General features: G+C 43.8%; 1 protein-coding gene and 1 pseudogene across 1 annotated transcript; one reads left to right on the plus strand and one right to left on the minus strand.

Moving 5' to 3' along the window:
* Positions 1 to 660: 660 nt before the first annotated feature.
* Positions 661 to 111,079, minus strand: CCDC6 (coiled-coil domain containing 6). The gene is made up of 9 exons (XM_015104369.4): positions 110,278 to 111,079; positions 57,399 to 57,548; positions 42,302 to 42,430; positions 29,122 to 29,225; positions 24,532 to 24,692; positions 18,722 to 18,878; positions 15,077 to 15,177; positions 6,025 to 6,149; positions 661 to 4,985 (listed from the first exon to the last, which is right to left on the minus strand). Exons 1-9 carry the CDS (start codon positions 110,584 to 110,586, stop codon positions 4,791 to 4,793), a joined length of 1,431 nt encoding a protein of 476 aa, XP_014959855.2. The 5' UTR covers positions 110,587 to 111,079; the 3' UTR covers positions 661 to 4,790.
* LOC105605077 (large ribosomal subunit protein eL39-like) lies at positions 22,775 to 23,069 on the plus strand (annotated as a pseudogene).
* Positions 111,080 to 112,517: the final 1,438 nt, after the last annotated feature.

Genomic DNA, 112,517 nt, shown 5'->3' on the forward strand with positions numbered 1-112,517 from the left:
TAATGAAATTACATAACCAGGTTATGTGCTCACAGTGCTGCAAAGGTTCCCTAACAGAGTAGACTGCTTGGACTCAGGACACCCATCCCTCCACTTACAATACAGAGGGCCCAACAATGCAGGCTCCTCATTCCTCACTCTTGCTGAGACCAGAAATCTTATCTTTCTGAGGAAGAGAAAGGCACTATGGAGCCACACACACTCAAATCCTTGCTCTCAAGTATACTGATCACCTTTGTAGGCTATAGTCCATAGGGTCAAAAAGAGTCGGACACAACTGAAGCTACTTAGCACGTGTGTGTATATACGTGTATCTATTGTTTATAGGTAACATTTTGAGAATGAGTGTGGTTTTTCTTTCCTTTTCATAATCTCCCAGGTTTATGGTTTTCAAGTGAAATACAACACATATATATATGGTACAGATCATAAACTCACAGTTCAGTGTAGTTTCAAAACCTCAGTACATCCAGATAACCAGCATCCTGATTAAGAAACAGAGCAGTACCAGTCTCTTCTGTTTCCTCTTCTTAAGCTCACTTTCTAAGGCAGCCTTCAGCATTCAGAATCCAGGATGAATGTCTATCAGGAGCCACAGGGAAACAATATTCATTTTCTGACTCAAAGACCAGAAAGAAATAGGGTATAAGGCTCAGGAGGTTCATTTTAAAAAATTATCTTTATTTAGGTTCTGATTCAGCACATGTATCAAAGGCTAATCAACATAAAGAAGTAAATAAGACATTAATTGGAAGTCTTACATCTCTCTAAATTCTGACCAAGAAATGTCAAGATTGCCACTATTAGCAGAACTCCAACCTAGTCAAGTTGTAGACAAGCTATTATGAACAACATACAGTGTGCACAGATATGCAGAGGCCAAAGTCATGCTAGCGCTTGGCTCTCTCCTCTTCCTTGTTGACGTCTTTCCTTGGGACAGTCCACTTTTGCTTTCCATGCCTAGCTCCAAATAAAGTCCAAAGAAGGCTCAGGGCCAACCTGCTCCAACACTCTGCTGGAGGAATGCATTCTCAAGCTGTTGTGCCTGCAACTTTGTTTTTGCCAGGATGAAGTTCAGATCGAGATGTACAATACAACCTAGATGACAGTGCAGACTAGGTCAAGAACTAAAGTTGAGCAGTAACCCCGGTTAAGGCATGAATGCACACACACACGCTTGCACACACACATCACCCACACTACCATGAACAGAAGATTCCTTCCATTGCCTAGCGAGAGGCAACCAGGGCTTGGCAGTTAACCACAACTGCTGAGCACTCTGGAACATGCTCCCTATAATTTTATACTAACAGCTGTGTGTGTTTTATCTGAAAAAGAAAAAAAGAGAGAGAAAGAAAAAGGAAAGAAACTTAAAAAAAAAAACCCAAACCCTAACAACAACAAAAAAGCAAAACCAAAACAAAACCCCAAAACCTAAAAACCCCTTAATCTCTTACAATGGCTCTTGAGCATGGAACTCACGTAGCAGCGTCAATGGCTGGCTCTTTAGTAATTTGGAAATAAAAGGTTGTTTTACTATGCGTTTCTTTGGTAGTCATCGCTACAAAGTTATCAGTGTTGGTTACCTATAATACAAGTACTAGATAGAAGAATCAAGTTATGCAGAAATTATTTCTTCTGTATCGATAAGATAAAAATAGTGAGCTCTCCAAGCACAAGTTACTATGCTTTTTCTTGCCTTATTGTAAGGGCATCCTCTACAAGCAAGGCTTCGTGCAGGAAAAGTTCATGTCTACCTAACAAAGGGCGATAACATATTCTATCTTTCTACAATTGAACAGTTAACAAAAATTCACATTATCCATTATTTCTGGTCAAATCAGTGAGAAGCCAATTACAAAGGGGCAGCAGCAGCACTTGGTGTCAAAGCCACATTCTGGTCACACATTCATTCCATGGTTGTGGTCAGGCTCTCAGGAGCTCAAAATGTCAAACTCCTTTCAATGAACAAAGGAGTGAGTTAAATCAAATCTTAAATACTTCCACCATCTGCCACATCACTAGAGAGGTCTGTCTAGAATGCCAGCATGCTGAATGACCGAGAGCAGTTCAGAGCCCAGAGAGGCATCAGGTGTTCGGGAAAGTAATTTGGTTTTGTATAAAAGGCATGGTCATCTGGAGACAAATACTTATTCTATTAGCAGCACAGTGATAGCCAAGGGTCTCTGTCAGTGAGACAGGAAAACGAAGCTATTGACCCTGCTGTGCCTCCCACCTGCCTTCCAAGGCCTCTGGGAGTCAGTCCAGGGTTGCGGGTGGGCAACAGGAATAGCAGAAACTGCATCCAGCCCCCAAAAGACATGTTCCAGGTATGTCAGCTTCCTGTGGACAAGGGGGCTTTTGCCTCTGTGCGCTTGAGGTGGAAATCTTTGGGGTCCTTGGGGACTAAACAACTGGCAAGGAGCCGCCCTAGCAGGTACTGCCTACGCGTGACAGGCTCCCCACAGGGTTACAAAACACTCAAACAGGACCCGAAATGGCATCAGCTCAAAAGAGTAGTGTTTGTTCTATCAATCCAGAATGTCCACTGGGAGAGGCAACAGATTTATAGTCAAAAAGTGCTATTTGAAGGAGCTGTGTATTATTTTGTGATGAAATGACTAGCCTAGGGAAACTGGCGTCACCTTCCTGTAGAAATCTGAATGTTAAGGACCTGTCTCTAGAAGACATTTATCAGAACTGTTTGCTCCTCAGTCACCATAGGACAATGTTTTAACTTTTGTGCTTTCCGGAGATCACTAACTTGCTAGCAAGCAGAGGGAAAATCATTACATTTTAGACTCTCTTGTCTGAGCACAAGACCCTCTATCCAACAGCACTGAAACCTACAGTCTTGTAGAAAATTCTTGTAAACATAGACCATATTTCTCCTCTAAGAAAAACTGAGAACTGTACCATGCAGGCAACACCTGTTTGCCTGCTCTCAGAATTCCTCAAAATGGTCAGGTGCCAGGAGGGACAGTGAGCCATTGGTGAAATACCCAGGTTAGACAGGACCCCATCTGATTGAATTAAAAACCTCAAGCCTCAATAATCAAATGCCAAACTTCTTCCCTATATTTGAGAACTGTACTATGATTATGTATATTACACATTATAAATAAAATTTATATAGACTTACGAGCGATGCTCTCAGTTTGGGGGTGGAAACTGAAAGAGCTGGAAAAAAAAAATCCTATTGTTGCTTTTACTCTCAAGTTCTTAAGATGCTAGTCAAACACTATTAGCCAACAAGAATTTTTCTCATTCTGTAACTCTTAAATATGCATTTGAAGGCAAAAATGGAGGTTTCTCTACTGTACAATATTAAGTATCTACAATGTTATGGTTCTTTATACTCAGGAGTGTGTTCAGTAAAGAGCTAGCTATGAGAGGTGGTAGTCACAAAACATGGACTCTTAGAAATTACGGATAAATTAATTTTCAGTTCTCTGATTATATCCAACAGATACACATTCTCATCATAAAATATACATTCTCTAGTAAGTTATTTCCGTCCACAGCATATATAAATATGCAAACACAGGTGGTAAAAATCACTTTACTACCAAAGTACAAAACAGTAACTGCTGAAAAGCCAAAACAAAGGTGTTCCAAAGAGTGACTCACAGTGTTCCACTTTAAAGTGAAACCAAACAATTTGTGCTGAATGAATGAAAATAACGCTTTCAGGATATACTTCTTTGAACACTGCACTTGTTTTTACTGGGCAAAATAAGCAGTCCTCAAGGCTAATGTGCTACTTGCCTCTATAGCTCTTTCCTGCTAAGAGATAAAGTATTTTGTGGTCACTATGCCAAAGTATTCCTATAATGTTCATTTCCAACAGTATTTTCTAATAGTACTTTTGCACCTTTAAAACATCTGTTCGAACTCTATTTTAGGGGAACACAAGTAAAGAATGGAGAGGGAAAATAGCTGTTTTTATTACAATCACACTGCCTCTGGCAGCAGAAATCACACGGCACGTTCTTATCAGCCATCGCAACCACCGGTGGGTAGTTAGCAACTCACAGGAGAGGGGGCTAGTGTGGGTAGGTTAACATCAAGGGTAAAGACAGAATCACACCTAGATATACAATAATTATCCATCCCATGTATATGGAAAAGATACAGCCATGTGAGCCAATACTTCAGGTGACCTCTTTTACAAGAGATGTGGGTGCTGAGATATACTGAACATACCCCATACAAAGTGTATCTGTTAGAAAGCTCTATTAAACATGATCTTGGGCACTGATCCAGCTAACTTTCTGGTCTATACTGAGAGCTAGATTTTCAAAGGTCTGAACTGTAGTGCTGAATTATTGGTATGCTTGGTAAACACCATTATAATGAGGGGTGAGGGGTAGTCATAACAGCTCAGTAATTTTCTGCAAATTCATGGAAAAAAATATAAAAAAGAGATCCCTTTTTATTTTACAAACCTAAAAGCCAGGAAAATGAAGCTCTGGGGGCCAAGCGAAAAATTGCACACTGCTGCTTAACTACCAAAGAGTTGAAAAGCCGAGGTCCCAGCCAGGGAATGGACGCACGTGTAGATTCAAGTAGAACACCGATGGAAAAGAGTCGTCTGTTTAGTGTTGTAGACCCACAACACTGGCTGCGTTTCCGACACACATTTACAACACAATGAATAGTGAAGCCTAGATAACCTCAGTGCAAATAAGTCAGATCCGAATATGCCAGGGAAGGAAGCCTTTGGCGTCGAGTCGACGGCTCCACTGTATCAATGAGTCCCCACGTGGGGTCTGGACTAAGCACATGCGTTAAGGCTGGGAGGAAGGGTGCACCGAATGTTGCGAGGGGGCAGGCTGCGAGGTGGCTGCCGAGGGGACTGCGGGCTGCATGGGTGGCGGAGGTGGAGGTGGCGGTGGCTGGACGGGGGTCTGTGTGTTGGGAGACGGAGGCGGCGTGGGCCGTTTGAATTTGTCAGGACTGTTGCTTCTCCGCGGTGAAGGCCTCTGTAGAGAGGACAGGAACAGCAGGTCAGACCAGGCATACAGGCTCACCCCTAACCCAGCCTGACTCGGGCCTAAGGCTGCCCAGAAGCGGACCCACGGAGACAAAACACCGGCCACGTCCTTGTCCTTCCCCAGTGGTTTTCAAACTCATCATGAAAACAAGAAGCTAGAGTGTGCATTGACGCCCAGGAAAAGGCTACACAAAATCACTATGAAATGTGCACTGACCAAATGACGGGACTTGGGGCCCTCAATGAGACTGTCCGAAAATGAAAAAACAGCTGCCACGTCCTCCCCTGAAATGTTTTCTCTCTGTTGTGTGCCTCCAGTTCCTTCCATCCCTCAAACAAGTTTTCAATATCCTGAAAGCTATGGTTCAACCAAAAATGCCTGCTTTTATGTAAAGCTCATCAAACCAGCAAAACAGCTTCAGAAATATCTTACACACCCTTTTTTTTTTTTGTAGAATAGGGTTCTTCTTTTCAAGATTCCCTCACTGGGAACACCCTCCATTCTGACATTTCCAACAAGCCTCTTATTCAACTACATAGCCAGCTCTAAAGAAAATACTCCGTTAAGTAGAGTCTGAACCAGATACACATAAGGTTCCTTCTAATTTCAGGAAAGAAAATTCTGGATGAAACTAGAAATGAATCTAATTTCAGGAAGAATATTGAGGGTCAGCGAACTGTGAAGATGCAGACAATAAGTACTTTTAGATGTGATGGCAGCCAACAATAATTCGCTATGGCAAGGAGCTGGCTAGAGTTCAATCACGGCATTGGCCAGAGTTCAGACTACATTTCATGAAGGGCAATTTTTCAAAGAAAGTGAAGGTCAAGTTTTTGCCTCCTGAGAAGGATTTTAGTTTCAACACCACAATGCGGCATCGAATTGTTGGGAGATCTCTAGAAGTTTAAGATGAACTGAAGGAATAAGAAAGGTAAAGTTCCAAGGGCGTCAATACCAGCTCCCATGTCGCTATACCAGTCGCTACTGCCATCAGGCATAAAGCGCTGCTTCCGGCACGGATACTCACTGTGATACCGTGGGATGCTCCCATATGCTGCACATGAAGACCTGGGGAATTGTAATAAGACATTCCGGCTCTAGTCAGTGAAGTTGGTGGTGTGAAACCAACTGTGTGGCTTGCATATGAGAGACCTGAAATATAACAACAACTTGTGAGTATTACTTTGGACTCAACTCTCTGGTGTCTTAAGCATCTAGGAGGCTTAAAAATAGGGAAGTTCTGGAACTTCCCTGGTGGTCTAGTGGTCAAGATTCCATGCTGCCAATGCAGGGGGCACAGGTCGATCCCTGGTTAGGGAACTAAGATCCCACATGCCTTGAGACCAAAAAAAAAAAAAAAAAGTCGAAGTTCTTATTCATCCACAAAAATGCAAACGGATAGGAGGAGTGATGGGCTCACCAAACGGCCTGATGGATGGATAACAAATGATGTAAAAGTTAAGCCCTAGAACAGACTACACAGTCCAGATATAAGTCCACGCATAAATGGTCAGATGATTTCAATGAAGGTGCCAGGAATATGCAATGGTAAAAGGGTGAGCTCTTCAACAAATGGTGCTGGGAAAACTTGCCATTCACAGGCAGAAAGAATGAAACTGGAGCCCTAACTTATACCACACACAAAAATCAACTCAAAATAAATTAAAGACTTACACATAAAACCTGAAACTATAAAACTCCTATAAGGAAACATAGGGGAAAGCTTTATAACTTGGTCTTGGTAATGATTTCTTAGATATGACACCAAAAACACAGCCACAAAAGCAAAGATAGCCAAATGGGACTACAGTATACTAAAAAGCTTCTGCTCAGCGAAGGAAATATCGACACAAAGGTAACCTATGGAATGGGAGAAAATATTTATAAATCATGTATCAGATAAGGGAATAATATGGAATAATATCCAAAATATGTAAGGAACTCATCCAATGCAAAAGCAAATAAACAAATAACCTGATAAAAAAATGGGCAGAGAACCTCAGCAGACACTTTTCCAAAGAAGGCAAACAGATGGCCAATAAGATACATGAAAAGAGGGTCAACATCATTAATCGTCAGTGAAAAGCAAATCAAAACCACAACAGGATATGATCTGACACCTGTTAGCACAGCTATTAAAAAAAATAAAAATAAACATTTCTAAAGGTCGGCAAGGAGGTGGAGAAAAGGGAACCCAGGGCACTGCTGATGAGAATGTAAATTGGTACGAACGCTACAGAAAGCATTACGGAGCTTCTTCAAAAATTAAAAACAGAACTACCATAAGTGATCCAGCAATCCCACTTCAGGGTGTTTATCCAAAAGAATTGAAAACAGGATCTTGAAAAGAAATTTGCACCCACAGGTTCATAGCAACACTATTCACAGTAGCCAAGACACGGAAACAACCCAGAAGTTCATCAACAGACGAGTGGACAGAGAAAACATGATATAAGCATGCAACGGAATATCATTCAGCCTTTAAAAAGAAGAAAACTCTGTTGTTTTTGTTTTAAAGAACGTGATGAACCTGGAGGACGTTATGTTAACTAATATAAGCCAGTCACAGTAGGATGGACACTGCACGCAACATATACACAAAGGATCTAGGTCAGACTCACAGAAGCAGAGAGCAGGATGGTGCTTGACAGGGGGTGGGCGTGGAGGAACTGGGGGAACTATTATTTGATGGGTATAATGTTTCAATTTTATAAGAAGAATAAGTTACAGAGATATGCTGCACAACATTGTACCTATTTAACAATACCGTACGGAACAGTTAAAAAGGTGTTAAGAGGGTAGATCTCATGTTAAGTGTTATCTCCACTAAAAATAAAAAAAGTCAAGGCTCGAGAGGAGCACAGCTGAGACTTTACAAAAGTGGAAGGCAAAAGAAATGAGTAAAGGGGAAACAATAAAGCGAAGGGGTAAAGACCAGATGTGAGAAAAGGGAAGGCGTCAAAAGACACACCAATAGTAACAAGACAAAACCACCGTGTTTGTTGTAGCCACAAAGGCAAACAAAAAGCCACCACTGAAAACTTGGCAACTTCAGGATATTAAACGAAGAAAACAAAAAGCTCTATATATCCCAATGTTCCTCCCCAAAGAAACAGATATTTAACCACTTCCCAAACTGATGTTCTCAAATTGTGGTGCTGGAGAAGGCTCTTGAGAATCCCTGGGACAGCAAGGAGTTCAAACTAGTCAATCCTAAAGGAAATCAACCCTGAATATTCATTGGAAGGACAGATGCTAGAAGCTCCAATACTTTGGCCACCTGCTGTAAAGAGCTGACTCATTGGAAAAGCCCTGATGCTGGAAAATATTGAAGGCAGGAGAAGGGGATGACAGAGGACAAGATGGTTAGAGGGCATCACCGACTCAATGGACATAAATTTGAGCAAACTCTGGGACACAGTGAAGGATAGGGAAGCCTGGGCTGCAGTCTACAGGGTCACAAAGAGTTAGACACAACTTAGCAACTGAACAACAACCACTTCTCCTTCAAGGCTCATCTCAAAAGCTCGCTAAGCTGGTAGCTCTCTCTCCTTTGAAATTCTCTTGAAATTAGTTTTTTTAAAATTATACCTTCTAATTTTATCATCAATTTTTATTTAGAAATAGTTTATGATTCATAAGAAGTTGCAAAAATACTACAGGATGTCTGTCTACCCTTCACCCAGCTTCCCCCAGTGATGTCTTACATAACCGCAGCACATTGTCAAAAACAGAAAATCGACATTGGCCCAAAACAAGTGACTAAGATACAAACTCGTGTGTGTGTGTGTGTGTGTGTGTGTGTGTGTGTGTGTATACACGTACAGGTGTAATTTTATCACTTGTGCTGATCCAAGTAATTATCACCACAATCAGCATACAGAATCATTACAAAACCACAAGCAAACTTCTATGTGTTGTCCCTTTAATTGTTATACTTTCTCTCTAACCCTAACCCCTGGCAAGGACTGATCTGTTTTCTATCACTGTAATTTTCTCACTTTGAGCATGCTATATTAATAGATATGAAATTATACAGTATATAATCCTTTGAGATTAGTTTTTCATTCATCACAATGCCCCTGTGATCCTTCCAAGTTACTGTGTATATCAAGTTAATTCCTTTTTAGTGCTGGGTAATATGTCATTGAGTATGGATGCACCACAACTTAACATTTTAGGGGATATAAAAATACATAAAACTCATTATATTTGGCTTTGCATTAATAGTATCTTATTTCTTATGTTTCCTTAGGCCCTGTTGTTGATCATAAGGATTAGGGGCCAGAGACCATGTCTTACAAATTTTCTTTTTCTCCTAAGTTATAATCATCATACATCTGACACTCAGGACCAGGAATATAATAAAGGATAAACATCCCCCAAAAAACCTACATAGAAAATGCCTCCTAAACAGAATACTGTGGCTTTATGAAGTTATTGTTGGAATAAATTGCTCTTGCTCTACTATAGAAATGCATTGCCTAGAGTAAAAATTTTAAGATTTATTTCATTGTCCACTAGCTCAAGATTGTGAATTAAAAAAAAAAAGATTCATTAAAAGCAATTCATGACAAAATACCACTAAGCAAAATGAAGATACCAATGTATATAACCAATAGAAAATCAACTACCAAAAGGGAAGTTGCAAGACATGGGGGAGGGGAGACATGGGGAGAGAAGACACTTGAAAACACTAAAATATTAACACTTTGGATACAAGGATTCTGGATGGTTTTATGAATATTTCTGCTTCTTCTGACTGCCCTCAAATTCCCTCTAATACATCTCTGCTAAAGGAAAAAAGATGTGATGGATATGAGAGTTGGACTGTGAAGAAAGCTGAGAGCTGAAGAATTCATGCTCTTGAACTGTGGTGTTGGAGAAGACTCTTGAGAGTCCCTTGGACTGCAAGGAGATCCAACCAGTCCATCCTAAAGGAGACCAGTCCTGGGTGTTCTTTGGAAGGACTGATGCTGAGGCTGAAACTCCAATCCTTCGGCCACCTCATGCGAAGAATTGACTCACTGCAAAAGACCCTGATCCTGGGAGGGATTGGGAGCAGGAGGAGAAGGGGACAACAGAGGATGAGATGGCTGGATGGCATCACCAACTTGATACACATGAATCTGAGTAAACTCCAGGAGTTGGTGATGGACAGGGAGGCCTGGCGTGCTGCAACTCACGGGGTCGCAAAGAGTCGGACACGACTGAGTGACTGAACTGAACTGAACTGAACTGAGAGGGAAAAAAAAACCAAAACCAGCCGCCATACAACCAAACCAAAGGCAGAAGTTTGAAGATTCTGTTCCTTTGGAGATTATTTTAGTTCTACAAGCCATTCATGAAAACACTGTCTCTGTGAACATTCACGCACTGGAGATAGGATTTCTTCTTTAGCTCTCCCTGATCTGGCTCTGCCCTCATCAGTCCATCAAGGCCGCTCTTGCCAAGGTAGGCAGCGTTTCTGTGCTGCCAGCTGCGTTGCCACTCCCCGCTCTTTATTGCAGCTGACCCTGGGGCAATGAGGGACAGAGCTGACCCTCCTCCCTTCTTGCTGAAAGGCTTTGTCTTCGCCTCAGTGATATCAGATACTGCTTTTCCTTCCCCTTCCCTGGGAGCAACTTCCCAATCTCCTTTGCCAGGTTTCCTCCTGTACATGACCTCTAAATATTACAGTCACTTCTGGATCAGACGGAAGGGTTTTTCTCTTTTCCCTGTACCTTCCATGACTAGCTGATCTTATCTATTTTAGTAGCTTTAAAATAGAGTTTTTATTTTAGAATAGCTTTTGGTTTACAGAAAAGTGGCGAAAATAAGTAGAGAGAGTTCCCACACTTCACACACTCAGATTCCGTATTATCATTATTTGATCACACCACATGCTTTGTAGGATCTTAGCTCCCCACTCCAGTACTCTTGCCTGGAAAATCCTGTGGAAAGAGGAGCCTGGTAGGCTGCAGTCCATGGGGTCGCTAAGAGTTGGACTAAGCGACTTCACTTTCACTTTTCACTTCCATGCATTGGAGAAGGAACTGGCAACCCACTCCAGTGTTCTTGCCTGGAGAATCCCAGGGACGGGGGAGCCTGGTGGGCTGCCGTCTATGGGGTCGCAGAGTCGGACACGCCTGAAGCGACTTAGCAGCAGCAGCAGTTCCTCAACCAGGGACTGAACTCATGACCTTGGAATTGAAAGCGGACAGTCCTATAACCACTGCATTGCTGGGGAATTCCAACAGATTCCCTATTATTAACTTTTTATGCTGCTGTGGTACTTTTGTCACAACTAATAAACCAATGTTGATACATTACTACCAACTCAGGTTCATACATTATCTGGATTTCCTGAGGTTTTCCCTACTGTCCTCTTCTGTTTCAGGAATCCGTTTAGGATAGCATGTTCTACGCATAGTTGTCACGTCTCATTAGGCACCTCTTGGCTGAGATAATTCCTCAAACTTCCTTGTTTGTTTATGACCGCGTCAGTTTTAAGGTGTACTGATCAGGTATTTTACAGACAGAGTGTCCCTCTACTGTCTGACACTTTCCACGTGGGGTGATGGGCTTTGGGGAGGAAGACCACAGAGGTAAAGGGCTCTTCTCATCACATTGTATCAAGGGTGTGTGTGTGTGTTAAGTCGCTTCAGTCATGTCTAATTCTCTGCGACCCTGCGGGCAGAGACCCTATAGCTCACCAGGCTCCTTTGTCCATGGGATTCTCCAGGCAAGAATACTGGAGTGGGTTGCCATGCCCTCCTCTAGGGGATCTTCTTGACCCAGGGATCGAACCAATGTCTCTTATGTCTCCTGCATTGGCAGGCGGGTTCTTTACCACTAGTGCCAGATGGGAAGCCCTCATATCAAGGGGACATACTACCAACATGACTGACCACTGTCGATGTTGACCTTGATCTCCTGGCTGAGGCAGCACCTGTGAAGTTCCTCCACTAGAAAGGTACTCTTTCCCCTTCCTTCTCACACCGTATTCTCCGCAAGTCCTCATCTGCAGTCCACGTTTAGAGATCAGGGAGCTAGTTCCACTTCCATGAGGACAGACTATCTGCATCAATTATTTGGAATTCCTCTGCAATGAGAGATTTATCTCTTCTCCCTGTTTAGTTACTTAGTCATTTATTTAGATCAGTGTGAACTGATGGATGTTTGTTTTCTGTTTGGGCTACAATCTACTATTACACCATTTATCGTTCAAACGTCCAGCTTTGGCCTTTGGGAGCCCTTTCAGCTACTCCTGTGTCTCTAGGAACTATCCTTATCTTTGTGTTTTTTGCGCTTCTCCTTACTATGTTGGCATTACCGGAATGTCCACATTCATCTCATATATTCCCTGCCCCAGGCCCCAGAAACATACATTTCTCCAAAGAGCCTCAGTTCTTTTAACTCGAGAATGGAATTAGAAACCAAGATAGGGGCAGCAGCTATGTTTGTTGCTATGCAGTATAGATCCTTTTAAAAACTTCATTATTCCCCATGCCTGATGTAGGCACAGGAAAACGTGCTAATTGGGAATGGCTTTTTCTTAGGCTATATAAAATAGTGAACAACTTCAAAAAAATTGCTGGAGAAAATAATCCTCTATATAATCCACATGTACAAGTCCACAGGTAAACAAGAATCTTTCGTAAGTTCTATCAGGTTGTGAGATAGCCCTCAAAACATTCCACCAAGTTAATGAAAATACAAGACTGCCAATGTTAACCAGAAATGGTAAGGGAAGAAGAGCCAAAATACTTAAAATGGAAATGAAAACTATACAAACAGCATAGTTCCACTCAAGAAGTGATTAGATATTCATAATATTGAGAACCACAAATTCTTTCAATAAAAAATAAAGTGAAAAGAAAACTTGAAAATTCAGATGTTGCTCATATATTATGCATGCAACGGACTAGAGAGAATAGGAGTAATTCCACTGCCAAGAGTTTATAATCTACTTTGATGATATTCTAGAATTTCAAAGATCGTACGACTGTTCTCACAAAAGCTGAACGAAATTTAAAAAGAAAAAATCTAGTTGTTACTTACTATGATGTAGTATTAATGGACAACCAACTAGCTTGTCTGTACAAGGAAGCCCCACGTTATAGCAACAGGGACAGCAAAAGCCTTAATTCTGTGCATGGAATAAATCTGCCTGCAGAGTATTTGTTACCATAGAAGTTAATATTCCCAACCAAGGTCTCACTTTTGTTTTTGGTTTCTTCAGTGACTACAACACTACATTGAATGAATTAGAAATCACATGCATTTAGGTTTAAATAAATCAAAGAGAACACTAAACTATACTTAACATGAATCAGCATCAGTATGAGCTATGAAAGCCTTCCTCTTTCTTGCTTCTTCCTAACTCACGACTGTCTTCCCCATCGACAAGTCAGAAAGCAAAGAAGACCTTTATCTTCCTGGTAGTGAAACCCACATGCTCTTTGGGGAAACCTGAGAGGCAGCTTAGGAGAGAAGCTTCTGGAGAGATCTCAAGGCCACTGCAGAGCAGGAGAAACAGACTCAGGAACATCCTTTGGGGCAAGAACAAGTGATGATTGTGCTGAAGATCTGCAACAGAAAGTCCTTTTGATTTGCAAACAGCCCCTCTTCACTATGTCAGATGCCTGAGAGCCCGCCGGCCCCAAGTGGACAAAAGCGGCCACACTTTGTGCTAGGCTTTTAAAAAATGACCCTTCTAGAGATGTCCTTGGTGGGCCAGTGGTTAAGACTCTGCACTCCCACTGTAGGTGGCATGAGTTCGATCCCTAGTCAGGGAACTAAGATGCTGCATGCCACAGGGCTTGGGCAAAAACAGACAGACCAACAAGAGCCAAAAGGTGTGACCCCTCTTATAAAGAGTCATAGTAGCACAGCGCTGGGCTGGATCCCAGACTCACAAAACCAAGCCATTTCTGTCTCCTGCTATCCTCAGCCACCTGCCTGGCTGCGGCACTTCCCCTCTGTCAACCTGAAGGGTATCCACCCTTGGTGTCCCACGATCACAACGGACAAAATGAGATGACACCCCAACGTGAAGCTGTTTCACTGTCCCAGACCACAGAACCTTTATTGCTGCCACCCTTTTAAGCCGTCACCTCACTTTATTCTACTGTGAGACTGTCCCTCCAGCTCCCTTCCCCCCCCCCCCCCACGCCCCCCACTTTTCCCCCAACTCTGCTGAAAACCTGTTTACGAGCGAGCACAAGAAGGGCAGCCTGGACGCTTCAGTCACAAGACACAGGCCCTTGGCCGGCTACCTTTTCCTTCCTCCCTCCACTCACTGCCCTCCCTCCCTGCCTTCCTCTTTCTTCCCTGCTGGATCATTAATTTGCCCTCCTGGCCCGAGAATCCCATGCTGTGCGGGTATGGAGCCAGGGACCCCGGGGAGAGAGTTTTTTGGGGTCAGATGAAGACAAGCCCGCCTTTGAGGGGAAGGCTTCTGAGGAGCAAAGCCAGAGGCAGAAGCAAAGCCAGTTCCTTCTTGCCCGGTCTGTGTCCCAGGGCTGAGGCCCCCTCACCATCACTGCAAATAGCAGGAGGCAGCCTGTGCTCGGAAGGACACAGGCCTTGGAAATAAGACATGCCCTGCCTTGCCAGTTCCTGGCCGTCTGACCAGTAGCTATGGAACCTCCGCATCACTGCTCCCTCAATTTTAATACAACATCTGCATTAATTATTCTGAGGATAAAAAGGAGATGGTGAATACAGAATATAACGAGAGAACCCATAATAAGCTTTGATGCATCTCAGAAAAATCTACCCAGGGTTCTTGTCAATTCATTGGCACCTAAAATCATAGTCAAAGATAGTCTTTTCACAAAGGTTTTTTAGAGTTAAATTACATTTTTTTGGTTCCAGAGAAACTGAAGAAAACCACCAGCTGGCATTACAATATTTGTGCTTAAAAATTTGAAGCAAAGACTGTTGTGATGGTATTGATCTTTTTTTTGTGTTTCTGGACAACACATGACCCCTCTCTGTTTACAGCTTTTATATGCTGGGAGGGAACGTATTCAGGGGTACCTAATAAATACAGCAGAAATGAGTCGCAGAGGCAGCCGAGAACACATACTCACCAGGTGATATTGGCCGGCTTGAACTGGGAGAAGGTGTGTAAGGGATCGGGCTGGACACAGTGCGAGGTCTTAATCCTTGTGCAGACATCTCGTTAAAATACCTAAGAGGCAGGATGACATGGTTAGCGCCGCCTGCCTCCCAGCAGTTCCTCAGAACGCTCCCCTGAGAAAATGTCAGACGCTCGCATCATGAGCTAGCACTGAATGTGCAGAAGGTGCCGCTGTAGCGAGGACACGTGTATACTACAGGCGCCAGAGCCAGGCTGCGGTGCTGCCTGGCACAGCGCTCTCTGCAGGGGCGTGGGTGAGGGAACCCAGGGTGTCTTTACTCAGGATGGAGGCACAGAACAGTTATGTAGGAATTCCCTGCCCCTGTCCCAAGAATGAGACACAACCATGTTGTAAGTGTATGTGGTGTGTGTGTGTGTGTGTGTGTGTGTGTGTGTGTGTGTGTGTGTGTGTGTGTGTGTGTGTGTGTGTGTGTGTGTGTGTGTGTGTGTGTGTGTGTGTGTGTGTGTGTGTGTGTGTGTGTGTGTGTGTGTGTGTGTGTGTGTGTGTGTGTGTGTGTGTGTTACTGGCTCAGTCGTGTTGGACTCTTTGTGACTTCTGCCAGGCTCCTCTGTCCATGGGATTCTCCAGGCAAGAATACTAGAGTGAGTTGCCATTTCCTTCTCCAGGGGGACCGTCCCGACCCAGGGATCAAATCCAGGTCTCCCACATTGTAGGCAGATTCTTTATGGTCTGAGCTACCAATGGGGCTCAGTGGCTACATGTAAATGCTATAATGGCTACATTAAATTGTTCCTTGAAAGGCCAACCCACACAAGCCCTCTGAGATGTATGTCACCAAATTAAAGGTACGTGGTTCCCTGAAGTGGATGTCAACTGTTTACAAGGCAGGCCTTGCTTAACAAACAGTCACATGTTTGAATGGGGGATGTAATAAAAGACACTCGGGTGAGTACCTCAGCAGGTCACACTGTGCGCGTCAGACTTCTTCCTGGATTCAGAAATCACATTAGACCTCACTCGGTGAACAAGCACAGAGAGCTGACGAGGGCAAATTTCTGCTTGAGAGACTCTCTAATAAGCGATCCTTCCCAGGCTTTCCAGCCAAAGGAAGGAACACGTGCAGACACGTCTACCCTAGAGGCAATCTTAGCCCAGATGTTTAATCAGCTCACATGAGGAACTTGAACACAGTTATTTCTAGGCCGGTTTAGTCAACGTGAAGAAAACAAGGCTCCCAAGTTTGGCATGCACCTATCAAATGCTCCCTGCTCTCTTTAGTGTAGCCCACCATGGTGCTGCTAGACCAGACGCCTTGTAATTCTGCAGCCAGCAAGGCTACTAAGACCACTTCTTGGTCTTAAACATATGTAAGTCTCAAGCGTCTATTTTCTTTCTCCCAAATGTGATATTGTCCCCAGTAGGGACAGCAGATGTCTTTATGGGCAGCTGTACGTGACTCCTGATAGTCCAACCTAAGAAAGGCAACAAGGACCCACTGCAGAGCACAGGGAGCTGCATTCAATCTTCTATATTAACCTATACGGGAAACGAATATGGGCAAGGATAGATCGATGAATATGTGTTAGCTGCTCAGTCATGTCTGACTCTCTGCAATCCCATGGACTGGAGCCCAACAGGCTCTGCTGTCCATGAAATTCTCCAGGCAAGAATACTGGAGTGGGTAGCCATTCCCTTCTCCAGGGAAATCTTCCTAATCCAGGGACTGAACCCAGGTCTCCTGCACTGCAGGCAGATTCTTTACCATCTGAGTCACCAAGGAAGCCCAGATATCTGGATTTGTATAACTTAATCACCTTGCTGTATACCTGAAACAAACACAACGTTGATTTACAACTGATATACTCTGATATATGGCAAAACCAATACAGTATTGCAAAGTAAAATAAAGTAAAAAAAAAAAGAGTGGGAGAGTGGGGCTGGGAGTCAAACCTTGTTTCTAATGCTACCATGCACACTGGACAAGTCAAAAAAAAAAAAAAAAGAAAGGCAAAGCTTCTGCAGTAAATACCAATTCTGGGGAAAAATCGATTTTTGTCCAGAAGCCTGAAGTAGCCTTAGTGTTGTCACTGTAGTCAAAATTCAAAAACAGGGGATATATGTATACAAACAGCTGGTTCACTTAGCTGTACAGTAGAAATGAACAACAGTATAAAGCAACTATATCCCAAATTTAAAAAAAAAATCAAGCACAGGGTGCTGTGTATATTAATACACCCTCTGCTCCATGTCTTCAGGTAGTTGCTAAAGTAGTAAGTTAACTAATATTCTAGCTGCTGTTTTTAGTCAAAACGGTTTTCAGAGGATAAGCATTTCAGGAAGAATGAGACACTGTCAAAAACAGTGAAATGCAGAGTTAAGGATGACAGTTTTAGAATATAAACTTCTGAGAAAAAAAGACTCACTTTTATTCCCTTCAAACAAGGAAGATAGTTTTAAAAACAGATTTAAGTCTGTTTTTATTAAAATATTTTAAATGATAAAAGTAGATCTTCATTATAAAAAAATCATACATTTTTCATGAAATGATAATACTGTCACTGCCCACAGTGAATTAATCAGAATGCCTATTAGCCCTCTGGAACTGTTCAGTAAGAGAAATGGAGTGCTGATCTGCTAAAACTGTCCACGTGTGCTCAAACAACGTGCTCTGGTGTCAACAGCAAGTATGAGTCATCACAGCCATTGGCAGACCCTGGTCAGAGACCGGCTGCCCAGTCCTGTCGGATGGCGGCTGTCTTAACAGTCACCTCTCTTCAAAGTACAGGGCAGGAGGGTGGGTAGGAAAGGGAAGGAAAATCTGTCTAGCTAACCAAAGGATGACTCTCTTATTCCAACCCATTTCTCTATGGGATAATGAAGGGTCTTGATATTGAGGCCTGGGCAGATAAATGTATTTGTTTCGTTTTTGAAAAGTAGCTGCGAAAAGGCTGAAAAGTCACCAAGTGTGTTAAAGCAAAACCTCTGGCTTTCAACAACTTTCGCCCATCTCTGGCAGACTCTTTCAGCCCCTGGACACATTTGCTTTCTCAGGCTGTACCATGCATGGCCTGCTTGTTTTTTCTGAGAACTAACATGCTCCCACCCATACTCTTAAGGGCTTCCCCGGTGGCTCAGTAGCAGCAAAAGGAGACGCAGGTTCAATCCCTGGGTCAGGAAGGTTCCCTGGAGAAGGAAATGGCAACCCACTCCAGTATCCTTGCCTGGGAAATCCCATGAACAGAGAATCCTGGCAGGCTACAGTCCATGGGGTCCAAAGAGTCGGACGTGACTTAGCAACTAAATAACAATCACCCATGCCCTGAAGAGACAAGACAGGATCAGATGAATTCAACAACACACGTCGATGCTGCCTCTCTACACGTGACCTGCCCCATGCCTCTCCTATCAGTAATTTGGGAAAGGCCATCTTCTTCATCTTTCTGTGTTTAGGGAGGATGGTCAATCGTCTTCATTCATCCCATTCTCGGCAATCACTTTGAGGTGACAGTATTCACCATGACAATAAATAGACGTTCCAGCCGTCTCCTGCCACACCTCACAGGAGGTGAAGCGGGGCTGGAGGCTGGTTTTTGTCGCCGTCGTTCCCCCGAGACTTGTGGGACGCGCACACACCTTTCGTCATCCATCTCTAAGCTGGACTCGCTCTCGGAGAGCTGCCGACAGAGGGCCTCTCTTCTCTCCATCTCTCTCTGCAGCTTCCTCTGCAGCCTCAGGTTCTCCTCTCTCATGTGACGTTCCTCCTCCAAATACTGCGCCATTTTCTCGGAATCTGAAAAGCCAGAGTTCTCGATTAAACCAAGGTCCGTGCAGTCACAGTTCACTCTTAAAAAGACAGGGCTGGTCCAGCCTCTGTGCCACAGACCAAGAACAAGACCAAGAACAAGACAGCCGTTCTCACTGCCCACACACAGGTGACATCTGGATTTCAAGTTAATTCCAAGTACCAAGGTTGATCAATGATCTGCACTTAGGGAAAAAAAAAACTGTGAAAAGCAGTGCTAAAGGGTTAGGCGGCATTAATCCCATTTCCTCGCCTTCTAAAGTGCTCTCTGTCGAGGAAGACATGCTGGAGCTATGTCTGGCCTGAGTGGTTACCAGAGCTCTCACTACCTTGCTGGAGAGGAGAGGGGAAGGGGACTAGATAGGGAAATAAACTCAGCCCATGGGCTCCCCTCAGGGCAACAATTCTGCTGCCTGTCAACACCAGACACGCTGGGGCAGGTCATCTATGGGCGCACACCCAGAGATCACACTTGTTAGCACACCCCCAGTGCAAGTGGTGGGGGTGGGGGTGGCGGGGAGGGGGCTGCACATGCAGAGCCTGTGTACTCAATGAGCTAGGTAACAGTTATAAATCTTTTTATAAAACCAGAAACTGACGTAGTAAGCACTATGTGATCAACCTTTCCAATCAGTCTAATTTTGGCTGTATGTGTTACTGTCTCCTCAATGGTGCAGTGTTTTGGAGGCAGACAGCAGCTCAGGTTCTGGGGATGGCTCTTGCTTATGACAAGTACCCCTTCCGCAGGAGCAGTTCCATATGTGGTGCAGTCAGAACTAATCGGCCCCAGGGTTAGACGCTATAGACTCAGGCTGAACCCACCAGATTATCTCTCGGAGGAATCTGAAATGTGCAACCAACATCTTCCTGGGGCTTTGGAATCCCCTTCTGCTGAGCTGTCTGCCCTCCGGAGTGACTCTGCAGGATTCTGCGGCATCCTTGTCACCAAAGGTAAAACATGACCCTCTGCTCTTTCCCGGTTTACCCTAGGCAGACCTCCCCTCTTTCCTGGTTTACCCCAGACAGAATGTGTTGCTACTAAGTAACGAAAATAACCTTCCTTCATTCCCCGCCCCCCCCCCCCCCCCCCCCCCCCCCCCCCCAGCCCCAGCCAAGGAACTTGGGAAAAGTACAATCTCCACCTACTTTTCTTTTTCCAAAAAGTACTTACAAGTTCAGAGTGGCCGTGACCACGTCTAACAGATAGTCCTACAGGATACTACCGCATATTATCAGTCTGGTTCAAATTTAAGGAAGGAAGGCAGTGACTGCTACCCTGACAATTTCTCTCCCATAAACTGAACCTATTTTGACTCCCAAGTCTACCAAATTAGTTCCAGTTTTACATAACTCAATGGAGGTCTGGCATTTTCAGCAAATAATGACTTTTGATAAGTACTCAATGATTTCCAAGAGACCATCGTGACAGAATGCATCCAAGTTTTCGAAAATCCTTATTTTAGAAATTCAAATGAAAACACCCAAATTATCAAACACTATTATGTGCACTAAATGCTAAATCTCTCGGCTGTTTTCACTCTAACCAGAAACCCTGCTGTCTAATCCAGATGCAAAAATCTCCTTAATTGAAGGCATGCTGGGAAAATATTTACAAAGTACTTTTAATATAAATGATTAAAGGTATTTCATCCAAAATATGTTCGGGGCAGAATTTTTCACTTGCTCTATCAGCCTCTTGGAATATTTATTGTTTCTAGAACGAGGGGCAGCTGTCAGAGCAAGTTGCCTTTCTTTTCCATAAAGAGAAGAGAACTGAGGATTTGTAAGGCTTTGAGAATAATTATTTAAGAGGAAACCCTGTCTTTCAAAGAAAAATGGCAATCCTTTAGCATCTGGGGAAACCAGCAGGGGGGATCCTTAAACAATAAGCTATAGACAAGAACATCAGTCACCAGGAGCGATGGCTGAAAAGACTGCCTGGCAGTTTGGCAATTAACCCAGAAGCCAGAGGCACAGAGAAGGCACCAGGCCCACAGCCTCTGGGTGTGAGAGACCTAGGCACAGATGGCTGAGACCGTGGCATTCCTTGGCTGCCCTCTACCGGCAGGTCGCTACACCTGATTTCACGGGGCTGGGTTTACTCTTGGGTCTTCCCTGGTGGCTCAGATGGTAAAGAATCTGCCTGCAATGTAGGAGACCTGGGTTCAGTCCCTGGGTCAGGAAGATCGCTTGGAGAAGGAAATGGCAACCCACTCCAGTATTCTTGCCTGGGAAATCCCATGGACAGAGGAGCCTGGCGGACTACAGTCCATGAAGTTGCAGAGTTGGACATGACTGAGCAACTAACACTTCATTTACTCTCAGGAGTCATCCTCTTTCTCCCACACTGAGCTCCCTAAAGCTTTGAAGTCACAGCTTATACTTCTGCCATCTTCAGCCACCTCACAAATTCAGTCAAAATTAGTGTCAACTGAAGGTGATTTCTAGTCTCCCAAAAGATGGTTCCTATATGATCCTAAGGTGGCCTGTACCTGGCTTTTTTTTTCCTTGGCTGGTACGTGGGATCTTACTTCCTGGACAAGGGGTTGAGCCCATGTCCCCAGCACTGGCAGCAACCTAAACATTGGACCACCAGGGAAGTCCCAAAGCCTGTACCTTCTGCATTCCCTTTCAAGTTTATGGTAAGAAAATACTCCTGCCCAGATTCCATCCAAACCAATGGAATTAAAATCCACGAGGATGAAGCCTCTCCACTGGTCTACAAAAACTCCCCTGAGGCTTCTAACGTTCATCCAGAGTTGAGAGCCATTTGGAGAGAGGTTCAAACTCAGACTCAGCTTGACTTAGAAAAAGGCCCAAGTGCCCTAGGAGCTTTCAAACGGAACTAGATTATACGACCCAAGGAGGCAGATGCAGGTGGATGAGGAAAGTCTCATGAACTTATCCTCTAAACCCAACCTAAACCAACTGTGAGCAGCTAGGAGCCACACACAGCTGCTTCAGGTCAGCTTTCCCTGTCCTCACAAAATCCAAACAGCATTTATAGATGCCTCTGCTGATATCCAGTCTCTCCAGGGACCAAACATTGCAGTAGCAAGGAAGTAGAGGAAATAAGATATCCTTCCCAAATTTATTCCAAAAATGTTGTCTGGGGAACAACAAGGCAAGTATACACAGGAAAGAAAAATACACTCGAAAGATTTCAGAAAGGGGCTGAAAGACCTTTGCCTCCCCAACACAGCAAAAACTCAAAAAAACACCCAAACCTAAAATAACTAACACTTGAGAACTCTTTGACTTGTTTTCACGGAATACACATCCATGGTGATTCTCAAACTGGGGGTACATGATCAGAATTGCCTTTATTAAAAAAAAAAATACAGATGACAAGGCTCCACCCCTAGAGTAAGCCCAGAAGCCTGTATAGGGTTAGACAGGATGGTGGCCTCCTACAGATGTCCACATCCTACTCTCTGAAGCCTGCGGCCATGCTGCCTGACGTGGCAAAAGAGACCTGTCGACATGGTGAGGTTAAGGACCCTGAAATGGGAACTCATCCTGGATTATCTGGGTGGGTCCGATGCAGCCCCAGGGTCTTTAAGGGGAAGGCGGGAGGATCAAAGTGAAAAGATGTGACAAGGATGGTAGAGGTGCGAGTGGTACCCATGCAAAGGAGGAGTCATGAGCCGAAGAGTGCAGATGCCTTCAGAAGCTGAAGCAAGCAAGCAAGCAGTTTCTCCTTTCGAGCTTCTTATAAGGAAATGAGCCCTGCTGACACCTTGCTTTTAGCCCAGTGGACCCGTTTTGAACCCAGACCTCCAAAAACTGCAACATAATAAATTGGTGTTGTTTTCAATCAGTGAGTCTGCCTCTTTTTTCTTCTTCACCATCCTAAGTGTGGTTGAATTTTCTCCTTCCCATGTCTTGCTTCTCATGAGACTTTCGGGGTCAAGCGATTCCTGGCCAAGAAACAAGAGCAGAATTGTCCCAGTCCCCAAAGGATTTGAATGAAAACTGGTAATAAAATCAGGTCCAGTTCCAAGAGAAGACATGGGAGAAGAACCAAGCTGGGTCTCAGGAGCCTCACACATGAATGGCACACATTTATGCTATGTCAAGGTCACTTCCATCCTACCATATCACTTGCATCTTAACCACACAACCGCTCTCTGAACAGCCCGCATGAGTTCTACAGAAGAGATGGAATGGCTGGCTCTCCTGTTGTGTTTCTCAGCTAGTACTCTATCTTACTAATAAATATGTGAGATCTTTTGTTGGAAATAAAATAAATGACTAAGTTTGTGCTCATTTGTTAACAGCAAGCAATAGGACACATAACACACAGTATTTCTTAAAGGTTCCCAAGATGACCTTGATGTCCCATCCCAGACACAGTACTGGACTAAAGCTTGCAACACTTCAGAGAAGAAAACATCAAGATAAGAATCACTGAAAATTTAAATGTGCATTTCATCTGACTCAGCAAGTCCATGCCCTGGAGTTTACCCTGAAGGTATTCATACACAGGTATCAAAATATGGGTACAGAGATGTTCTCTGTGGTTGCACATGGCAGCTCAAAGGGGTCTGTTGATAAGAGATGAATTAAATAAGCTACAGCATATCCATACTATCAAATACTGCACAGCCTTTAAAGGAGGAGTAAGGCAGTTCTGTATGTATTGGCAGGGGGAAAACTGCAAGAGATAGTGAAAAGAGAAAAATGCAAAAAAAAAAAAATGTTCATTGTGCTACTATTTATATAAAAGAAGTCTACACACACACACACACACACATCTGAGGACTAAATTAAAAATGTGTCAATTGTGAAAATTTGGGGGGCTGGGGGTCAGGGGTGAAAGAGACTTATTTTTTCCCTGCATACTTTGTACTGTATTATCTATTCCAATAAATTTGAACAGTCTAAAAGCTGAAATAGGAGAAACGTAAGCAAATACACAGTGACCAATCACGTATCCAGAAATTAGTTCCTTTGCTTTCCAAAAATAAAAAGAATATACTTCAGAAGCATTGATTCGTCAAGTACCATGAACAACTGTTAGCTGAGGCCCAATTTTGGTAGTAAAGAAGATAAATACTCTTCTCTGCATTAATGCTCCCAAAGTACACTGAGGCCTCCAGCATCGCTTCTGTTAGCACCATCTAAGAGATGAATACCAGGGAGCTGGTGAGGAGGAGTACTACCTCGGATATAAAACAGATAACTGATGGGGACCTACTGTATAGCACAGGAAGCTCTCTATTCAATATTCTGTAATGTCCAATATGGGAAAAGAATCCTCAAAAAGAGTGGGTGTATGTAAACGGATAACTGATTCACTCCGCTCGCTGCATAATAGAAACTGATACACACTGTCAATCAACTGTCTTCCAAGCAAAATTAATCAAAAGAAAAGAAATAGTGTCTCTGATCCTGGACCCTCCTGAAATTATGTGATTTTCTAGTATTCTTAACTATCTGCTCTGCCCTGCCCTATTATAATTTTTTTAAAAATAAACTATTCTAGGATGACAGACATAGAATTATGTACTGCCAGTGAAACACAGTGTGAATGCAATTTATGCAGATTCAAGGGGAAATCCATGTGTTTAATCAGACTCTCCCCTTGGTACGTGGGTTGCTTCTGTGGGCAGACGGCCAGTGGCAGCCAGCTACGTACGCTGCAGCTGGGCCGCTCTCAGCTGCTTCTTCAGCCTCTCCACTTCATTCTTTAGAAACCGGATGTGTCTCATCATGTTTTCTGGAGAGTCGATCTCCATGGAGATGTCTCTAGGCGATGGCGGAGCGGACACCGGCTGGTCTAATTTCTCCTGCAGGATTCTTCAGTGAAAAGAAAAGTCCAACAATGAAAGACAGTTTGTCTTTAAAAGATAACACACTGATGTGATGCTCACCATCACCTATTTTAAAAATACATAAATAAATTCTTTGTAATTGAAAAATCAATAGAGACAAAACCACACATTCTAGCCGGGAGGTTTGTTTTAACAGCATGCTCATATTAATCACCAAAATTCACTAAATTGTTTGACTCCTCTGCCCATCTTCCAGTACTTTCAATCACCCTTACCTGACAGTCAAGTCAAAGGACAGAGCTGAAGAATCCACCTTCCCTTTCTTCCTGTTAAATGGCCACTGGTAATTAAGCCTTACATAAAAAACTCTAACACTGGCTTCTGATTATCATGCCGGGCATACCCTGGGCAGTCAGGATGATTTGCTGACTAAATGGTCCACATGTTGGGCTCGAGGGAATGGAGACCCTGGAGGAATTTCCTCTCAGTACTTTTAGTTGAAACTTTAGAACTATAGATCATGAATCTTTTTGGAGGGTTGTGTCAAGTAGACAGATACACTTCTCAACTTCCCTCCTGAAAAACCAATCCTAAGATTTCCCTGATCCAGTGGCTAAGACTCTGTACTCCCAATGCAAGGGGCCCAGGTTCGAACCCTGGTCGGGGAACTAGATCCCACATTCAACTAAAGATCCTGCTTGCTGCAACTAAGACTTGGCACAGTCGAATAAATTAAAAAATAAACATTTTCAAAAAGAAAAAACAAGGGCAAGGCTAACTGGATGGAAGCCCCTTTGCTTCTGGCCACAGCGAAAGTAAAGAGTTAAAGACAAAACCAAAAAAAAAAAAAAAAAAGTACTGGGTTAATAAGTGGTGGTGCCACCTTCTCTATCAATTATTTTTAGTCTGAAGTACATAAAGCTCTAATATTTGACAAAATGACAATTTCATAAAGTTCCACGCAATAATCTGGTATTTATATATATATAAAACCTTCCACTGCTTTCTTCAAAGAAAGATTGACTGACAACAGACCTATCTGCCTCCTTTTTATAAACTGCTGGTTAAGTTTTTGGTTTAGTTTGGTTTTTACCTTTGAGTTTATCCCTTGCTGAGAAAACTAGTTGGTTAAATACTGTAATGGTCTCTCCATCTATTAGATGAAGTAACTTTTCATGATTCAATTTATTAGTACTACTTTAATAAGGCAAAACATAACTGATTCAACTACTGCTGGAACAATTCCATATAGGTACACCCTGGGTCTTCACTTTTTTTAAAAGCCTGTGGAAGATTCCCTGGAGAAGGGCATGGCAGCTCACTCCAGTATTCTGGGCTAGAGAACTGGATGAACAAAGGAGCCTGGCGGGCTAGAGTCCATGGGCCACAAAGAGACACAACTGAGCGACTAACACAACAACCCACACGTGAATCTGTTTTGCAGATCTTGAGATGAACTCAATCTATGGTTATTCATCCAAATCAAATATTTATGGCAAATATTTCTGGTCAGCAAACTAAAGTTCCTAGTGAAGTAGGTGAATGAATATTTTGAAGAAGTTTCCTTTCTACACCCAAACACACATCCCATCTACAGAACTTCCCTGCCATTGGCCCTGTTCGACTCACCCCAAAGCACACAGTGCTTAAATCTAAGGGCCCCACCAGATCTTTTTTTGGTGGGGGACTGTGTGGCATAACACGTAGGATCTTGGTTCCCCAAACAGGGATTGAACCCATGCCCCCTGCACTGAGAGCTCAGAGTCTTAACCCTTGGACCACCGGGGAAGCACTCCCACCCCAGTTCTTGCACAAAGGGATTCTAGATTACATGCGTTGCTGAGTTTTTCATATCCATGTACATATATTTAACAGTAAAAACACTAACCTTAAATATGTACAAGTAAGTCTATAAAAAATAAAGTTTTGTAGACTTTAGTAAGTCTTAAAACACAAAGATGATCATTTTGCTATTAAAACCTCAGCCTTCCTCATGAAGTACATTCTAGAGATATGTGATCAGTCAAGGTACACAGCACACATCCTAAGCAGTTCAGAAAATAACTGGGGAAGCGAGTTCAATATGGTAAAAAGTTGCAATTGAAGTTATCCTTCAGAACAACTCAGGGGTGTACAATAGTGCCTTATCTAATTTCTTCATAGCCTCCAACATCAAATTAAAAGAAATTCTACCAGGACAGTAAGAGGGGAGTATAAAGATGGACCAACAGAAGCATAGTTCAGTTTAGCTGCTCAGTCATGTCCGACTCTTTGCGACCCCACGGACTGCAGCACACCAGGCTTCCCTGTCCATCACCAACTCCCAGAGCTTACTCGAACTCATGTCCATTGAGTCGGTGATGCCATCCAACCATCTCATCCTCTGTCATCCCTTTCTCCTCCCACCTTCAATCTTTCCCAGCCTCAGGGTCTTTTCCAATTAGTCAGTTCTTCTCAGCTTCAGCATCAGTCCTTTCAATGAATATTCAGGACTGACTTCCTTTACAATTGACTGGTTTGATCTCCTTGCAGTCCAAGGGACTCTCAAGGATCTTCTCCAACACCAGTTCAAAAGCATCAATTCTTCGGCACTCAGCTTTCTTTATACGCCAACTCTCACATCCATATGTGACTACTGGAAAAACCACAGCTTTGACTAGACGGACCTTTGTTGGCAAAGTATTTTATGTCTCTGCTTTTTAACATGCTATCTAGGTTGGTCATAGCTTTTCTTCCAATTCCAAGGAGTAAGAGTCTTTTAATTTCATGGCTATAATCACCATCTGAAGTGACTTTGGAGCCCCCCAAAATAAAGCCTCTCACTGTTTCCATTGTTTCCCCATCTATTTGCCATGAAGTGATGGGACCAGATGCCATGATCTTAGTTTTCTGAATTTGAGCTTTAAGCCAACTTTTCCCCTGTCCTCTTTCAACAAGAGGCTCTTTAGCTCTTCACTTTCTGCCATAAGTGTAGTGTCATCTGCATATCTAAGTTTACTGATATTTCTCCCAGCAATCTTGATTTCAGCTTGTGCTTCATCCAGCCTAGCATTTCGCATGATGGACTCTCCATAGAAGTTAAATAAGCAGGGTGACAATATACAGCCTTGACACATTCCTTTCCCGATTTGGAACCAGTCTGTTGTCCCATGCAGTTCTAACTGCTACTTCTTGACCTGCATACAGATTTCTCGGAGGCAGATCAGGTGGTCTGGTATTCCCATCTCTTTAAGAATTTTCCATAATTTGCTGTGATCCATACAGTCAAAGGCTTTGGCATAGTCAATAAAGCAGAAGTAGATGTTTTTCTGGAACTCTCTTGCTTTCTAATTTGATCTCTGGTTCCTCTGCCTTTTGCAAATCCAGCTTGAACATCTGGAAGTTCATGGTTCACATACTGTTGAAGCCTCATTTGGAGAATTTTGAGCATTACTTTGCTAGCGTGTGAGATGAATGCAACTGTGCAGTAGTTTGAACATTCTTTGCCATTGCCTTTCTTTGGGATTGGAATGAAAACTGACCTTGTCCAGTCCTGTGGCCACTGCTGAGTTTTCCAAATTTGCTGGCATATTGAGTGCAGCACTTTCACAGTATCATCTTCTAGGATTTGAAAGAGCTCAGCTGGAATTCCATCACCTTCACTAGCTTTGTTTCTAGTGATGCTTCCTAAGGCCCACTTGACTTCACATTCCAGGATATCTGGCTCAAGATGAGTGATCACACCATCGTGGTTATCTAGGTCGTGAAGATCTTTTTTGTTTAGTTCTTCTGTATATTCTTGTCACCTCTTCTTAATATCTTCTGCTTCTGATAGGTCCATACCATTTCTGTCCTTTACCGAGCCCATCTTTGCATGAAATGTTCCCTTGGTATCTCTAATTTTCTTGAAGAGAGCTCTAGTCTTTCCCAGTCTGTTGTTTCCCTCTGTTCTTTGCACTGATCACTGAGGAAGGCTTTCTTATCTCTCCTTGCTATTTTTTGGAAATCTGTATTCAGATGTGTTTATCTTTCCTTTTCTCCTTTGCCTTTCACTTCTCTTCTTGTCTCAGCTATTTGTAAGGCCTCCTCAGACAACCATTTTGCCTTTTTGCATTCCTTTTTCTTGGGGACGGTCTTGATCACTGCCTCCTGTACAATGTCATAAACCTCCGTCTATAGTTCTTCAGGCACTCTGTCTGTCAGATCTAATCCCCTGAATCTATTTGTCACTTCTACTATATAATCGTAAGGGATTTTATTTAGGTCATACCTGAATGGTCTAGTGGTTTCCCCTGCTTTCAGGAGGATAGGCTATCAACATTTTCCCCATTTGTCAAATTAAAACAGCGTGCATCCACCAAGGCATTAAAATGTCCCAGTGTTACTCCTTGGTCACATTCAGCACGGTCCCCTGACCCCACCTCCAACACACACACATTTACATACACTACACAGAACAGCAAGACTAAACAAACCGCTTTTCAGCTTCAAGTTTATCCATCCTCTTCCAGAGACGGTTCACTAGTGCTTCTTGTTCTTGTTCCAAAGTATTTTCAAGGTCAATCTTCTCCCGTCTCAACTGGAGAAAAAGAAAGAAGTTTTACTGAGAATTGCAGGCCACTTAAACTTTGTTAGTTAGATTTTTTTGATTGGAACACTAGGATCCCTTTCCATGGAGAAAACTGCAAAGAAACGGTCAATTTTCTGGCACAGACACATTAAGTGCATTTAGTTCTTAAACTTTAATTGAGAAAACTGAGATACGTTCCTTCTTTGATGTTAACACTTAATTGCTCTCTGGTATGTGGATCACAGTGGTTGCTTCAGCAGTTACTCAAGGCACATGCAAAGTCTTCCTTAAAGAGAGTTTGAGGAGCTTTGCTTGCCAGTTGTCCCAGGACATAAATGGATTTGTCTCCCTAGTCCTGCATGCATTTCAACATTAAACCAGAAAGGTTGTACTTCCATTTACAGAAATAACTCCAGCACTGAAGACAATTCTACCAAGTGGTTAATGGGTACATAGAAATGTGTCCTAAGATACAAAAACATGTGCGAAAAGGATAAACACCACATTCACAATACTGGTTACTTCTGGGGAGGAGGGGAAGAAGGAAAATGTGATTTAGGGGAAGGCAAACGGTTGCAGAGGGAACCCCACACTGCATGCTACTTCATAAAAGGAAGCAATTTGGGGAAGCAATTAATTTAATCTATTAACATAGAAAGTGAAAGCGTTAAGTCACTCAGTCCTGACTGTTTGCGACCCCATGGACTGTAGCCCTCCAGGCTCCTCTGTCCATGGGACTCTCCAGACAAGAATATTGGAGTGGGTTGCCATGCCCTTCTCCAGGGGATCTTCCCAACCCAGGGATCGAAGCCAGGTCTCCCTCATTGCAAGCAGATTCTTTACTGTCTGAGCCAACACAGAACAACAAGCAGTAACTGAGACCAACAGCAGACACAGGGGAATAGGGATGTAGCAGAGAACTGAGGAATCAGAAAGGTCTGCCCTCTGGGGACTTTTTTGGTTGGCCAAAACGTTCATTCAGGTTTTTCCATTACAGCTTGTGGGAAATGCAAATGAACTTAATGGCCAGCGCAATACATTCTAGTAGTGGTAAAGACATTAAAAGAAACCATTTATATATTTTAGTAGAGAGTGAGAAAGATATGAAGAAAAAGAGGGCTGGTGATGGGGACAGAAAGTGCCATGATCAACAGAGTTCACAGCACCAGGAAGAAGGAAATATATAGTATCACTTTTTGTATACTTGTCTATCTGCTTGGGACATTAAGTAATTTTAACAGAAATCATTTTTTAAAAAGGGGGCAATGTTATATCACTGCCCCCATGCTGTCTCTTCAACCAACTGTAATTTATCTTTTCAACCACTGACTTAACAGATTATTTCTGATTGCACAGCTACACAGCTGTCCAGGTATTAACAGCAGAGTTCACACTTCTTTAGCAGGTGAGAGGCAAGCCCCTCACTGAGCAAAGACCCCTATGTAGACATAAAGTGAGACCAATTCCATGGACAAAATGCAGCCTTTTACAGCAAGCAAAGCAGACATACCTTACTCCACCAGTCAATGAGCCAAGATCGCACAGTCAATGGAAAACATAGCTTCATTGTACTTTCTTTGCATGGGCAAAGCGAGAGGAATCAGACTAAGCCGGAAGCATCCTATGCAGTGAAGCTGGGAGCTGGCTAGTGCACAAAAGCTCCTCAAGATATTAAACAGCTTCTTTTCCCTGCAAGGAGGAAAAACCCAGGAACACCTCACAGAGCTCCTATGTATCTTTGTGACCCTCTGACCACATTTTGGGCCAAGGTTTGAAGTACTGATACAATTCACAGTCGTTTATTTAAATAAACAAAATGCTAAGTCATTACCCTTTAAGGACCCTATTGCCATGTTTAACTAAAACATGACAAGGGGTACTTAGTAGGTGAGAAAAAATTCAAGCAAGGCATCGTTTTGTAGTATAGATGCCTAGTAGAGAAACTAATGCCCAACAGCTTATTTTTAGAGTAACTGTGCACCATGCAAATCTACAATTCCAAAAAACAAAATCAAGACAAAGCTGTCTTTATCCACATATGACTGACTCGGCATGTGGTTTTGAGGAGGTACTAACCTGCCCTCGGGCTTCCCAGGTGGCGCTAATGGTAAAGAACCCACCTGCCTATGCAGGAGATGTAAGAGACGCAGGTTTGATCCCTGGGTGGGGAAGATCCCCTGGAGGAGAGCATGGCAACCCACTCCAAGTATTCTTGCCTGGAGCATCCCATGGACAGAGGAGCCTGGAGGGCTATGGTCTATAAGATCAGAGAGTTGGACATGACTGAAGCAACTTAGGATGCATGCACGCAACCTGCCCTCATCTATGAGATGAGAAGGCTGGCCTCGATGACATCTGAGGTCCCTTCCAGGACCACCCATTCTATCATTCTCTGTCAATCTCAAGACGGCACCTGTCTCAGTCCGCCCTAGTTCTGTTGAGATTTTTAGAAACAGAAGCAGCAAAAGAAATCATCTAAATCCACTCTTTCATTTGAGAGCTGAGGAACCACTGATCCAGGGAAAGTGATGCTGCCAGCATAGGAATGGGGATCAGTCACCGTGGTGACCAAAGCAGCTGGATCCCATCTAACCAGCAAGTTCTGAGCATCTGGAGGGGCACATAGGATTTGGGGTAAATTATCCAGTAATTCTTGGAAGTAGTGGAGCAGGGGGTACCTTAGTGAGCCCAAGAGTATGCAGGAGCAGATAAGAAAGCAGGAAAAACAGAAGTTGAACATGAATCTCAGCTTCTTTTTGGTACCAGTTAGTAGAGCTATGTGTGAGTGTGTGTGTGTGTGTCTGTTAGGTCACTTCAGTTGTGTCTCTTTGTGACCCTATGGACTGTAGCCTGCCAGGCTCCTCTGTCCATGGGATTCTCCAGGCAAGAGTAATGGAGTGGGTTGCTATGTCCTCCTCCAGGGGATCTTCCCGACCCAGAGACTGAATCCATGTCTCTTATATCTCCTGCACTGGCAGGCAGGTTCCTTACCACTAGTGCCACCTGGGAAGCCTGTTAGTAGAAACCCGAGTTTCACCCTCTGGAGGCCTTGGTTCACTGAAGTGGGCAGAAAATTGATAGCTGGTTGCCACGTGAAGAACTTCAGAACCTCCCGAAGTTCTTTATCAGTGCTGCCCTTCCACCTCCTGTCCATCTAATCCCACAGCCTATTTATTTACAGCCAAAGAGTATAAACCAGGACTGCTGTTTCCGACCTAAGTAGATTTGCAGTGCTTGCATTGCCGTGATATCAAACAACCCTCAGATCTGACAGCGTGCGTTAAACTGACAGGGTACTGAGCCGGAAATTCTTGCTGGAATGGAAACACCAGCTCAGGGCTGCTCTCATTGCTTCTACAATGCTGATTCCCATCTGTAACAGTCTTCCCCATCTCCTTTTAAATTCAGTGTTCACGCCACAGGTACCTACTCTTCCATTACTAAACATCAAATTCTCAAGCAAGCCCAATCCCCTGCTGACTACACTGTCTATGAGCATGCAGCACCAGTGGATACAGCCGATTTGTAGAATATTCATTTGAAGGGTGGCTTTGTAATTAAGTCAGGTCAATGGACTGTCAGCCAAACTCCTTACTCGTCTGCAGTAGCTCTTCCTCCCATTGCAAGTTAATTAACATTGCACCAAGAGTTCTTATTATGTTTCCCAAATAAATAACTTCTTTAATGGATAAACTTAAGTGTATAAAAGTAGAGCTGGTTCATTTGAATTCACAGCCCTTCTCAGTGGGCTGACACTCACCACCCAAAAAGCAGAGAAAGCAGGGGGCAGCCAAGAGACAGCTCCAACATTACCACACCTCTCTCTCAGTGGAGCATTTTCCCACTTACAGAGAACCCAGATGCTCGCAGAGGTCGGGGAAGGGATACATGGCAAAAAAGCCTGATGAGAACCTTAGCAGGACCATGTGCTCAACTACAGAATTTTGAAAGGTTTTAGTGGATCATTTCAATCTACTTTGAAAAGGTTTAGTCTGACCACCAAATTACCATCATTCCTATGTGAAAATATATTTTGAACGCCAACCATTTGACTTAAAAATCCAGTTTTGGAAGGCAGCCCATGACAACTGCCCAATCTATGTGCACCAGAAATATACAGAGAAGGGAATTCCCTCGAGGTCCGGTGGCTAGGACTCCACTGTGTTGCTGAGGGCCCAGGTATGGTCCCTGGTCAGGGAACTATGATCCTACATGCTGTGTGGTGTGGCCAAAGTAAAAGAACAGAAAAAATATATATACTGATAAAAAGACACACAAAAAAATCACAAAGAATAGCAAGATAAATAGGGTTGTCCCTTGGGTGAAAGTATTAATAATATTGGTGGTAATTTATCTTTATATCTTTTCCTGCTCCCACACAATTTTTAAAAATATTTATGTATTTTGGCTGTTTTGGGCTTCCTAGTTGCAGCTCACAGGCTTGGCTGCCTTATGGCACATTCCTTCGTGGGGAACTAAGGAACTGCCTTAGTTCCCCACCCAGGGATCGAACCCGCATCCCCTGTATTGGCAGGTAGATTCTTAACCCCTGGCCCACCAGGGAAGTCTGCCCCACACAATCTTTTAATGAACATTTACTATGCTTGTAACAAAAAAATGGGAAGACAGTCAACTTACAAATGAACAGTTTCCTAATTTAGCATATTAATTCACATATTTAAAACACAGAATGAATTCATATACTCTAAGAGGAGAAATTATACTGAAGGCTCAGCTGGTTATCTGGAAGACTGAGAATCTTCCAGAGAGCCTTGAGTTGTTATTAACCTTCTTTACCACTGCTTGTGCATCTGTATAAAAATCAGATTTGTTCTTTGAAATGGGTACAACTTCGGGACAATAGTAATACCTTATTAACATTTAATATATGAAAAGTGACACTTTCATAGTTTATCAGCTCAATGAATTTTGCTTTTGTTCAGTGATATTGAAAAATGTAGGTCTTTTATGAAACAGATACACATATAATTAGTCATATTTATATGGTTTCCAGGCTTAAGTTTCCATCACTTTGACATCAGTGCAATATTATACAAATTTGCATAATGGGTTCATAATTCTAGGGGACTCTTTTACCAAATAATTACCATCAGTGGAAAGCAAGCAGGTTTCAAAGTCTTGGGTATACAGGATTTTTTTGCTACATCAAGAACACAGTGGAGAAATCCTCGGGAAAGAACACATACCACAGCGCACGCTGCAAATACACCGTCACATCAGGGGCTACCTTCAGCTCATCATCTAAAATGAGCCTCTGTGAGAGACAAATATCATGTATCATGCAGAATTCAAAAAGGATACAAATCAACTTATTTACAAAAACAGACTCACAGACATAGTAAACTTATCATTACTAAAGAGGGAAGGTTGGGGGAGGGATAAATTAGGAATTGGTGGGTTAATATATAGATGCAGGATTTAGCCATTTGCCACATACGTTTAGCTAAGGAGAGTACCTTTTCTAAGTTACCCACCAAATTCTTGTTCTGTTTTCTTTTCTTTTTTTTTTTTTTTAATGGACTTCGTGAAATGAACTTTTGGTTGCTGGAGGGAAGGAATAGTTAGGGACTTTGGGAAGGTCATGCACACACTGCTCTATTTAAGATGGATAACCAACAAACACCCATTGTACAGCACATGGAACTCTGCTCAATGTCATGTGCCATCCTGGATGGGAGGAGGGTTTGGGGGAGAATGGACATATGTATATATATAGTTGAATCCCTTCACTGTTCACCTGAAAGTACCACAACATTATTAATTGGCTATACCCCAATTAAAATAAAAAGTTTAAAGTTATAAAGAACTGACCTCATACATTCTAATTACAAGCAACTAGAAAGTCTCAGTACAGTATCTCTGGATGCTATCGCCTTTACTATACGTAGCACACCCATGCCCTACAATTTCACAGGCAAAGTCTTTACCACCAGTGCATGACCAGGAACATACATGGTTGGATCATGGTGAGGTACCTCCTTCTTTGTAAAGAAAACTCATTTTTAATTTTGTCCCTGCCATCCAACTGTTCAAACTGATGCACAAGGCAAATGTTACCTGGGTGCTTCAAAATAATACCTGACAAGATGGAACAGAGTCTTGGTACTTAATTGAAACAAGGCCTAAGGAAGGACTTCTTTCATTTCATATCCTGTGGAGGGACTTAATCTGTGTCCCAGACAGAGCTCAATGTCTGCTCTCACAGGTGTGGAGGGGAGGCCCCTCAGCTGGATTCATCACACTCTGACAGCTCCTCAATTACATATCACCTGAAAAGAGAGCCTGCTGAAGCTCCTTCAGTACCACCTACTACTGCCCCTGGTTTGTTTACTACCAAGGCACAAACTCTCACTTATATTCCAGTATGCTCTGAGGCTTTTCTCCACCTCTCCCTGATAAGCAGTAGGTAGGGCTTCCCTGGTGGCTCAGAAAGTAAAGAGTCCGCCTGCAATGTGGGAGACCTGGGTTTGATCCCTGGGTTGGGAAGATCCCCTGCAGGAGGGCATGGCGATCCATTCTAGTATATTTACCTGGAGAATCCCATGGACAGAGAGCCTGGCAGGCTACAGTCCACAGGCTCACAAGAGTCGGAGATGACTGAATGACTAAGCAAAACACAGCGCACGATGTCTGTATTTGACCTTCAGGTGACCCACCCATCTTCAAGGATTTGCTACAAATCCCCATCAAGCTGACTTTCGGGTTTACCATGATTATGTCTGGCTGTGTACCTTGTCTAAAATGTGAACACACAGGTTGTAATACTTTACGAAATTAAAAGCAGGGCAGTAAATTACAATACATTATTATTCAGTTTAGTTGCTCAGTCATGTCGGACTCTTTGCGACCCCATGGACTACAGCACGCCAGGCCTCCCTGTCCATCAACTCCCAGAGCTTGCTCAAATTCATGTCCATCGAGTTGGTGATGCCATCCAACCATCTCATCCTCTGTAGTTCTCTTCTCCTCCTGCCTTCAATCGTTCCCAGCATCAGGGTCTTTTCCAATCAGTCAGTTCTTCCCATCAGGTGGCCAAAGTATTGGAGTTTCAGCATCAGCATCAGTCCTTTCAATAACTATTCAGGACTGACTTCCTTTATGATTCACTAGATTGATCTCCTTCCAGTCCAAGGGACTCTCAAGGACCTTCTGCAACATCACAGTTCAAAAGCATCAATTCTTCGATGCCCCGCTTTCTTTATAGTTCAACTCTCACATCCCTACGAGGCTACTGGAAAAACCACAGCTTTGACTAGATGGACCTTTGTTGGCAAAGTAACATATCTGCTTTTTAATATGCTGTCTAGGATAGTCAGAGCTTTTCTTCCAAGGAGCAAGCATCTTTTAATTTCATAGCTGCAGTCACTATCTGCAGTAATTTTGGAGCCCCATAAATAAAGTCTCTCACTGTTTCCATTGTTACCCCATTATTTGCCATGAAGTGATGGGACCGGATGCCATGATCTTAGTTTTTTGAATGTTGACTTTTAAGCCAACTTTTTCATTCTCCTTGTTCATGTTCATCAAGAGGCTCTTCAGTTCCTCTTCACTTCCTGCCATAAGGGTGGAGTCATCTGAGTATCTGAAGTTGTTGATATTTCTCCCGGCAATCTTGATTCCTGCTTGTGCTTCATCCAGTCCAGCATTTCGCATGATGTACTCTGCATAGAAGTTAAATAAGCAGGGTGACAATATATAGCCTTGACATATTCCCTTCCCAATTTGGAACCAGTCTGTTGTTCCATGTCCGGTTCTAACTGTTGCTTCTTGACCTGCATACAGATTTCTCAGGAGGCAGATCAGGTGGTCTGGTATTCCCATCTCTTTAAGAACTTTCTAGTTTGCTATGATCCACACAGTTAAAGCCTTTGGTGTCGTCAATAATGCAGAAGCAGATGTTTTTCTGGAAATGTCTTGCTGTCTTGATGATCCAACGGATGTTGACCATTTGATCTCCGGTTTCTCTGCCTTTTCTAAAACCAGCTTGAACATCTGGAAGTTCACAGTTGACGCACTGTCGAAGCCTGGCTTCGAGAATTTTGAGCATTACTTTACTAGCATGTGAGATGAGTGCAATTGTCCGGTAGTTTGAGCATTCTTTTGCATTGCCTTTCTTTGGGATTGGAATGAAAACTGACCTTTTCCAGTCCTGTGGCCACTGCCGAGTTTTCCAAATTTGCTGGCATGTTGAATGTAGCACTTTAACAGCATCATCTTTTAGGATTTGAAAGAGCTCAGCTGGAATTCCATTACCTCCACTAGCTTTGTTCATAGTGATGCTTCCTAAGGCCCACTTGACCTCACATTCCCAGATGTCTGGCTCTAGGTGAGTGATCACATCATCGTGGTTATTTGCGTCATAAAGATCCTTTTTGTGCAGTTCTTCTGTGTATTCTTGCCACCTCTTCTTGATATGTTCTGCTTCTCTTAAGTCCATACCATTTCTGTCCTTTATTGTGCCCATCTTTGCATGAAATGTTCCCTTGGTATCTCTAATTTTCTTTACTATTGTTAGATGACACTTATTAGTGTTATTACCTGTGTTAGACAACACTATATATTGTTAACAACATTATCCCTTGGTATCTCTAATTTTCTCTACTATTGTTAGACACATTATTATTAGTGTTATTACTAGTGTTAGACAACAGTGTGCATTTTTCACTACTCTATTGTTGGAGGAAAAAGACAAAGGGAAGGAAGACGATGAAAAACATGAATAGCAGTTGTTGGAGGCGGGGACTGTAGTCTAGGTGATGTTTCTTCATGGTTGTACTTCCATGTTTAGGTTTTCCACATTTTCTTGAAAGCACAATGGATTAGTCTTATAATTAAAAAAGTTTAAGACTTCTCATCATTTGAGATGAGTCTGTGAAATCAAACTTCAAAAGATGCACAGGGGTCACTATGTTTCCTCTGTGCACGTGTGTGTGCTAAGTCACTTCAGTCGTGTATGACTCTGCGACCCTAGGGACTGTAGCCCAACAGGTTTCTGTGTCCATGGGGCTCTCCAGGCAAGAATACTAGAGTGGTTTGCCATTCCCTTCTCCAAGGGATCTTCCCCACCCAGGGATCGAACCTGCGTCTCCTGTACTGGCAGGCAGGTTCTTTACCCAGAAGCCCCAAGTTTCCTCTCCTTAATGCAAATGAAGGCTCATGGAACATGGCTGTTCTCTGAAGAGCTCCTGCAACAGAGCTTGCCAGGGCAGCCGCCAGCATGAATCGAATTCTAACTAAACCCAGTATGCCCACATTACCCATGAACCTAGGAAATATCTTATTCCAACTTAAAAAAAAATCAACCAATCAAAGATGCAGACCTGAACACTAGCCACTAGCCACTCAATTAGCTGCTAAGTCACCAGGACAACAGATGATCTGTGTAACTCACTAGAATTAGTCATTGCAGCCACTAAAAATAAGCAGCATCAGAATTGTATGTGGACTGCTTGTGACGTCAGTTGGCTTGTACTACCTGCTAGACAAGTAAGGCAGAAAGGCCGTCTTATATTCTTAACTCAGAACCATTGTACCAAGAGCTAGAAAGTGACAATGTGCCTTTCTTCTTTGTGGAACTTAAAATACACAAAATGTTTCCTTATTACCTTTTTAAAAAGTGAACAACAACAACAAAAAACTGGACTTCCCTGATAGTCCAGTAGTTAAGAATCCACCTGCCAACGCAGGAGACACAGGTTCAGCCCATGGTTCGGGAAGATTCTACATGACGTGGAGCAACTAATCCCGTGCACCACAACTACTGACCCAATGAGAAGCCTGCACACTGTGCCTGAGCAGCCCCTGCTCCCCTCGACTAGAGAAAGCCCACGCTGCAAGGAGGCCCAGTGCAGCCATAAACAGATACATAAAGAGAACAACAACAAAAAATTACTTGCTGAGGATTGAAATTCACTCTAAAGCCTTGCTTCTAGGATAAAGTTATATATGGTGATGGACACTGGGAGAAGTGGGTGTTGCCCCTGGAAGCTGGGGTCTTCTCAAACCTCTGCAGTCACCTGACATTCGCTAGTGGCTGAAGGTAACCCCTGGGCACCTTCCAACACTGAGGCCTGCAAGAGTCGTAGTATGGCTACGTGGCTGCCTCTGCAAGACAAGGGTATGCCCTCAAAGACACCACACGTGCAGACTGCCGAAGGCCGGACTCTTCCCCTGCCCAGTAACAAAGAAGAGGGATTCAACTTTACGTCTTCACCATCTCTTCTGTGTTCTCAGCACCTCTAAGCCATGCAGAACCTCGATCCACTGTTTACTGCATAGCTTTCCCATTTCCGTCTCCTCACACTTTCTTGCTCTTGCAGCAAGGCTGGCCTTAGGTCTATCCAAGTCCATTACCCATGCCCTAAACCAACCTGACCCTACACTGCCCTCTGAAGTACAAATGACAGCTCTCCAATAACCTGTCCAAATCCACACTTTATTTAAACTCTTTCAACAAAGCAATGCTAAGGCACTGGACCCAAAGGATAAACGCCTTCCAATAGCTTTTAGTTCTAAAAATGTGTTGTCAGAGACAAGAGCAAAGGCATGACCACATATATATCCTCATGAGTAATATAACACCTGTCTTGGCTCTTCTTATAGTAACTTTAATATAGGGTATATTATACAGACTATGACATATATAGTAAATATAATACAGATGACAATCCCAAAAGATGGCCACAAGAGAGGGTCAGAGCATACCCACGGAAACACAGAAGAGATTCGTTTCTACTGTAGAACATAAATATTCTCTCCAAACACAGACTAAAATTACTTGTAGCTAAACAAAATAGAATGAAATCCCCAACATTTAATCAAAAGAAAGGGGGCAATGTTTTATGATAATGTTACATTTCTCCATCTTAATTAAAACAAGGACTTGATGTGATGACCTCTACGGGAAAACAATCTAAAAAAGAGTGGATATATGTGTATGTATAACTGATTCACTGTGCTGTATACCTGAAACATAACATTGTAAATCAACTATACTCCAATAAAAAAAGTTTTTTAATTAAAAAAATAAAATACAGACTTGATATCCCACAAACACTTTCACTTTTTTTTTCACTTCATCCCACATCTGAAGTTAAGTTTCCAGTTAAGGACTTTACAGTGTACACGTTCCATTGTGGAAATCCATTTCTTTAGTGTTGAGGTCTGATATGAGTCTTACAGGGCACTAAATCATTAACTGGGGAGAAGGTATAACTTGTGCCTAGTTTTCAAAGCATTTAGTTACTGAGGTTTCCAATGAGCCTTAACACGGGGAAGCCATCCATCCTCTCTCGCTTCTCTTTCTGACTCTACCTCCACCTTGTGGCCACAGCTAAACTTTGGGGGTCAGGGTTCCAAAGCCTCCTCTGGAATCTATGAGCAAACACAAGGTAGAAGCCGCTCCCGTCACTGACAGCCATCACAGGGAAGGTGATGGCCAAGCAAAGTTCTCACAGTTCCAACCAGGGTGAGAATTCCACTTGGTCACATCTTGATTAACAATTACCAGTAACAAGTCTGTGGGACGTCAGGGGCTTACACAAACATTTTTAAAACTAACGTGAATGGAACTGGCTACCGTCTATCCTGGAAATTAAACAGGAGAACTTCGGAACAAGATGTTTTTAAGCTGTGAGAGGTGGAGGAGTCTTCTAAATTTGGAAACTGCATCTGAATTCCAAAGAGGAATAGTAGGACTAGATTACTCTGGATTTTTGCAAAATAGCCAGCCCGTGGAAATGGAACTTTTTTGTTCTTTAACCTAGAAGGAATGGAAAAAAAATTTCAAGGCCATTATTCAAAGTCTTGGAAATCACTGTAACCCATCCTTTGATATAGGTAGATAGAGGAAGAATGCAAAAAAATAAAAAATAAAAGTCAGTTTAATTAGTTTAAAATAAACGCTCACTTTCTCTTACATCTGATAATCCCACAACGATTCCGTCTCAAGTACAGTGATGAAATGAGAACGGTCCTGAGGGTGATTCAAAAACCAGTTAGCATGGACTAAGCTCCACATATGAAAGACGCCAAAGTTGCGATAAATCAGACAACTTTGCACAGAAGCCTTGGCCAAATCATCAAAACGATAATTGGGATCCAAATCATGAAGAGCTAGAAAATGTCAATACACCGAATTTTACACGGAAACCAGGCAGCACTACACTATGCTTGGTCTCTTCCAACTTCAGGAAAATAAATTAGCATGGCAACAGCATTAGGGGCACTTAGGCCAGAGACAACAGGAACTTCTGTCTGGCACGCCAACCCGGCAGGACCGATGATGGCGGGCCACGATTCTGGGCTGGCAGAAAAGGCAAAGGCAGAAAAGGCAGAAAAGCCTGGCCTCCTAAGGCAAACACTAACGTCTACCAAGGGCAACGCACAGACGGACTGTGCACTGGTGCTTTCCACCTTTTGCACCTTTCTAAGCTTGCCACTCCTGATTGGAGCCTGTGCTTCTCTTGTTTACAAATGGCAAACTTGGACCCCCGCAAAGTTAATGAAGTTAATGCAAGGTCACAAAACTAACCAGTGGCTGAACCAGGATGAGTGACTGAGTCTAGGACTCCATACCTGTATCAACAAATCTAGGTGGGAAAAGACTAGGTTCATACAAGGTTGCTAATAATTCAAAGACAAAAGGGCTAATTGTTCTGAAGAACCCTTGAAAGAGAAGTTTTTGCTCCACAGTCCCACTGTCTCAAGAACTTTCACAGAAGGGATCCTGTGGTTCAAAACATATTCTTCCCTCTTTTGCAAAAGGAACCTAACATTTCCTGCCTATAAATCAGTACATCACAATATATCTCTTGAGACCTTATTAGTTGTGGTTGAAAAGAACAAAAGAGCATGAGAAAGTAAGGAGGTGCTATGCAGAACTGTCAATGCATACTTCAGACAGGAAGTCCCCACTGTGTGAAGAAAAAGTTGAAAAATGTTTTTCACTGATATTCCACAGGACCTTTTAAAGTTTGAAAGAACAGTTGATGATATGAGGGAAAAAAAAAAAAAAAAAGAACTATCCTAATTAAGGATACAGAGAGAGAACCATACATTTTTACCTGTTCTAAGGTAAGCTGTTTAGAAATGGTATCATTCTCCAGTTTTTTAATTTTCTTCATCAGTTTGTTGACCTGGAATTCCTGCTCCTGCTCAAGATGCTGTTCTAGTTCAGCTTTCTCATGCTGCAACTGGAAAATAAAATAAAAAAAAAAACGATATGGAAATCAAGACACTCAAAAGCCATGATAATGCTGGCTCTAAAAGCTGGTTAAACCAAGTATAGGAGGTCATCATAAAAGTTACCTTACTCATTTCTGCTCGTATATCCAAATGTACACCTAATAACCCGCTCCTGATTCCTCTAACTTATAACCAAAAATTATAGTGCATAATCAGAGGCACTTGTCTGTCTGTATGTATAAATATATATGTGTGTGTATATATACACATGTATGTGTGTGTGTGTGTATATATATATATGTATAGAGCATCAAACCATGATTAAACACCAATTTCAATTTTGAAGAACATGTAAGTGGTTGTTTCTGTAGGGAAGAACTGGGGATGAGGAAAGGAAGGAAACATATTTTTCAGCACATATATAACCCTTGCAGACTTGAAAATTTTTATACCTTGGCCAGAAAAGTTATTTAAAAAATAGAAAATTTGCAACTGTCAGTTTTTATTAAATGAATTACAGTTTACTTGCATTCATGCAATTTACTTGCATTTATACAATGTATGTAGAGAGGGAAGAGAAATTACAATCACAGAAAATACCTGGTCAAGTATTCTGAATGCTATTTACGAGTGTCCTAGTAAGCATACTTGGCAAAAATCAGTACAAATAATTAACTTCTTGTAATGAGACCAACTTCACACCTTCTACATCTTTTTCTGAAAACCAAGAGGGAAAGCCTCTTATTCATGCAATTAAAAAATAAGGTTACGGGGTCATTGCAAAAGAAATCTTAAAAAAATGTACTCCAAACTTCAAAACCAAAAGAGAATAAAAGAAATTCCATGACACACAACTGGGGTTCTCATGAATCACGGTGCCTTATTTCCAATGTTCTCAGTTGGGTGGGGCTACTGATTCATAGCAGGGGTTAATAGGAATGAGCCACAGGGCCTGATATTTTCAGAACTATAGGCAAATTAAGCAAAAGCTATTAAAAACAATGAAGCACACAGTTTGATTTTGAGGTCTAAGATGACCAATGCTCCCTAATTCTACCTCCAAAACCATTTCTTTAGGCAGGCACTGCATACCATGCTCGTATTAGGCAGGCATGACAACCCCCATATCTAATGTGATAAAACAGGTTACCAGACCAAGGTAATTCAGCTGGAACGTGGCAGAGCCTGGGGCCCCAAACCATGCTCTAAACTCTAAACCAGAGTCCTCCTACCAGATCCTGAGCAAACCTGAGGGGCTGGCAAAACACGCTTCCATCCACAAGTGCCTAGTGCACCCCTGGCGTTCCGAATGTTAAATGGCTAAATACAGACATGGATGCTTGCCCAAGGAAAGCTATGTCTCTTTGTGAACCCGTAGAGGGTACATTGGACAAGAGAGAGAGCTCGGTGGGCCTAAAAACCTCAAAAGATTATACTTAATCATCTCCTCAATTGAAACAATTTCCATTGCTCTGAAAGTACCATGCTTGGTGTTTAAAAAGAAAACAAAAATGTTCAAAATCTGACACTGTCTTTCAACATGGGAAATGTTGACTAAACAGATGCTGGTTTCCCTCCAACTGTTTTTTACATGCAACTCCAAAAAAGCTGGTCAACCTTGCAGGGACTCAGAAAGCAAGCAGATATGAAGAGGTGCTTACAGTGACAAGTCTATTTTTAACTAGCTCATTAAAATTCAGGTTCTGGAAGATCAAGCAGTAATTAAAGGAACTAAGAGGAATGGTCAGAAAGTGAGAACAGTTCTCAGCATTTCAGACACAAAGGCCCCCAATGGGACAGGCATCAGTTATGAGGGAAAAAAGGCAGAACAAGGACCTCTTCATCTCACTCTTGCATTCTCTAAAAATTACCTGTGTGGTGTGTCTTCCTTCCACCTGCACAGTAGAGCCAGAAGGGAGTGAAACTATAGTTAAGACATTATCTTTGCCCTAAAATAGTTTATGAATGCTAAGCTTAAATGATATCTACTGGTTTTAGAAAAATGAACTTTTTGTCTTAAAACTTTTAAACCTTTTGCATAATTTTCTTTAAATATTAGATGTGTTTCCCTCCAATACGGTTTTTAAAATACTGGCTGCGCCATTCTCAGTTGTGGCACGCAGGATCTTTGCTGCATCATGCGTGATTTTCCACTGTACGGGGATTCTCTAGTTGTGGTGCACGGGCTTAGCTGCTCCATAGCATGTGGGATCTTAGTTCCCCGACCACGGATCGAACCTGCGTCCCCTGCATTGCAGGGTGGATTTTTAACCACTGGACTACCAGGGAAGTCTCCCCAATATGTTTTCAACTGCTGCCACTTTTATTTCAAAGAGCCTCCTTCTTCCCTTTTTTTTAGTGTTATACTTGTGTTCTTAAGTAAATTAAAATAATAAAGAGAAAGTGTTCATTGCTCAGTTGTGTCCATCTCTTTGCAACCCCATGGACCATAGCCCGCCAGTCTCCTCTGTCCATGGAATTCTCCAGGCCAGAATACTGGATGGAGTGGGTAGCCATTTCCTTCTCCAGGGGATTTTCCCAACCCAGGGATCAAACCTGAGTCTCCTGCATTGCAGATGGATTCTTTACCATCTGAGCTGCCAGGGAAGCCCCAAACAATAAAGGATGCAATCTAATGTCAAAAAAATCTCTCCCCTGACCCAGGCAGCAATTTGTCACAGAATATTAATCTGAGCAAAGGTAAGATTCTCATTGACCTAGAGGAAAAGACTCACATACAGACAGATGGTCTAACACCGTCCATAACTGCTAAGGTGTTTCCTTTAAGAATACTGATTCAGCTAGTAATGAAATCTACAAAAGCTCTCAATTTTAAAAGGCTTTTTCCTTTCAAGAGCTATACCCAAAGGAAAATGTGATGGTGAAGCTGTCGTTACCAGAACTCAAGCGAGGTCCCTGGGTTGTATGAACCATTTGGAAAATATCAAGCCATCCTGAGATATAACTCAGCCAAACACTCACAGTTTTTAACATCCCCCAGAGACAGACCTGGAACAAACAGCTTTGCTGCCTGTTTTGTTCTGCCATCTCTCGGGTGACAGGCAATTTAGGGGCAGGGCACAGAGTTAGTGTTCCAAACAGAACACTAGAAACAGAAAATCTGGTTCTTCCTTGGAACCAAGAAACCACCAATAAAAAGAGAAATACAGCAAGAAATACAAAAACAACCCCCCAGAACAATCATGAGAAGAGAATTAAGATGGGCAAGAAGAGAGGCCACAGAGTTTTCCTCATGACAATGCACCTGAGAAAATTTCAGAAATTGTTTGTTTCAAACAGATACATGTAAATTCAAGCTATCTGGCCCCAACAGGACTTGAACCAACACCCTGAATTCATCTATTTTATTTATTTATTTTTTTATTTGGCTGCACCTCATGGCATACAGGATTTTAGTTCCCCAACCAAGGATAGAACTCATGCCCCATGCAGTGGAAGCATGAAGCCCTAACTACTGGACTGCCAGGGAATTCCCTCCACCTGCTTGTTTTAAAGCTGTAGTCCATGACATCATAAACAAAAACCATAAAAGGAAGACTGGTTTAGGTGACCCAGGACATATCAGAGATGATTTCCTGGTGGCTCAGTGGTAAAGAATCTGCCTTCAGTGGAGGAGACCCAGCTTGGATCCTATGGTTGGGAAGATTCCCTGGAGAAGGGAATGGCTACCCACTCTAGTATTCTTGCCTGAAGAATCCCACGGACAGAGGAGCCTGGCGGGCTACGGTCCATGGGGTCACAAAGAGTCAGACACGACTGAATGACTAACACTTTCACTGTTACTTTTCAGGACCTATCAGAAAAACTAAACTCCAGTTTCATTTCTGAGTAGCGTCTTCAACATGGGCATAAAATTCAAGACATGATTTAAAATTTTTAATCAGAGGTCTAAATGTCATAAGCAATTCTTAATCTTACTAATCAGGTCAGAGATCCTAAACTGGAACAAAAATCATTCAAACTGAGAAGTAAAGAGGCAAGTAAATTCTATTAATGTGCTTGGAAAAAAAAAAAAACAAACTCATTTGCTTGCCTTTAATATATCTAAAGCAAAATGCTTAGGTAGATTAAAATTTGTTGTCAGAATCAGCATTTTCTGTAAATATACTTCTTACAAAGTCAATCTCACAGATTACAGGAGAGCTTTAGAACTGTTAACCGTGCAATATATTGTACTGTTAACAACAAGAAACCTTGTAGAATGGAAATTACATAACTGACGATCCACCAGCAGCACATTTACAATGGAATTAGGGTTATATAAATGAAGATTTGCTCCTTGGGATTCAGCACGAAAAATATATTAACATAAGTGAAAAAGCCATAAGCAAAAACACAACTACAAACCTGGAAAATTCTAAGCACTCAAATGGGAGCATTTTCTCATTGTATCCAGTCACATATGAAGTCCCAAAGCCAATTTCCAGCCCATTAAAAGACATGAGTATAGCATTAAGTTGATCTAACACAGGCTAGCCTTAAGCATCATTGAATTACCGATAATTGTTGTCTTTCTCATAATTTCCAAAGTTTTCTGGAGCCACTTCAGTGAACCAGGCTTCTTATACCAGAGATTCAAAAGCTCTTCACTGAATGGCTTTTATTCTGGGCAAAACCTTCTCCAGCAGGCGCAGGTGCACGTGAAGGTTGGCGGCTAGGCCAGCCCACCCACCCAGCATGCAGCAGGTTTGCCAAATCCCAGGCCTGGCGAAGCGTGTTTGCACGTCTGGGCCTGTTGTTAGTCCACCCAGAGCCAAGGGAGGCGCGCCTTCTTGCCACCAGCCCCAGACTCAGCTTTTTCGATTCAACTCGAGGATAAACCCAAGATGCCCCCAGTTCTGTTTGCACTAGTCAATGCTAACCATTCTCTGTACAACCTGCAGTTTTTGCAACCAACATCCCTCCTTTATTGACAACTACCAAGAACTAGAGCCATCTGCACTGAACCAAATAAAGGCCACCATAGAACAGGGACTACATTAAATCACTGGATTGCCAAAAATAATTGTCATGTAGTTAACACAGTAAGCCCCCTACATGTGAACAAGTTTTGTTCCAAGAGCGTGTTCTTAAGTCCAATTTGACAAAGTAAGCCCAGGTACCTGACTAACACAATCAGCTCTATAGTGCTGCCTTTATCCTTGCTTCCAGACATCTCTGGCTGGAAATAAAGATACTGTACTCTATACAGAACTGTACAGCAAGCACACAAAAGCACGACCACTTGTGGAGGAAGCATGCGTGTGACAATGTATGCTAGCCATGAGAACTAACTTACGTGAACGAACAAGTGAACAAACATTCGCATCGTTTAAAGTTTACAGCTTAAAGGTTCACGTGCAGGGGACTTACTGTTCCAAGCAGTTAACATAGGCTTTGAAAAAAAATAACTGTCTCTCACAATACTGAGTCTCTAAACCAATCTGAACAGCTCTGCTGAGCAGAAAGTCAACCTCCCACCTTCAATTCAGTGCATCACCACTAGACGCCTCCTGGGCCCACACTTAAGCCCACCTCCTTCCCCCTTCTGTCACTGGTCCTGTTATTCTCAGTCAATACCTCACATCTCATCAGTTACCAAATGGCATTGAGTCAGCCCCCAGAACAGCTGTCCAACACACCCTGTGCTTTCTGTGCTCTGGTTCAAATCGTTTACTCCTCTTCACTGGGCCACTGCCAAAGCTCCTAATCGATACCCCGGGTCCAGTGTAGCTCATGCTAAACTAAACTAGTAGGGTTTTCTATTCATTCAACACCCTGCTCGAAACCTTATAATGGCTCCCTCATTCCTGCAGAGTAAGCCCAAACTCATCGGTACAATGTTCAAGTCCAACTTCAATCCAGTCCCCATGCAAGTTCCCCATACTTTCACACTCAGCCCAAGTGACAGTCTAAGGTTTGCACACACAAATGTCTTCAGGGTCCAGGCATAGAGAGTGGTGGTAACTATGATTAAAGGCCCATCTCATGTCTTTTTCTAAAGACTCTTTTCCTGGAGAAAAAAAAAAAAAACCACACCCACATTTTAAAAACTGAAGGGACTGCCCTGGCAGTCCAGCGGTTAAGGCTGCACCTTCCAACGCAGGGGGTGTAGGTTTGGTCGCTAGTCAGGGAGCCAAAGACCAGCCTCATGACCAAAAAACCAAAATATAAACCAGAAGCAATATCTTAACAAATTCAACAAGGACTTTTAAAAAATCGCCCACATCAAAAAAAGAAAGAAAGAAACCCGTCATCCTGGGCAAACGTACGTGTCTGGAGACCACTCTGGTGCAGGGGCTTCTAGACCCCAAGTCCTGTTGGTCACCACACTAACAGGAGCCGCCGCACCCCAAGCCCAGTCCTGATCACTCTGTATCCTCTGCCTAGAGTACCTGAAGCCGTTTCTTCCAAATTTCTGCAACTTTGGGACGGCTCCAAAGACGCCTCCCACAGCGCTTCCCACACACGCTCAGCACCATGTACACTCCCCCTCCTCCAGGCTGAGATGAGCACAGTCTGCCTTAATCCAAAATCAAAGTTTTGTGTTCTCTGATTCATCCAAATGAAGCAAAAAAAAAAAAAAAAAAGTTCACTTTTTTCCGATGGTATAGCTCTTCATGATTCCATATTAAAGTGGAGGTGATTTATCTTTGTCCCCACCTTTGGCCAGCCCTGAGCTCTGACTTCTGAAACCCCAGCTCTACACAACTGCCTAAAGCCCAATTCAGCTTCTTAGCTGTTCTGTAAGAAATAAATAGCACATGTGCTCAGGAAAAAGGGAGCCTTGGGTGCTGGGTCTCCTCTCAATTTCCACCTTCCCCAGATCTCCTCCCAGTAGTTCTTCATTATCTTGTTCATTCTTCCACTTATCTTCAGTGAAGCTTGCCTGAATTATCTAATTGTGATTTTCAAAAAGGGCAAAAGTATACTTAACTTTTGCAAGGAAAAAAAATTGGTAGGCCCTTCCAGAAAATAAATTATTTTTTTGGATGTTATTTTCTCGTCAGTCTCCTCAACACTGAGGACAAGCTCTCACCTGAGCGCAGGGCTCCAGTACATGAGGCTTCCTGTCCACTTAGAATACCTCAGGGGCTAAGTCTGACCTTCCTAGATTTGATTCCTAATAGCATCATGCTGCTTAAAGTGTTAACACCTTGGAAAGGATCTAGTTAGGAACAAGATTTTAAAAAAGATGCTCAATGAATAAGATAAAGGAATTCTTGAGGCTCTGGACTCAACCTGCAAAAAAAAAAAAATCCATTTTGTAAAAATTAACCCTTTCTTCTTTGAGAAGTAGAGAATATTTCACCCAAAGAAAGAATTCATTTTAAGCTGAGAACTTATCATAAATTAAAAGGAAAAAAAAAAAAAGGAAAGTAAAGATAATTAGTAGTAGGATATATCTCTGTATTTTAAGGTAATTACTAACTGGGCTGACTGTAGACTTTTTAAAATTAAAAAAAAAAAAAACCCAAGAAATGCAGAACACTGCAACATTTATAACTGCAAGGTTTAAAATCATTTGCACAGCACTTCCAGTGATAGTTCAAGTCCATCTACAGTGCAGCCAAGTATCTTTCAATCTCCAAGATTCACCTTTTCAACTAGAAATAACAATGCTTACTTACCCCTACCCTAGTGAATAAAGCAACTTCTCACTCCAGCTTCATCTCATTATTTTTCGTTTCCTTCTCCTACTTTTACTTTCTACCTGCATTTCTCCATATTTTGTCAAAGAAGTCAACCTGAAAAGCTGCTAAGCCCTAAACCTTGCTCTTGTATTTTGTGGAATCCAGACTGGCACATTAACTCCAGCCATAATGGTAACATACTACACATATTTTGCACATTTTGAAAAAAAACCAAAACGCAGTGATTTGTGAAGACTAAAAGAACTGCCTCAAGTTTATTGTATTTTCTAATCATAATGCAGATTACGTTGGACTGAGATTTCTGGCATGCTGCTAACAGGAAAATTCTGCCTTATAATTTGGCCTCTGGTGGTTGTGGCATTTAAAATGCAATAAACACATCCCAGAAGCCCTCTGCAGATGTATCGTGAACACAATGTATAAGCCCCCTGTTCCATGAAAAGAAACAAAGAACCCACGCAGCTGAGAGTCAGATAATGTGGAATGAAAAAGAACAATGAGAATGACAAAAAAAAAAAAAAAACAAAAAACCCACAACTCAACTTTGCCCCAAATGTTCTGTTAGCTATTAGGTGATGGCCAATTTTTCTGCTCAGCATTAATAGCCCTGAAAAACTAAACGCCAACAGGGCCACTGGTCGAGCCAGCTTAATGAAGAACATATTTCAAGGTCTCTTCTCCCCTGCCACGGGAGAACAAGTCTCCACCTGAATGGATGTGACAGCAGCGTTCGCCTCGGTGCCTTTAAAATGAACTAAACAGGGTTTCATACATATTTATCACCCTGACATGTGATTCTGCAGCCTGAACAAACAAGATCACTACACTGCCATCTTAGTGACTTGGAGAACTTGGAGGAAAAGAAGGCAGCCTCAGATTCTGGCGTACAGGCTTCAGAAGGGAACTGGACATCTACGCTCACTTCTAGTGCCTGCGGACAAGCCTGCCCTCCACAGACACAGCCTTGAAGGGACTAAAGATGCGAATGGAAGGAGAAACTATTACTCCAGGTAGAGGGGAGGGGAGAGAGGAGGTCCAGGAATGTAAGCCTTTGTCTAGGTCAACGGGCAGATTCAGGGACTTCTCGCAAGCCTTACTCTGTTTCATTCCTGTGCAAACACAGATGGAAGAATAACGCTATTACAGAGCAGCCTTCTGAACGTCTCAGCTCTGTATCACTTGGCAATGGCGGCTTCAGCAGTGGTTTTTGCCCACAACTTCCTTCCTTCCCTCCGTATATCATCTTTCCACAGATGCTAGGAATCTGCAACTGCTGCAATTCCCGGAGGCGTTCTCACCTCAGGGACCAAGTCAATAATAGTAACAACAAGTCGTGTAACAAGAGATCCAGAAAACTTTTGTTCTTAAGTGCTTTCCGCCATCAGTAAGAAAAATGTGTCTCCTCAGTAAGAGAATGAGTACAATCATTTTTATTATATTAATAGCTACAGTGGCATTGTTTTCTGAGGACCAGATCCAATTTCAAATGTGATTCTACAGTACAAGACCACAAACTTGTTATTTTAAGGTCTAAAGTTTGAAAATTGGATTAGAGTGAAAACATTCAGATAGATTATATAATATTCGGTACTCCTATCTCAGTCCTGTTCCAGGCTTTTAAATAAAGGAAAAAAAAAATTCATTAACTTTTGGCAGCAGAATTGGTGGAGAAAAGTGTAGGCAACAATTGAACAGGGCTTCCCAAGAGCAGGAAGTGAACCTGATGCCTTGGGCTTACATAAAAGCAAGTGAGAAAATCCACAGGGGCTAAAATCTCTATCCATCTCAGCAATAATAGGTCTTCCAGTTGGTATTGGTGACTGGTGCTTAACTGTTAGCCAGAGGAATTAGGATTTTGTTTTTTTTTAAAGAGCGGCCAGTGGAATGAATCGTATCACAGCTGACAAGACAGTTAAGCCAATCATAAAAGCATTTTGTTTATGCTAGCTCTAAATGAACAATCTGGGTAGTCCAGAATCTTCCTGACACTGCAAGGGGCTCCAGTGCACTGCAGTCTATGCGGTCCATGATAAACAGATGCAATTATGATAGTGAAAATGAGTAAGACCCTGCAGGACCACCCCAGGGATAGACCTCCATCTTACCCCCACCCCTGCCTTGGCCCCTGCCTCTTGTTTGTAGAAAAGCTTTAAATTTGCTCTTTGGTTACATAGCAGATTTAATTAGAGAAGTGAGAAAACAGTCAAGCAAGACAAAATAATAATAGTTAAGCCATACAACAAAGACAAAGACCTTTATTTTATTTCCTCCTCAGGGCTATAAATAATATCCTGAGCCATGTCCTTGAGTTGTTGTGCAGATACTAAAACCCCCACTAGGTGGAAGAAGTTAGCTGCATGCTGACCACCAGTACACGTAAATCCCAGACTGGTTGGAACCGAAAGACTGATGGCTGAGATTCCTGAAACATCACTATTTCCTCACCATCAACCCATCAGAGAATTGGGCATGAGCTGATCATGCACCCTGTGTCTCTCTCCCCTCAATGTCTTTCAAAACCCTTCCTGAAAAGCATTCGAGGAGCTCATGTCTTTTGAGCACAAGCTGCCCATTCTCCTTGTTTGATGCCCTGCAGTAAACATTGTACTTTCTTTCACCACAGCCCCGTCAGTGGACCAGCTTTGGTGCACATCAGGTAAGCAGACCCCAGTCTGGTTTGGTAACAATTGCAAGACTATGAGCTCTCAAGTTCAGTGATACAGCTGGAGGTTTCAAACCATAAGGACAAAATAGGTATTTTTTAAATTTTCTTCTTAGGAAGTAAGATATTTTCTAATTACAAAAGTAATGCATGTTACCTCCACAAACTGAGAAGGAAAGGAGCACGAGAAAATTAACATCCCTAAGCTCAGCACCCGAGTATAATTACAGCCAACATTTCAGAGAATAGTCTTTCAGACTTTTTTTTTCCTAGCATAGATATTAAGAATCAAATTCTGATGAAGAATTTGATCACAAAACATTCCTTATACACTTTAATTACAAATTATGATTAAGCAACAAACATCTCTTCAAGGCATTCCAGAGCTGAATTTAGTTCTAACATAGGCTTGGCATTAGACTAGAAGACTCCTTTTTAGGACAGTTCTTACTGTCAAGTCATCGATCCCATGGTCCAGGCTCAGAAGGAAGCAGATTTTTCAGACAAGAGTCTTTGCAAAACCAAGGTATCAAAACAAAAACAAAAAAAACCAAGGTATCTATCTAGCAGATGTATACAAAAATAAAGGAGAAAAACTGCATGCTGGTTTGTGCCTGGGTCTTTCTTTGCTTTAGACAGGATTAACCTATTTGGAGGTGTTGAACCTATCTTCCAAACATGATCTTTTAACAGGGCAAAGAGATTTCTATTCATCTACTTAAATACATTTGATTCAGTTTTTATAGGTATTAGATACCATCTGTATCACAGCAGATGGAAAAGGAGGTATCTCCTTTATGGTAATAATCTCATTTTGTTCTCAAGACCAAAGAATTCCTTTGAAATGCACATAAAAGCAACACTCACTATCAAAGACAACCGCCGTAGCACAAGCAACAAAACCAAAATTGCTCCGTAAGTAGCCTCTCTACGCGGCCTCTGGGTGAAAAATGTTAAACACTTCCCTGGCGAACACGTCAATTTACTCCTCTGTCCATCAGTGTCACCGGCAGCACGGTTTCTCTTAGTAGGCTATCATAACAAGTTCTTATCCAGAAGCAAGCATCCTAGAGTCATATTAAAGTAATTACACAGTGGGGAAAGTCTATTGGTACCAATTACTCTAAAAATCTTCCAGATGGAGATTAGTTCTACCACACTGGGTGGCAGAAAATGTGAGGCTGCAACAAAGGACCGGCTGAAATCCTTCAGGAAAGCCCGGGGGATGGGTACAGTAGGCCTACAGCCCTTCTTTCCAGCAGTTATGCAAGAGCCTTCCAGCTGGCCAAAGGTACAGGGATTCACCACAAAACGGTGTGCAGTTGATCCCTGGTGTCTAAAGTGAGGGATGACTGTTCATGTCACAGTAGGCACAGCTCTGGAGCTTGCCAGAGACTTCAACCTCACACTACCTACCATCAGTGTCTTTTCAAAAGTCTTAGAAAGAACCAGGAGCATGGAATAAGGGGCTATTTCTTATGGATTCAGTTTCAGTTTGAAAAAGTTCTTGGGGATGGGTGGTGGGAATGGTTGTACAACAATGTGAGTGTACTTAATGCCACTGAATTACACTCTCAAAACTGGCTGCAATGGCAAGGTTTACGTCTATGTTATCGATACTTTTGTGAAAGTTGCTCAGTCGTGTCCCACTCTTTGCGACCCCATGGACTGTATAGTCCACGGAATTCTCCAGGCTAGAATACTGGAGTGGGGAGCCATTCCCTTCTCCAGGGGATCTTCCCAACCCAGGGATCGAACCCAGGTCTCCCACATTACAGGTGGATTCTCTACCAGCTAAGCTACGAGGGAAGCCCAAGGGTACCAGAGTGGATAGCCTATCCCTTCTCCAGTGGATCTTCCCGACCCAGAACTCAAACCAGAGGCTCCTGCATTTATTACTATATACACATATGGAATTCCCTTATATAGGGCTTCCCTGATGACTGTGGGTAAAGAATCTGCCTGCAATGCAGGAGACACAGGAGACATGGGTTCAATCCCTGGGTTGGGAAGATCCACTGGAGGAGGAAATGGCAACCCACTCCAGCATTCTTGCCTGAAAGCTCCCATGGACAGAGGAGCCTGGTGGGCTACAGTTTAAAGGGTCACAAAGAGTCAGACATGACAGAGACGAAGCGCACGTGCACGCTCTCTCTCTCTCTCTCTCTCTCTCTCTCTCTCTCTATATATATATATATATATATATATATAGAAAGTAAAGTAAAGTGAAGTCGCTCAGTCATGTCCGACTCTGCGACTCCATGGACTGTAGCCCACCAGGCTCCTCCATCCATGGAATTTTCTAGGCAAGAGTACTGGAGTGGGTTGCCATTTCCTTCTCCAGGGGATCTCCCCGTCCCAGGGATCAAACCAGGATCCCACACTGCGGGCAGATGCTTTACCATCTGAGCCACCAGGGAATCATATATATCTATATGTCTCTGAGACATGAATATATATATATATAATATATGAAAATAAAATCTAGGAACCAAGTGGGGATTCATGTCTCAGAGACATGTTGACCATCCATTTGCCCAGGTTCTACAAGTGGGATTACTAATGAGCTACAGATCCACCTAGAACTCCCCAAACAACAGACTTACATCCTCGTACTGAACACTTTGTTTTGACTGAGGGTGAACATAACCCAGACATGTGAAGACCAGGGCTCCACATTACAAATTACTTCGGGTAACATTTTTTTGCATTGTCCAGTTTGTATTAATGTATTACCCAGTCTCTTTAGAAAGATCCATGCCCCTCAAAAAATTAAAGTTTTTAATATATGAAAATTTTTCTCCTAACCAAGTAAAACTATTTCTTTTAATGTAAGAATTCTGAAAAAACAATCTGGAAAAAATAATAATCTGAAAAAATAATTCTGGAAAAAAAAAAAAACTACATTTCTCCAAGTTATAGCTTTATTTATAAGATGTTCAGAGCTTAAATTTTAAGTTCAAACCTTCTTATGCCAAATATATTACTATAATTAATGTCTTTCTGTTGCACATGGCTCTTAGGCGTTCACTCTATCCAGTAGCTTGCTTTAAGGGACATCAATGTCCTTGGAAAGAAGGTGGGTCATGATAATAAGCTAACAAGAGGCTATTTAAACTACACGTTACAGAACAACTCACAATGAAAATGAGCCTTTCTTGAGAAAAAGAAAGCATGATCGGGCTAGGATACTGCCTGCTTTATAATGTCCTTTAATCAAAGATTCCAAATACCAATGACTACGCAAGTTGAAAACAAAAAAATGTTTCTCGAAGTGTTAAAAATTAGGGCATCTGATTACACACAAAACTCAGAAAAGGAAGCCTTAAAGCAACATTTAGAATAACTGGTCTAATGCTGCCAGGGCGTGATAAGAGTCAAAAGTCGAACTAATCTTCTACCTCGTTTTTCCTCTAAATCAGAATGCGCAGGAATAAAGAAAACATTTCAACACAGAAACTCCACCATAAATCTCCACTAGATAATACTGACCGAGGATCTCTATCCTTCACATCCCAACAGCTGCCATATAAACCAAATTTTGTACAAGATTATAGTGGTATCTTTATTCAATAATTAGGTAGGAAAATAAGAATAAAAAGATGGGTAAAAGGTGCCTGGACCATTGCATGGTCTTAACACTAAACTTTCTGGTCTCTTCTTCCAACATTTGATATGTTAGAAGGTAAGAGAAGAATTTAGGAAGGTTTTTTTAGGCTCCAAATATCCTTTTGCTATAATCTCATTAGAATACATATTTTGATCAAATTAATGAGTGAAATTGTTAGTAATGCCAGTGAACAGAAAATACAAGGAAAGATTTCTACCTTTTACAGCCATCTGAAAAAAATACCAATAATAGTTCTCTTTGGATAATTTTATACCTATTCACTATTTTGGACATGTTGTGTTAAATAATGAAAACTCAATGACCCACTGTTCTCAAGTTCATACTAAATAACCTGCATGATATTTGCCCTAAACAAATCTTACTTTTGTAATTTACTAATAAGCATCAAGGAGAGGAAAGCAAAACAAACAGGAGGGGAAGGTAGAAAAATCTAACTAGAAAAATTAAAATTTCTGTATGTTTTGTGCGTTGTCTTCTATACACTATTAGTGATTGATGTTAAGTTTCAACATTTGTTATTTGTTCAGTAACATATTACTCACCCATCTAAACACAACTGATTGTGCATAATTTTAACTATCACAGATACACATATTTTCCTCCCCTCAAAGTGGCATTTCCCTTTGTATCTTCATATATTAGTACAAAAGACCTACTTCTGGTTGCCAAAAACGTCCATATATTCATTACAGATTCAACATAAAAAGAGAAAGAAATCTCACATTTGGCGTTAACTCTCATAATCCCAAAATACACTGACTCCTGTGCTAAGGCCTCAGGATCATCAGCAATTTCTTAAAATGGTCAGGGTATAAAATATCGTACCTCACCTAAGCAGATGAGCTGGGAACCACAGTCTTGAGTATTACACTGCTGCCATCTTCACTTAGGTATTTTAATCTCTAAAGAATTTTAGCTACAACCTCATCAGCAAATGTTTCAAGCAAAGTGCTAGATCAAAGTCATTTTTTCCCCCCCTAGAGAAGAAAACAGGCAGGGAAGATAAGAGGGGAGAAAAGGTAATTTACCTGCATCAATTTTCTGGAGAGCTCATTAGTGAGGAACTCTTCTTCCTTCTCGTAATTTACAGCAAGGGTTTCTTTCTCCTTCTGCAAAGCTTGAATTTTCTTGAATAAAGTGTTACTTATGAATTCTTCTTCCTGCTCAGCCCGGGCTTGCTGTTAAAATTTTCAAAAAAAAGAGAAAAACAAAACAAAAATATGTTAAGCAAATAGGAATTTACTAATTAAAATATAGTTCTTATTTTCAGAGAGGGCTCCCATTTTAATTAGAGCTCTATTTTTAACTGTGAACCAATACACCCGAAGACGACAAAACACAGGAATTGAGTAGCAACCATAAAAGTAAATCTGTTACCCCAAAGGGACTTCCTGTACTATCATCTTAAATGCATAGTGTGTCAGGCGCTCAGTTGTGTCTGACTCTTTGCGACCCCTTGGACTGTAGCCTGCTAGGCTCCTCTGTCCATGGGATTCTCCAGGCAAAAATACTGGAGTGGGTAGCCATTCCCTTTTCCAGGGGATCTTCCCAACCCATGGGTCGAACCCAGGTCTCCTGCATTGCAGGTAGATTCTTTACTGTCTGAGCCACCAGGCAAGCCCTATTAAAGAGATATTTCAAAGAACTTAACAAAGATGGTCTGCAGTTTTTAGAAGCTATCCCAAATCAATCACCAGAATACAGAAAGCTCCTTCTCCTATGGCAGACGGGTCCAATGCTGCGGTATGCGTATCAATTCATGACAACTCTCCACAAGTCTCCTCATTCGAAGGGTTCAGAGTTAAAACACCTAGGTAACATCTTTTACGGAAGCAAAGAAGTACCGTTTATCAAAGTAAAATCATGTCACCTCTTCAAGATGTTACTGAAAGGGTTTGGATATGAAATTTGAAAAGCAATACAGACAGACATAGATGAATTTACATGTTCATTAAATACGTATTGGAAGGAAATATAGCAAACAGCTAAAAGGTAGCTGTTGCAAAGAGTCTAGGGGATGAAAGACAAGGATGGATGAGAGGAGCGTCATTTTTCACTTATTTCCCTCCTGGGAATTTTTTGGAGGTGAGGGCAAGGACAGGCATTACTAAATGTTAAAAACAGAAGAAAAGGGAGTCGGGCATCATTCAATGGAGATGAAAATATTCTCCCATGGATTTCTCCCTCCACTTGTGTTTTAACAGAAGAAACAGAAAAACCTAGTCATCCTTGCAGGAAACCAATTTTTTTTAGAAAATGGGGGCTTGTTCTAAATGGACTCAACTCTCTTCAAAGTATCTTTTAAGCTGCAACATTTTGATGCATGAGTCCCCAGTAACGCAGTCCTATTTCATCTGCCAAGTCCAAGAAGGAAAGAACTGCAGCAATTCCAAGCCTCTAACACCTGTCACTTATACAAGACAAAGAGGGCAAGAGGAGAAAGGGCACCTACCTGAAACGATCGCCACCTTTTATTGTAAAAGGTCCGACAGCCACTCCCAACTCTCCTGGCTGGGCTGGCTGGGATTGCCTCCCCCACCTGGAGAGCCCTGGTTTCTGGGGGAGTTCATCCTCCCTGCTCCCCATCATAGGCAGGAAGGACGCCAGTGCCTGGAACTGCCTGCCAAGCAAATCTACCAAAGAAAGTCATGTGTATGTAGTACTAAGACTGAAAAAAGAGCTACATAGAAAATGGAAGCTTGGGGAAGAGGTCTGGCTCTCCAGTTCTTTAAGACGTCATCTGGCAGAGGCCAGGAGAAGTAAGCAGCAAAGAACACATCACTCAGCTAACCAGGTTTTATGACCAGCCAAGCGCACCCAGGGAGCAGGCCGGAGGTTCCCCGGGTTCCCTTACCTACTCTGTAATTCATCAGCGCTTCTCAAGGTTGTGTTCTTTACCCAAAGGTCAAGGAAGCACAACCCAGGACTGGCACTTCTCCCCTTTAAACTAACCCCCAACTCGGCTTCAAAACTCTAAGACTTCAAGACTTCATACTAGTGCACTGGGCAAGAATCCAAAGCATTTCTTTCGGGCATATATGACACACACATCCAAGCCCGCAATCTGTTCAAGTTACCTGTTTTTCTGGTTTTGACTGACAAAGTTCTATATGATTTGAATTTTGATTATTCTAAAAGGAACAGGACAAAAAGGTAGAGAAGGGAACTGTAATGCCTTTGCAGTTGACTCTGCACTTAAATTTCAAAAGGATGTTTACCATAAACTCACTTCATTATCAGATCAGACTCAACTTCTTGTGTGTTACCTGGCATTCCCTATTTAGATGACTGGTAAATTTACCCACAGTCCAGTAACAGAGAACCAGGCCCCAAGGCCCAGCACATTACCACTCCCTCTGCACAGGGACCTAGAAGTGAGCAGCCGAAAATAACAGGCCAGGCCCTAAAAGTTGAAAAATAAAAAGGATTGGGGGCAAGCTAGGTCTTTTCTGTAAGTGCCTTCCAAAGCAAGTGATGGTTGTGAGAGACCCAGGCTTTAGCCAACAAACCTTGTCACCATTTTAGAACAGCCAATTATTTCTAGGCAATAGAAATAGAAAAAGCTCTCCAAGGACCCACCAACAACACAAGGAACTGTTCTATAGAGGCTGGTTAAAGTCTATCTAATTTAACAAGGGATTAACCAGGCCTGACACAGACCTCCTTTCACTAAGTTTTTGCACTGGGGATTGTTACTCTGCTTCCCATAGCATCTAAACACACAGAGAAAAAACATCTATCTGGGAGATAAGACTCCAGGTCCCCAAACATAAAACTAGTTTACCCTTTCCCCAACTGGTCACAGAGCATTTTTAAGAATTAACTCACGAGGGAAAAAGACAGCATGTTATATCCAATATGGCTCCAGAGAAAACTGTTTCAAAACTCAACTCTAGTGTACTGACGACCGTGGGTAAACACGATCGTCACAGTGGGTGCCATGCATCACAGACAAGCAAGAAGCATCCATTTGGATTTTCCCTGAAGGTTTCCCTCTGCTCTTTAGGCATTACCTTCTCGATCTTCATCTCAAATCCTGTCTTTTTCTTCTCCTTAAATCCAAAACAGGCTTCCCAGGTGGTGTTAGTGGTAAAGTAACTGCTTGCCAATGCAGGAGATGCAAGAGAGAGACAGAGGTTCGATCTCTGGGTGGGGAAGATCCCCTGGAGTAGGGAATCGCAACCGCCTCCAGTATTCCTGCCTGGAGAATCCCATGGACAGAGGAGCCTGGCAGGTTCCAGACCACAGGGTTGCAAAGAGCTGAACATGCCTGAAGTGACTTAGCATGTATGCACACACACACAACACATTCCAAAACAGCCCTTTTTGTTTAGGCTGTAAAAGCAATCACTTTTCCAATTTATCTCCCCGAAAGAAGCCAAGAGCTAGGTAGACCACAGACTAGGAGCAAAACAGGCCAGGTGCTATTTGCAAGGATCTTGGGGTTGGACAGGTGGACAGAACAGAGATAAAAACGGGCTGACATGAAATCTCAGCATACCTAAACACATCCAAATTCAAAAATCAAACTCTCTTCTCAAAACAACAAAAAAATCAATTAAGGTTAGCTTATAACTCCCTAAACTCTCAAAAGAAACTATGAGCTAAATAATTACAAACTCTTTGTTTTGCATATGTTTGTAGAGTTGAAGACTGCAAAAATCTGGGGGAAATCAAAAAATCTGTGATTACAGATATAAAGAACAAACTAGTGGTTACTAATGGGGAGAGCAACTACAGAAGGAAGGAAGAGGTACAAACAATCAGGCATAAAATAAGCTACAAGGAAATATTATACAACATGGAGAATATAGCCAATACTTCATAATAACTATAAATAAACTTTTAAAAATCGTTAATCACAATATTGTACACTTTGTAATTTACATAATATTGTGCAGCAACTATACTTCTATTTTCAAAATGTGATTATATTTTCATGTTCGATAAGGTTCCAACTGCTGTGTTCAGAAGCTGAGTGAATGCTAGCATTACCTTATTCATTTATTGGTGTCTGCTACTTTGCCCCCCACCCAGCAGGGTTCACTTGACTTCTGCTGATGTGAGGAGCACAAAGAGTATAAAGCATGTCTCAGTCTCCATCACTGTTTACTCATTCCACAAAAGTGATTTTTAAAAAAAGAAAGAAAATGAAAAAAAGAAAGGGACGGGTAGGGGAGACACAGGAGCAATCTACCAAGGTCTTTGGGAAAAATGGCAACCCATTCCAGTATTCTTGCCTGGAGAATCCCATGGACAGAGGAGCCTGGTGAGCTACAGTCCATAGGGTTGCAAAGAGTCAGACATGACGTAGTGAGTAAACAACAAACAGGGAAAAATAAAGATCCATCAAAAAATTCTTAGAAAACAATTACTTCCTCCTGAGTCACCACATATTTATTTAGGCAACCATACTCAAATGAGCACAATTTTCTGCTGATAAGGAAATCATTCTGACCCGCTGCTATTATGAGCAGGGCACAGATTTGATAGGAGATTCCCCTGTGATTGTTTAGTGCTTCTGTTCTCTATCAGGGATATTTCTGCAGATCAAGGATTGGCACAGAAAGGAGAATGTGAAAACTCTCAACAAGAGCACTCACTGCTGGCAAGAAAATCCAAGTACCAAGACCAAAATTATGTAAAATGATGCAACTCATCATCTGTCAAGAGTAAGAAAAGGATGGTTTCCAAAGCAAAAAAAAAAAAAAAAAACCAAAACAGGCATTTATCTCTCTGACAGCAGGCACAGGTAAAGGATTTAATGAAGAGAAAGCTCAAGTGCCTACCAAGATTTTGCAACTGTTTTACAAAATTACCTTTAATTTGAATGCTGTTTGCTTTAATAACAAAAAATCATAATACTAAGATACCTTGGAGGTTGGGGGGGAGGCGAGGGAGGCTCAAAAGGGAGGGGTATATACACACACACATACTCATGGCTGATTCATGTTGTTGTACTGTAGTAAAGCAGTTATCCTCTGATTTAAAAAAACTCCTTGAAGCTCTAATTTTTAAAATTCAGGCAGGCTGGTATTTATTATTTTAATTACTTAAATTCCTTACATTTAGGAACCTATTTACATACATTATTCTAATAATTTAAATTTATTATTCTGTTGCTTAGTAACTTACAACTCAAATTTTAATGATCTTAACACCTCAGTTTGATAAAGCATCTGAAACCAAATTGTCAGGATGGCAGAAACCAACACCAAGCCAGGAAACTGAGTAACACTGCTCTCGTTTATGAGGTACACCACTGCCTGTATCAATTGTTCTGGGAGATGCTTGCATTCGGTGGGGCTCATGATAGAGGGCTGGCGCCTCTTACAAGATCAACCTGGACACGGGCATACCCATGGGTTTATCAGAACAACTACTATCCTGCCGTGGTCCTGCATGGGCTAACGTTTTAAGCGCCAGTAGATCCCCTGGAGAAGGGAATGGCAACCCATTCCAGTATTCTTGCCTGGAGAATTCACGGACAGAGGGCCTGGCAGGCTACAGTCCATGGGTCACAAAGAATCAGACAAGACTGAGTGACTCACACACACACACTGCAGTGGTGGGTGACAGGGAGGACATGCGACAAGCCCAAGGCCCACACCTGCGGTTTTTCTATTAGAAGAGCTAAGGAAGTGATGTCATTTACATGCCTGAGAATTACAATCCTCTACTTAGGCCATGGAAGCACCAGGTTATCTCGTGCTTCCTCCACACACTGTGTACCAGCCCACAGTAAAAGCAATTAATAACTGATAGATGAAGGCATTTATATTATTTATTTCTCCCCAGTATTGTCAGCAGATCACTAAGTACACAAGGGCCAGAAAGGAGTCGTAATTAGCCCTCACAAGTGTGCTAAGCTGCCCCAGACACTGTGCTCAGGCCATTGTTCCAGGACTGCAGGGCAAAGGTGGAAACAGCGACAAAGGGGGACTTTTCAGGATAAGAATGCAGAGAGTCTTGATGTTAAAAAGGACCTTAATGGTTAACCAGTTTCATCAAGCTGCAAGGCCTCTCAAACCAGCTTAGTGAAAGACCAGCCCTCACCACCAGTCCGCAGGGGACAACGCATCCCTCCGTTTGCGTCCTACTGCACACGAGCAGAAACAGCTCTACAGATATGCTTCACCCCATGAATTCAACAACACCCAAACTGGTCCATGCCCAGTTCAGGAAGATAAGTGCCCTGGTCACTTGCTTGGATACAGAGCAATGAGAAATTGCTAGGGAAGTTACTAAATGTTTACAGTAGATTATGGGTTAGGAATTTATCTCCCCTTGGGCCAATGACAAACAGAACAAGTTCACAGGCCAAACTTTGAACAGCATGACTGGGGCTGGAAGAGGGGACCGTGCATGCATGCCATCAGACTGGAGTCAGGCTGCCTGGTTTCTAAGGGGCCTATGCCCACCTCCAGCTGTGTAACCCCCGCTGAGTCACGGGACCTCTCTGGGCCATTACATTCTCCTCTAGAAAGCGAAAATAATGGCGCCTCCCTCCAGGTTGGTTATAAAGATAAATTCACATCAAGAGCTTATCATGCTCATACCTTGCATGAGTAAGCACTCGCGAGACATTTAGCAGAAGAGCTTGAAGAGGGGGTATGTACAGGATGATTCATGAGAAAACAGTGAAGTCTTAGGGAATCTCACTTCCTTTAGCTAAAAGGGGCAATGAACCTATTTGCAAAAGCACAAAGAAAGACACAGACGTGGAGAACAAACACACGGACACCAAGGGGGAATGAAGGAGTAGGATGAATTGGGGGATTGGGATCGACATGCACACACTATAAACAGATAACTAACGAGAACCTAATGTAGAGCACAGAGAACTCAACTCAGCGCTCTGGGAGGACCTAAATGGGAAGGCAATTCAAAAGAGGGACTGCATGTATACATACAGCTGATTCACTTTGGTGTACAGCAGAAATTGGCAAAATATTATAAAGCAACTATACTCCAATCAAATTTTTAAAAAGAAAAAAGGAGAAATGGACACAGTCGTGGCACAGAAAAAAATATATATACAGCGGAAGAATTTTTAAAAAAAAAAACAAAAAACATGGTTTGTATGGACTGTCATAAAAAGATGTCTAGGGACTTCCCTGGTGGTCCACCAGTTAAGACTCCGTGCTCCTGATGCAGGGGGCCTGGATTTGATCCCTGGTCAGGGAACCAGATCCCACATACCACAACTAAAGATCCTGAGGGCTGTAACTAAGACTCAGTGCAGCCCAATAAAGAAATAAAAGTTTTCAAAAAGATGTCTAGCAAAAAATGGTTAAGTGAAACAGAGAAAGTAAAGGTGGAAGGGCCCTACATTGAGCTCCCAAACAAAAACCACATACCAAGGACACAAAATACTGTAAGTCAGTTAACAGAAACTGTAGACAATTCCACAGTCACTAACTGCCCTACTCTCATGATAAGCAATGGCTTCAGACCTCCAAATTCTCATAAACCAAAAAATAATTTTACCTAAAACATGTACAAACAAGACCACCAAAAATATGGAAGATATCAATAGATATAGGAAGGAAAATGGAAAGATTTTTCTAGGAAGAAAAACAGGAAAGAGAAAAAGAGAGTGAGACTATCTAAAAAGATGAGGGCTTCTATACAATCTGAGAATATCCCATAACTAATTCAATGAAAGACGTGAGGGAACTCCCTGACTGTTCAATGGTTAGGACTCGGCACTTGCACTCCAGGGACCTGGGTTCAATCCCTGATATGGGAACTAAGATCCTGCAAGCCAAGGGGTGTGACCAAAAATAAAAAAAATAAACACAGCTCCTCATCCTGTGTTTGTTTTGGCCGAATCTGGCCACCCTATCTGGTTTCCAAGTGGCTTTCTCTTAAAGTTCAGGTTTGGGGGTATAGCACCATACTCACATCCTTGCCCCTTCTTTGGCAAAAGACTGCTGTTCAAGATAAGTTTTCCGAAAGTTTCTTTGGTACTATTTTCTCATTTTTTTCCTCTCAAAATTTTTTATCTCCTCCTGCGACATTTCCCAGATCTTGTAGTATACAGGAACCCCAAGTTTCGAACCACGCCCCACTGTTGTGACACCAGCAGTGGTCAGCCTCAACGCTACTTCTGGAAGCTCCTCTTCTAACTGCTTTTGCTTGTCAGCGGTTCTGGTTGGCAAACTACAGTCACTAGATTCTTAAAACGTAATCCAACACTCATTACACAGCATCTCCTACACGGTAAGCTCTATGTGGGCAGGCAGTGAATACCAGACATTGCCCCTTCCCTGAAGGGATATATAATCCTTCCAGCAATTAAAGAAAAGTAACATAGTTAATCCATACATTCAGCAGTTGCCTTTGGAATACTCTTAGCTCTTTAAAATAGCCTGAAGAACCAAGGGATTTAAAATGAGATTGAGTGGTTCAGATGGTAAAGAGTTGGTGAACAATACATGAGACCTGGGTTCAATCCCTGGGTTGGCAAGTCCCCCTGGAGAAGGGAATGACTACCCACTCCGGTATTCTTGCCTGGAGAATTTAACAGACAGAGGAGCCTGGTGTGCTACAGTCCATGGGGTCGCAAAGAGTTGAACACACCAGTGACTAATACACACACACAACATAATTAACCCATACATTTAGCAACAGGCCTCAGAATAATCCTGGCCATATAAAATAGCCTGCAAAGAACCAAGGGATTTAAAATGAGATTGAGATGCACAGAAACTGTGGAAAATTCTGAAAGAGATGGGAATACCAGACCACCTGACCTGCCTCTTGAGAAACCTGTATGCAGGTCAGGAAGCAACAGTTAGAACTGGACATGGAACAACAGACTGGTTCCAAATTGGGAAAGGAGTACGTCAAGGCTGTATATGTCACCCTGCTTATTTAACTGATATGCAGAGTACATCCTGAGAAATGCTGGGCTGGAAGAAGCACAAGCTGGAATCAAGATTGCTGGGAGAAATATCAATAACCTCAGATATGCAGATGACACCACCCTATGGCAGAAAGTGAAAGAGTAGAGTGAAAAAGTTGGCTTAAAGATCAACATTCAGAAAACGAAGATCATGGCATCCAGTCCCATCACTTCATGGCAAATAGATGGGCAAACAGTGGAAACAGTGACAGACTATTTTTCTGGGCTCCAAAATCACTGCAGAAGGTGCCTGCAGCCATGAAAGTAAAAGACGCTTACTCCTTGGAAGGAAAGTTATGACCAACCTAGACAGCATATTAAGAAGCAGAGACATTACTTTGCCAACAAAGGTCCATCTAGTCAAGGTTATGGTTTTTCCAGTGGTCATGTATGGATGTGAGAGTTGGACTACAAAGAAAACTGAGCACCAAAGAATTGATGCTTTTGAACCGCGGTGTTGGAGAAGGCTCTTGAGAGTCCCTTGGACTGCAAGGAGATCCACCCAGTCCATCCTAAAGGAGATCAGTCCTGGGTGTTCATTGGAAGGACTGATGTTGAAGCTGAAACTCCAATACTTTGGCCACCTCATGTGAAGAGCTGAGTCATTGGAGAAGACCCTGATGCTGGGAAAGATTGAGGGCAGGAGGAGAAGGGGACGACAGAGGATGAGATGGTTGGATGGCATCACTGACTCAATGGACATGGGTTTGGGTGGACTCCAGGAACTGGTGATGGACAGGGAGGCCTGGTGTGCTGTGGTTCATGGGGTCGCAAAGATACGACTGAGCGACTGAACTGAACTGAAATGCACAGAAGAAAAAGCTAAGTATTTTATCCACTATAGTAACAGAAGAAATGGCCTGGTACATGAGCACCCATACATCTGTTGAATAATGAGGAGCATAATCATATATGAGGATACAAATTTTATATTATATACATATATAAGTGTGTTTGTATATATATTTATAAATGAATGCTTAACTCTGTGGACTCTCTTTCAATAATAAAGGATAACAGCACTCAATGGTGAAGCATTGATTGTATTTCTGGGACTGCAGCAGGCTCTTTCATACAGTCTCTCATTCATACACACTTTGGCTCCACCATTTCAGCCCTACATCATACAGGGGGAGAGAGGAGCTGAGAATGGTCAAGCAACTTGCCCAATGATCCAAACTACTAAATATCAGGGTTACAATTCAATCCTCAATCCTGGACTAGCTCCAAAGCGCCTAGTCCTTCTATGGACCCCACTATCCAAGAACAATGTCTTTCGCTGGTTCAAGAGATGCAGAACTAACCAAGCTCCAGAAGCGAAACCCACTAACTACTAAAACCAACATCATCTGCGCTGTCACACAGCGCCTGAGCATCACAAAGCAGTTCACCTTCGGGAGGAGATACCCTGTAATTTCCTTGCCTGAGCAAGGTAACAAAATGTTAGGTGCGTGACAGGTGATCTGTAAGAACTGCAAAAGAGCCACTTTTTGCTACTGCCGCCATTGCTGCTCCAAGAAGGAGACCACATATACCCTGGTGGTACACGCGTCATATGTGTACGTGTATGTATCGCTTCTGGGTGTTGACAGGAAGCTCTTCTCCCCTCCTCCTTCAGAGAGTGAATAAAGGGGTAGTTTTTAGGGCTACAGAAAGACAATGTCAAGGAGAGTAGGGGGACAGGTCTGCCTTAAGCAGGTCAACGAGAACATGGATTCAAGTTTACAAGGAAGAACTGCAGGATAAGACGAGTCACATGCTGTGTTGAAAAGAGTTAATGTAGCAGGCTGAACTTCTATCTTCTGGAAGACTGTTTGCAAAGGCAGCTCTGGGCTGGTGACTGAGAACTTGGGTTTGGGGGTGGGTTCCCATCAAGTTGATGAAAGTGGCTCTACTGTGTCAAAACTTTTCAAACAAAATGGTCTGTGGGGCTTTCCTGGTGGTCCAGTGGTTAAGAATCTGCCTGCTAATGCACGGGACACAGATGCCATCCCTGGTCCAGAAAGATTCCACGCACAGGGGAGCAACTAAGCCCGTGCGTCACAACTGCTGAGACAACACGCTCTACAGCCTGTGCCCCACAACAGGAGAAGCCGTGACAATGAGAAACCCATGTACTGCAACTCGAGAGCAGCCTCTGCGTGCTGCGACTCGAGAAAGCCCACGCACAGCAACGAAGACTCAGCGTGGCCACAAATAAATTAATAAAAACAAACTAAAAAGAATCGGCTTGTGATGAACAACTGCTTTCCTGAAGGAGTCTAAAATGTTGGTGCATGTTAAGCAGAGGCTGCCTACAGGACCAGTCCCCAGTAAAAAAACATCACTGCTGTGTCTCTGAGTGAGCTTCCCTGGTAGACAGCATTTCACAGGTGCTGTCACAACTTGCTGCCAGGGCATCAAGTACGTCCTGATTAGCTCTCCCAGGAGAAAACTCCTAGAAGCTCGTGCCTGGTTTCCCCTGGACGTCACTCCATGTACTTTCTCCTCTGCTGATTTTGCTTTAAGGCCTTTCACTGTACTAAATCTTAGCCACAAGTATGACTAGATTCTGAGTCCTATGAGTTCTCCCATCAAACCAGAGGGTGGTGTTGGGGACCCTTGATAACCCTATGTCTAAAAAAATCCCCTGCTCTGTAGTGACCTAAATGGGAAGCAAATTCAAAAAAGAGGGCTTATATGTACACATTCATTTTGCTATCTGGTAGAAACTAACACTAGACACCAATAAAAATTTTTTAAAAAAATTTTAATATAAAAATACAAAGAATGCCCTTTCGTCTTTCTAAGGCCACAGGGAGCCATAGAACAGAGCACACCTCACACCTACTGTGCCCTAATGATCTCAGTGCAATGGTATAAGCTATAACCCAAAGACCTGAATTTAAGTGCAACGTAAGATGGACCTGAGACCACCAAGCCAGAAAAATCTCCCCCTATCTCCAGACTCTGGAGCTCATTAAGGCACCTCAAACGAACCAAACACATCTCTTGAGTGGACCTTGGTTTTCCTTTTCTGCCCTGCTATGTGCCCCATTTCTAACTGAAACAGATCCAGAATGTTCCTTTCTCTTCTTCTCACTACCTAAGGGGCAGCCGCCACCGCTAGTTCTCTTCATGTACAGCCACCTTGCTGGCCCTGCTGACCCTTTGACTCTTGTTCTCATACAATCTACACTCCAGCCGGCATCCATAGTGGTATCAGAGGCAGAAAACTGATCACTTCACTGCCCTGCTTCAAGCTCTCCACAGACTTCTCACCATCCTCAGAAACAGCGATTTCCTCCCATAACCCACCAGTCCTCCCACCTGTGATGAGGCCTCTGCCTGCCTCTTTTGCCCAAGCTCACAGTACATGGGCCACGCCAGCAAGCCTATTCCCACCCAGGCCATAGTCACGATTCCTGCGGTGGGAGTTGGACGCTAGACCCTCTGACCCACGGCAGGTTGGCCACCGGTCATTTCCCATCTCCCAAAGAGGCTGGCTCTATACCAAACTTAGAGTCAGCCCTAAGTCGTCTGCCACCCCATGACCTTGCTTTCTTTTCATCAGAGGATCCACTGGAATTTCTTTCTCTCTTCCCTGTTTTGTTTGCCACCTGTCACTCCTCACTAGAGTATGGGCTTATAGGCAGGGCTGGGTCTGCTGGGGCCTGACGTGGGCTCAGAGCCTAGAACAGCACCTGGCAGAGGGCAACCGCTCAGACGCTGGATCAACAGGCGCACACACACTCACAGGCAGGAAAAACCTCCTCTTCCTCTATGGGCCTTTTCTCCCTCCCCTCCTCGGTTGGCTAGCTCACGGTCAAAGCATTAGGAAAAGTTCTCCGGACAGAACAAATGATGGAGGTACTATCTCTGCTCTTGGAGGAGCTCACAGTCCAGTTTCTCCAGACCCTTCCCAGCCTTTCATGACCCGACGTCGGCTCTCACAGACGCTGTCACTGCCAAACTGTAGCCTGCGCTTGGCAGCTGGGACTTCCATCCTGCTCCCCCATCATCAGTGCTGACCATGCTCACGCTGCACCCGACGGTACGTGGCGGACCACCCGCATGCACTCTCTCCTTCCTCCTCGTGCTAACAGTGCCTCCCACAGAAGAGCTGAACACGTGTCCACCCAGCTGAACTACACCCCCCAGCCTCTCCGCCAGCTAGGTGCTGCCACCAGACTCGTTTCTGGCCAACGGGAGGCAAATGGAAGCGGCAGGCAATAACTGGAGGCACATCTTTAAAAAGGGAAGAGGTTTCATCCAGGCTCACGTCTGCTTCCCACAGGCTGGAGCCAGACCTGGCAGACAGGAGCCGGCTCCCACCCCAGAGGCCAGGTTTACCATCCCTCACGATGCCCACTGGCAAGTGAACAACCTCATGGAGCCCTGGGCTGTTAAGTGGGAGCAAAAGACACTCGGAGCCACTGAATTGGCGGGGAGGGGGTGGGGGCAGGGTCTCCCTTTCAGCGGTTTAGCATCTACTGTAACTAACACAATTTCTGAAATGAAGACTCGTCAGGATGAGAGGAGAGGCAGGTCTAAGTTTAGAAAATCTCCCCCCAATTCAAAAGAAAGCTATAGCATAAGCACTATGATCCCATGAACAAAGGCTTTTAACAAGGATATGTAAAATGCACTCATTTAATAAAAAGCATAAATTATAAAAGTGTATTATATGAATGTATATAAATATCACACATCCAAATCACTGTAAATATTTTAAAAATTAATAAAAGTGCACCCCAGAAATGTTAAAAGTGCCTTCAGAGTTGTTAGGTGACTAATTCGTCATACAACATCCACTAGTCTGAGAGCATCGCCTTGTACGTACTAAGCACTCAAGTACTATAAAAATAAATATTCACCTTGCATTTGTATGTGTGTATGTACACACACACACACCCACACCCCTGGTATGGACTGCCTTGCAGGCAAAGGATTCACGAAATCCAGTACCAAGACTGCATTGTGCTTAGTCGCTCAGTCGTGTCCAACTCTTTGCAACCCCGTGGACTATACCCTGCCAGGCTCCTCTGTCCATGGGGATTCTTCAGGCAAGAATACTGGAGTGGGTTGCCATGCCCTCCTCCAGGGGATCTTCCCAACCCAGGAATCGACCCCAGGTCTCCCACAATGCAGGCGGATTCTTTACCATCTCAGTCACCAGGGAAGCCCCAGATCGCATTAACATCACCAAATAATCATTTTTTTAAAAAGGGGTGGGGGAGGTGGTGGTAGTCAAAACTACTGATGCCCAGCCCCTTCCGCAGCACTCTAGGCCACCTCTGAGAAGGAGGGCCAGAGGTTCTGGCCAGCAGTCCAGTCGGCAAACCAGACGCAGAAGAATGGACACCGCAGCAGCCCTTGGAAGACCTCAGAACTGGTCCTGGCTCTGCTGTTAACGTCCAGTGAACCTCAGCAAGCTTCCTTCTCCCGTAAGCCGACACTACCCCTCCGTAAAATTGGAGATGATCCTTTATGACACAGCGGCTGAGAAAAATCACTTACTTAAGAGGGACTCTAGGGAAAACCTGTTATCATGGGAGGAACTGAGGCCATGCAATCGGGCTGTTCAGTAGGGAAGCAAGAACCAGAGCCAAATATCTCTCTTCCCCATCAGGTTCTCTTCCTCCATCACCATCCTGCCCTGGGGGTACCGGGCATCCTGCTTGGAACAGTAATTCCTATGACATCCCCCAAACTCAGCTGATACCTGGCTGCAATGAGGATAGTGATGTGATTGAATGTAAGAGAATACAATTTTCCCTGCAAAGATAGCAGGCCCCTGGACCAAGGAACTTAGTTGGGAGGAGGGGAAAGAAAAGAGAAAGAACAGATTTATTACAGAGAAGCAGAAGACTCTGAAGTAAATAAGCAGTCTATTACAAAAAGCATTGTTATCCATCCCTGTTAGACCTTATGCTTATACATTTGATAAAAACTGGTTCATGTTATAGGGCTTCCTGATAGCTTAGTTGGTAAAGAATCCGCCTGCAATGCAGAAGACCCTGGTTCGATTCCTGAGTCAGGAAGATCCCCTGGAGAAGGGAAAGGCTACCCACTCCAGTATTCTGGCCTGGAGAATTCCACGGACTGTATAGTCCATGGGGTCCAAAGAGTCGGGCAGGACTGAGCGACTTTTACTTCACCACATAGGTATACTGTGTCCCCTCACCACACTTACTATATTGTAAGTATTCTTTGGGACTAAATGTTCCTCTGAAGATTTCTGATATCACAAATGTCCCATCTCACTGATAGGCATCTCCCTGACATTCCAGATGTTTTCAATACTTCTGCCCTAAGGACTGTTACAGTGAACATGCTTCAACAATGTCTAATACTGTTCTGGATGGATGTTCCTTCTAGCAGCTTTCGGTAAGCAGTTACAACGTGGGGATGTAAGCAAACTGCTTCCTACTTTCGAAGCTAGAAAGCTGTGTCTGTTTCCTCTGCTGTTACTGGCGGGGAGGGGGTAGCCAGTTGACTTCCCACTCACACTCTGCTTGCTTCTTCTAAGGTAGCTTGGGGTTTGGCTTCTGTGCTGACATTCTGTGGACACCAACCTCTCTGGAGAGGGGAAAGGCACAATGCTTTGGTTCAACAGAAGCCTGGCTTTGTGACTTGGGGGTTGTTGGTGTCTGGAGAGTATCTGCTTTGCTGTGAGGGAGACAGAAGGTTTAACATCGAGCAAGGGATTAATTTTCAGAATAACGTTTCTATTCTGGTTGGACATGAAGACGTGGTGGTCAACCTAAGTCAGCTTCTTGATACCTTGGGTTGAGTCACTTTCCAGATAGGGAGAGGGGAAAAAAAAAATTAGTCCATGTGTAGTAACTCTCCCTGACAGAAGTGCCCAGAAAGCTCTCGAACCCACTGTTAGCAATCAAGGATCAATTGGGTCGTCAATCCAAATCCAAGAGATTCTGAAAACCGAAAGCTGCACCCATTGGGCAGGAAGCCAACCAGCCTGACCTGCGTTCATCTGGTGGCGAAGCCTGACCCTTTGGGCACATGAGGCTGCCTGCAGCTTTATTATGAGCCCTTGAGTGGGCTGCCCATACCTGCTTGTGTGTTTGATGGACCACTGTTCCGACCCAATGGAGGTGTTGTGCTATATGTGGCAGAGGCTCAGTGTGACCTTTCCACAGCCCACCCAGTTATGGGTTGAAAAGCGTGTCCCTTCTGCCCCCACCACAAAAAGATACACTGAAGGCCTAACCCCATGGTACCTGTGAGTATGGCCTTATTTGGAAATAGGGGCTTCGCAGATGTAATGAAATTACGATGAGGTCATTAGGATGGGCCCTCATCCAACATGACTGGTGTCCTTACAAGAAAGGGAAACGCAGACGCACAGGGACAACGCCATGTGACTGCGGAGGCAGAGACTGCAATGCTGCAGCTGCAAGCCCGGGAACGCCTGGAACTTCCAGGAGCTGGCAGAGGCAGGAAGCATCCTCCCTCAAGGCTTCCGGGGGAGCACAGCCCTGCCAGTGCTTTGATTTCAGACTGTCAGCCTCCAGAACAGTGAGAGAATACATTTCTGTCATTCTGTGTGTGTGTGTGTGTGTGTGTTTTCATTTTGGCTGCACTGGGTCTTCACTGCATGCAGGCTTGTACCCTGCAGCAGTTCCCTGACCAGGGTTTGAACCTGTGTCCTCTGCATTGGAAGGTAGACACTTAACCACTGGACCACCAGAGAAGTCCCAAATTTCTGCAGTTTTAGGCCACCAAGTTTGTGGTACTTTGTTATGGCAGCCCTGGGAGATGAAGACACATTCATTCCTCCCACCCCAAAGCCTTAATTCTCAAAGACATCTGGTCCCAAGGAAAAAGGGCTGTGTAAAGGTCATTCCAAGCATTGTTTTATTCTGACTATATCAAAGTAACGCTTGGTGTCATTCGTTCTTTCTGACAACTGGTATTTAAATAAATTTGTGGAGTTCTTGTAATAAACTTTTTGTATTAAAAAAAGAAGAAAGAAAGAAGGCGGAAATGAGAACACAGGACACATGCTTAGCCTTTAAAATGAGCAAACAGGGGAACTGCCTGTCAGTCCAGTGGTTAGGACTCAGTGCTTCCACTACAAGGGGCACAGATCTGATCCCTGGTCAGGGAACTAAAATTCTGGATTCTTCACAGGGTGGAAAAAAAAAACAAAAAAAACCCCTGCAAAACAGAACAATTAAAATCATCCAAGTACATGCTTGGTATGAAAACCAACGTCCCCCACTTCCATGACATTGAGACAGTACTACATTTAAACACAAAACACCTGGCAGTGTCCGAAACACTGAAGAATTAACTATGGTAAATCTAATAAGATTTAATATTAGAAAAGAACAGAGTGAAAACCAGGTATTTAATGGTGAAGTGTGTGTGTGTGCACATGTGTGTGACTTCCTTACTTGTTTATTTAGCAAATAGAGACCAAATAAACGTGTCTAACATACGTCAGAAGCCACAGGGAATACAAAAAAGCTACAATGAGAAACAGAACCGCACACTCTAAGTGGGATGCAACAGAGGGACGAAATGATCTCCTCCCAGCTCTGAAAATTTCTCTTTAGCACTAAACTTGTCTCCTGTTCTCCTACCCAATCAAGACTGGAGTTTTAATATTTTGATTTTTTTTTGGTCAACTGTATGAGAATAATCACTTTGAAATATTCCATTTACAGGAAGGTGGTCCATGGATTAACCAGAGATACACAGAGATGGACATATGAAAGTGTTCACTGAGTTGTCATCCACACTAACACAAACAACCAATTCATCAGCCACAGGAGACAAGCAAGGGCAGAAATGCCTCCCGCCCTGCCCCAAAGATACAGACATCCTAAATCCCAGAGCCTGTGAATACGTAACTTACATGACAAAGGGGGAATTAAGGGGAGAGATGGAATCCAGGTTGCTAATCATCTGACCTTAAAATAAGGAGGTTATCCTAGGATATCTGAGTGAGATCAGTGTAATAACAAGGGTCCTTTAAAATGGTAAATAGAGGCAGAGAAGAGGTTAGAGTGAGGCCAAGTGAGAGGGACTTATCTTGCCATTGCTGGCTTGGAACACAGAGGAGGAACCATCAGCCAAAGAACAGAGGCAGCCTCTACAAGTGGGACCAAGCAGAAATGGATTCTCTTGAACCTCCAGAAATGAAGGTGAAGAAGCCCTGCCACACCGTGGTTTTAGCTCAGGGAGACCTGTGCTGTACTTCTACGGAACTGTAAGAAAATGCATTTATGTTGTCCAAAACCACAAACATGGTGGGCTACAGTTCATGGGGTTACAAAGAGTTGGACACAACTTTAGAACTAAACCACCACCAAACAACTACATGTGTGTGTGTAATCTGTTACTGCAGAAGCAGGAAATATAGGCACCGACAAATATTAGTTTATTCTAACAAAGGAATAATTACACTACCATAATTAAGAACAAGCGATGACTGTCACAGGCACTCAATAGCAGAAGAACAGGGTGGGATGAACAACACGATCCCCATTTTGCTTGCTGAAAAGATCCACATCAATCCTTGGAGGCACTAGAAATGATAGAAGCACATAACCCAGAGCAATAAAGAGGGTTCTGGGGGATGGCACTGATGACACAGTCTTTATACAATGAATCTGTTTTTCAAAGTTTCTACAACGAGTAGTCGTTTATCTTCCAGAAAAAAAATATTGAAAATAGTGAAAATAGGCAGAGGTCTGCTCATCTAGGGTGACTGTAACAGGCCCCTTCACGCCTGAACCAGGGAAGGCCTGAGACAGACAAATTCTAAGGGGTGAGGAAGAACAGGCGGAGGGACTAAGAGGTCAGAAGACCACAGAAGTTCAAAGACTCTTGTCCAGGTGAACTTCAAGGACAAAGACCTTTTTTATCTATCTCCAAAGGCTGAGTCCTGGGCACACAGCGGGCACTCCTAGCATTGGCAGTTCACTTGAAAGTTGTTGATCTATTGAAAACTACTCCACAAGTCCAAGTTACATCTCCCAAGTTACCAAAACTGTCTGGTTAGTTCTCCGGTTACATGACATAGCGACTGGCCTGCCTCAACACTATTGTCTCCGTAAGCCCTGATACCTTTGGTGTGGGATTTTGCAGAATCCAATATTTTTAAGGAACACAACAGATCATGTTACTATGTTAGAACAGAAATCCTGTACTCAATTGGATGTTTTGAGACCTGCACAGGCACTGAACTGGCTGAAACCAACCAAGCTGAAAGCTCTGACCAGCCCAAGTCTGTCAAATGGTATTCTGAATATGTCTGATGATAATTATGCAAAGAACACTGATACATGGACATAATCTGGTACTATTTACTCAGACCAAAATACTAAGGTAAATTCTGCAATCCTCAAAAAACAGTGGTTACTAAAAAGCCTTGAGGAGCATTTTCATGACCCCAACCGTGTGTGAGAAACACACATACCTTCTTGTCTCACTACAGACAAAAATGTGTGGACACACCTGTCTTTTTTTAAAAAGCATCATCACTGATGTGTGAGAGGCCCACCTGCATCCCTAATAGGTTACTTGCCACAACTATTTTCCCACCATGAAATCGTCTGATGTTTCTCAAAGTCTCTCCTATCTAGAAAAGATACCACGCCAGATTTTTTGTTTTACAGAAAGTTCCACCAAATATTTACAATAAAGATAACTGTCATGTTATACAAACTAAAAAAAAAAAAAAAAGAAATCAAGGAAAGCTACCCAAAATGACCCTGCTTCCAAAACTGTACAACAAAGAAGCCAAAGGCCATTTCTGTATAATATATGTAAGGAAATCTTAACTAAAATATTAGCAGAATGAATGTGAACACAGCAATGTAATTAAAATGAAAAATATTACCTAGTAAAGTTTATCCCAAGAACAACTGGATAGTTCAACGTGAGGTGTTATATTACTGTATTTCATTAAGATTTTTAAGATATTAACAGATGCAAAAAATTCAGCTCACACGAGATACCAAACAAAGCAAGTCCTACGTCCAGGCTTCTACCCAAATGCTCTTGTCAGACAATGTATTCATCAATAAAGCACTGGAAGCACTCCCAACTGAAGCACTGAAGGTGGGAACAAGAAGGACAGCTGCCCTCATCAGTATTCAACTCTGTACAGAACATCTTAACACAATTAAACCGGAGATACGGTGAGGGGGAGGGTCTCTTACACTTCGGTTAGCTTGCAAAGTAGGCTTGTGAGTGGGAAACGACAAAGTCAGTTTTCCTTTGATTATGATATGGCTGGGATATGTTTGTTTCAAACAAACAAAAACACACATGCACCTGTGGAAAGGTACAAGGAAATATCAGTAACCAGCCAAGGGGAAGGCCTAGAAATGTCCATGGAGTAAGAAAGAGGAGCCAGTATTGTTGAAATCTATACTCTCTTCTGTTCACTAGGTGTAAATAGCTGAACGTGCTAAGTCGCTTCATTCGTGTCCAACTCTGCGACGCTATAGACCGTAGCCTGCCAGGCTCCTCTGTCCATGGGATTTCCCAGGCAAGAATACTGGAGTGGGCTGCCATGCCCTCCTCCAGGGGATCTTCCTGAGCCAGGGATCGAACCCATGTCTCTTCTGTCTCCTGCACTGGCAGGCGGGCTCTTTACCACTAGCGCCGCCTGGGGAGCCCCAAATAGCTGACATGTTCAGTTAAACATATGGCCTGATTCTACAGTAAAAGATTAGAAGTTGCTAGAAAGGAGTCTGTCATTTTCAGATGTCATCCACCTAGAAACCAAGAGAACCAATCAATAATCGTTGAGAAACACACTAAAAACATACATATACAAAAATCCTTCCTATGACAAAGTAAAACAGAATAATTTCTATTCATAATGGCCAGAACAAGGTACCTAAGAAAAAGATGATGAATTTGAAAAATCTACGTGAAGGAAAACACTTCTGAAAGCCTCACTGGAGGGTGTGTGTGCGTGCGTGCGTGTGCGTGCAAGCTTTGTCCAACTCTTTGCAACCCCATGGATTGCAGCCCTCCAGGCTCCTCTCTCCATGGGATTTCCCAAGCAAGAATGCTGGAGTGGGGGTTGCCATTTCCTCCTCCAGAGGACCTTCCCGAAAAGGAAAATGATGGAAAGTCTGCAAAACCTAAATGAAGGAAAAGAGTTTCAAAAACCTCACTAGCAGATTAAAGAAATATGAACCTTAATCAATGGACAAACGGGAGATTTTTTAAGATGTTAATCCTCCTCAAACTACAACTCCCACAGGATTTAAGGGCTGTGACACGGAGGGGGAAAGTCATAATAGGCATGACAGTACTGAAAATGATGTGTCAGGACTTGACATCGGGCACAGTAAAACCTACTATAAAAGGATAATAATCAGTAGCTATTAATACAGGAATACAGAGATTGAAATATCAGAAAAGTGCACACAACTAAATCTGGGTATTTATGAATTTAGATGCCATTTCAAGGCATTTCAATGGGATAAACAGCCATATATTTAGACAAAAATAAAATTAAGACGTAAATCAAAACATGCACACAAAGTGCCACCCAACTCCCAAAATATCTACTTTCTAGCTCCCCTCTTGGTTCTTTCACCTCCTTGCATTGGTTTGAGGCTCTTATTCAATTGCTCCAAGTCCTCCTCTCTTTTCCCTCCCTTTTCTTGAATATGGTCATGCTGGATGATGCGAGGTAAAACTCCCCACTCGCACTAGCTGGTTTCCCATGCTGGCCCACGAAACCAGATGAGAAGTCACACACCGCTGCAGCTCACAGATAAGGCTACATTTATAAGCACTGAAGCAGCAAAGGAGGGGCCAGGGATCAAGTAAAATGCTCTGATAAGAAAATTAGAAAAGCACGTGCTCATCAAGCCCAGTCCCTTGACCCTGCGAAAGGGCAGGAGTCTAAGAGGATCCCACGTGACATACAAGCCCCTAATGCTTCCTGAACAACCAGAATACAGGGTTCATTCAACTAAGATACTTCTGCTCACTCCCGACTTGAAAAGCCATCAGGGACTTCCCTGGCGGTCCAATGGCTAAGACTCCATGCTCCCAAAGCAAGGGGCCTGGGTTTGATCCCTGGTCAGAGAACTAAGGTCCCACATGCCACAACCAAGAAATCTTTCGAGCTGCAACCAAGACCCGGTACAGTCAAATAAAAATAAGTATTTAAAAAAAAGGAAAGCAAGCAAGCAATCAGAACACATATGGAGAACTAGTGGCTGCCAGTGGGAAGAAGGCAAGGTAAGGCCAAGTTAGGGGTAGCAGAGTAAGAGACACAAACTACTATGTATAAAAATAAATAAGCTACAAGGATACACTATACAGCACAGGGAACACAGCCAATACTTCATAATAGCTAAAAATGGAGTATAACCTTTAAAAGTTGTGAACCTCTATACTGTACACCTGAAACATGATATTGTACATCAACTGCACTTCAACTTTTTAAGTTAAAAAATTATGAAAACATTTTAAAAACATTTTAAAGCAAAGACAATGAATTTTTTCAGTACTTCCATGGGATATCCTTAGATGTAGTTTTCTTAGATGAAGAACCACCCCAACTTCCGAAAATTTTTTTTCTTTGCAGGCAAAGAGCTGTCTCACAATCATGACTGTTTATTTAGGCCAGGCCATAAGGTAAAGGAAAGAAAAAAGGGGGAAAAGATGTGGTTGGAATGCTCAGAGGGAAGGAATATCACTTTGGCCACCTCGAATTCTTTTTGGAAGCAAGTACAGTATAAATTCCCTGGTGGCTCAGATGGTAAAGCGTCTATCTGCAATGTTGGAAACCGGGGTTCGATCCCGGGGCCAGGAAGATCCCCTGGAGAAGGAAATGGCCCACTCCAGTACTCTTGCCTGGAAAATCCCATGGATAGAGGAGCCTGGTAGGCTATAGTCCATGGGGTCGCAAAGAGTCGGACACGACTGAGCGACTTTACTTACGGTATAAAGTAGCAGGTATGTAACTCAGTTGGTAAAGAATCTGCCTGCAGTGCAGAAGACCTAGGTTCAATCCCTGGGTTGGGAAGATGCCCTGGAGAAGGAAATGGCAACCCATTCCAGTATCATTGCCTGGAAAATCTCATGGACAGAGAAGCCTGGTGAGCTGCAGTCCATGGGGTCGCAAAGAGTCAGGCACGACTGAGCGACTGACAAGATAACAAGATACACTCATGAGCCTAGAACACGACATCACAGAGGGCCATTAAGAAATTTGGGTCAGTGTTATAACTGCCCTCACTCAACAGGTAAGGAGAGAAGGGTCTGGTGTGAAAGAGCAACTGCCAAAGGCTCATGTGACTTCACGTGGATTACCTAAAACCACTAAAAACCAGTCCACACAGGGCAACCCAGTCACTTAAGAAGCTTGGAAACAAGAATCCAAAGGGCAATGTTCTAAATATACTTTCTGTTCAGAATTCTTATCCAGCATCTTAAGGCATCAGTATCTACCAAAGGTCAATCCTATGTTAAGAACACCCATACTGTAAAGTGTAGATTTACGGCAAACAAAAGCCTAGAAGTTTTCCTCGAGAAACAAAACAAAACAGCAGCCCCAGTCTCCATGAGCTGATCTGAGGCTCACAGCCAAAGCTCAACATTACAAACCCATGTGACACAGCCAGGGCATAATGTTCTCCCGTAGGACGTGAACAATTTCATAGAACATCCACATCAAACAAGGTCACTCTGAGACCACGACAGAATGAGATGAGACAATCACCGTGAAACCCACAGAATACCTAACATCCCCTCTCTCGGCTGAAGTCAATGACTGCTGCTGCTTTTCCAATTACAGCTTTCAGCTGACTCGACTCTGCTCTCCCTCGAAATGGTGGGTTCAATCCCTGGTCAAGGAACTGAGATCCTACAAGCAAGTGGAGCCATCTAAAGCCCCCCAGCCACAACTGAGCCAGTGTGCTCTGCAGCGTGCACGCCACAACTAGAGAAAGACTGCGCGTGACAACAAAGACCCAGTGCAGTCAAAAAAAGTTATACAACAACCTTCAGTCTGTGAAAAGTCATCAAGCTGTACATTTGGCATATGTGTAAATTATTTAAGTTATACTTCAAAGTAAGTGTTGTTGTTTTTTTTTTTTTTTTAAAGGGAAAGATGAAGCAGCATGTCACAGAGCAGCCTCCACTTAACTAAGACTCTGGAGGCAGCAGAGGTCCACGTTCTACGGCCAGTTTCTGAGCCTCTCTAAGCGTAAACTTTTCCATCCGTAAATGAGGAAAGCTCCTTATACTTTATAGGGTTCCAGTGGGGGCTACTACATGAGCTGACGCTTGCACACAGCCTGGTGCACAGAACACGGTGGATTCCAACTAGATGTCCTGCCATCCAGTCACTGCCCAGGGTCCCCTCCCTACACTCAGGGAGGGTGGTCACTTCTGGCATGATCTGAGCAGATCAACCCCATGATCTGACCATCCCCATCTGCAATCCCTTTATCTCCCCTTCCCCTGACCTGGGTCTCTTGTCCTGCTCAGCAGGTCTCAGCCAGCTCCTCTAGCTGCTTGTACCTTCTGACCATCTCTACTCATTCTGGTAATACCCATCCCCATTCTCAAAACCGCACAGCGCTGTCTGTACCATACAGTCAAGACCCTTCCTACCATCTTCACTTCTCTCAGATGCAACCCTCAAAGGATGCTCACTCCAGGCCCCAGTGGGCAGAGCTCTCTCAAATAGACCGTGAGGCCTGGGGATTTCTCTGGGAGGTGGGCGTGGGTGCATTGCAGTGTGACACGTTCTGTGACACTTAAGATGAGAATGCCTTTAAGATGAGCATCGAGGCAGTATATTCAAAAGAAAAAAAGAAAGTAGTGGGACTTTAGGTGGGGGAAATTCCACCCTCTTTGCCCTGAGGACCCAGAAGCGGCATGAGGAGGCTGGATAATGAGGGCCTGTTCCTCTGGGAGGGACCGGTTGAGGGCACACTGCCATTTCAGATTCACTCCGAGTTAAGTTTGCAGGGGTGGGGTAGGGGTTGGAGGCCCACACTGCGCAGCTCACAGGATCTAAAGTTTTCTGGCCAGGGATTGAACCTGGGTCCTCAACAGAGAAAGTGCTGAGTCCTAACCACTGGATTGCCAGGGAAGTCCCAAGTTAATTTTTATTCACCAATTCATTCTCAGCTTCACAGGGGTTCTCTGCATAAATATGTAAATTTTTAAAAGGAAAAGAGATATGAATGGTCATGGGCAGGGGAAGAGTCTTAAGAGTCAAATAAAGTTAAAAGTTGTACAGATGCTAATCGACAAGTCCTATGCATTTTGAAAATCTAGTTCTGACTGTCCTAGCAGCCTAGCAGTTGGTATGGCCTGAAAGCTGAAGAGCTTTACTTGGTATTAAGACCTAAGAAAACAGTGTCATCTTTGAGTCCCCAGAAAGGGGACACAGTGTGACTGGGTGGATGGCAGCCTCAAAAATATCCTCGCTCTCATGTCCTTGCTCCTGGGAGATGCAATACTGAACACTTAGGAATGAAGTGGCCTGATATTTGAAACCTTTCAGATGGCTGGGCAAAAGGAAACAGACAGAGAAAGGAAGGGAGGAATGGAGAGGCTTGTGTGATAGAATCCTAATACATTAAAAATTGGTGAGCTCAGGTGAGCAGTATAAAGGTGTTCATTGCCCTGATCTACATTTTTTGTTTGGACGTACAGCTTGTGGGACCAACCAGGGATCGAACCCAGGCCCACAGCCATGAAAGCACAGAGTCTTAACCACTAGACAGCCAGGGAATTCCCTATCTGCCTACATTTTAATTTTTTAAAAAAATGTAACTCAGTAGGAAAAAGAAAAAAAGGGATATATTGTTACCCCCAGAGTACAGTGAATAACAGGGATTCTAAAGGGTCATGTCAAGTTAGCAACTGGCGGGCTTCACTACGCACGGCGCGCTCTCTCCATTTCTCTGTTCCAGCAATGCCCTCAGGATCCTAGGCTTTGAGTTCAGACACTGTGAGTCTTCGCAACATACAACACATCAGTTCTGCAAAAGACTGAAGTCTAGCCATGAATGTAAATGAAGCTGGGGGACTGGGATGGGAGATAAATGCACCGTTTTATGATCGCCAAGGGAGCGGGTAGCACTGACACCTTGCAAAGGGTCAAAAACAGACACACTCGGACGTAGCTAATGACCCAACTTGTCTCGAGCGATACTCGAAGCACAGCTAGTACTTTTACGGGAGCTGCCACCTCACATGGCTCTGTTTTTACAAATCCAGGCTTCCTTCTCCCTGCATGTTCCTTTTCTGTCAACTGAACACATGTAAGCACAAGTGAATGATAGGAAACTATTATTAACTAATTAGAAAGTTGTATTGAGACGTTGCTCAAATTATAAGTCCTGTCTGACCAAACCGTAATATTAAGACTGTCCCTTTTACTGGTTCGATTTATATAATTTGTAGTGAATTCAATTGATTATGTATGTAATGAGGAAATCCACTTTAAAACGCCCTAAAATATATTTGAGAACATGGACCTAAAATTCCTATCATGACACTGAATTGATGGAGATCAGAGTACAGCTCATTTTGTGAAACGGAACCTATACTGTAAATCGATTATACACCAATACAAATTTAAAAAATGAAACTCAACCACTGACTTTGTACACACTACACACCAGATAAAAGTTGAATGTGTCAATGTCAGAGTTCAAAACCTTCAAACTTCTGAAGAGAGCCTCAAACTCTGAACAAATTTCCTAATGTTTCCTAGCACTTTACAAAGACCATCACCTCTTTCTGTCACTTGAAGCAGGAGGTCACACTAGTGACAAGTTTGGAGTGGTATTCCAAAAACAGGTTTGAACTTTCAATATCTAGCAATTCACAGGTTCTTAGTAAAAGGAGAGTTTGGTCATAAAAGTCATGTGTTCAATTTATCTCTGTTCTCTCACTGACTTCTACGCTGTTGAGACAAAAGAAGAGTTTTCAGTGATAAGTTTGGGGGTGAGGTAGGTAGGTAACATGACAGTTATTCTGAAGGAAAACCAATCCCTTCAAAACTTGATAAAGAATAAAGGAAAGAGATAAAGAAAAGGCCAAAACACACAAGAGCATGAAAAGAAGAAAGGATAACAAGTGCAGAGAGATGACAATCAGCAAAACGTGACTTAAAACTGTCCAAGTGAATACACAAGAGCATTTATGAACACATACTCGAACTCGGGCTCCCTGGTGCTTCACTGGTAAAGGATTTGCCTGCCAATGCAGAAGACACAGGTTTGATCCCTGATCCAGGAAGATTCCACATACTGTGAAGCCACTGCGTCCATGCACCACAGCTACTGAGCCTGTGCTCCCTAACAGGAGAAAACACCAAAATGAGAGGCCCACACATGGCAACTATAGTAGCTTCTGCTCACTGCAACGAGAGAAAAGTCTGCGCAGCAATGAGACCCAGCACAGCCAAAAATTACTATATGAAATTACATGTGTATGTATATATATATATATATATATATATATATATATATAAAGAACACATACGCTTTCGGACTCCCTTGGTGGTCTAGCGGTTAAGAATTTGCCTTGATGTGCAGGGGAAGCGGGTTCAATCCCTGGTCGAGGAACTAAGATTCCACAGGCCACTGAGCAACTAAGCCTGCGTGCCACAACTACTGAGCCTGCATGCTCTGCAGCCCATGTGCCACACAACTAGACAGCTTGTGTGCTGCAACTACTGAGCCCTGGCCACAACTAGAGAGTGCGTGAGCCACAACAGAAGGTTCCCCATGCTGCAGCTAAAGATCCCACGTGCCGAAACTAAGACCCAACACAGCCAAATAAGCATTTTTAAATAAATAAAAAAACATCAAACCTACTAAAAAAAAAAAAAAAAAAAAGAAGCAGCAGCAGCCATACTCCTTGAATCTACAGTCCCAACCCCTAGATATTTATTCCATAAATACTCACCAACTATTGCTATGATTTATGCAAATATATTTTAAAAAGAATGTTTACTGTAGGGAATTTCCTGGCAGTCCAGTGGGTAAAACTCAGGCTTTCACTGCTATGGATCCAGGCTCAATCCCTGGTAGAGGAACTAAGATCCCATAAGCTGAGCGTGCTAAAGCTGCCTCAGTCATGTTCGACTCTTTGCAGCCCCATGGACTGTAGCCCCGCAGGCTCCTCTGTCTGTGGGCTTCTCCAGGCAAGACTACTGGAGTGGGGTGCCACGCCCTCCTCCAGGGGATCGTCCCCACCCAGGGATTGAACCCAGGTCTCTTATGTCTCCTGCGCTGGCAGGCAGGTTCCTTACCACCAGTGCCACCTGGGAAGCCCCATAAGCTGTGCAGTGTCGCTAAATAAATATTACAGGTGCCAAAAAAAAAAAAAAAAAGCAAAGAAAAGAACGTTTACTGTGGTTTTGTTTGTAAAAAAAAAAAAAAGCAAACGACTGGAAACAATCGAAAGAGGAAGAGTTGCAGAAATACAGAGCTCCCATTTCATGGAACCCTTAGGAACGAGTGTGTGGTCGGTCATTCAGTCGTGTTCGACTCTGCGACCCCACGGACTGGAACCCTTTATAAGAAGGAGGCACCTCTATGGCCAACAGGGGTGAACTCATGAGACATGCTGCTGAGTGAAAAAAGCTGTCTCTGTTGTGTCTCTGCTCCCAGAGACAGAACAGCATTACAGTGTGCTCCCACTTCTGTGTATGGTTTAACGGGGACCACCGAGGCCCACAAGTGCGTCTGTATAAAACATATCCAGAAAAAAACCCTTAAGAGACTGCCTAAGAAACTAGTGACAGCATTTATGTCTGTGAGGACAAACTAGGGTCCACAACGGGGGGGACCTATCTTTGATTTTTATGTGGCTTGATTTCTAAAAGCACCAACTATGTAACTTTTTAAACCCATCTTTCTTTAAAAAAATAATAAAACCATGTATGTTTTTTCAGTGTGAACATGGAGCCTGTGCATTTTCTATCAGTGAAAGAGGGGCCTCAGATGACCTCCACAAAGCGAACAGCAGTAGAGCGCTCAGCCTCGGGGACAACGCATGAACAGTTAGTAAGAGTTAATGACGTAGGACTTTTCCCGATGGTCCAGGGGCTATGGTCCAGGGGCTAAGACTCTGCACTCTCAAAGCAGGGGGCCCAGGTTTGATCCCTGGTCAGGGCACTAGATTCCACATGCCACAGCTGATGATCCTGCATGCCACAGTGAAGATCAAGGATCCCAAGTGACACGTCCTAGAGGCGGCAATTGGGACCCTCAATCGTCTCTGAGGCGTGAAGGATCCAGTTTTCTGACCAGGGATGGAACCTGGGGCTCCTGCGTTGGGAGCATAGTCTTAGTTGCACCTAAGACCCAGCACAGCCAAAACGGGCAATAATATTTAAAATAATAATATTGAATGATGGAAGGGAGAAAAGAAAGATTACAAAATGGAAAAATGCCAGTAGGACATTGCTGGTTGTCTTCATCTATAGACTGAAGCAAGATTTGACAGTCTTGGGCAGAAATACAAAAACCACTTTCTACCTTCCCACCTTGATAAGCAAGTCCTGTCCAGGCTCCTTGTGCCCTCTGCTGACCAGACCACTTCCTAAATAACCTGACTCTTTTCCACTCACTTCCCCAGGCAGCTGATCCCAACAGGAAGGAACTTTCCAATGTCTGACCCCTGCCTATCTAAGACCCTAAAATTAATTGCTCCTCCCCACTCACCTTAACCTCCCCTCTGGTGCCAGCCTCTGGCCTACCTCACTGCTAACACCACTGAATCCACCTTTTCTTCCGGACTTCCTTTCCATTCCCCACATAAGCAGCCAAGATCTGAAACATGTACATGAGACACTTCAGAGGTAAACACAGCACAAAAACGTGTGTGCTAAGTCACTAAGTCGTGTCTGACTCTTTGCGATCCCATGGACTATAGCCTGCCAGGCTCCTCTGTCCATGGGATTCTCCAGGCAAGAATACTGGAATGGGTTGCCATTTCTTCCTCCAGGGGATCTTCCCAACCCTGGGATCAAACCTATGTCTCCATGACCCCTGCATTACAGGTGGATAAATGTACAGGGTTCAAGAAGGGAAGGTCTTGAGGCTTTGATCCAATCAAGGTGCCGGTTACAGGACTCAACACATTAATAAGATGTCAAGGAATCCCACTGAGGACAGGGACGAGCCCTCCACCACCTAAGGACTTAAGACTCTTATAGATGTAGGAAGAACATACCCTTGACCATCTCCCCTTTTTCCTTCCCTTGTACAGAAAAAGCACAGAGCAGGCTTACCCATCCTTTAACTTCAAAGGGGGACATAATAAAGTGTGAACCAGGGGGAAGAAGGACGAAGCCCATTTTTGGACACATCTGCTACATACTGACAGTCCTCCCATCTTTATTCCTTCTTCAGTCCTCCAGTGAAGTGGAGGTTTGCTTAGCTAGCAGTAAATCTTTTCGCCACATATGGCCTTTGGAAAATAAAGATGATTGGCAAAAACATGTCCTAAAGAAAAACTAAAAAAGGCTGGATTAAAATGCCATTTTTGCAGGCCAAATTCATTCATCCAAAGAATGTTCTAGATTGGCACAGACCCTAGAATAAACACCTATTCCCGATTTAAAAGATACATATCCCAGCACTGCTACTTGAATTAGATGTTCTAGATAATAAAGCATATACAGAAGCTGTAAGATAAGAGGCACATACATAGTCTCAGTAGACCCCTCCATCTAGAAGGCAGTCTCCCCTTTGGCATGGTGTTTTTTTTAATAAATGTCAGTCAACGAACTTCTTAAAGGATTTACTTTTCATACCTTCATAAGTGTTCTCATAAGAATCAGAAAAAAACTGCACATCAAAACACATTTCCATTTTTAGACAGAACACATGTTCTCTAAGGGAAGAGGAAGTGCCGAGTACAAAGAACACCGTCTACAAACCAGGAGCCCAAAGTTCAAGTTCTGACACTGGCTACCAGTCACTGGCTTTCCCTGGTCTCTCATCTGTAAAAGTGAGCGTTAGATTAGCAATAAGCACCATTGAAGGTATCCTCCAGCTCAGAAATGTGAAGACAAAGCTAACGAGTAGGTGTCTCTTCTCTTCAAATGGACATCTTACAGATTTCGGTAAGTGGTCAAGGTTTATTTAAAGGAAAACTCAGTAGCGTAGGAGGCAGACTGTCAACCTCGTCAACGTGGGCCCCACCTACTTCCAGATCCTTCCTCAGCCCACATCCAGATCGTGCTCTGATCACACATCTTTCAGTTCCTCAAACTCACCCTGCTGCTGTTGCTCTCAGGATTTTTGCATGGCCTGTTATCTTGGCCCAGAACATGTTTTACCAGTCCTCTGTGTAGCTAACTTTTACTCATCTTTCAGAGGACGGCAGCCTACACGTCGTCTCTGGGGAACTCTGCCGGGCTGCCCCACACTTGTTCAGTTCCCCTATCATATCCTCTGAGAACCACAGGCGTATCTTTTAAAGCATCTATCACAATTTTAATTCTATAACTTAAAGTTAGATGTCTGATGTCTATTCCCCCTAGAATATGACCTCCAAGACTCAAGGACTGTCTCCTAGAGCCCAGTATAGTAGCCAGCACAAGGCCTATCCTCAAAAATATTTGTGAGATGAACAAAGATGACTTGCTAATCAGTCAATATGGAAGATGATTAAATTTAAGGTGCAGAGCTTCTAACCTCTCTTTAAAGCAGGGGAAATGGAAAATACAGCAGAGTAAAATAAAACCACCAGATGAACAGTCTGAAACTGACCAGGGGAGAGAAATAATGCCAATTAGATGGCAAGTCATTTAAGAAGGTTCTGGAGAGAGGAAATGGCTACAGTAATAATATCCAAAATGCACATAATTCAGGAATGGACAAGTCCCTTACAGAAGAGGACTTCTCCTAATTCAAGATCTTACATGAAATATACGATGCTACTGTAGAGGAAGACGTGGAGAACATTGTTAAATCAACAACACTCCAATAAAAACGTTTATTAAAAAGGATGAGGCACACCAGCAGATGTGCCTCTATTATTCAGCTGTGAATTCAAGTTTAATGGAACTCGAGTATCTAGCATGTTTTCTTCTATGATGTCTTCTGAATCCCTTTTAAATGTACTGTTTACTATTGAAACAAAATTGCAATCATCTGTCCTACTTTTTTTCCCCAAAGCATAAATATACAGTAGTTTTACCATAATATCATAACAGTAATTCCTGTAGATTAAAAATGGCATTAAGAAAGCATAAACATATTTCACTGTGGCTTAAAAAAAACCCACCAAAGCCAAGTCAAAAGATAAATGACAAGTGGGAAATTTTCTTGCAACTGGAAATTAGAAAAAAAAAAAAAGGGCAATTCTCTGTAATGAACAAAGTATTGAGAAAAATAGGTAAGAGGAAGACCAACGTCCCTGAAGATAGATGAGAAAGACTATAAGTAGGCATTTACAGGAAAGGAAGTCCAAATACTCTTCCACATATATGAAAAGACGCTGACCCATTTTCCCTTGAGAGAAATGCAGAGACTATGTCAACATCACATTTTTGATCTACCAGATTGGCAAAAATTCAAGTCTGATAAAAATGAAGTACAGGCCACACACACCCTCTCTCATACCCTGCACGTGGAAGTGTAAATAAATTAGTATAAGGCAATTTGGCAACATCTATTCAAATTACACATGCGTAGTGCATCTGACCCCACAATGTCACATTTGGGAATTTACCCAGAAAGGCAGTATCTCAGAGCGAAGGAACTCCGCTGCAATCACCCAACCTACTCTAAGACTCAGTTTCTTCACCTGTAAAATAGAGGTAATAATACTGGTTACCTCACAGACGAATGTGAGGACTGACCCAATACAAGAAAATGGTCTAAGAGAGTGGCCAGTGTGTAATACGTGGCAGGTAAGCATTAACAAATGCAATGTATCCCCTTAGAAATATACTTACGCGTATAGAAAATGATCCAAGTTCAAGGTCATCATAACATTGTTTCTGAGACCAAAGACTGAAAACAAGTGAGACGCCCAAAAGTAAGAGCCAGTCATACAATGGATTACTATGCAACTGTAAAAAAGAACGAGGAAGCAGTCAGTGGATCGTTACGAAAAATCTCCAAAATATAATTAAGTGGGAGAGGCACTGAACAAAGACTCAATTAACCACCTTTTGTGCAAAAAAGGAGAAAGCATATAATGACCTGCCTCTGCTATTCAAAAAACACAATTTAAAAAATCAAAGAACATTTTAGGTAATTACCTGACTGATGCCATGCAGGTAGTTAACTGATGCTATAGCAGTTAATCATTTTGCAATATAAAAGTCTCTCAAATCAACACCTTCAACCTACACAATGTTTTATGTCAACTCCATCTTCAATAAAGCTGAGAAAAAATAACCAATAGGGGAAAAAACACAGAAGAACTGCCTAAAGGGGCAGTATTTTTTCTCAGGGCTTCCCAGGTGCTAGTGGTAAAGAATCTGCCTGCCAATGCCAGAGACACAAGAGCTGCAGGTTCGATCCCTGGGTCAGGAAGACCCCCGAAGTAGGAAATGGCAACCCACTCCAGTATTCTTGCCTGGAGAATTCCATGGACAGAGGAGCCTGGCAGGCCAGTCCATAGGGCCAAGAAGAGTTGGACAAAAGGACCACAGACACACATTTTTTTTCCCTCAAGCCTCAGATGAGATTAATATTCTCACAAATGTATACTTTTAGATTTTATTGCTGGGTCCAAAGCAACTTTGAACTAGGAACCTTAAACAACAACAACAAAAGTAACACCTGGCTCTGATCCCCAGACTTTGAAGGATGTGACACCAGGTGTCGGGATGTGTTAAGTTCTCCAGGTGACTTACCTGGAGAGAAAAGTCTGGGAATCACACACTGAAAAGTGAAAGGCTATTGCCTGCAGAGGTCAAATGATTCCCACAAAGGGCAACGGCTCTGAAAGTCACCAGAGGCCCAAGTCCCCCAAGTCAGTGGCCCACGTTAAGCACTAGCTGATCGCAAGAGCAGAGTCAAATAATGCGGATCATCCCTTGGATGTCAACAGCTGGGACCGCCCACCCTTTCTTTTCCTAGACTCACATAACTGAAGGGCCTGGCCGTCCTGCCCCAACCCCCACTGAGGCTTCATTACCCACGTGGACTGGTCCTAGCTGGCAAGAGGTCTGGCAAGTATTTGGGTAATTTTTGGTAAAAGAACACTCACTACTGGTCACCTCACTCTCCTTCACAAATTACTGTCAAAGCTCCATTCAGTTCCCCTTGTTTCTAAGTGCTGAACGAACAGATCCCCCTTTTTCCCTTTTCTGATGAAGAGCTGACCAAATGGAAAGCACCTCTGCCTGGGAGTCAGGCCGCTACCTTGCAATCCCACTGCTCCCCTTATCAGCACCCCTCCCTGGCCAGGAATTTCAGTTTCCCCTGAGCCCCAGGTCCTTTATTTTTCAGGTGAGACTCCCACTGAAGAGACTTTGCTGTGAGAGTGCAGAGAAATAACTGAGTTGAAATAAGAATAATTATTAAGAAATAAGTGAGAAATGAGTGAGTACAGCATCCATTCTGTGGATGCTGCACGAGCTGCAGATTTCTAGCTGGAGATTCTGCACCAGGATGCTCGTTTTCTACCTGTCCAGAAGCCATCTGCCTGCAGATGCTGCCCACGGCTTCCTGTCTGGGGCTCTCGAACCCTGAGTGGCCTCACACCCGACACTGCGCCAGACTTTCTAGAAGTCCTTGATGCCGGCCCACCTTGCTATGTACAGCATGATTCCTCCCAGGATGCTCAGCAGACGCTTCCCAGCTCAAGCTTCTAGGGGAAGACTGCGAGATTTTCCTGCAGCAGAGCTGCGAATGCATGCCAAGATTCTCACCCTACATACACAAGGATGGTGGGTGACCTGAAACTCACACCCCTATGTGGGAAGCCAGTCCACATACCTTCCTGAGGAGAGGCAGCGGCGGCATGACTGAGATGCTTGTACCGAGAAAAACAGGGCAGCAGGTAAAAGGTCCCAGAGCCTGCCGGCAGCACTAAGGAGAAAGAGATTTCCATCTGGGGCCAATGGCCTCAGGTCACACGGGTAAAGCTTCAAAGCAGAGAGGAAGCAAGGATAACACATCTGATTCCAGAAAATTCTCTGCTGTTGACTTTTCAAACATAAATGTACTAGCGGAAATACTACTTTTTTTTTTTAATAAATGAGACAATGGTGTGGTCGTTATAAAACCCTTATCAGAGATATGAATGAAACTTTCCGGGTGAGATCACTTGAAGACTGACTGTGATGGTCACCGGTGAAGCTGGATGGTTTGTACTTTCACTCTACTTTTTTGCATGCTGGAAATTTTCCATAATAAAGAAAGTTTCAACAATATCTTCTATCATCATAAAAAAACGAATTTCACAGCAAGGCGATGTGAGAAACGTATTCTAACAGCATGACTGAGTGCCAGTCATTCAGGGCTCGGAGACAAGTCACTGAAAGTCACTAACACGAACAGCTCTTCCTCCCAAGCATCTGCATCTTCATCAGAGCCCTGGGGGTGTGACAGGTCCCAGGCACCAGAGGTAACTCACATCGGCCCTGAACTGCTGCTGTCTGGGACTTGTGAAGCACCCCAGGCGTGAGCACTGTGAAAGCACGTGTGTCCTGTGAAGGAGGCACCGGGTCTTGAGGATATTCGGGGAGCAGAACTGCCCACCTAGGCATTCCCTGTGTCAAAATCACGTCAGTCTTAAATGAGAACATGGACGGGAGAAAGCACTCTGGGGAAGCGGCTTCTGAGGCAGAAGAAAGAGGGACAGGAACAAGACCACTGGCACCCCTGCAGCCACTCAGAGCTGCCTGCGATTCCGGCTGCCGGGCCTTGGTCCATGCAGGTCCTTCTCCCTGGAATGCCCTTAGCTCCCTCACCTCCTCCAGAGGGAATGAAAACCTCCGAGTCTTCCAACATCCTGTCATCTGTGAAGCGTTCAGCAACCACCCCGATCGACCGTCACCATTGCACTTTCATTTCTGCTGAGCCAGTTCTGCATTGGTCTGGCCCAAGAGTCCCGCACTGCCCTTGTCCTGCTCTGCAAGGGAGGTGGGGAAACCTCTGCAGGCTTCATCTCCCCGCTCCCTCAAGTCAGAGACTTCCAGGCTTCCAGCCAAATTCAACCAATGAAAAGCACAGGCAAGAGGCTAGAAAAGGGAGGGTGGGGGAATTTCTCCCTTCTTCTCCCCACCTTGGGCAGCATTCTGGTCTCAAGGCCCTCGTGGTTCCAGCTCTCTTTCTGAGTGACCCCGGCCCTGGGCTCTGATAACACCACCTCCACACTTTGTCCTCCAGAGGAGTGGTGTCCTGCTGTTCCAATCCCCTGGGCTGTCTCACTGCACCTCCTGGTGAGTTCTATTCTCAGCGACTCTACCCGTAGGATAACCAAATCCTCAGATTGAATTCTCTCCCTCCTACTCTACAGGGTCTATTTTCCTGTGTGAACCCTAAAGGGGTTCCATCTTTCTTCAACCATGCTATGGTCCTCACTTTCTCTCCAGTTTCCTAGCAGCCTCTGAGCTCCTTCACAAAGTCTTCTTGGGCTTTGGATGTCCTCCACTCAGGGCAGGGCACTCACTCACTACTTATACCCTGCTTTGCTCCTCAAAGGACACCTCAAGCATATAGCTGGCACTTAGTAGGTGCCCCCAAACTAAACTTACTTAAATGAATGCCAAGGATACCTAATCATTTATAAAGATGCCATGCACAGGAAGAGAAAACTCTTGGAAACATCTTTACAGTGTATGCAGATAAGAATAGGGGGTTCCTGGAGAAACAGAACCAGCCACGGCTCTCTTGACATGAAAAGCCATTTTTGGCTTAAGCCACTCTGTGATCTAAGCCTGGCCATACATATGACCTTACTTGAACAGCTCTCAGTAATTAAAGATCTTAAGGGAAGTGAGGGAAGCAGGAACAAAGGAAAAGCAGTCAAGAAACAACAATCCAGCGATATACAGAATCCCAGTTCCTCCTCGAGGGGTGTATATTACAATCTGATACTGATCTTTGAGTTCTGCAAGAACAAAGGCCTCAACCCAGTGGAAGATGGAATGATGAAGTTGACCTTTCCTGACCCTCACAAATTCAATCAACTGAAGCTTAGACTCTTGTTAAACCTTGCCCCAACTCTACACTGAAGCCTCTGCCCCAGCCCCTTCACAAGTATAAACGCTGCTGTTGTTTAGTCGCTAAGTTGTCTCTGGTTCTTTGCAGCCCCATGGACCATAGCCCGCCAGGCTGCACTGTCTATAGGATTTTTCAGGCAAGAATACTGGAGTGGGTTGCCATTTCCTCTTTCAGGGGATCTTCCTGACCCAGGGATCGAACCTGGGTCTCCTGCATTGGCAGGCAGATAAGATTCTTTACCTTCTGAGCCGCCTGGGAAGCCCTGAATATGCATGTACCCTTAGCTTAAAACTTCCCCAATTTTGCTACTGGGGACTCGCTGCTTTGGGGAGGATCCCAGGTGTTCTCCTTACTTGCTGCAAATAAATCCTTCCTTCTGTGGATCACTGGCTTGGCTTTGTCTTGTGGCTCAACACCCACTACGATGTGAACCCAGTTTTCAGGAAATGAAAAAATAGAATGATCCTTGAGAGGAAACACAATCTAAGGATTCACTACCCAAGAATAGAGAATCTAGGGTAAGGACTGGAGATTATGAATCGACAAGCAAACTGTGCTCTAGTCTACTGTGAACTCCTGCAAGGGATTTCACAGACCCTCACAGCTGCACCTGGTCACAGAAATACAACACAGTGGTTCAGAACAAGGGCTGCCAATCCAGTGACTGGCAAGGTAGCTTCTCTCTACCCCTGCTCTCCCAGTCCGTAAACTTGCACCAACTGTGCCCTGTGGCTTTGTTTCAAGAGCTCAACGAAGGACGGCACGCTGGCTGCATCAGTCATTACCTGCAGCAGAGCTCAGCAGTCTCAAACCCAAGCGCCATCAGGGCACAAAATGAATCAGCCTGGGAAGCTGACAGGGAGGTTTGCCCAAGGCAGGCGAGAGCATCTGTGACTTTCCTTCCCTAAGACCGCTCTTTCCAAAGGCTTTCCAAAACCTGAAGCCAAACTACTCACCTGTGGGCCAAAGGCAGCCTGCCAGCCTGCAACCCCTGAATTCTCAACAAGCCTTCTCAGCAAACCGAGGTGAAAACCAAGGCCCCGAAAGGATATGTGTGTGCTGCCTGGCCCCCCAGTGAGGCCAAAGGGTCCCATCCTCCCTGAGTCAGCATAGGCTCAGAAGGAAAGGAGAAACTGAAGAAGAGGGTTGGCAACGTGCGGCCAAATAAAGGGAGCTACTTGAGACATACAGTCAAAGACGGCTTCCAGGGAAAATGAAAAAAGGAAGCTGGTCGAGGAAGGGCAGAAAAAGTGAAAGCGAATTCAGAGCAGCTTGAGGAAGGAGAGGAGGTGATACCCTGAGAAGACCCAAAAAGCTACACTAGGTAGTCCAGTGGTTCAGACCCTGCGCTTCCGCTGCAGGGGGGCAAGGTTTCATCCCTGCTCAGAGAACTAGGATCCTGCACGCCAGTGGCAGCCAAACAGAAAAAAAACGCCAGCCGCACTAAAGGAGAGGACAGTGGGCTGACTTCACAGGGGAGGGAGGAGAGGAGGAAAAGGAAGACAGGCAAGAAGCAAACCCACCGTCACTGCATAAAGGCAGAAAAAGGAGATACTGAACATGTCCTGAGGGCTTTCACGAGCCTCATCAGTTATCCCTCAAACCTGAGTGCTAAGAGACCATGAGCCCTTCTGAGAGAAGATACAGCGGCTTAGGGGTCACATGAGATGCCATGTGATCACAGACGGAGGCAGGAGCAGAACTGCGATTTTTTTTTCTAAATCTTAGGGTTTCAAGATTTCTAGGTGAAATACAAGATGCCCAGGGACTTCCCTGGCAGTCCAGTGGTTAACACTGTATACTTCCAATGCAGGAGGGTCAGGTTCTATCCCTGGTTGGGAAACTAACATCTCCCATGCCAGGAGGCAAGGCAAAACAAAACAAAAGACACCCAGTTAGGTTTGCATTTCAGATAAATACTACAAATAATTTTTTTTAGCACATATATATTCCACTTAGTACATATATGTTCCACAGTGGGAACACATATACCCTAAGAAACTACTCATCATTTACCTGAAATTTAAACATGGCTCCTCATCTTGTATTTTTGCTGAATGTGGCAACCCTATCTGGTTTCTGCATCTTCATTATACCAAGCTGTCTCCAAGAAGCCCGGTGTGGAAAAACAGAAAAGAGTTAATGAATAAAAGGAAAAAAGGGATGATTCACACAGACAGCCTTATGGAGGATGCTAATCTGCAACATATCAACTTAAAGCTAAAGAACAAAGAGGGGGGCGCAGTGGAACCCATGGGAATCTGAGAAGAAGAGTGCACGGGACTTATGAGAAGCAGCGCGGCCTACTGCCTTTCACGTGTGGGTTGGCAGGTGGACTCCGGGTGCCTCTTCACATCCCCCATAGGGTTCTAAGGACCTAAAGCTGCAAGGCACGGGGCCAAGAAAGAACCACACAAATCAGGGATTCAAAGTCATCAATGCTGATCTCCTTCAACCTGAAAGAATCTGACAGGCAGGCCCCCCAAGTGGTCTGGGAAGGAGGCAGGGAGAAACCAAGAGACCCCAGCAGCCTTGGCTGAAGCAGACGGCTGAGAAGGAGGGAAGGGCACTCCTGGCTCCCAGAAGGCTTACTTCAACTTGTTTATCACTTCCTGAAATACACCAACTGTCTTCTTGGCCCCTCTCATCACAACCAAAACCCTTCACACCAGGGCACTAAAACCCCAACAGTGCCCTGGTGAAAAGCACATTCCTTCAACCTTCACAAAACCCCTAGGTTGCCGTTGCTACTACTACAGAGATAGCCAGGGGTGACAGACAGAAAACCAGTCCCACCGCAGACCTCCACAAACCCGCCCTGGACTCCCCGGCCAGGCAGTCCCTCCAGCACAGGGCACTGCAAGCCTGCAAAGGCGGGCAGCTTCAAAGAGTCCTGTTGCGCTTTCTGTGCTTCAGAGCAGCCGCTAAGCAGCAGCGGAACGTGTGTCTCGCCATCAAAGTCCACCCTCTGGAACCCACACTCCTATGGAAAAGGGTCAAAAGTCACACGACAGACAAGCAGGCTGTCTGCCTGCTGCCCACGGCGCTAAAGGCAGAAACTGGGCAAAGGTACACATTGGGTATTTTATCATGAAATAATGGAAAGAGCCCGACAACTGGCCTGTAAGAAAAAATGGATCTTTTAGGAAACTTGATTGCCTCTCATTACTTATGCACGGCCACACAGGTCAGTTTTATCCGGACTCACCAAACCCTAGGAAATCAGCCTAGCTCCCAGGCATCCCCAAGCATCAGAAAAACACAGGCCCTGAGAAGTCAGACTGCAGAGCTCCCCAGCCTGAGGTCTCAGAGAGATCGCCCCCTTTCAGCAATTCAGACATTTTTTCGCACCATCATATTACATATAAGCAGGGTTATCAAGAACACCTTTGATTCTGAAGCACATTTTGGAGAAGAGAAAAGTATGTATGTACATGTGTGGGGTGGGTGTTTACAAATTATCTTTAATATCATTTTCTACAAGAATAATTAAGAAATTATCAAAACACTTTGACGTGCACTGTTTCATCTGATCCTCGTAATGACAGTGGGTGGAAGCAAGACTGGTATTAACCCTAGAGACTATGGTTTTACCAGGTAAGTTCACGGAGGCTCAAAGGCTGCAGCAAAGGATCACTGCCGCAGGTAACACGGATGCTGTCTAATGTTAGTCAATGTAGGAACTAGGATGTGAAATCAGAGAATCTGCACGCATACAAAATACATTCTGTATAAAGCTACTTACAATATAAAGTTCAAAAAGAAGCAAAAAATTAATCCACAGAGTTAGAAGTAAGAACAAGTCACTTTGGGGGTGTGGTGTGAGTGGAACAGAGTACAAGGGAACTTTGGGGGTTGTCAGGGGTGCTGATACTAGCGTGCATCTTAAATGGAGCAGTGATTTACACTGGTGAATTTACAGGTAAATTCACTGAGCACTTTTGCATCAGTTTGTGCATTCAAAGCTTGGAGACCTTATTGCAGTGGTCCCCAGCCTTTTTGGCACCAGGGACTGGTTTCGTGGAAGACAATTTTTCTACAGGGCTGGGGTGGGGGTTGGGGGCACGGGTTGTTCTGGGGATGGTTCGAGTGCATTGCATTTACTGTGCACTGTATTTCTAACCTAATGCTGCTGCTGTACTGGCCCACGGCTGAGAAGCTGGGGACCCCTGCTTTACTATATGTTATACTCCATTAGCGAGTTTAACCAAAGTCAACCTGGACATCCCCCAAATAAATGCCATGAACTTTACTGAGCAGTAGCTGTGCTAAGACTGGGGAAAAAGGCAAATGACGCTTCGAATGGCAGGGTTTTATATGCTGGTCAAGCTACCATCACAGACTACCTGGCTCAAATCACCGTCCCGCTGCTCACTGCACCCTTCGCCAGGACGCCAAGGCTGTTCCACCTTGTTTCTTCATCCAGGACACAGAGGAAGCAAAGGGGTTGCAGTGAGAATCAAGTGAGGCCCTGAACGTAAGGTGTTTTAGAACTGCGCCAGGCACAGAGCGAGACCAATATACCTAGCTGTTATTACCAATGGGATAAGACGGATCATCTTATAGATGACAAATAACACAGTTTACAAGGAAAACACAAATGTCTCCACTAAGCAGCCAGAGCAGATTTTGAACATCCAGAAACATTCCAACTGTTTCCCCTTCCCTGCCCGTTCCTGTCATCAGCCCCCAGAAAGGACCCAAGAGCGGAGGCAGCCAGGCCCTGCTCACCAGCCTCCGCCTTCCTTTCTTTCCCCACATTGACGAAAGGCCTCCTCCTTCCACCACTCCCACCCATGCCTAGATGAACTGCATCTTTCAGGTTCTCACTTCTACAACGGCTCCTGAGAGAGAGCCCTCCGTGACTGTGGCCCCTCTCCCGGCCTGAGTCAGGGGCCCTCCACCAGCTCTCCTTGCAGCTGCTATCCGTGGCGCACTGCCTGGCATACAGCGGGTGATCAATACAGTGGCTGAAAAAAATCCACTCCTCTTGTGCTCGTCAGACTATTTTTAAGTAGAGGTTATAACTTAAGTATAAAGAGACTGGTTCTAGCCTGGGATGAGGCGGGAGAGCGGAGGAGGGGGGCCCCGCTGGCAGAGCTATCAGCAGAGGTGGCACACTCTGCGGTAACACGAGACAGGGTAAGGGGGGCAACGGACCCAGGCCCAACACTGGAGGCCAGTCGGAAAGTCTGAACACCCCACGCACTGAAGGCGCCCTCTTTATCGTTGTTTCCTTTCCAAAGCGGAGAGTTTGCAACCCTGGAAACACTCCCTGAGGCCTGGGCTGGCATCCTGGGAATGTGCGGTGGTAACGGGGCAGCCCTGACTACTCTAAATGAAGGAACACGACAGTGTGGGAACTCAACGAAGAGGAAAACGCCCCAACAGGATCAAGACACAACTGTTCATAAATGTGGAGCCTTGTGCTTAAACTCTGAGGTCAGAGTTCCCATGCTAGCCACAGGTCCTCAGCCAAGTTGTAGAACGTCTCTGGGTGTAAATTTGCAAATCTGTAAGGCTGCACATCAGTGGTGCAGATTAAATCAGGATATAAGTAAACCCCTCCCAACAGTACCCAAGCCATAGTAAGCATTGGGTAAACAGGAGCGGTTGTCATAGCAACATAAAACTTGCAAGTAGTTCAATGCTGATAAGGAAGAATTTCAAGCATTTTTTTTTCTTTTTCAGACGTTCTTAAAGTATGGCTTATCTGCAATGCTATCAAGGAAATTAAACATAAGATTTTTTTTTTTTAATGGCAAACATCATCTACAAGGTGCTAGGGCTAAATCCTTTTTCTTTCCCAGAAGACAACCTTTCCCTGTGTATTAGTCCCTCCCCAGTTCTCCACAATCTGCCCACTCTGAGAGCAGATTCAGACCTATGGTGCGGAGCCTAGAGCTAGGGTATCATATGTTTGCTGAATGACCAAAAAGAACCAGATATGAATTAGCCAGGAGGCAACAAAAACTGAGGTTGGAGCAAGATATCAACAGCATTTTAATTAAAGCTTTAGGTCCTAATTCACAACTTCAACACTAAGAAAAAGCAGCTAGCTGCTTTTGCACACCAGACTCTATTTTTTCTTAATTAAAAAAAAAAAAAGTTTAAAACTAGAAATAGAGGTTACCATGGGCTGGAGGTAGGAGGGAAATGAAGAGCTACTGTTTAATGTAAACAGTTTCTGCTTGGGATGTTGAAAAAGCTCTGGAAATGCATAGTGGTGATGGTGGCACAGCAATGTAAATGTAACTAATGTCACCAAATCGCACACTTAAAAATGGTCCAAGGGGCAACACTTATATTGTGTACATATTACAACCAAAAAAATGTCATTGTATCCTCAGTACTTCAAAATAATAAGCTGTATGCACTCAAGGTTTAAAATGATGTGAAACAGTTAATAACGTTTTTCAAAAGACATGGCATCTTACCAGGTAGTTACCTGGACTGAAAGAACTCCACACTGCTACTTTATAGCATATACACTTAAAATTGTACTCTTTGGTTAACAAAGACGTTAAAATCATCTAGCCGATTTTTTTTCCTCTCAAATTTTTCTGTTTCTATAATCAGAGGTTACTAAACGAAGCAGAGACACAATGTTTTGACTCTTAGCAAATGTCTTTGTTTAGATAAATTAAGGCCTGCCTAGTGAAGAACCCCCAAAAAAAAAAAAAAAACCCAAACAAAAAAAATCTCAATAGAATAAGTTATTACTTGAGTTAGCGTACTAAGATAACTGGAAGAAAAAAAAAAACATTGTTTCTATGCAAATAACTTCATAAATTGAGAAGCTCTTTCTATAATTAAAACACCAAATAATTTTTCTCTCAGGACTATTTTAGCTTTTCTAATTCAATCTCAAAATCCTTGACTGCCCAAGACTCTGTTCACTAGTGAAATAAACACATGAAGGGTTTCATGCAGGTAGTAGATTTCTAAGAACTTTCCTTAGCTCACCCTTAGTCCATGCTGTTTTCATTCTTTCACTTTCCTCTTTCCTTCTATGGAAAACTTTTTTGAATTATGAGCTATGTCTGTCTGGCTGAATATCCCAGCTCTGCTCCTCAGTACCGAATGGCCTCATCTGATCCCAAGTGGCCCGAGATGCCCCGGAGGGTGTTAACCCGCTCACTCGGGACACACACCTGGCACCCATGGAGGCTGGTCTGATCTGGAGCAGATGCGTGCAAGATTAGCCCATCCATCAACACTGCTTTTTTTTTTTTTTTTTTTAACAAAACTGGAGTTTGCAACTGCCCATAAACTAGTATATCTAATCCATTTTAGCCTTAAGAAGTCTTTGTTTTCACAGTTTCCATTAAAGATTTAAGAAATTTGGTCTATCCAATAATGTCTGTGTAAGGAAAGTGGATAGGCCCCAGAGTATAATAGGAATAGATGAAAAAACCACCTAGATAATTTCTGTCTACGGGCAGATGTAAATTATGAAATTAAAAACATCACTGACATTTCTTTTCAATCATCACCACATTAAAAGAAAATTAAAAACAAACAAAAAGCCTTTCAGTGCCACCTGGACACAGACAAATTGAGCAACAGTTCTCTCCACTGCCGCCTTACAAAATAAACTCTAAGCTAATTAAACTGTGAGTGAATATGACACATTGTTTCCCTTCAAGATATTCACCAAAAGAGATGAACTTCATTTTGGAAGATGGAAGCTAAGCCAGCCCTCCCTGGAACCTTGGCACCAGTCAGCCTGGACCGCCTTTCTGGCTTCCACTTGTATGTTGGTTATTTCCGCACCTCACAACTCTCTGGGCTGCGAAGCGCTGGAGAGGGAAGGCCAGTTCTCTCTGCTCTGAATTCCCTGCCACAACCAGCCAGGGCCAAGCTGAACACCAGTCAAGTGCAATCCTGCTGGAGAAGCCCTTACATTCCTTCTGGGTATTTTGGAGTATCTGACACCCAGTAGGCAGTTCCCAAGTACTTGTATCCTGCCTGTTGTAGGCTATATTTATGACACACCGTTCTGTGCCTTACTGAAGAGGTGAAAGTTTCCCAGCGTTAAACAAGTGAGTATGAAAATGAATTTTAAGCACTAATCTGCACTCCACGCCTCAGATCTAGGGATGAATAATAATAAGGGGGTGAATTCATTCTAAACAGCCATCAAACTATTAATCCTTTGTTAGCTCTCCCTAAAAGAGAACACCTACACAAAGTGACATTTGCAATTTATGAGTTGGAGCACTGGGATAAAATCCATAGCTGTGGGCTTGACAAGCATAAAAGGTAAGAAAATTTGATAGCCTTGGGGAGGTAGGAAGAGTCTGCAAGTTAATGCTTCTCCAAGATCCTGACTATTAGAAATACTTTTCAGAGCATTCATTTCCCTGTCAGGGAAATTTCAACCACCACTGAGCAGGAACACCCTGAACCTGTGATCACCAGCTCGGACGATCATTCAATCCATCTATTAATAAAAGCAACTAACTGCCTATGATTGAAAACAAAAAGCAACACCTAACCACTGAGGGACAAAGTACATGAGGAAACAAAGGAGGTGACCTTACTCCTTCCTCAACCTGGCTGTATGAATCTAAAGGCTTAGATTAGCATTTCTAGGAGTAAATGCTGCAATGCATGATTTGAGGAAGAAGAAAACAAGAATGCAAGTATACATTGTGTGACACTATCAATTCAGTTCAGTTGCTCAGTCGTGTCTGACTCTTTGCGACCCCATGAACCGCAGCACGCCAGGCCTCCCTGTCCATCACCAACTCCCAGAGTTTACCCAAACTCATGTCCATCGAGTCAGTGATGCCATGCAGCCATCTCATCCTCTGTCGTCCCCTTCTCCTCCTGCCCCCAATCCCTCTCAGCATCAGTCTTTTCCAATGAGTCAGCTCTTTGCATGAGGTGGCCAAAGTACTGGAGTTTCAGCTTTAGCATCATTCCTTCCAAAGAACACCCAGGAATGATCTCCTTCAGAATGGACTGGTTGGATCTCCTTGCAGTCCAAGGGACTCTCAAGAGTAATCTCCAACACCACAGTTCAAAAACAGCAATTCTTTGGCGCTCAGCTTTCTTCACAGTCCAACTCTCACATCCATACATGACTACTGGAAAAGCCATAGCCTTAACTAGATGGACCTTTGTTGGCAAAGTAATGTCTCTGCTTTTGAATATGCTATCTAGGTTAGTCATAACTTTCCTTCCAAGGAGTAAGCATCTTTTAATTTCATGGCTGCAATCACCATCTGCAGTGATTTTGGAGCCCCCCAAAATAAAGTCTGACACTGTTTCCACTGTTTCCGCCTCTATTTCCCATGAAGTGATGGGACCAGATGCCATGATCTTAGTTTTCTGAATGTTGAGCTTTAAGCCAAGTTTTTCACTCTCCTCTTTTACTTTCATCAAGAGGCTTTTTAGTTCCTTCCCCAAATCCACTCTGCAAGCCACACGTGGAAATCCACCAGGATTCAACAAATCTCGCCATCCTGTTTGCAGATACCGCCCCAGTTGGAGCTTCAGGTGCCTGCTATTTGCACTGATACCTCCTCTCCGTGATGGCCCACAGGTTGTTTTCCAGAAGCAGCCATGGGGCATTTCAACATCAAATAAGGTTATGAGGAATGCCTGGAGTGACCTGTCACCATCAACAAGACAGAAGTGGCAAATCTGAACCCCTCCAACGGAGCCACTTTCTCCCCTAAGCCTTGCTCAAACAACCCTTGGAAAAGTGAACCCAAAGACACTATGTCCCCTTTTCGAGGTGAAAACATATCATGAATGCCTAGGTATGAGCTCCAAGGTTGCCTACAATATCACCCATAACCAGAAGGCAAAGGTTTGGGACACACTAATTGAGGTGGTCCCCCAAAGTAGACAGAGTATCCATTCATCCATACAAGGATGAAGATGGTGTTTGCTGTTGTTGCTGACACAGTTAGAAGAGCAGCTCTAGGAGCACAAGGATTGGAGACAGTCTTGGCTCCCTCACCCAGGAGAAAACAAAACAAATCCTCACCACTTCATGCCTCTGAGGTCAGCCCAACATACCCTTGAGTGTCTACTGCATGCCAGGCACCAAAGAATGGAAGTGAACAAGGCAAATTCTGCTCCCAAAGGGGAGACCTACATGCTGCGGGCCTGGAGAGGAAGCGGTCTCACGAATGGGCAACTAACCCAGCGTGTGGCTGGCAGAGAGGCACTACAGTGCACACTGAGGCCAGAAGGAAGTACAGTCTGTTTGGATTTACAGGTTGAAGGGTAGGGAAGGACATTTAAGGGCAAGGAGGTACGTCTTAGAGAAGCCAGAGAAACCTACTGAGATTTAGGAGCCGGTAGTTCAGCAGAGTGAGAGCTTTGAGAATGTGAGGGGTGTGTCACTGAAGCAAGCAGGGGCCAGATCACAGAGAGCCTGGTAAACCACAAAAAGTTCACCTGGAGCCAGAGGGCAATGGAAGCCATTGAAAGTCTGAGCAAGCAACAGTCCCTTCAGATTTTTGCTCCAGACCAGTGTCTCTGGTCTTGAACAAAAGTCACCACAAACCAGATACTGGTGATTCTCTGAACTATTCCCCATCCTCAGCAAAATAAATAAAAGCACTAGAAAAGACTGTCTTGACCTCCTCTACACTTTAGTAGGGCTTTTTAAAAAATCAAATACAAAGAGATTATATGAAACACACGGAAGAAATCTAAGAATAGCCTGTGTAAGAAGGCTGGATTTGTGTATAATCAGACCTAACTGTGAGGTCATACTTTTCTCAAAGTTGCATCTAAAGTTGGGTGCTTTCACTAGAATCTACAGGGGGTGGGGGGAAAGCAAGGAAAAAAAAAAAGTCACACACTACCCCTTTTTATAAGGGCAATGTTGCTCTCACAGCTTCATAATCTGCCAAAACAAAGTCTTAAGAAATGGAAAATAGTCTATTGGGCTTCCAGAGTAAATAATCCGAAATCCACAACATTAACTATATGGTGGCTTTTATTGGTTAATGAAATTGTTACACTGTTGATATTTAAAATAGCCAAGTTTTATAATCTAAATGCAATACCAACACATTTTTCTTCTATAACTTCAAAAGATCTTTGTGTTCCTCTATTTCCCTCAACTTCTATAATGAAAGACTAATTTTATAGATAGGAAAAGATACTTCAATTCTAGTAATTTGTCATGGGCCTTTACTTCCGAACCAAACACATGGCAAAGGTCTGAGCTGGTCCAGAAAACACACCTTGGTGAGCTAGCATCCCAGGAATAAAACCCTGCTTATACTTGGAGAAACTAGTCCAGAAATTAGAAGCCATTCAATTATTGCCCACAATTATATTTCATCTTCTCAGAGACCACGACCCCTGGATTCCTCTCACTATGTTGACTCAGATAATCTCCTATTACATTTTAACCCACAGGACAAGTTAGAAAGATCAAGCCTAACATCTAAAAGTTACTCAACAGTGTAACTGAGCATTTTTTGTTTTGTTTTGTTTTTTTGTTTATTTTCTCCACTCCAAAGAAGAAGTTATGATTGATAATCAGCAGTCTGGCTCCACTGCTGATTTACTGGGAGAAACTGGATAATCACTCAAAACATTCCATTCCACCACTAACCCAAATAAAACACACCAGGGGAAAGCTGTGGCAGTGGACACTTGTAGACAAGGATGAATGGCCCTGTACAGTTGATTCTTCCCCACAGATGATGTTTACCTCTATCATACAGATGTGGAGAATTCAGACCACGAAACCGATCATTTATTAAAAGGGTAGCTTGACTAGAATAAGCACCTACATACCAAAAAAGACAGAAATGACTGCTGGTTAAGAACTTCTATTGGCCTTTGGACTTAGCTTAAAAAATGAGGGCCCAATAATGAGATATCACTACACACTTACTAGGATGGACAAAATCCAAGACAGGTAACACCCAAATGCTAGCAAGGATGTGGAGCAACAGGAACTCTCATCAGTGCTGGTGGGCATGCAAAATGGTACAATCACTCCAAAAAGTTTGGCAGTTTCTTAACAAAATGAAAATACTCTCACCATACTACCAGCAATTAGCTCCTCCCTACTTACCCAAACGAGCAGAAAACTTCTGTCTACCCCAAAATGTGCACACAGAAGTTTACTGCAGGTTTATTCCTAACTGCCAAAACTTGGAAGCCACCAAGTCAAGTCCTTCAGTAGTTAAATGGATAAGTAAGCTGTGGTACAGCCAAACAAAGAAATATCATTGGATGTCAAAAGGAAAGGAGGGACTTCCCTGGTGGTCCCGTGGTTAAAAACCCACCTTCCAATGCACAGGACGTGGATTCAATCCTTGGTCAGGGAACTAAGATCCCACATGCTGCAGGGCAACTACGCCTGCACCTCAACTAGGGAAGCCTACGTGCTGCAACAAAGACTCAGTGCAGCCAAAAAAGAAAACAGAAATGAGCTACCAAGCCATGCAAAAACAGGGAGGAAACTCAGATGCACCTTACTAAGTGAAAGAAGTCCATCTGAAAAGGTTACAGACTGTATAAATCCAACTATATGACTTTCTGGAAAAGGCAAAACTATGCTTTTGGCCACCTGACATGAAGAACTGACTCACTGGAAAGGACCCTGGTGCTGGGAAAGACTGAAGGCAGGAGGAGAAGGGGATGACAGAGGACGAGATGGTTGGATGGCATCACTGACACCACAGACATGAGTTTGAGCAAGCTCCAGGAGTTGGTGATGGACAGGGAAGCCTGGCCTGCTGCAGTCCATGGGGCTGCAGAGAGTTGGATACGACTGAGCAACTGAACTGATGGAAGACAGAAAAAAGATTGGTTGGTGGCCAGGGGTTAGTGAGGGACGAAAAGGCTGAGCACGAGGGATTTTTATGGCACTGGACCTGCTCTGTACACTATCATGGTGCTACAAGTCATTGTACACTTGCCCAAACCCATAGAATATGCAATACCAAGAGTGAACCCTGTAGACTTTGGGTGATTATGTTGCTTCAATGTTGGTTCATCGGTTGTATCAAATGTACCACTCAGGTAGGAGATGTTGATAATGGAGGAGGGGAAGAAGGGCCGGAGTATTTAGGAAATCCTGGTATCTTCTGCTTAAGTTTGCTGCTAACCTAAAACTACCCCACCCCAAAAAAAAGCAACACCTCTCTCTTCCCAGGGTGTAGCTGATCAGCAAGGTACCTTGTTAAATACGTTCAAGGAAAAGAACATCCACAATCACCTTCTGTGCTCAAAAATATGAAAGTTAGTATCATAATTAGAGGAACTAGTAAGAGACATGAAGACAAATACAGGATTCTGGTACCATCTTCTCTTCAAATAAAATTAGTGAGAAATCTACCAAGGCCTTCACTTAACTGAATATTTAAGTCTTCTCACAAACTTCATAGATTGCTAGCAGCAAACTTCATGCAGCTTAACCTTGACACAGACTATGGCACAGTGTTGTTCAATGGAATCCTGACATCCACAGACTTACTTCATGTAGTCACACACATTTTTCCTCCCAAATTACAAACCCTAAAGGTCAAACCCACTCACCACAATCTGTGTCCTAAGTCAGTCAACTCCAACAGAACCCTCAAAGGAATCTCTCCTCTGCATTTGCCTGAGTAACACCTGCCAAGTATTAGGGAAGTCAATAAACCACAAGCGCTTTTTATTTATCTCCCTGAATATATTCATCAGAGATTAAAGAATGGAGAGACTTCTGGTACCTATAGGCTGTCATCCAAAACAATTTTAAAATTTGACTCAGTGAGGCCGCAAAAGTTTTCACAAAGCATATTTGGTGAGATGTCAGTTTTAGTTGAGGGAAGTTCCAAGGAAGCCACCACCTCGCACAACGCTTCATGCCAAGTGTTCACTGGCCTGTGATCTTACACACCAGGAATGAATGTGTCTGTGTACAATTTACAGACCTACTTTTAATATGGTCAAGTGTCAAACAGCTAACCTTTTCATAGTCTCTCCACCCCGCCATCCTCCTTCCCAAACAAAAACAGCCTGAATTGCTCACAGTATGCAAGAAGCCAGAGATTCCATTTTATGCAGGTTTTACAACTTTCGGTGGTTCACATTCTTCAAGAGACCAGACTCACCCTCTCCTTCACTAACTCCAATCTTAAATAAACTGCTTCCACCAACTTCCCCCTCTTTTCAAACCTCCACTCACCAAAGACATCTCTCTCAGCCAATAAGGCTCCAGAAGAGGCTTGGAAGTGGCTGCCTCTGCAAATTCCTCCCCATCCTACCAAAAGGGCACTTCAAGAACTTTACAGTCTGAATATTGCTCCAATGCCATTCGCCAGAGCTGGATCGGAGCATGCGGGGTGTCTTTCAGCAATGTCTTTTCAGCAATTTAGGCTGCCCATCCCAATGAAACTTTGGTGAAAACCTGCTTTCTAAGCAAATTCAGAATGCCATCCAGTCCCCAAGTGCAAGCCAGCACAGGGCGGGGTTGGGGGGGTGGCGGGGAGCAGCGGTGGATACACACAGTCCATCCTCCACTGAAGACTTTTTTTCTGGTACAGGGGCATCCTAAACTTGCCGCATTTCCTTTGCAGAGTTGTGATCTTCCATCGATCCCCGAATGCACGATTTTTTCTCCATCTGAGGGTTCAACCTAATCAGCTATTGTGGAGTAACTATGGCAATTCATCTCCTTGCTTTCTTGACATTTTCCTCTCTCCTCCTGGCTGGGAAACTGTTTTGATCTCAACAGGGTTGCCTGTATGGGGATTGTGCATGCTAATGATGTGGCTAGCCGGCAGGGATAGTAGGTGAGAGCACACGCTGTACTTTTCCCAGTTATGTTTCGCCTCATCACAGCTAATAGTGGCCTTTCTAAAGGCCTGCTACACGAGAAGGGAGACCTACACACCTAATCTTATCCTCTTTGGGGGAGCCTCCGGGGACCAGGTGGAAACAGAACAGACAGCCCGTACTCCCATCAAGTATCTAGACGCCGAACCAAAATATCCCCCAGACAGACACTCCACCGCCAAGGAACCAAACACACGCAAAACACACACACACACACCAAAAAACAACTCCCTCTTGATCGGCGAGGGAGTCAGTCGATCTCCTTCACCCTGGTGTTAGCCGGTCCAGGGTTCATACCCTTCGCTCCGTCCAAGCCAGGATAAGATGCTGCATTCTCCCAGCAGTACACGGCCTCCGCCACCCCCCACCCAGGGAAAGGACTTCCAATGGAGGTGGGAGCATCAGCTCCGGTACCCGCCCTTCCCTCTCGATCCTGGCCAGAAAAACTGCACTTCCCGGATTCCCGGCCACTCTCTCCCGCCCCCTCCCCGGGCGATCCAGCTAGCGCCGTCCTGATGCCAACCAAGTGCCCAGCCCAGCTGCACACTCCCCGCAGCCCGCGGCCAAGCCCCCGGAACAGGCCCCGGCTTCCTGCCTCTCCCTCAGCCTAGGACTCCCCGATTCTGGACGCACCCCTCAAGCAAACTAGGACTGGAAAAAGTCCCACCCCGCCCCCCCACCCCCGCCAGCCACGCCGCCACCTTCCAGCTCCTCCCGGAGGAGCCTCCTCCCCAAGGGGCGACCAGGGAACGTCGGTGGGGCGGGGGAGGGGGGGGTCCCAGCAGCCTCCTCCCGCACCCCGCGAGGGGCCTGGACCCCGGGGAGGGCAGACCCGCGCGGCTCCGAAGGACACCTCCCACTCCCTCCACCCTCTGGGGCCGGCGGGTCTTGGCAGCGAGTGTGCTCGCTGCAGGTCATCGGAAGCCTCGAAGAGCCCGGGGGCTGCCCTGGGTCGGGAGGCAGCATCTCCCAGGGGCGGGCGGAGGTCAGCACCGCGGCGCACCCCGGGGGGGCACTCACGATGGTCACGCTGGCTTTGCGCAGGTCGCGGTTCTCCTCCTGCAGCGCCTTGCACTTGAGTTTGTAGGTCTCCAGCTCGATCTTGAGCACCTTGTTCTCCTGCTGCAGCGAGGCCAGGCGGTTGGTGAGCTCCTCCAGGCGGAACGGCGAGATGACAATGCCCCCCGACTTCCCACCGCCGCCGCCTCCCCCGCCGCCACCGCCGCCGCCGCCGCCCGAGGTCGACGAGCAAGACGACTGCATGGCGGCCGAGCTACCGCTGTTGCCCCCCGCCCCGTCCGTGTCGCTCTCGCTGGCGCTGTCCGCCATGGCCGCGGCGGGCTGGGGAGACGCGGAGGAGGAGGAGCAGGGAGGCGGCGGCGGCGAAGGCTGGGCTGCGAATGAGTGGGCGCCGGGGCGAGCACAGGGGAGCGCCGAGCTGGGCGCCTGGCACCAGGGCGCAGACTCGGAGCGGCGGCGAGAGAAAGAGAGGGAGCTTCCCGCTGCCAAGGGACCTCCTCTGCCAGAGAACAGAGACCCCGCCCGGGCTCGGGCAGTATTGCACTGGGGCTCGCTCCAGCCGGGCCTGGCGCGCTCGCTAGGCCGCTCGGCTAAGCCGGCGGAAAGCTCCGAGACTCGCCCGCCGCCGCCCTCCTGGCGTCCGCCGGCGGGCTGGGGACGCGCTGGCCGGACCGGGGCGGGAAAGCCAGGCCAGCCTCCGCACCAGCCGCTCGCCAACCGCACGTGTTCGGAGGGAGGGCCTCCCAGCCCCCTGACCTAAGCCCGTGGCCGCCCAGCCTCTTCCGGGCTCGCGCCCGCTCCTGGGAAAAAGAAACCTAATGCCCCACTAGCCTCGCAGGTGCTGGGGACACGTGGAAAGGTCAGCCCGGCTCGGGCATCCAGCCCCCGCCGACTCCGTGGCCCCATCTTCCGCTGACCGTGTGTGCTCCTGTCTCCCTCTGTCTGTTTCAAACAGACACGCAGCCCTTTTAGTTTGATCTCTCAGTGAGCTTGCCTGGGAAGCTTCGGATAGCGCTCACAGAACAGAAAGTTCCCCTGCAAGGAGCGGAGGAGGGCGACGAGACAGGAGCCACAGGTTAACCTCGTTAAGAAAAAATCTGCAGAAGAGACACACCGCCCTCTTTACTCCTCCTAATAATCCCATAAACCACCCTGCGCTCAATTGTCTAAACAATTGCAAGATTTTTCTTTTCTCTCTGCATTTTGCAGACAATGCCAGGACCTGTTGGGCAATAGGATTAAGACAGTAACATTTATCTAATCCAAAAAGAAAAAAAAGACAAGTTTTGTGGATTAAAACATCTCTTTTAAGTGCCAGTTTTCCAAAGCAACTGCAGGCAGAGCATTCTGCTATACGAATAGTGATAAACGCAAGTGGGAATGCAACATAACCATCATTTTCTTTCCCATCATCTTGCCCACTTCTAGAAAACTTAAGTAGGTCAAAACTAAACACAGATTAATTACGTTGGTGGTCTAATTCGGGGTTCTAGTTTTAAAGCATAAATAGTTCAGAATCAAAACTTGCATTTCCCCTTCTCCGCTCCCAAACAAAGGCTTACAGGAAATTGGCCCAGCAGGTGAGATGATTCTTAACACTTTACACTGTTGACACAAAACAGCTTTCGCTTATGTATGAAAATCAGAAAATGAAACCGACCAGACTAGTTTTATTACCCAAGCTTAGGCAACAGAACAAACATATGGAAACAAAACATAGAGGGAAAATAGGGTGAAGTTTTTTCTATTGCTTTGAACTTTGGGGAAAGTTTATAATGTGTTAGGAAGGATAAAGAAGTGGCTTTAATGATTTTTATTTCAGCTCCTCCATTATCTTTAAAACTAAATTTAGCCTAATAATTACAGTTATTCAATGGCTAATGAAAACTGGTACCCAGGAATAAAGTGAAACCTCCAAGTGTTCCAAATGACATCATCCTTTACCAAGATGGCTGCTTTCTGGCAGCCAGCTCCAAAATGCCAACCGCAATTAAACCCCAAATTTCTAATTATTTTTTAGTCTAATACTAAGGACTTCTGAATTAGTCACTGTTGGTGTAGCAGGAACAACAACAAAAAAAGAGTCGACTTTGCTCTTCAGAAATGTTCAGCCAATGTAAATAACTGTTAGAAGTGACCAGTTTAATTTTCACTGAAACTTGCTCTTCTCTTTGACTTTTCCTTTTGGGAATCTGCTAGAGGAGACAAACAGCTCGTTAAACTGGAAACAGCTTCTGGAA

Source organism: Ovis aries, chromosome 25 (assembly GCF_016772045.2).
Source record: "Ovis aries strain OAR_USU_Benz2616 breed Rambouillet chromosome 25, ARS-UI_Ramb_v3.0, whole genome shotgun sequence".
In the NCBI taxonomy this organism is placed as follows: domain Eukaryota; kingdom Metazoa; phylum Chordata; class Mammalia; order Artiodactyla; family Bovidae; genus Ovis; species Ovis aries.

Coding starts and splice junctions, on each gene's coding strand:
- CCDC6 (XM_015104369.4), bottom strand. CDS start 110,586: ATGGCGGACAGCGCCAGCGAGAGCGACACGGACGGGGCGGGGGGCAAC. Junction 15,178..18,721: donor TTAGAGATGGATGACGAAAG/GTGTGTGCGCGT, acceptor CCTGCCTCTTAG/GTATTTTAACGAGATGTCTG. Junction 6,150..15,076: donor AAGCCGGCCAATATCACCTG/GTGAGTATGTGT, acceptor GTTATATTTCAG/GTCTCTCATATGCAAGCCAC.